Genomic DNA, 132,830 nt, shown 5'->3' on the forward strand with positions numbered 1-132,830 from the left:
GTAAATCGATTCGACGTCGATATATAAATAATAGGGAACGAATAACCTTGTCCGCTTCCAAGCAAGGGTCATGAGGTTAAATGTAAATGGGGATCTGGAAGCAAATATAATTCGTTATTTTCGCATTCCAATGTTTATATTTATACCTTGTGAGCTCAGTCTCGTGTTGGCCAAAAACTTGTTCTATTCGCCAAGAATACCAAGCAACTTGATCTTTAGCTTAATAAATCGTCAGAGGCTTGAGAAGGTTCTATCAACTGGGTGGGAATTTAAGCCACGTTTCTAACTACTTGCAGATCTATTCCTACATTCATTGTTTTTCATTAAGTTTATGACGCATATCTCTGGGCAGCATTTTATTCATTTTTGCCTTGACTGATATAGTTAGATGGGTGTTAAATGAGCTACCCCCAGTTTATGGAGTCGACGGACTGGTTTTCATCGGATGAAATAAAATAAGGGCCAATTGGTGACTTCTAATAGGTCGCGAATATAAGTTGGTAACCAGTGCTCACTGGAAACACATGCATATTTATGCAAATCCACTTACACACCAGCAGAGGCAAGAATAGAAGCCCCCAAAATACATATGTATGTATATGAGGACGGGCCAGAAGGCATTTTAAAAAGCCAATCAGGCTTGCGATCTCCCCCAGAATTCTAAGCAGGCTCTCGGCCTTTTCGATGCTGATCATGATCGACTTGTTAATGAAAAGACTTCGGGCACTTGGTGACGAGTTCTTTGAGCCACAATGAACCAACTTCCCCGGGCCAAGATTCTGTGTAGCTACCACACGGTGTACGCAAATGCTATTGCGCCAAAATAGAAAATATCATCGAAAATTTTCGGGCGTGGCCGAGCAGAAAAAGTCGGAGGGCACGTGATTATTTTGCTAATTTCTGCGATGTTGCCTTATCAATGTTTTGTATGGCTTATTCTTTTACGCTGACAATCGAATGGCCAATGCCCTGCGTGTCCCCAGCAGTCTTAATATATTGTTTAACATGGGTATTTTCTTTGAAGTACCCTCCAATGCCCTTGGTTTTTAATGAATCATAAACTTCACATAGTGTTTAATTAGGATTGAGCTTCAATAATAAGACTCTGGCCTATTTAGTTTATCAGCAATGTGTGTGATCTTATACTGAATAATTCGAAGTTGAAGAATAGAGGAAATCACAATTCAAGTACTGAAAGAAATAGAATTTATATTATATGGATTTAGTCTCGTGCTCTGGGTAAAATACTTGCAGAAAGCTGACCGAATTACGAATTAAAATGTAAGGACAGTAATAATTTTACTGCCTACAACAAGTATTCAACAGCATACCTAGCTAATAGCTTTATTCATTGAAGTCAACTATATTCACCAATAAAACTCGAACCACCCAAACGTGCTTGCCACGAGTATTCATATGAATGGGCGTGGGGCTGCTGGACGAAAGAATAGTCTAAAAATAGGGGTACAGGTTTACGATCTTGTGCTAAACGCTAATGGATTTGGGTTGTACGCTGCCTGACAAGCACCTCGAAATCGTAAAAGCAATGTTTGATAAATTGCCCAACGAACGGCCTGAGAATCGCAATGCGGCCAACGGCATTCGGCCAAAAGGATCGCCAGAGGCGTGTGCTGAAAGAAATGTATTTCGAAAAGGCACATAAACCAGAATAGGAGCATTAACATATTATCCATATTCAGATGGTCGCTTTGTGACAAGTGACAATGAGATTGGTATTGCAAAGTCCAGGCCGCGTTGCCCTGGAGAGCCATTTGGGTTGTTCTCCATATCCGAGCTGTAGCTACACAGAACAAAAATATGTGCATAGGATTGTAGCTCAATTCCAATAAATAGAGACAATTACAAGGCTTCCTAATCTGCAATCTTTCAATTATAATTATATATGTTGGGCGTATGTATGCCCGATAATATCATATGTATTTTTTACGGCTTATAATTATATTTCATTGTGGCTTCTCTTGATGTGGGAACCAAATGCATTTTTCGATATAATTGTATATAATTGGTCTTGAAGCACTGAGTAACTAATTTGGTAAATGATATATGCTATTAACAGATTTTTCACTTAAAAACTTATCAAGATCTTTTAATGGAAAGATAAATAGGTGTTTATACTTTTTGTATCTGTATCTTTGGTTGTTTTGGGATGAGTGTATGGACACACAGCTACGGATATGTAATGAGGCATTTGTTTGATTTTGTTATTATTTTTCATGGCACATTTGAGGCGTGTGGTGACGTGACATTGTGCTCTTCCTGTGGCAAATCATACATTTGCATAAATATTTGGTTAAAGCGATCGGCGGCACCTGGGTGTACTGATTTGGATATTCACGCACTTTTGCACTTGAAAACGTTCAGCAAAAACTTTCTGTCCCCCCGAACCAATATGTCACCGAAGGAACTGCGTCATTTGAACATCGTTTTCGCAACAGCCAGCAGCGTGAATTTCAATTAGTTGCAATTAGTTCGGGCATCGCATCACTTTCAAAATCTTTGGGCTTACGAGTGAAATGTAAGTTGAGGTAGTGCCGAGTGGCGTTTGGTTACGGCCGAAAAGGTTAGGGCCAGGTTAGGTCGGACCAAAAGGCCGAGGAGCGTGTATGCAGTGTAGCTACATGTACTTGTACTTAATTGTGCAATTTTCGCCACTTAAGAATACGCCAAGAACTCAAGAACACCAAACGACCTTGGCTAACTCACGACCCACCGCCTCACCATTCCCTGTCCAATCTGGAGATGCTACTGCCATTTTGCCAGTCACATTCGTATGAGTTTTAACCACACTTCGCAATGACAGTCATTTAGTCAAATGTTTTGTTTTTTACTCATTTTAATCGCTATCTCTATTTATTGAGGAAGGCTTCGCGGTTTGCGAGGGAGTTCGGTTGCAATTTGGCACTTGAGTCTGCATTTTGCACAATTTGCACAGGGGCTAACGATTCCGAGAATCGTTTGTCTTCTAGTACTGCGGTTACTCATTTCACTAATAATGTGTTCTTACCTCTTGAATAGATTAATCTGGAGTAATGGTTAGGGTAAGTATTTCTGGTTGACCAGCCAGCTCATGGAAAACAAATTCAGGTGGTGCTGTACATTATTTTCCACTGGGAGTTTTTTTACCGATGATGTACGGAATAGTTCTCGTTGAGATGTTTTATTTACAATATACATTTTTTGTTTACAGCCTTCAGTTTGTTTATGTTCACCGTAAGGCCATATATTTATATTCAACTTTTTGATTTATGTTTTAATTTTCTATACTACCAAAATTGTTATTTCTAAATAGGGTTTTAAGCTTAACATTTTGCAAAGGCAATCACTCACTTACCGATGTTTGCACTTTTAGTAATATTTCACCTAAAATTATTTGAAACCCCGCAATTTTGGACAGTATTTAAGTTTTACGACTTTAAGTGGAAATGTGTTCCCCTCAAGTAATTGTTAATTTTAATTACTTGTCTCGTTTGAAGACATAAATTTTTGTTGTCTTAAAATTGGTGAGCTCAACATAATAATAGGCTTCGGAATTTATGCACATTTTAGTGTTATTTTCCATTGGCTTAATTCTTATTTAAACTACTTTCAAGTAGTCTATACAATATAATTATTATTTCATTTGCAATAAATATAATTTCGCATTCACAAATGTGCACAAAATATGGTGGTTTAATGACTCTTTAGTAGCCACGTGTTGGAAATAAACTCTGGAATTATGCTGATGGAAATCGAAAGCCATAAAATCGTGGCATATTTGTTTACATTTTGTCTGTTTTTTAAGGTACTGCGATTACAGGCCAACTTGGCTGGGAATCGGATGGAAACGTGATGCCAAACCGGTTAACCCGGCGCTGTTTAACCCACTGAGTAAGCACTATGCAATTTTAACCTGCAAGATGCAACATGTGACCTTCGGGGCCACGAAACCTTCGGTTCGAGTTGGGGTTTTTGACACCACATGCTGGCAGATGGCAAACAATTTTAGTGGCCGCCACTAAAAAAATTAGGCCCGGCTCGGTTCAACTTTGGTTCGGCGTTGGTGAGAAAACCCGGCAATTATCAGAAACCGCAACAACGCGAAAACTGTCAACAAGGGCTTTTTTTTGGGCCACCTTTTCTTAGCCTGCGATGCCGTAATTGCTGTTTACTCAGCGAGCTCTACAAAAAACACCCAAAAGAATCGAGCCATTATTGGCCCATTTCATGAGTCGGTGGCCAAATATTTGGACGGACTAAACAGCAATTATATGTCGGCCATGCGGCGGGGAAAATGTCTGAAAACAACCGACAAAATCAATTAGAATCTGTGACCAGTTGGTCAAAATCATCTGAATATGCATACGGAGGTATGCATAAGGCCGAGGTGGCAAACTGGTTAACCGTTTGGCATCTGACATACATCGTGTTATATATGGCCCAGATCCTAAGCGAAGTCAGAACGTTATATAATACCGAAATTCGAAAACATGTTTCCCAAGCACTTCATTAGCAGGCGGCACAAAGCCCCATAAAAAAGATGAGAAAATAAAAAAAGAAATCAACGATCGACGTGACGAGCTCACTTGACCAATAGTTTGAACCGCTTGACCTGAGATGATCCGACAAAAAAAAAAAAAACGCTCGCAAATAAACTTGGCCAAAATGTTGTGGCTTCCCTTTGTACGTGAGTAGAGCCACTAACAGATTTCCAGGGGACTTACCCCTAATACATATATTTCATCTCAATGGAAAGTGCAAGTGAGCTGGATATTCTATGCTATCCGCCTGAAGACCAAGTTACCAAACAGCCACGCGCCGAATATAATGAGACGCATACACGCAAAAGATATAGCATTAGCGACCCCGGCCCCGTATATCCGAGATCCGATTCGCCCCAATACGATACCATCGGATCCGATACGATCCGATACGATACGTTACGATCCGATCCGATCCGAACCGATCCGAAACGATCATCTTAAGAACCGAAGCGGCGGCAGAAGCGTCGAAGTCGCAGAGAGACGGCTTTAAATTTCGGTGTTGGTTAACTTTGGAGGCACTGTATACATCCGCCAGCTCTCTCGGTCCGATCAGCGTCTCAAAGTCTCAAAAACCAAGCGTCTAACGATCGATCGTGGTGTGGTGTGCGAATTCTTTGAACTAGGCGCTTAAAAAGCACTGCCAGTTGCTACGATCCCTCATACGCCGTGCATTCATCGCGCCTCGTGGACGTGCCGTGTGTAGTGGCTGTAAAAAGCGGAGAACCCAAGCAAAAAGCTATCATATATCGAGGAATCGTCCTTATCGAGGCGATTCGAAACGAACTCTAGTGCCAACAGTGATCAAGTGTAGTGTGAGCGAACCAAACTCAGCGGATTTTGAGTTTTCCACTTGGATTTCTACGTATTAGTTGCAAACTCAATCCTTAAAGGTGAGTGTGGGCATATTTCTTATAGAGACAGAGCAAATGAAATCAGTTTGCTTTTGAAATTGCTTTTACGGAAGCTAGCAAGCAGGAAATAGAAGGAACTCGATTGCCCATCATAAAAGCTTGAGCCGAATTTCAACAGCTATCGACAGATAGCACTTCATCGGCCATGTGATTCACGCATAGAAAATGGCATTTCATGGAGCAATAAATTATATTTATGAAAAGAATTGAATAAAGCGATGAGGCAAGACCCAAAAAGTAGCCATTGACGCCTCACGTAGCACTCATAATTCTAAAAATTATGCTAGCCCTACATGGAACGAATGGAATTCCGTATAGTTGACTTTTGGAGTTTAGTTCCACGAATCGATTCGAGTCGAATCTCTTTTTTCCTAGCCGCAACCGCTAATTGCAAATGCGTCAGAGTAATATATAAGATATAATGAGTATGGATGCCACGCATAATGTGGTCATAAGCATATTAAGTCCGATGGGATCTGCTTAGATGGAAAGCCGGAGAGTCCGTCCAGACCAGACCAAAGTCACGTTCCCAGTTTCTGTTCTGGGTTCCATCATGACTGATGTATACTTGGTATGCGAAAAGCGTTTACAGCTGCGTGCGCTGCTCGAATCGATCAATGGAGCTCCTCCCGTGGTATCAATCACACCCCGCATTAGATTTGAGTCAGGTCCCATAACAATAAGCTTTCGCATCATATTTATTACCCCGAAGGTGCTCGGTGGCTACTTCCCGTCCCAAGAAACGCAGAGCACGAAACCCACAGATTAACCCAAAGTATAAAGACACATTCTGCCAAAAACCCCCCAAAACTCGTTGGCAACACCAACCTTGATTCGGCGTTGGAGAACCCGAAACAAAAGCAGTTCTATACATAAATTTATCGTGGTTACTTAACTATGCTAATATTCCGGTAAGGATGATTGAGCGCTGGACTCATCCGAGTCTCGACATCGATCTGAAGAAGACCCGTGGCAAAACTAGTTTAATTCAGGCAGCGCGTGGCACCTGCATGATATTAAGTTGGTGGTGGGCTTTATCGTATATTCAATTACATTCCCCAGCACCTGCTAACGAATTACCGCCTAATAGTGGATCTAATTTCCAGTGGTTTACATATAGTAGACCATAGGCCAAGGGCCACCTAGTCCGAAAGCCCGAATTAAGGAGGCGAATAAAATTCCAAAACAGACGACTGACATTGAACTGCGGAAAGTTAATGGCTTTGAATATAAGCGCACAGCTAGCAGCAGTAAGAATACTTTTGTTTTGAATCCATGCGAGACATGCAGCCGCTCTGAGGTCAACCGGTTGTCTAATTTATCTATTCTAGAGAGTTGAACATCAGCCATTCATCCATTTGGCCAACTTATTTTTGTTGCCAACTCTATGTGGCGATCTCTCGGCACCCGCAATGATTTAAATATCCCAGACACGGGGATACGAAAACTGCACAGCTCCAAAGTGCAATGTGTGGTGCCACTAAATGGGGCCACAGGGCGTGTGTGCAATGTGTTTGACTGAACTTTTTCACCTGGCCTGTGCTCATGAATTAATTCAGGTCTGCATAAATAACAAAGTTATTCAAATTCGCAAGCTGTCTGCCTAAGCCAGCAATGACTTTGGACTACTCAATGCATTTGTTAGAACTTTCCACGATTTTCCAGCTTACTCGTAGACTCGTATACTGTATGCAGTATTGTACCAAATGATGTTGACAGAACCTTTATGGTTAGGGTACAACTTTTAGGGTTCTTGACCAACCTTTTCTGGTTTTCAATGATAGACTCAAACCTGCGTTTGTAAAGAATGGATATGCAAATATTCCATTCGTTGTGTACAACATAAAAAAATTATTGATTGTTTTTCAGCGGGGATTTTGTTGTTTGAATTTTTTCGGCTTGGGCTTTGGATTGCCTTTTATTCGGAATTCTCTTTTTGCGCTTCCGGCTTGCTATCTTTGTATCAGTTTTGAGTATCATTGAAGCTGGCCAACTGGCGAAGGTCGCCGATCGGCACTCACCTCAATTGTGGTCCATAATTAGTCGTGCAGCTGAGGTGATGCCTCCCATATGGAGATTCATAGTGCCATAGTGAAATAGCAATGCGTCCTGCATTTAAATGAGGGAAAGCAGTGCCACAGAGGAGCACCCCCAGATTGATTTGCATCTCCACGTGGGCTCCACATAGTCGGGACAACAGGCCATAAATCAGAGAGAAGAAAACTATTGAATGCCAATGGGAAATACTAATTGCTGAATATGTATCTTTTCCAATTTCGCTTGCAGATGTCGCCCAACATAATAGGCAGTACCTTTATATTGGCCGAGACGGCCATTGCCGATGGCAACAACAACAAGATGGCCGCCACACCAGCCACTTCCGCCGCCCCTCCAGCAGCCGCCACCCAGAAGGTGGCCAAGAAGGCGGAGGCCAAGACGGCCGAGAACAAGCCCTACGAAATGGAGATCGTGTGGCGCAACGTGGGACTCTTCATCATCCTCCACTCGATGGCCCTGTACGGTCTGTACCTGGTGTTCGCCGAGAGTGCCTACTGGGAACTCTTGCCAGGTGAGTCTGAGTATCATCGCGTTGCGTCTTTGCCTTACTAAGCTTCTGGATCATCTGCAGTTTATGCCACCATGTTCTTTGGCGGTCTGGGCATCACAGCCGGAGTGCATCGTCTGTGGTCCCACAAGGCCTACAAGGCCAAGCTGCCACTCCGCATCTTCCTCATGCTGTGCCAGTCCCTGGCCTTCCAGAACAGCATCTGGGAGTGGACCCGTGACCACCGTGTGCACCACAAGTTCACCGACACACACGCCGATCCCCACAACTCCCGACGCGGCTTCTTCTTCGCCCACATGGGCTGGCTGATGTGCAAGAAGCACCCCGATGTGACCAGCAAGGGCAAGCAGATCTCCATGGAGGACATTGAGCAGGATCCCGTCGTCATGTTCCAAAAGAAGTGAGTGCCTACAGTACATAGTGCATTGTGCATAGGCTATAGTACCATAGATCTGGAATCTTTATACATCCAGGGTGTTCTTGGATTCATTTGCCAATTCATTTGCTTGCCCAAAAGTAGGCAATGGGCATCGATCTTCTAAACAATGTTGCTTTCAATTTAAGGGGTTTTACGAATGCAATTGAATTTTTAGTTTACTGGTTATTATTTCATTGCAACTTAACTTAACTTAAATCGGATTTGGGACTTCCTCATGCCATTACCCACTTGTATTTATAACAATTAATATTCCCCTAGAATGTACTTCGTGGTGATGCCCATCTGCTGCTTCGTCGTGCCCATGATCTTCCCCTACTACGTGATGGGCAGCTCGCTGCGCGTCTGCTTCTTCACCTGCTCCATGCTGCGCTTCTGCCTGTCGCTGCACTTCACCTGGCTGGTGAACAGCGCCGCCCACTTCTACGGCATGAAGCCCTACGATGTCAACGTGAGCGCCATGAACAACAAGCTGGTGTCCACCCTGACCATCGGCGAGGGATGGCACAACTACCACCACGTGTTCCCCTGGGACTACAAGGCAGCCGAGCTGGGCACCTACAGCTTCAACTGGACGACGGCCTTTATCGATGTGATGGCTAAGATCGGTAGGTTTTGCTGCACTGCATGCCCCTACGTATTTACTAACCCTGGCTACTTTTATCATCTCCCAAAGGACAAGCCTATGACCTGAAGTTCGTCTCCCAGGAGATGGTCTACAAGAGAGTTCTTCGCACTGGCGATGGCTCTCACATTGCCGCCCTGCTGGATGCCAACAACAACAGTGCCATCCCGACCACCGAGCTGGTGGCCCACCTGGATCACGAGAAGGAGGAGCACGCCATTTGGGGATGGGACGACAAGGACATCAGCGAGGAGGATCGCAAGGGAGCCAATGTGGTCAACAAGGAGTCCGATTGCAAGCTGGATTAGAGATCGGGGGTCAGTGGGAGTTCACCCAAACGAACACACTTCTTGCTGCCACATCGGGTCTTCAGTATTTAATTATATTAATTGCCTATTCTCCGTACTGTCTGCGCATCTGAATAATGGCTGTAAACAAAGTGAAAAGAAGCACAACAGGAGGATTCCGATAGTGGAACCCGATTTGATGGCAGCAAGAACATCTTATATATCAATGGCTTCAATTCCAAATACTACAAAACAAATGAAAACTATTCGAGATTAGTCAATGCAACTCGTTCGCAGCAACTCAGTGTTAAAAAACCTGCACCCTATTAATTCTTTACACAATCCCTATCTCGCACTTGTCGTTCGGGGATAATGAACACATCTGCCACCCTCTCCCTATCTCTATCCCTATCTCTATTTTTATATATTAATAAATGTATATTTACGCAAGAGGTTCTAGAATTAAGCGTACCTGCTAAGATCTATTTTAAGCATCGACTTTTATGTGTGTGTACATTGTGTTAGTTATGTAGGTCTAAATTGTACATTTCAATCCAACTATTGTTGAAAATTATAACAAAATTATAAAAAACCAAACAAAAATATTGTAATGGAATTATTATCGAAAAGGGTGACATGCGCAATGCTTCTCAAGATCCAAATGAGTGTTTAATTGTTTAATTGATTAAATATTTTCTTACTGAGAACTATTTTTAATGGTGAGTAAATACAACATTTAAGTACACTTTAATACATTTGTTTAAGTTATGTGCCTACTCGTGAATTCTATATTTTTACGACTTCTATTGTGTATAATTGCTGAAATTATATTTTGAAGTACAATAAATTTCCCCATTGAAAATTTATTACGTGTCATTAGCCCATTAACACCTTGAAAGGGCTTTATTTCTGTAGTTAGTCTTAAGCTAGACATAAACCTAAAAGTTCAAATGCATTTTGGGACCTTTTACGAATGTGAATGATTTGAGAAATAATGAATATATATGACCTGCTCAAAGTAAATTGGTTGAGCAAAATGTTAATTTTAGTACATTACAAAGTGGAAACACAGTGAGTATACTTTCTCTTTTTTATTGGCTTCCAAAGACATGGAAAAAATGAAGCAATGATACGGGCATTTAATGGGAAAATTAACTAAGGGCGGACATTAATGCGGGAGCTAACTGTAGCTGATGTGCTGCTCCTCGTGGGTGTTGAACTGCGTTCGGGCGGCATACAGTAAAGCCGCCATAAAGGCGCCATTGTTCATCACCAGCGACAGGATGGTGGCCATCTTAAGGGCCGGCAGGATGAAGGGCAGGAGACTGCCAAGCAGGACGACGGGGAAGATCAGCATGGGCACCGCCACCTGCATCATGGTGACCTTGTACGAGTTCTTCTTCTTGCGCTTTCCCAGAATGCCTCCGCCGCCTCCATCGCCACCGGCCACGCCTCCTCCGCCCCCCAGAACACCCTGCTGCTTGGAATCTCCTTCCGCTTCCGGCTCGTAGGTCTCCACACTTCCACTATTCGCACCAGCCCCACTGAGGGAAGGTATATTCATCAGGTTCAGGTCCATTTCTTCGGTTTCACGTCTTCGCGATCGCCCCATGCGGGATTTGGGTGCTGTAGAATATAAGTAATGGTATATTTAAGAAGGAAACAAAAAATTAGTTAGTTTTTCTATAACAAATAAAGAATTAAGCTAGTTATACAGATAAAATCCAGTTCTTATTTTCAATGAATGTTATTGCCATAAATTTAAATTTAGTTTTGCTTCCTGAACAGCATTGCACATAAGTATTTTTGGAATTTGGTTACTGTTCTCAAGGTCATCAAAAATAGCGAATAGCCTTTTAACTAATTTGTTTGTTTTTTAAAACGTCTAGACCCGCAAGGTGTACTATGCTAATTTTCAAATAAAAAGATTATATAATACGAATTCCCCATCACTTGTTTGGGTATGCGTCAAATATATCGCGATTACGAAAGCCACACTTAAAATCAAGGCAGCCAAACTCGCTTGCTGAAATACGAAATTAATGTGTGAAAGTATCTTATACATATGTATGTATCTTCATTCTTAGTAATATAAAAAGATAAAATATAAAACAAGAACTAGCTATTAACTAGATAAAATTCAATATATTATTAACAGTCTTATATTTAGGTATAAGTAGATGCGAGGGATTTATCTGATAAGCTCACCCTTCTTGATCGAGAATTTCAGTTTGTTGTCCTTGCTGGGCACAATCTTCACCAGCATTCCGGGGAGGAGGTGCATCTTTAGATCACGATGCTTAAAGAACCGCTGAAAGTTAACGACCAATCGCTGGTTGAGCTCCTTCTCGGACATTTTGTGGTACTTTTTGCCCACCAAACTGCCCATGTGTGTCTCGTCTCCGAAGAACTGATCCACAAAGTCGCGGGTGAGGTTGCCACTGTTTGGCATCTGGCGGCGCTCCTCCATTTTCTGCAGCACGTACAATTTCGTGCAGTGTAGCATGGTGAACTCCCGCAGACACTCGTAGATTCTCATTGGAATGGACGCCTTAAAGTATGACACACTATTCGCCGCCTGACTGCGACCTGTGCTCGGGTTCAAGTCTTCGCTAGGAGGCACTGCATCTTGGCCAAGTGATGGGTGGAAATTCAGAAGGAGACACAGGCAAAGTCCGAACAGGATGTGCCAGGATCGTGTCGAGTTAGCTCGCATTCTTGTGTGTTTATTTCGCTTCTGCCTACACAACACAACTGCACGGCATCAGTGACAGTGGAAAACTGAATGCACATCTTGGCCAAGTGCAGCTGCCATCCTAGCCCGATTGTCTGGCCAATGAATGCCAATTCTTGGCCACTACTTTCCTCCGGCCGGGCCAACTGGTTTGCGATCGCCAACGCTCGACTGCTTCTTAGATTTAGTTTAGCGGGTCAGGCGGCACTCGCTCTTACTTGCCACATGCCGCATGCAGCAGGCTGCAAGCTACTTGCCCCACTTGCATGACTTATGGCCGATACATTCGTTTGTTTACATCCAAAATTCTGTGTCCAGTTGTCGTTCCTCTAATCCTTGTCAGAATCAGTTCTTTTCGAGCTGAGAATCTGGCGCACCTGCCCCATGTATCAGTATCCAAAACTGTGTCACCAGTGCGTCTGCAAGTAAAAGTAACTCAACGGTGCACCAGGTGTTCATTTAATGTAGAACATTTTAAGACCTCATATGAAAGCAAAAACGGAAAAGAAAATATCGAAGGAATATTCATACTCATATATATCTATTAAGCTACAACATATTATTCTCTACCCTAGTATAAACTGCTTATATTTGTTTTTGAAATTAAAATATATTATTCTCTTGCAAGATAGAAACTGCTTATATTTAGTAAATATATTGGGAATAGTTTTTCTGAAATGCTAAAATTGCTACAATACAATTTGGATAAGACAACTTTATTTAAATCAATATCGTTAATCAATATGGTTCTTTAATAAGTTTGATTAATTAATATCTGCAAGTGTATCCATAAGCGCGATACTTTGTTGACAGTGTGCAAGATTGTAAAATCGCCACAAAGTGGAACAATTAAAGCCGGATTTGAGATGATTGAGTGGCTAGATCGGTAGAAAATCGATACGCTTTGAATTAAGTGACGATGGTTCAAGTGAGAGTTAATTAATTAGTCTTTTACCATAATGAGCTATGAGTAAAGTCACAGAGAAATCTGGGCCCCAGACAATTATCAGCATTGGTGTTGCGACTAACTGTGACCCATTTCGATTATTTTGGAACTGGGAGTATCTATATAGATAGCTTTCTATACGTGTGGCACTGCGGAAGAGCAGTTAAAAGAACCGTAAATTACGAACGCCCTCTGTTGAATACAAAATGAGATACAAATTTCACTTTTCATTTCAGCAGAAAGGCAGACGCAATCGAATAAAATCCATTGGCGCTGTCAGCTGAAATCGCTATTATTGATTTGTTATTTAAACATCGGATAAACATTTAAGTTTGGGGAAACCAAGTAATTTACTCCTTCAGTACTTTCATTAAACGTGATTGTTTATGTTTTAATGTGCTTTTATTATATGTATCATATTTATTGTTTCCTTCAGTAGAACATTTTCTTTTCCGAATTCTTTACAATATTTTAATTATTTGTTTTTCTTGGTGAACTGCTCAGTTGTTATGCTTCTTCATTCAGCAGACTAATTTGCATACTGATTTCATAATACAAATTCTCTGCTAAATGTCTTTGCCATCCTCGACTTCTTGTAAATAAATAAGTTAAATAAATAATTTAAACTAGACTTAAATTATTATTTGGTTGCACGCTCGCTGAGGCTGAGGTAAATCTGAATCCTGACCCGCTACCAGCTCGCCGTTATCCCTGGTGTTGCATTGTCATCCTGGCCATCCAAAACCGAACCAAATCCTCTACCACTCTTTCTCCAACCAGACGGGCTGCTGGGTGTGCGAGTGGGAGTAGACCACCGGCACGGGAGCCTGGACGGGAACGGGTGCAGCGGCATAGGCGGCGGCTGCCTGGACGGGAAGAGCACGGGACAGCATTTGACCGATGGCCAGCACCAGCAGGATAACGCCCACGCCCAGTCCCTTGATGGAGACGACGGTCAAGGCCGCCAGCAGGGTGGTGATCACGCCCACCACGAATGCGCCGGGCACCAGGGCGAAGCTGATGCGCCGCAGGAAATGATGGCCGAAAGTACGACTTTCTGGAAAAGGCAAAACAAATACATTTATAAGATTAACTTCTTCAAATGTTAAGTTAATTAATTTTTGTGAGCAGGTGAACTTCAGTAAGTGGTATACGAATTGATTTGACACACTTGAAGCTAGTAAATAGATTTTCAGAATGCAAATATTAAATATGGATTATTACACTTTTTAATTTTAAGTTTTAGTATGCTTAAAGGTTACAACTGCCATCAGAATATATTACATCACTTTCTCTGGAAAATGTAATCGCAGAAAATGTTTCTAAATGTTTCTAACAATTAAGAGTAAACAACACTCCAACACTTGGTATAAGCACTAACCCGCCACATCCGATTCCGCATCCGAGCTGTTGGCCGCCTGCTGCTGACCCAGCACCAAATCACATGCCAAAAAGAGGCAGACGAGGGCGAACACAATCTTCTGGTTGGCGGCCATTTCGATTTGGTTTGACGGTTTGGGGATTCCTTGAGGATGAGTATCTGGTAATCCGTTCGACACTGCACTGCTCGACTCCGGCACTGGCTAGCAATTGAATGGAGGGCTCACATTGACATTGGCTTTTATCGAGGGTCTGGGCCGGCTTGCTGGGCGGCTACTTGAAATTCGGGAGCCGGACATCGCGTAGCCGCAGCGTGGCACGAACGTGCGCCAAAACAAGCGAATCGTGCCGCTGCCATGCGACTCGTACTGAAATCACACTGCCCGGCTCATAGATCCCGGCACACTGAAAAAAATATGCGGTATGTTTTGATAATAGTAGATACTAATAATATATAATATAATATAATAGATACTAATAATATTATTATTATACAATATTTTGAAAATCAAATTAACATAAATGTATATTTATTACTTTATTTTGATTTGTGACAAGTAGACTTGACTTTATTTGGAATATCGCTGATGGATACATGGCTCATCCACTTCCGATTTCTAGCAGTGTATGTTTTTGAATATGCATGCAGTCAGTCATTATTTTCACTACCTCCGAGGGCCCTTTTTCGGGCCCAACGCATTTGGGAGTGTGCTGCATAGGAACTTGGAAATGGAATGGAACTTGGACATGGGCATTCTTTCACGACGCGTGTCTATATTGAGGGCAGCACCCATGTCTCTGTGTCCGATTCGCTTTCATTTTTCGTCACCGGCCGATAATGATTTATCAGCTAATTAACAATGTCGTACTGCATTTTAATTTATAATCTATACCTGTGGTTAAATCCGCAACTATGTTTTACCATTCGGCTGAGTAACGGATGTCCATTGATGAATGCTTGGCATTCCACGCCCTCTGCATCGCAATTCACTTTTATTAACCACTTTGTATGAGTAAATAGTGAATACTATTATCGTCTTTTTTGTTTTCACTGACAGTTTTTCTCTTTACATTATCTGGATTCCTGTAGAACTTTGGAGTAGTTCAAATATCCACAGTAAAATTGTTAATAATTGCCTTTTAGATCCCTTTTCCTCAAATACAATATTTATGTCCGAGTTTTTATCACATTCCATGCATTTTGTTAGTCATGTTTGAACTCTTTTTCGGACTGGATTAGCCGGACAGAAGATTAGATTAGATTTAGTGTGCTACTTGTTGCCAAAACTTAGTATTGAGAAAAGCGTGTCGTATCGCCACGGACATGTTATTGGTAAAATAAAACCATGGCTAGCGCAATAAAGATTTCCCTACCGCGAGTGTGAGTATTTGTTTGCTAATTGTGTGAAAGTAAATTAGGTGACCAAATCGGTAAAGCGGATTTTTCGCGACGCTGGATGGATAGAATTTACTTTCTACTCTGGATTTTGAGAGCGATCTGCCCGCCTGCGCCAGTTTTGTCAACAACTTTCCCATGCGATGGCCGTCAAGCGTTAATTGGAGGCGTCTCATGTCTGAAGACCGTAGTCTGAAGCTGTGGGTTAAAGAATGGAGTCGGGAACCGTTAGCAGGCTACTTAGAGAGCCAGCGTTATTTATGGCCAATACCGCGGGGTCCCGGGGGCAATTAAAGCTAAAAGAAATCAATGAGCGCGATCACTGAGAAATTGCAGGCCTACTCTAGTTTTTTTCGCTACTACTTCTAACACAGACATCGACTTGTGCGACTGGCAATTTAATTAAAGAGGATCCAGCACAAGAATCGTGTTCTAGCACTGGTGGCAAACCTGCAACTTGTAGCATTGCAAATGGCAACAGGTTGCTGATGCAGCGGCCACTTCTCGCCACTCTTTTCAGTTGTCTCTGTGCTCAATTCCAATGCCAATTCCAGCCTCAGAATGCAGCTAACTCTGGCCATTCAGCCGCTACTCTGCTGCTTTTCTTCAGCTTTCTTCGGAGTTGATAAAACGCTTGGCCATCGCCGATCGTGCCACATTTTGCAGCAGGCCATTGCAGCGGTTGCACCAAGATTAATTCACTCAGACCCACAGCCAACTGGCATGCAACAGAGATGAGCGACTTGGTGAGGTTCCTTTTACTGAGTGTGCTCTGTAGTTCGCTGGCTCTGGGCCAGGACAGCAGTGGCGATGCCAACCAGGAGACATCCACCGTCAGCCAGGAGGCGGCTAGAGGGTTGGCCAGCAGCTATGAGCCAGAGGACAAGCAGGCGCTGCGCAAGAACTCGCACATCTTCATGGGCATCTACAAGAACTACAAGAGCACCTATTTGGGCAACAAAACGACCAGTGAGTACAAGAAACGCTTGCGAGATCGCGTGAGTGTTCCCCAGATGGCGGAAAATGAGACACCTGAAAGAGTTGAGCCCGATCAAGAGGACCCAAGGGATTCATTGGCCCAGGAAATTCGTCAGGATGCCCAGGCCGAGGCTCTGATGGAGACCCAAACAGAGTCCCCCAATTACGATGATAGTGAATCGCTAGCCGCCAAAAAACGACGCAAACGCAAGCGCAAGGATCGCAACAAGCGAAAGGAGGAGCTGGAATCCGAAACGGATCAGCCCGATTTTTTGTCGGAGGACGAGAGTATACAGCGGTACCACGTGGGTCCTGGACTGAACGTCAGTCTGGACATGAGCAACGACATTGTGCATGTGAAACTGGATGGCGAGAATCTCAAGGAGATCATCGGAGCTCGCTGGTTAACCTTAGATAATAGTGAAGAAGGTGGGATTCGACTGCCTTGCACATATTATATTTGAAAACTTAGCTTAATACTCTATTATTCCCTCAGGTCGCGGCAAGAAGTACGACATGATCACCAAAGTCTTACCACTCTTCATTCTCCCCTTTCTCATCCAATCGGCCATTGTTCCATTTCTGGTCACCAAGCTGAAGCTGCTCCTGGTCAAATCGATTCTGGTGGGCAAGCTGGCCATCTTCCTGCTGATCATCTCGGCCATCAAGAATGGCAACAAGATGGTCCAGAGCTACGAGGTGCCCTCCTACTGGGCCGGTGAACCAAGTCGAAGGTCAGAGTTGGCCGCCGCTGCCTCCTCGGCGGCTGCCGCATACAATGGCTACCGGGTGGAGGGCAAGCCAACCACCTGGATCAGTTAGGTGGTCTCACATGGCTGAGTTTCCGTTCTAGGCTTTTAGTGCTTCCAAATAAACATTTACACAAATCGGGTTGATCACCATACCTTTTCTTGGAGTGCAAATGGCAGTAGTTTTACCCAACCAAAACGATACAAAATATTATTTAAACACCTTAGTAAAAGAACTCTAGTGAATGAAAGTCTAGACTAGAGAATTAAGTCATTAATCGTTAAACCGCCTGCAGCTAAAATCAATGATCTAAAGTCTGCCTTAGAGTCCATAAATAACAAAGGCCCATAAACGCGATGAAAAGTGGCTGCAAAGTCGTTTCTATGGTATAAGTTAAATTGCGTATTTATTGATAGCATTTGTTGTGGCAATAAATAAGAGGTGGAATCAAATAAATTAACTTAAATGTAGGTAAACTGATTTTGTGGGGCTCGACCAGCGCCCCAGACCTGGACTCCATTTCCAGTGGAAAATCCGTTTAGTAGCAGGAGTACTGCCTTTCCAGCTGGACGCACACATCGCACTGGAGTCGGAATCCCCAGACCAGTTTGCAATTGCACCTCCTCTCGGTTCTCACGTGCTGGGATCTCACGCGGTATCCGCAGACGCGGCACAACTGCTGGCACGAGAGGCGTTCCTCCAGAGAACCACTGCTGTCCTTGGAGCACTGTCGACCCCGAGTTCCCTTCCACAGCCCGGTGGCATCGCGTTCGCAGTAGTTGGGCGAGTCCTGCATGAAAACCAGGGAGTCTATGGGAATGTTTTGCCACATAATCTTCAGATTGCTACTGGCTCCTTCTAGTTGGATGGCATCGTCGTACATTTGAAGGAGATCCTGGGCAATGGCTTCGAATGGCTTCAGTACCGCCACACACTCCTCCTCCTGGCACTCGCCCTGCACAGGTCCTGGTTGCTTGCATCGGCATTCTTGTTCCAGTGATCTCTGTAGTAGAGCTCCCACCACCCGCCGATTGTGACTGGTGGCTCCTGATCCCGATCCGAAATGCTTCTCGTACTGCTCCAGTGCCTTGGTGGGTTCATGGGCACAGGGTACATTCAGGGCATTTTCAGTGCACCCGCATCCGGCGATTACTCCATTGGCACAGTCCTTGGTCAGCGTGTGCACTATGGCTGCCATGGAAATGGCCGCCACATAGACATCCTCCCGATTTGGTGAGTTTTCCTCAGGCTTGGAATTCTTCTGCACGAAATCCTGGCTGGGACAGTTCCATCGCTGCCACTGGAAACTCTGCTGGCAGCTATCGAGGGCCTGTTTCAAGCCCTTTCCGGTTATATCCTCCCAGGAAAGTGGTGCCTGGAACTGGGTGTACTGGTAGTAGTTCATGGGCTCCAAAACTGCCGCCAAAGTGCTCGTGACACCCATAAAGAATGTGATGGCAAAAATCATGTTGTCCGATTTATATTATATTTCTGTTGTGATATAGGGTGTTATCTCAGCGATGTCGTTAGCTCGACTGAATGATGATGTGCCTGGGCAGCACACTTATATAGCCTGCACATTCCAAGCCGGGGCGCCCTCCTGGGGCCGGCCCGTGGGAATTTCGGGCCTGCTCAAAAAACCGGAAATTTGCCGTTTTCCACTTGGAAATTTTGCATGGACAGGGGGTAGGAACTCCCGGCGACGGACGGGTACAAAAACCCACTGACAGCCCGCGACGCAATTGCGGAGCAGCCCAGTTTCCTGGTTGACTACCTGCTCTCGTCCTGCGGCAGAGGATCGCTGCGATCAACTTTCCCACGCTTAGGCAGGTAGAGCCTTCAACGGCACCCGACGTGCTCATGAATGAATTCCAGTCGAGTCCATTCAGTACGGCCGGATTTTCCCGGACTCACACTGCACAACATCAATGCCCGATACGGGGTCGGGTTTGTTTGGGTTTTGGACTGGCCAATTATATAACAAAACATATGAGCAACAGTATATATAATCTGGGAAATTAATTGTCCTTTGTGGTGAGCCGGCGGGAACTGCCAGTATTGTTGCTATACTAGTCAAAAGTTAATACCTAGGATTATGGTGTTAAGCACCATTAGGAACAGATAGCCAGATATTGATAAGGGGTTTTTTTGGGATTTTTTCCGATGATTGTCTAGCAATATTTCACATGTGATAAGAGGTAACCAATAAAAACCACAAAGTTTATATAAACGCCGACATATTGATAGTACTTCAGAAAATAAAAGGTAAACACTCATATTCAGTTTCATTTGACCATGAGTATAATCTCTTTAATATAATAGCTTGTAGGAAATTTAAAGATAATGCAATTAGTAAAAGTTAATATCTGACAGTACTTGTATTGTCACTTCACAGAACACAGCCAAAGTCATTATAAAGCACTTCAGTTCCAGGCGTTGCGAAAACGTGTGCGGAAATTTCGATGTTTGGGTTTTAACACAATGAAAATACCGATTCTCTAATTAGGTCGACAGTCCTGTCTGCGTAGCACCGGAAAAGGGTTTTTTAGGACCTAAGCGCCGGGTAAAACAGAAACAGAAAGGGATAGAGCGATCACGAAGGATCGCAGGTAGTAAAAAAATTGCTCAATTGGTGCTCGTGAGCCTGAGTATAGAAGTATCCGAGGGATACAATCACACATATGTGCCGTGACACTGGAAGTTCCTCGGGGCTCAGCAAGCAGCTTGGAATCCCGACGTGATGAGGAAAAACGCGCCAGATCTCTGGCATTTCTAAGTTTAATCAAAGCGCCATGACAGGGTCCATAAATTCGGGCTATTGTCAGCCGCACCGGCACTCGTTCCATACATATGTTCCGACTTATCCCCACGCCCGGCTAATGCTCATCGACTCGCGATTAGATTAGCAATCTGCAAACGCAGTCAGCCAATTAAGATATAGGGGCCCACTTCAGATTCCCCCACTACCTAACCTGTCGCTATTTCAACAGGGAACGCTTAGTTGCGCTTTGGACTCCGCTCGTGCCGGATTAACGTGTTATGATAGTCACCGCGAAGTTGGTAGCCATTGGGCTGAGCCTCGCGCTCACGGCCTTCACCGTATCGACCATTGTCCTGGCCGTCCAGAAGGCGGGTCTTCAGAGTGATTTGCGCGATGCCCAGGAGAAGTTAGACCTCCTGGAGGCTGGGTATGCGAGCACAGCTGCTCCGACAACGGCTAGCACTGCGGATCCTGGCAGCACAGCTTCTCCAGGAAGCACAGCCTCTCCTGGCAGCACAGCTTCTCCAGGAAGCACAGCCTCTCCTGGCAGCACAGCTTCTCCAGGTAGCACTGAGTCACCAGGAAGCACCGAGTCACCAGGTTCCACGGCTTCAACAAGTGAACCCAGCACCACTGCATCCCCCGAAGAGAAGATCGACTACCGATTGCCCGGAACTCTAAAGCCCACCCACTATGATCTCTATCTGTTTCCCAACATCGATACTGGAGAATTCAGTGGACAGGAGACCATTTCAATTACAGTTGAAGAGGCCACCGACAAGATAGTCTTGCACTCCCTCAACCTAAGCATTTCGAGTGCATCCATAATGAATACGGGCAGTAATACTTTGCAGATACTGGAGACAACAGTGGATTCTGTTAGGGAATTTTTGATATTCCAGCTAAGCGAACCACTGACAAAAGGCAGGCAAGTGAGGCTGCATATTGGATTCGAGGGTTCGATGGTCAACAAGATTGTGGGACTATACAGTTCGTCGTATGTGAAGAAGGATGAGACCCGCAAGGGGATAGCCACCTCCAAGTTCGAACCCACTTATGCTCGCCAGGCTTTTCCCTGCTTTGATGAGCCAGCATTGAAGGCCGAGTTCACCATTACCCTGGTGCATCCCTCTGGGGAGGATTACCATGCTCTGTCCAACATGGACGTGGACTCCATTGTCAGCCAGGGAGCCTTCAAGGAGGTCACGTTCGCCAAAAGTGTTCCCATGAGCACCTACCTGGCCTGCTTTATTGTCTCCGACTTCACCGCCAAGCACGTCGAAATCGACACCAATGGCATTGGAAACAACTTCAATATGAGCGTCTACGCCACTCCGGAGCAAATCGACAAAGTGGATCTTGCTGTGACCATTGGCAAGGGAGTCATCGAGTACTACATCGACTACTTCCAAATCGCCTATCCGCTGCCCAAACTTGATATGGCTGCTATTCCCGACTTCGTCTCTGGTGCCATGGAACACTGGGGATTGGTCACCTACAGGGAAACATCGCTTTTGTACGATGAAGCCACGAGTTCCGCCAGCAACAAGCAGCGCATTGCCAGCGTGATCGCCCACGAATTCGCTCACATGTGGTTTGGAAACTTGGGTAAGTTATAACTTGGGTAACGTTATTTATAGCCTATTTTAAATTCGCATTCTTACCGGAGCTGCAACGGTCGGAAGTAATATTTAACAGTAAATTGAATTATCTTTTATAAGTAACCATGAACTGGTGGAACGACCTCTGGCTAAACGAAGGCTTCGCTAGCTTCATTGAGTACTTGGGCGTGGATGCCGTCTACCCAGAATGGCAAATGGCAAGTGCCCCTAGGTTAACCAGGGATACACTCAATCATTTCGATATATAATATACTCCACAGCGTGATCAATTCAGCGTGAGCACTTTGCACAGTGTACTCACCTTGGATGGAACCCTCGGCTCCCACCCGATCATCCAGACCGTGGAGAATCCTGACCAGATCACGGAGATCTTCGACACCATCACGTACTCCAAGGGTTCCTCCCTTGTGCGAATGCTGGAGGGTTTCCTGGGGCAGACTACCTTCCGCCAGGCGGTGACCAATTATTTGAATGAGTACAAGTTCTCCACAGCAGAAACGGGTAACTTCTTCACAGAGATCGACAAACTGGAACTGGGCTACAATGTCACAGAGATTATGCTAACATGGACGGTGCAGGTAAACCCAAATATGTGCCTCCAAGTTCGCGAATATTTCAACACCCCATTCTTTTTTGCAGATGGGTCTGCCAGTGGTCACGATCGAAAAGGTCTCCGGCACGGAATACAAATTGACGCAGAAGCGCTTCTTGTCCAACCCGAATGACTATGACGCCGATCACGAGCCCTCGGAATTCAAGTGAGTGTGCAGAACTTAATGCCTGGACGCTATCTGATCGCGAATTTCGCACATACATTATATAGCTACCGCTGGTCGATCCCCATCACATATTTTACCAGTTCGGAGTCGGTGGTGCAGCGCCTGTGGTTTTATCATGACCAGAGCGAAAGTAAGTGGTGTCATCTGTATGCTGGAGCATGGCTTCCCAGATCTTAGATCTCTAAGCCTTAGTGGTTTTTTTTTTCTTTGACAGTCACTGTAACCGTTCCTGCTGCCGTCCAGTGGATTAAGTTCAACGCCGATCAGGAGGGCTATTATCGCGTTAATTACGATACCGATCTGTGGAATGACCTGGCCGACCAGTTGGTGGCGCAACCAGGGGCATTCGGCTCTGTGGATCGCGCTCATCTCCTCAACGATGCCTTTGCCCTGGCGGATTCTACTCAGTTGCCCTATGCAACGGCCTTCGAGTTGACCAGATACTTGGACAAGGAGACCGATTACGTTCCTTGGAGTGTGGCTGCTTCCCGTCTGACCTCGCTGAAGAGGACCCTCTACTACACCAGCACCTACGCCAAGTACAAGAAGTACGCCACAGCTTTGATTGAGCCCATCTATACCGCACTCACCTGGACAGTCGGCGCGGATCACTTGGATAAGTGGGTAGATTCTTTTGTAGATCTGTGCATATTTTTATCGCTTCTTCCTACCTCTCTAGTCGCCTTCGTGTCACCGCTTTGAGTGCCGCCTGTTCCCTGGGCCTGGAATCCTGTCTCTCTGAAGCCGGAGCGCAGTTCAACACATGGCTGGCCAAGCCGGAGGGTCGTCCAAAGCCCGATGTTCGTGAAACTGTCTACTACTACGGACTACAGTCCGTTGGCAGCCAGGAGGATTGGGATGCAGTGTGGGAGCTGTTCGTCAACGAAGCCGATGCCAGCGAGAAGTCCAAGCTGATGTATGGCCTGTCCGCCATTCAGATACCCTGGATATTGCAGCGCTACATTGACCTGGCCTGGAACGAGGAGTATGTGCGAGGTCAGGACTACTTCACCTGCATTACCTACATCTCCGCGAATCCAGTCGGTGAGTCCCTGGTGTGGGACTATGTCCGGGAGAACTGGCAGCGACTTGTGGACCGATTTGGACTAAACGAGCGCTATTTGGGCAACCTGATTCCCTCGATAACGGCCCGCTTTAGCACCCAAACCAAGCTGGAAGAGATGGAACAGTTCTTCGCCAAATACCCGGAAGCTGGAGCCGGGACAGCTGCACGGGTGAGGGCTTTGGAGACGGTCAAGAACAACATTGTTTGGCTGGCCGAGAACCTAGCGGATGTGGACGCCTGGCTGGACAAGCAACCACTGTAAAAAAGTTAGAGGAGTTAGTCTTGCGACCATGGATAGCAGTAAACATGCACTCACCTAATTGCCATTATAATCCAAAAATGTGCCGCACAAGTGAAAATAAAGATAAGCGTAGCTATGGGGAAAACTGAAATTACACCTCTATAAATAAGCAATTCTCCATTGGACTGATTGATAACAAGAGTTGATAACCAGGTTTGGGTGCCACTAAAGGACACGAAGTATTTTGATTGACATTTATTGCACGGTCAAATGTTCAAACTAAATTTTACAAGCAACGGCAACTTACTTCATATATTATAAAACCCCTATTAAATGATTGTAAATAGAACAAGATGGAATACTATAATCGATTTCTCCGACTATCGGATACCCCGTAGCTGAGTAGCTAGTGAAAGAAACGAGAAATTTCAAAATTTTCTGTAGAATCGGTAGAAAATTGTGTAAGAGAATTTTTTAAAAAATTCAAACGCGTGGTCGTGACAGTTTTAGGCGCATTCTGGGCGGTAGAGGGTGCGTTGTAAAACGATTATTGCAAATCGATAGAAAATTACAAGACTAATAAAAAAGTACCAAAAAATATCACAACATATTTCAAAAATGCCACTTCAAAATCCAATAAAAATATGTTGAGATATGGACTTTAGAATTTGGGCCATTTTTATATTTTTTTTTAATTTCTACAACATCATAACTTCAGAAAAAATTACAAGAAAATTAAAAGAAAAAATAAATTTACAAAATATTAATGCAGATTTTTATAGAATTGCTCCAGAAACATTTAGATGCATGCCACTTCAAAATGCGATTAAGATAAGTTGAGTTATCGACTTCAGCCTTGAGCTTCAGCCTTGGAACATTTTTTAATTTATACATCATTAGAAAAATTACAACAAAATTTGGTAACAATTAATTTCCAAATTTGAATGCAGATTTTTAGAAAATTATGCCAAAAACATTTATAGGTTTTTAGACACTTCGAGTTTTGTGCGGTTTGTGGGCATTAGAGTGGGAGTGCCAACATTTGCGCTGCGTCTATGTCTCTGGAAGCTGCATACTTAATCTTAACGTTCTTTATATTCTTATATCTTTACTAAAGCTCTCATAAAATATTTTATACTATATACTATTATTTGCTAAAATATTTAGTCACTTTTAATATTTTTTTTTTAAGTAAAATTCTGTTTTTGCTTTAATGTGTTGGATACATCAGCTGAAAAATCTAATTTTTACAGTTCCTTATTTTCTCAGTGAGGTGGAGCGAATCTAACAGAATCGTACAGATTTGCGTCAAGCAATGGTAAAAGTGTAAAATTGGCTTAACACATAAACTTAAGGTGTCATAACCGCGCGAGTTCATACCCTACCGCTCCGTATGTTCCCACTTTCTCTAGCTTTTACCCTATCGCCCAGTAGACCGTAATCGCGGCTATTTGGCCAATCACTATCGTAATCGCGTAGGTGAACATAAACCATTTCCATTGCCCGCACTATCAAACCGATTCGATTATTGTGCAACAAGTGCTAAGAGTTGGATTGACTGTCTTAACGCTAGTTAGTCGCTCGCGACAGGTGCGATTGCAAAGATGTTCCTTAGTGGCTATTGGTTTCAGGTGGTGCTCTCCTGGGCGGTGGTGGCCTTTGCCACGGCCACAGTGGTGGTGGCGGTGCAGAAGGCTCAGCTGGAAAGGGACCTCCGCGATGTGCAGGACAAGATCGATGTATTCGAGGAGTGGAACGGGGAGAGCGGCATACGCATGAAGCGTGAAGACACGGTGTGTAGCCATTTGCTAATCAGTCGAATGCATTTATTAGTTCAATCTACCCCTACAGATTGATTACCGCCTGCCCACGAACCTGGTGCCCACGCACTACGAGCTCTATTGGCACCCGGATCTGGAAACAGGCAGCTTCACCGGTCAGCAGAGGATTAGTATCAAGGTGGTGGAGGCCACGAATCAGATTATTCTGCACTCCTATCGCCTGAATATCACAAGTGTCTATGTGCTGAATAGAGAGGTGGAAAAGTTCGAGCTGGAGGAGGATCGACAGTTTCTGATCATCACGTTGGCGGCAGAGCTGCCGGTGGGTGCCAGTATTACCCTGGGAATCATTTTCGATGGTCAGATGAAGGACAAGCTCGTGGGTCTCTACAGCAGTACATATCTAAACGAGGCAGGAACTATTAGGTATTTCAGATATTTTTATGGTGTGCCTAAAAGTATGCAATGCGTTTTCATGACTTGATCTGAGTAACCATTAATATGGTTAATCTGTCGTAAATATTTTAATTGCAAACTAGCTAGTTGGTTTGAGTGTAATTATTTTTAAAATATTTAATCATTTTCCTATGCAGAACCATGTCAACGACAAAATTCGAACCCACCTACGCGCGTCAAGCCTTCCCATGCTTCGATGAGCCAGCCATGAAGGCCACATTCGCCATCACAGTGGTTCATCCATCGGGATCCTACCATGCCGTTTCCAACATGCAGCAAATTGTGAGATCAAGTAAACAAACAAGTTAAATAGGTTTAACATGAATTAAATCTTAGCTTTCCAACTACTTGGGAGACTATACTGAGGCCATCTTCGAGACGAGTGTGTCGATGAGCACCTACCTGGTATGCATCATTGTGTCAGACTTCACTTCCCAGAACACCACGGTGAAGGCCAACGGAATTGGCGAGGACTTCACCATGCATGCCTATGCCACCTCGCATCAAATCAACAAAGTCGAGTTTGCTCTGGAGTTCGGACAAGCTGTCACGGAGTACTATATTCAGTACTATAAGGTGCCCTATCCGTTGACCAAACTGGACATGGCCGCCATTCCCGACTTCGCCTCGGGGGCCATGGAGCACTGGGGATTGGTCACTTACAGAGAGACCGCTCTGCTGTACGATCCCAGTTACAGCTCCACGGCGAACAAACAATCGATAGCCGGAACTCTGGCCCATGAGATTGCACACCAGTGGTTCGGAAACCTGGTCACCATGAAGTGGTGGAACGATCTGTGGCTGAACGAGGGATTCGCCCGCTATATGCAGTACAAGGGAGTCAATGCTGTTCACCCGGACTGGGGAATGGTAAGGAAATCTAACATACCGATTTAAAAGCCTTTAAGAAAATGTAATTACATTTATCAATCAGGTGGAGCAATTCCAAATCGTGGCCCTGCAACCCGTGTTGGTATACGATGCCAAGCTATCCTCCCATCCAATTGTCCAGAAGGTAGAAAGCCCCGATGAAATTACGGCCATATTCGACACCATTAGTTACGAAAAGGGAGGATCCGTGATCCGCATGCTGGAGACTCTTGTGGGCGCCGAACAGTTTGAGCAGGCGGTGACCAATTACTTGGTGAAGCATCAGTTCAATAACACGGTGACCGATGATTTCCTTACTGAAGTTCAAGCTGTAGCCCCTAACTGGGATATCAAGAAACTGATGCTCACCTGGACTGAACAGATGGGCTATCCAGTGTTGAATGTTTCGAAGGTGGGAGAGGGTAGTTTCCAGATTAGCCAGCAGCGATTCCTCTCCAATCCAGCCAGTTACGAGGAGGCTCCTTCAGATAGCCCCTACGGATACAAGTGGAGTGTTCCGATTACCTGGTTTGCTGATGATGGTTCAAGGGACAGCTTCATATACGGCTACGATGTTGACTTTGCGGGAATTGCCGTGACCAGCGAGGTGCAGTGGATCAAGTTGAACGTCAACCAAACTGGCTACTATCGTGTCAACTACGACGATAACCTGTGGGCCCTGCTCATCCAGCAGTTAACCACCAATCCCGCTCGTTTCGAAATCTCCGATCGTGCCCATCTTTTGGACGATAGCTTCGCTCTGGCGGATGCCAGCCAACTATCCTACAGAATTCCCCTGGGGATGACTGCTTACTTGGCCCAGGAGCGTGATTTCGTGCCCTGGTATGTAGCCTCTAATAAGCTCAGGTCGCTCCATCGCAGTCTCATGTTCAGCGAGGGATATGTCTCGTACCTTACCTACGCCAGAAGTCTGATCGCCGGCGTATACGGGGAGGTGGGATGGACTGTGGACGCCAATGATCACCTTAGGAAGTGAGTATACATTTTGTATATCTGTTTTGTGAAATTGTTCTGAAAACTATAAAAGGGCTTCAATCTATGTTACTCAAACATTCCATATTCCTTTGCAGCCGCCTGCGAGTTTCCATTTTGACCGCCGCCTGTGCATTGGGTGTTCCAGATTGTCTGCAGCAGGCTTCCGAGCGCTTCAACGCCTTCCTCCAAAATCCGAGCAGCCGACCTTCCCCCGATCTTCGCGAGATCGTCTACTACTACGGCATGCAGCAGTCCACCAGCCAATCGAGCTGGGAGCAGTTGTTCCAACTCTTTGTGGCCGAAACCGATGCCAGCGAGAAGGTGAAGCTGATGTACGGATTGTCTGGCGTTCGGAACAGCCAGTATCTGTTCAACTTCCTGGTTCTGGCCTCTAGTGATGAGAGCATAGTACGCTCCCAGGACTATTTCACCTGTGTGCAGTACATAGCCGCCAATCCTGTGGGTGAACCTGTGGTCTGGGAATTCTACCGCGAACAGTGGCCTCAGCTCTCTGCCCGTTTTGGCCTGAATGACCGCAACTTTGGCCGACTTATCGCCCGGATCACGGCCAACTTTGCCAGCTCCGTGAAACTGGAGGAGGTTCAGCACTTCTTCTCCAAGTACCCCGAATCGGGAGCTGGAGCTAACTCCCGGTTGGAGGCCGTGGAAACCATCAAGTACAACATCGAATGGCTTTCCAGAAACGAAGCTGACATCACCGACTGGCTAAGTGGAACGGCCTCGCCGATGACCAAGAAAAACCAATTGTAAAATTGAATATTGCATATAAGAACCGGTCATTTAACCAATAATTAGAATTGCATAAGAAACCAGCTAAAATTCCGTTCGAGTTCAATAAAATGAAATTCCAAAATCAAACCATAAATACAACCCCAATATTTTCATTCATTTTATCCGCGGCAAGTGGCGATTTCTATGGCTCCCAGGAAATTATTGGAAATAGGGTGTCCGAGTATATGGTCAATGCGGAATCATGACCGTGCGTAATTGTCCTGGGCAATTAGACTGTCCAGTCATAATAGTCGATATATGACCTTGTTGTAATCATAAAAGTAATGGTCTATCATAAAACGATTTTATCTGGTCACGAAGTTATATAGTATATTGTCTAGATATCGACCAGCAATCTGTTCAGGTTTATCAAGTCCAAATTGTGGGGTCAGATTCGCAACTTGCATTCAGTTTCCAATTTGACTTCCAGCCTAGTGGAAGCACTATAGAAATACCCATCGAAAAAAGAATATCCCTAAAATGGTTGCCTGTGAGTTTTATACATAGAGTGACATATCCCGAAGGAACAGGAAATCATTTAAGTTTACCATAGGGCTGACGGTAAAGTCACTGGCCATCTTTTTCGGCCTGGCCGCCACTGCTTTTTGTGTGGCCACGATTGTGCTGGCCGTTCAGAACGCGGATCTGGAGAACGATCTGCAGGATGCCCTCGATAAGGTCGACGCACTGACAGCACTTACCACGACCACCTCCACGTCCTCCACCTCTACAAGCACTTCCCCGACCACCACCACTGCAGATCCGAACAGGCCCACGGGTGAACCAGAGCCAGGCCCTACCACCACACCTGGCGCAGGAATTGACACAACCCCCGGTGGAGGAACATCTCCAGGCGAAACTACGCCATCAACCAGCTCATCCAGCTCTTCCAGCTCATCCAGCTCTTCCAGCACTTCCACCACTGCTAATCCCATCTATCCGACTTTGCCGACTGGACTTCCGGATCCTGAAAAGGTGAGTTCGATTATTCATCTATGTACATAGTTGGTAGTGATAGCTATAAAAGATAATAGTTCAGAAAAGCCTCACACTGAGTAGGAAAATTTTTAGCGATTAGTCGTAAAGTCGGCGTGGCTACTAATTTCGAATTTATTAAGTTCCGACTTTAGTCGTATTGGTCATTTTAAGTGCTTATCGCTTGGCTAGCGTTTTTTTCTTTTTTATCATAATACAAAACGCCACTAACTTCTTGGGTATTTTAGTTAGTTTAATTTCGGCTAACACAGAGTTAGGAGTCACAACAATGGGACTCACGAAGGACAGGATTAAGGGTATTTATTAATATCGACGAAAGTTTGGGGAAAACACCGAGATACATATATATTTTCATAGACTGGATCACCGCTGAACGCGTGGCTATATTCTTTGGCCTATTGTCAACCTGCTTGATCGTTGCCCTCGTAGTTGTGGTCGTGCACAGGGATAATTTGTGGGTGCAGTTGGACGAAACCAAAAGGATGTTGGATGTGCTGGAGGATTATATTCAAAGCCACTTGCTGACAACCAAAGAAAGAAAATTCATGAATGAAATTCATGAAAATGAAATTAGGGAGCTGACAAACATTTTAGAAAGAAAATAATGAAAAGATTGTTCTAGGATAGAGAATAATTCCAAAAATGTCCCCAGATTTAAGCAATAAAGGTAAACGAATGAGAAACCAACATCTCTAAGGGTCCAAACTTTGCGTAGTACAGCGATGGTTGTTTGATATCTGTAATTGCACCCCATAAATATGACCCTAATTTCACAATATTTAGCCTCTACATCCACCAAAGGCAACATTTGTTGCAACGAAGTCCACTCTGTTTACGACCTGATCACAACAGTGCTATTTCCTATCGCCACCTTATCAACGTATTGCTCACTTTATAGGGTCAAAAGCCATTGTCGATAGCTTGGATATTAAATAATCTTTACGATCCCCCAGATCGAATGGCGCCTGCCCACGGAACTGACGCCTATCAAGTACAACCTGTATTACCACCCCGACTTGAAGACCCGTGCCTGTGATGGAACCGTGTCCATCCAGTTCCAGCTGAACGCGGTCACCAATCTGGTCGTCCTGCACGCCAAGGACCTCAATGTGCACAGCATCAGCATCCTGAACATGATGGCGCGCATACGCGTGGCCATCGACAGCATCAACTTGGATGAGTCCCGGGAGCTGCTCCTGATCACGCTGAGGGAGGTCCTCAGTGTGAACAAGGCCTATACACTGTCCGCCAGCTTCGACTGCAACCTGAGCAGTCTGGTGGGCAGCTACATTAGCAACTACACGGATGCCAATAGAGTGGATAGGTGAGTAATTTTCAGATGTCTGGTATCTGGTAATGACTAAGGTTTTGTAAGCTTTCCTAGACTAAGATGTAAGAGCCCTTATGTTTTTCTAATGCTAGTAATAAGAAATTTGCCGTCCTGACTTGTAGCTATCATTTGAATGGAATATAGATTTATGTATGCACCACATTTCTATCCAATCGGACCCCATATTACGTTAAGTGAATACCCCCTATGCTTGGAGATCACCGCATGTTGGGGCCTTTAAAAAGCCGGTCTCAGCTGATGAGAGAGCTTTCCGGAGAAGCTCGAGTACCGTGACAACTTTGGAGCCCGCTTCAGTTGGAAGTTCAGAGCAGAGCGCGACGGCCGCGACAGAAAAGAGCGGATCCCGTCTTCAAATACGATCTCAATTAGCCGCAGTACGACACTCGATCCCCTTTCTTCTCCGTTTTCTTCGTTTCCTTCGTTTTCTCGGATTAATCAAGTGCGCGCCTATGATTTGAATCTAGAATGATAGCTGTCCGACAATTGCCGTTATCAAATTAGCCGAGGGAATACTTCTCGGACCCGGCAAAGTGACAATTAAAGTCATTCGTAGACAAAAAAAACGAGACACGAAAAGCTCGGATTTGAACTGTAAATCAAGTAAAAGGCATAGTGCGAAATGCGACGAATATAATAGATAATAAGTGGCCCAGATCAATCAGAAACCGTTGAGTCCGCTCCAAAAGCTCCACGCCAATACCAAATGACCATTGTCACCGCACCGCCGTTATGCGATCAAAATTCTAGTTTTAATTGGGCGCATTGAGGCGATCACTAATTTTAATATCCGCTGAAATGCGACCACCGGATTCTATGCCAACTTTGACTTTCAACAGGCACTCGTTTCGATAAACAACGGGCCATCGCAGGCTGACCAAGAGAACTCCACATGGCTGAATCAAACAGGTTGCACCGCTCCCTTCCCCTTCCCCTTCCTCTTCCCCTTTCCAATTCTCCGCCCCACTCCTCCCTCTTTCCCCACCCCTTTTGGACCACTGCAAACAGGCTTGGAGCCAAATGCATACATAGTTCACTTGCCGCGCAAGTTCTTGGCCTTAAATCGGCCACAGTCGCTGCACTGCGAAAAAGAAAAGAATTTTATCTACATTATCACCATCACTATAACCCATTATCGAACAATATCGGTAAGCCCCATATCAACAAGAAGTAGATTTTGATTTTATTCGCATTCTTAGATATTTTGCGCATCTGCATTTCTTATCAACAAATGTTACCACTCTGATAAAAAAAAACATATTTCGTGGTTTTTAAAAGAATAGGTTACTGAATTATAAATCGCTGTTTTAAGTTTATGGCCCTATACACTTCAGTAAATATGATATAAATATAAAGATCTTCAGCTTGTATCATCGATTTTGATGGCAACTTAACTTGTTGTTGATTTTTTTGCTGTGTATCTGCGGTTGTTGGCCAGCAAATGCGTCGTGTTTACATCTCCAATGCGGCAAATACTCAATGGCCGCTGAGAAAATACTTTCTTCCAAAAGCCGCAACAAAATGGGTCGACATCATTGACTGCCAAGCAACTTGTTGTCATAGTAGATTCCCCTCCCCGTTTCTCGCTGTGTTTTCTGGGTTTGTTTTGTTCTTGAAAGTTCAGTCGAAGCTCGGTGGTCAAACCTTTTTTCATTTTCATTGACACTGATTTCTTTTTTGTTCTTCTTGGGCGAAATAGAAATTTTGGACTTCCAAATGGTGAGAAAGAACCTTCGAAAGTGCAGGGTTTTTTAATTGGATTTTTGGGCTAATAATGTAAATTAATGGCTGTTGGTGGAATTGATAAGGCACTTGACACCTTTGGCGGGGTGTAAATTATACAACTAAATACTCCGAAGTTCATTGATCTTATTGCTCTTCTACTTATGTAATTAACACGTTTTAATTTTTTGTATTAATATCAATATTTATTGATTTCGGTTAATGAAAACTTAACACTTTTCCATGAACTGTTGATTTAGCTTACATATGTATGTATTAGTAAATATAGCATGGTATTGAGTTTTCGTTTTCCAATAATGAACTTATATAGAAAAATTACACCATTAAATTACACAGTAAATTAAGCAAGTCAAGGCCGAAATTTCCTATACAATTTTATAGTTTATTTGTGTAGAAAGTGATGCAACCCATTGATTGGTAGTAAATTTATTTCGCATTCCGCTAACCCCAAACATGCAAATTGTGGCAATCATTTCTTTGTCAACCCATCTTCCTTTTATTTATTGTTTTTATTTTAATTTTCCCTTTGTGAATATCGTGAATGGCAGGCACGTATAGTCGACCTTTGTCAATTTCATCCCATCGCGGGTGTTATGGGTAGTATTTCTTTCTTGTCTGGGATTTACTTTGAGTTTTGGGTGTTTCTGGGGCGCACTTGTCACGAATAACGATTTGTATTTTTCCGGCTATTGCTCGGCGACTTTGTGTATATTGTGAAAGTTATGACCTTAAAAAGCCCGAGGAAGCTTTCAGTTTCGAATTCCAAAATGTTAATGCAATTCTGCATTAAACAAACATCTATTGAAGTGACAAGCAGTGATATTTATCTGAATCATTTCATCTGATACATTAATATTTGTCTGCAAAAACAAAATTTTGTACTGTCTTGTATACATATGTCTTATATTAAATGGTGATATTACCGAATGAGTTCTAATTCGATTAAGCTGTTGGTTTTTTTTCTGTGTGCATTCGGCTCGATCTTCAGAGTAGTGAAATTTATGCGACTCATTAGCGCAGCATGAGAACTGTTATGTTATGGCTTGTGCGCCCGCGATCATCGCTTCATCGGCTTCAGAATGCCGAGATATCCACATCTGTGCAATGGGGCGTGTCCGATTGGCTGTTGGAAGTCGCAGATATATGGACTCATATGGTATACATATATACGGAGCATTGTCTGCAGATCTTCTGGCTGTTTTTTTCCGGCGCCCATAAGGTGGTAGTCATGCAATTTGGTTGACTCCGATGTGCGGTGGCTTTGTGCGATGTGCGCTCCCTAATTGAGTCAGCATTACATCATCCGCGGAAGATGGAAGGGGGCGAATACGTATTATACTATGGGTATCAGAGACAATTGCCTGCCGGCTGGTGAAAATTAGCATATTCTGCAGCCTCGAATTCCTCCATTCGCACAATTCAGAGTGAATAGTGCTCCGTGTGATAGTGCAGCTGCATCGCATATTGTTCTTTTTTTTTGGTATAATACTCCTATATCCTGACATCATTTCCTAAATGCAAGACGTGGATCATGGCTCTGCGGGTACCTCAATTCATTTCCAATGCTTATAATGGCATCTGCAATTTCTTCCCATCGCACAATCTGCGGAGATTTGTGCAACAGACTCCGTGAATTGACAGACAAAAAGCCAACAACCTTTTGCGATCCGTCAATCAATTGTACACAGAAAGAAAATATATACATGTTTTTATATTTTAAGTATTTTGCAAAAAAAAAAATCATTTTATCATACTCTCATTTTAATGGAATGTAGTTATGCTATATTCCCATTCATTAGTCAAATCGCCAACGTTCAATTAAAGAGCACCCCAAATGGAGTTGACTACCCAAAGACATCAAATTGTCAAACTGATATAAAAGGCTTATTACTTTGATATTACTGATCAATATTTTGCTATTGTGCAGAGACGCCTCTATAGAAAGTCGTATCATTGCAACAAGCCGGCGATTCGGATTGCAACTCTTGCGGTTAGCCAGCCCAGTTCCAACACCAACTTTATAAGCCGAACTAAAAAATGGCTTCGAGTATTTGTAGTAACAATTTCACGAAATGACCAACTTCATTACGTGACCGTTGGCGGGGATTGGGGGACAAAAATAACAGGCATCTGATTGATCTGCGGCGAGTTGAATTTGAGGCAATCTCCTCCTGGAGACAGAGTGAAATGTGTCGGAAGCTGAGCTGCCCCGCCTCCTTCACCTGACACCTCCATTCAAGCCGGGTACATAGGCACGGGTTTGTTTATAAGCAGCTCGGAGATTATTAAAACTGAAAAAAACTGATGATGGCAGCGGCGACGCATGTAATTCAGTACGCGACTTTTATGATGCTCTCGAATTACCTCGCCGATGACACAATAGATTGTATGAAGTTGTGGCATTTCGGGACAGCCCCTCAGTTGGCCGAAAACACTACAGTTAAAGTGGAGCTTACCGATCGTGGCACTTAATAATGTTTTCCAGTGAGTTACGGTTGTAGAACGCGCCCAGCCCAGTGAATATAAGTTGAGAAACGGAAAAAGCAGTACAAATAAGAGGGAAAGAAACTAAAAGTCATGTATGCAGCGAAAAACGTACGCCCGCGCAGCAGCCTCTCCACAGACGATAACCACCGTATCAAGGACACCAATCGGCTCCACAAGGCCCCCAGCAACACGATCCTGACCCTTGCCGCATTCTGCATCTTCCTGTTAGTCCTCTGCGGCTTCCTGCTGGGCGCCCTCGTCTACGTGGGCAAGAACATAGCCGAGGAGCACCAGCGGCAGCAGCACGCGAATGCTTCCCAGTGGGCCTTGAACTCCACCATTCGCACAGTTTACGTGGACCGGGACCAGTTGCTATCCACCAAGCCCATTATCAGTGTACTTTCAGGTTGGTTTGGAATTTACCGAAAGTAAATGAACAGGCATAGGACAAGTGCAAGTTATAAATTCACATTTCAAGCGCTGGTATAAAATCGGAAGTTTTATAGTGCTCCCTTATTTTCATTTAAATTACGAACTATCTTTATAAATATACTGGCGTTCATCTATCTTGCTAGGCATGCAAAGCAAAATACTGTTTTATGTATAACGCACACTTTTTCTTCTCTTTAGTTGTCACACTAACTTCAGATAAATGCAAGGAAAAATTCGAAGTAGCTTGAAATCATGTTTGACTTTGGCGCGCATTTTCTGCGGTAAAAATACCAAATGAATCTATCCAAGTTCACAACCTTGCTGCCCACTGTTTGGTATATTCATGGGAGTATTTAACATTACCAAGCACATTTAAGAAAATCGTTTTCGACCCACTGTCACACTATTCTGTGCTTTTTAGAGACTGATAGCATTAATAATATTGGGCGTCTTATTGATAATTTAATCGCACACAAATCCTAGATAATCGCGTTCACACCACCCGAGTGCCCACCAGCAGAAAATCGAGCATAATGGCCACTGTAGAGCCCGCTGTAAAAGCCGCGAGCAAGGTGCTCCAGAATCTGGGATTCCGGCTGCCCAAACAGATTAAACCAAGCAAGTACCGCCTTCACTTGCGGCCCGATCTCGAACGGAAGAATTATTCCGGTAATATAAGCATCAGCTTGCAAGTTCTGGAGCCAATCGCCTTCATCCCCGTCCATGTGAAGCAACTGAATGTGAGCACCGTGGAGGTGAAGCGCCTGGACGAATCGGGAGCGCCGCTCAAGGACATCACCCCCACGTTGACCTTTGCCCACCCGGAGTTTGAGTACTGGGTCACCGAGTTCGAACAGCCGCTGGAGGCGGGAAACTACTCCCTGCTGCTCAACTTTACGGGATCGCTCTTAGATCGGATTACCGGAATGTACCAGAGTTCCTACTTGGACAAGCTGAAGAACCGCTCCAGGTAGCCTGTCTACTAACCATCGAAAACCCAACATGCTCCCCACTAACACAGGCAAAAGCCTCTTATTTCTATCTGAATCAACTTATTAAACTTCAACAACACATATTTCTTCTTAAGCGTAATAATAATAGTTTGCTGTTTAGACTCTGATAAATGAACAATACTGATAGCCTCATTAATCCCATTTCAGACCGCTTATCTCCACCAAGTTTGAGCCAACCTATGCCCGTCAAGCCTTCCCCTGCTTCGATGAGCCCGCCCTGAAGGCCCAGTTCACTATAACGGTGGCACGTCCCAGTGGAGATGAGTACCACGTCCTCTCCAACATGCCGGTGGCCAGAGAGTTTGTCGATGGCGATATCACCGAGGTGACTTTCGCAGAAACTGTGCCCATGAGCACCTACCTGGCCGCCTTTGTGGTGTCTGATTTTCAATACAAGGAAACCACTGTGGAGGGAACCAGCATCGCACTGAAGGTCTATGCGCCACCAGCACAGGTGGAGAAAACCCAGTACGCCCTGGACACTGCGGCCGGAGTGACTGCCTACTACATCAACTACTTCAATGTGTCGTACCCGCTACCCAAACTGGATCTGGTTGCCATACCCGATTTCGTGTCCGGTGCGATGGAAAACTGGGGATTGGTCACGTTCCGGGAGACGGCCCTTCTGTACGACGAATCTACCAGTTCCAGCGTGAATAAGCAGCGTGTGGCCGTCGTCGTGGCCCATGAGTTGGCTCACCAGTGGTTCGGAAACCTGGTAACTATGAACTGGTGGAACGACCTGTGGCTAAACGAGGGCTTCGCATCTTTCCTTGAGTACAAGGGAGTAAAGCAAATGCATCCGGAGTGGGATATGGACAATCAGTTTGTGATTGAGGAACTGCACCCGGTGCTGACTATTGATGCCACTTTAGCCTCCCATCCAATTGTCAAGTCTATTGAGAGTCCAGCCGAGATCACGGAGTACTTCGATACCATTACCTACTCCAAGGGAGCCGCCTTGGTTCGCATGCTCGAGAATCTGGTCGGCGAGGAAAAGCTGAGGAACGCAACCACCCGCTACTTGGTGCGCCATATATACAATACAGCCACCACTGAGGACTACCTCACCGCCGTCGAGGAGGAGGAGGGCCTGGACTTTGACGTGAAGTAAGTGGAATATATGCTTGATAGGAAGTGAATTCCGTATTTAAGATCTTTTGCGTAATCTGCAGACAGATCATGCAAACCTGGACAGAGCAGATGGGACTTCCGGTTGTGGAGGTGGAGAAAAGTGGCAGCACTTATAAGCTCACCCAAAAGCGTTTCCTGGCCAACGAAGATGACTACGCAGCCGAAGCTGAAGCATCGTCCTTCAAGTAAGTAGAATCATTAAAATCTGATTAGGTTTTTTAAAAAACTATCTTGAACGTCTTTCTTTAACAATACTTCTTTCAACAGCTACCGTTGGTCGATTCCCATTACCTACACGAGCAGCATCAGCAGTGAAGTCCAATCATTAATATTCAATCACAATGACAATGAGGCCACCATTACGCTTCCGGGAGAAGCCAGCTGGATTAAGATTAACACAAATCAAGTGGGCTTCTACCGGGTGAACTACGATAGCAATCAGTGGTCGGAACTTATTTCTGCTCTGAAGAATTCCCGGGAAACCTTCAGCACCGCCGATCGCGCTCATCTGCTGAACGATGCGAATACCTTGGCCGCTGCCGGACAGCTCAGCTACTCCGTGGCATTGGATCTGATATCTTACCTGGAGAGCGAGCAGGACTACGTGCCCTGGAGCGTGGGCACCTCCGCACTGGCTACGTTAAGGAACCGCGTATACTACACGGATTTGTACACTAACTTTACCACTTACGCCCGTAAACTGCTTACGCCCATCGTAGAGAAGGTAACCTTTACCGTGGGTGCCGATCATCTGGAAAAGTAAGATTTTAAGCTAATTAATTTTACTCACTGGCGCTCTTACTCTTATATAATTCGTTCTATTTTACAGTCGTCTCCGCATAAAGGTGCTGAGCTCAGCCAGCAGTTTGGGACATGAGAGCTCCTTGCAACAGTCGGTCACGCTGTTCAACCAGTGGCTGGCCAACCCCGAGAGCCGACCCAGTCCGGATATCCGAGACGTGGTCTACTACTATGGTATGCAACAGGTGAACACGGAGGCTGCCTGGGATCAAGTGTGGAAGCTGTATCTGGAAGAGAGCGATGCCCAGGAGAAGCTGAAGCTGATGAACTGCCTAACCGCCGTGCAGGTGCCTTGGCTGTTGCAGCGATACATTAACTGGGCCTGGGATGAGAGCAATGTGCGGCGACAGGACTACTTCACCCTGCTGGGGTACATATCCACCAATCCGGTGGGCCAGAGCCTTGTGTGGGATTACGTGCGTGAGAACTGGGAGAAGTTGGTGGAGCATTTCGGCATCAATGAACGCACCTTGGGTCGACTGATCCCCACGATCACTGCCCGTTTCTCCACAGAAACCAAGCTGGAAGAGATGCAGCAGTTCTTTGCCAAATATCCCGAGGCTGGAGCCGGAACTGCCGCCCGCCAACAGGCTTTGGAAGCTGTGAAGGCAAACATCAAATGGCTAGCGGTCAACAAGGCCCAGGTCGGCGAATGGTTGGCCAATTACGTCCAACAGTCTACCGTCACAAACCGCATTCAATGAGTCGGGAACTCGGCCATTGGCACCCTGTAAAATATCAGTAATGTAAAAACTACCAATGGAAGTGAACATAGTCTTAGCTAACTAGTGCAGCAAAAGCATTTCAAATGTGAACGAAGAATTGTGATTGCTTATGATATTTTTGAAGAAAATACAAGTGAAAAAATAATTCTTTTAAATTGTTTTCTTAAAGCGACAGTTTTATTGATAATTAAGGCTACTCTTAAAATATTGCCGTTCCTTTCCTATATTTTTTGACAATATTAGTTTGATAACTTTCCTTGACCAAGATGTTATACTACAATGTAACTAAAATAGTTTTCTTACCTTTTCATTATGCAGTTTTATTGGAGGCTGCCGCGGCGGGTCTGGTGGTAATCCACGGGCAGAATGGTGACTGCGACAAGCAGGCGATTATGAAAAAGGTGGCCTCAGTTGCCGGAGAGCTGAACAACATGAGTTACTGAACAACAATTTTCAGTACTACACTCCTTTTCTATCTCTGGTCTTTGTAGAATATTTTTAGCAGAACGAAATGGTTTACTGTAGTGCAACCAAAATGGTTTATTTTATTTTCATTTTCCAAATATATATGTCCTGGGTCTTATCGGTACCATTACCGACTCCTTAAGAGGCGGCTGCGGCGGGTGTGGTGGTAATCCACGGGCAAAGTGGTGACCGCAACATACAGGCGATCAGGAAGAATGTGGCCTCAGTTGCCGGAGTGGTGAACAACATGAGCAGGGCAACCACCAAGATGGCCATCAGGAAAGTGGAAGACTGCATGGTGATTTCGTGATAGTTTTACTCTGCTTGATCCAGAACTACCTTTTCTTCCAATAAACGCCCTATTTATACGAACTCCGAGTCTGGGGTACTATAGTCTTAAACAGACCCAGCTAATTTGCTTAGATGCTTCTGCAATTGTTTATGAACACATGCCGCAAGATTAAATGCATATGCATTGTTCTACTGTTCTCATGTAGAGTTTAAACAAAATAACGTTAAGCAAATAGTAATGTCTCACCCGTGCAGCTATTTATTTGCACATGCTTTCATCTGAAGTCGGTGGCCGGTAAAGTTTGTGAGTGCGTGATCGTCGATAGTGTTTACCTTCCAAGTATGGGCGTGGCACTTTTTAATGCTTTTTCTTAGCAGTTTTCTTCAGATTAAGAATAGATATGCTTTATATGCATATCGCTTTCCATTACAGCTTACATACATTCAAACGAAATAAGTATTAACGATCGATTAACGAGACCCCACAACTAAAGTTTAATTCTTAGTAGCTTGAAATTATGTTTGAATTTGGAGCGCATTTCTGCGGTAAATAACGAAAATGCATCTATCCAAGTTAATTTAGCATAACGTAAAGTAATAAGTAATGAGACTGATAGCATTAATAATATTGGCCGTCTGTAGCGTACAACGTTATTAGGCTGCTGGAATATACTATCTAAGTGCAACGCACACTTTAATTAATAGGTGTGGGTTGAATATTGCACCTTGATTATAGTCTGCTTTGCGCACATTGACAAATATTACAAATTCACCTAATACACCTTACTGCACTTCTACTCAAAAACAATCTGAAAACAAACTACTTGCCAAACATAACTCGCAACTCGGATGCGCTACCAGGCTCTCAGGTGCGAAAAAAACTCGCATCTGCGGGCTGCTTATCTTTTCTTTCTTGGCTTCAGTTTGCGCGAAGCATTCGACCGGAGAACTTCTAATCTAAGCAAGGCGGCTTGCATTGCAAGATACTTTTAGTCGGCTAAAACTAAATGTTTAGATGCAGCTGTGAGAAGAAAATATTTATGGCTCCAAAAGTGATCTGCGCTAGTGTCGCCAAACCAACATACATTTTTATACTTTTTATGTTCGCTTCGCTACGCAATCGAGCTGTTCTTTCTTTTATCCGCGCTTGCCGCTTTCGAATTGTTTTCAAGTAGTTCGGCTTAACTTAATCAAACTTAAATTATGGTTATTTACTTTAAATAAAGAAAATAAAGATATAATATTCTTTTGTTGGGATTTGCGATGCAGTCGCGGTTTGTGACCAATTTTAGCGGCTGCCGTTCCAATATTGTGCCAATGTTAAGGTTGTTGATGTGGTTATACGGATTTACCCTGTTCTTGCCCACTTGCGGTCTCCGCCAACAAGGGGATGCCGCCAAGGGTTTGTCTGCAGCAACAATTTTCCGCGTGGAACTCTCTTTGGACTGGTGCTTAAAAGGACCGATTTTTCTGATGAGCGCCGAAAGATTTATGGCGCGCCCTCGGTAGCCTTGCTCTTAGGCTCTTTCCACCTTCTGCCCGCAAAGTCCGAGCCTATCAAGGAAATCTTAGTCAGCCCAATTACCAGATGTGAGCAACATGCATTAGCACAGCCTAGCGGGATGTTCACTTCCACCCACTTGCTATGAAATTTTCAGTACTACACATCGAATTGCTTGATTTTTGTGCCTGCCTGTGGGTCTCCTTTTCTATCTCTGGTCAGGAGAGTCTTTGTAGAATATTTTCAGCAGAACGAAACGGTTTACTGTAGTGCAACCAAAATGGTTTATTTTATTTTCATTTTCCAAATATATATGTCCTGGGTCTTATCGGTACCATTACCGACTCCTTAAGAGGCGGCTGCGGCGGGTGTGGTGGTAATCCACGGGCAAAGTGGTGACCGCAACATACAGGCGATCAGGAAGAATGTGGCCTCAGTTGCCGGAGTGGTGAACAACATGAGCAGGGCAACCACCAAGATGGCCATCAGGAAAGTGGAAGACTGCATGGTGATTCCGTGATAGTTTTACTCTGCTTGATCCAGAACTACCTTTTCTTCCTATAAACCCCCTATTTATACGAACTCCGAGTCTGAGGTACTATAGTCTTAAACAGACCCAGCTAATTTGCTTAGATGCTTCTGCAATTGTTCATGAACACATGCCGCAAGATTAAATGCATATATATGCATTGTTCTACTGTTCTCATGTAGAGTTTAAACAAAATAATGTTAAGCAAATAGTAATGCCTCACCCGTGCAGCTATTTATTTGCACATGCTTTCATCTGAAGTCGGTGGCCGGTAAATGCCTGTTATATGGTAAGATGATTTATATGAAACAATGATTTTGTAATAGTATTTGTTTTGGCAAAGTTAGGACTACGTACAATCGTCATGACATTTTGTAACGAGTTTGATGCGAATAACACCTATAAATGTATTTAGGCTGAAGGAAGCGTTTCCGACCACATAAAGTATATATATACTTGATCAGGATCAATAGCAGAGCCACTGCCACAATATGCAGTGGTGAATAGGATTATTTATGGTTATCCTTTTTTAAGTTTTGGCGTAATATTTCTGCTATTAGTAGAATATGTTCCCCAGATCGAGATAGTTTACTCTAGTGTAAATAAAATGTTTTTTTTTATTTTCATTTTCTAAATATTATATATATGTCCTGTGGTTTACTATTATTTGCCTGTTCCGGAGTCGCTCTTAGAACCGGTTGCGGGACTGCCTGCGCTTTTTTTGGTGGTGGTTGTGGCGGCGGTAATCCACGGGCACATTGGTGACCGCAACATGCAGGCAATCAGGAGGAAGGTGGCCTCAGTTGCCGGAGTGGTGAACAACATGAGTAGGGAAACCACCAAGCTTGCCATTAGGAAAGTAGAAAACTGCATGGTGATTTCGTGATAGTCTTACTCTGCTTGATCCAGAACTACCCTTTCTTCCGATAAATCCCCTATTTATACGAACTCCAAGTCTGGGGTACTATTGTCTTAAGGAGACCAAGGAAATTTGTTGAATGCTTCTGCAATTGTTTATGAACACATGCCGCAAGACTAAATGGAAATGCATTGTTCTACTATTTTCGTGTAGATTTTAAAGAAAATAATGTTAAACAAATAATAACGTCTCCCCCGTGCAGCTCTTTATTTGCACATGCTTTGAGCTGAAGTCGTAAGTGGTAAGATTAAACACTCATTAGTTAGGGAATTTTCTAATGAGTGCAATGATTGATGTAAATAACAACTAGAAATTATATTTTTAACTCCATACCGCACACGTATGTATAATTGATACTTTTTGAGTGCTTCGAGGGTAGACGAATGTAAAATATTGAATTTAAAGTGTGAGCTGAGCCTGCATGTCTAATCTGAATATTATGACTCTTTTTACTTTAAAGTTCGACTTCAGATCAAGTTTGTTATGGAAAAAATCAAGTATACGATTAAGGAGAAGAAAAATGTATTTTCCTTATGTGCCAATGGGCTGAAACAGACCACAGGCCAAGTTATTCAAAAAGGCACTAGACTTTCAATTATATTTTATGTGAATTTTTATGGCTTGTTTCTCGGCACACGCACATGATTGGCTTCGATTGTAAGTAAATCCGTTGATTGCCCGATTTCGACCTTGAGGAGAAAGTCTGTCCATATTTATGTGTTTATTATCCCACACGAGGGAGACATTTCATTGCATACTTTCAGGCTGGGCGACCAATGAAATTGCGGAACCGGAAACAACTAACGGAGCGCTAGTGTTTGCTTAATTCCGTTTGGGTCGGATTTTATATGACCAAAAGTGTTTACGCTCTGTGGCCAGCAGGAAAGACATTAAACAAGGCTTTTGTTGACAAGATCTGACGTAAGCAGGACACTTTCCGAAATTGTATACGAGTGGAATTGATAGCGCTGTGTAACCGATTAGGAGGAGGCTCGAAACTCAATCAGAATCACTCAAATGACCCGAGGCCAATACGCAAAAACGGAAAAAAATGATGACGACATGTCCTGGGCTGTGGCTCATGGGACTGCATAAATTCCGATTCGGCATCGCTGAATTATCGCTATCACTCGCACAATAAATGACAATATTTTGCAGCAACAATGAAAGTTCAAGTTGGCCCCCAATAACCTGCCACCGCCATGGCAACGATTTATCTTTATATGCGACTGTTTCGATTTGATTTCGGTCGTAAATGACCCGGGTCAGCGGCGATTTAAGGTTAAATATCAGTTTGCCGGAATCTTTAAGAACCGTTTAACCGCCACACGCCAAGGTCGCACTACAATTGCCTTGTCTGGGACGCCCAACTATTAATGCATTGTACGAGGCCCAATTGAGACGAGATAATGAACATCGGGTCGAATCAAGCAGACGACTAACTTCTGGATCTGAAACTGTAACAGCTGCAGGCGTCCAAATTGGCCATCCGACTGGAGTCTCTTACCACTGCAAGCCATCTCATTTGGCCTTTGTCTATGCCCCTGTGTGCCATAAAGTTTGCCCATGCCACAGAGGTCTGCACTCCAAGAAATGTGACTCAGCCTTCATTATTGTATTTGGAGACCAAAAAAAGGTTTTAGGAAATGTGGCACTTAGGGATTGCACATTTCTGGTAAGGTACTCTGATGCAATGATGCTATTAAGAAGAAAAACGTATTAATAATATTGCTTTAATATTTGTAATTTATTTAACTTAACTTTATTAAAAATGAAAATTTTCAAAAAATATAACAAAATTTATATTACAAAAATAATACACTTGTATTAAATGTGAAAACATTTTAGGTAGTTTTGTTCAGTGTATGAATAGTTGGCCGTGGGCCAGGCAAACTTATTTGCCTCTTTTAGCAGCGAAGGGGGTGCAAAGCAAGCCATTTGTAAGCAAAATAAAAGCAACTTAAATTTAAACGCTTCTCCAGCTTCTCTAAAATTTATATACATGGCTTTGTTTAAGGCTGAGTAACAACAAATGTCTCACTGAATTTTTATAAAAGCTATTAAGCTAATTGGTTTTAATTTTTGTAAAAAAAATCAATTATTTATGGCAAATGAAGAAGAAAAACGGGCGCATGAATTTTTCGGATGGTGATTTCCATTTATATGCACTTACATGCTGGTCGGCCAATAAAAAATAATTGCCTATCCTGCAAAACACCATAAAATCCTGCGGTCAGTAGGCACAACCAAAAAATAAGGGACAGGATTGACATTCTCATGTTTAAGTGTTTACGCTCGCTATCAGACATCTAAAATGGCAGTCGTATGGAATATTTTCCCAATTTGCTGGAGGCACACTTTTATGACCACAAAACCTGTTGAAGCATACTTCGATGGTGACCTGGCGAAATTACTTCATTAGCTGATAATTGAATTGGCTGTCTCCTGAACGGTGCTGTGGGAAATCAGCCGGAATTTCAGCAATCGGAAGTGCTCTCGACATGATTAATATTGCATTTTGTCAGGGACGAGGCAGAAAACGGCCCAACTGGATGGATGGACTAGCCCACCTAGGGGTAAATAAAAGACAAAACGAAGGACCTGAAATGCCAGGATGTAACCTCGTTTGTGTTTAACGAGATCGTATATGAATAACGTCCGCTTTTCCGGTCCGGCACCTCCGCCCCAGCCATTAATCTCTATTTCAACGGCAAACATTCAATCGACCCAAGGGCGCGGTACAGGCGGATCTCGTAATTAAAGGCACATTAAGCCCTCGTTAAAATTAAAGTGCCACTTAAAGGACCGGTCGAAGGATGTACGCACCGTTTCCATGACTCCTCCCCATTTACAGGCAACTTGCGACACTTAATGGGCTATGCAAATCGAGAACTATTGGCGATATTGAACGAAATGAAAGCAGAAAAAATACTAAATGAAGCATGCAAAAATTGATTGTGTTAAAAAACACCCACTTTTGTGCTTTAACAATGAAGAACCTCAATCCTTTAAAAATAAAAATACGTAATTCAACTTTTTACGAACGATTTCCAAATTTAATTTTAATATATTTCCAGCACCTACTAAAAAAAACGTAAGCCTCTCGTTAGTTTGTATCTGTCGATAAAATAGGAAAATTCGTCTATTTATAAATTTGTTATGCCACTACGCGAAAATTTGCCCATAACAGCTTTGTATATTATAAATATTTTCACTCTTTACTCATCCAATCGGTCGTTTTTATTATTTATACAAAAGTCTGCATGGCAATGGCATCACACAAGCAAAGCGAAGCCAAAAGCATTTAAAGTATCTCAATAGAAAAGCAATTAAGCTCTGGTGTCTAGTGGAGCAGGCAAAAAGCAACAAAGATTCGATTTCAAATATTCGAAATTGCGTAAAATGTTCGCTGTTTAAGTATTTATTGGCAAAAGCAGTTGACCGTCGTTGGATTATAGTTGTATGCAGATTGCGGCTCTGGACGTCGTCCTGATGCCACTACTCGCATCTGCTTGATCCTTGTTGTGAAAAAGTGCATAAAATTTATTCTGGCTTGTCGCTGGCAGTAAAATTGTTGGTAAAGAAGAGCCATAAAAGCCTTTAATGGCGCGACTGTCTGTAATTAAAATACCACACGCGCTGTCGCTCTCGTTTTCCTTTCGGCATGAGCATGCATGTCGTATACGTGATGTGAGTGAACTCTAAGCCCATGCGACTTTAAAATGCAGTTGAATTACTTTAATTAAATGGTATGTATGCGTGTGGCCCTATAGTTCCTACTTTATTTTTTTAGTGTTTTATGATAGCTACTAACATTATCTGTGGCCGGAATATGACCCTTGATTTATGGCCATTTGTTCTTCGCTTTCCGAACAGGCTCATAAATACACAAAAAATGGCAAAAACAAATGGCAAATGTTTGGTAACAAATGGCGCTGTTTTTTTCAATTGCAGTTGATTCAGTTCCCTGTTATGCAATGCGGAAAATATCAAAGAGCCACGAAGTTAACAGCTAATTCAACTGCAAGGCAATTATTGGGCAACTTGGCTCGTGAGCACGCTGCGTATACTTAATTTGCCAATGGTAAATAATGGCATAGCCATTTCGTTTGGTTTTTGTGATTGCGAGGAGCAATATCCGTTAACGCATTTCCCTGGCTCTGCAGCTCTGTTCCCTTTAGCCTTTTCTGGTTTATGCCATTCGCCGAGCATTTGTCTTAGCCTGGCCTGAACCGAGTCCGACACCCCGATAAGCTACGTTTATTGGAAAAGTTTCGATGCCAACGGCTGGGGTGCCGCCTCGACACTTATTTGAATTTATAACCCTACAAATTGTGCAGCACTTTCCACTGCGTTTGCTGCATTTTAATTAGATGCGAACCTCACGGTCGCCTGAGTGCTATTAAACTTTTAATAAACACTCTAAACAAAAAACGCATCAAATTAGTTAATTTGTATTTGATTATATTTCTACGCTTAGAAAATAAAGAGTGCAAATTTATTTGAGTGTGTGGTACTTTCTAAAGAGTTTTTAATTACGAAAACAACTGTGTTAAATAAGGAAACGAAGTAATAACCTGTGTTACCTATAAAGGGCTAATCAGCTTTTTTGATTTCAGTGAAACTAACAGTCAGATTTGCTAGATAAAGGGCTTTGGACTGCCCGCAATGTGATATCTTTTGGTCACGCCTGTCCAAACTGGCTGACAATTGTGGTGGACGCTTCATTTACGCAAAATTCATTAACATTTACACACGATTCATTTTTAATGAACTGACAAATCTGTGCGGCTTCCCCGACCTCTCGTCAGGCCATAAATAAATCCGCACACAAACGCAAATTCCTCGCGACCACATAAATCTTTTTCAAAAAATTACACAGAAACGCCTCATGCGTATTTATATGCAAATTAAGATGTTTACAATATTCCCGATGGCTACACTTTGATCTGGGCCAAAAAACACGAAATTGTTCGCTACGATGCCGCCAAACAATGAATCATAATTTTATTGACGGATGAGGTATTTGACTCTTTAGACGGCCATGGCGTCTGGGTTCTCCATTCCACGGAAAAAACGTAAAACACGCATTTAAATATAGAACTGCACAAAACAACACAATTTCCTTGGACAGTTTGTTAAGTGAGAATACAAATGCTCTATTAATTATAAATAGCATGAGCTAAAACTTTGTTAAATGCTTTTTAATAATTTGTATAAAACTTTATTCCTTAATTAAATGGAAAAAAAAATTTACATAAAACAATAAATTACAATTACACAATGATTATTTTTTTTGTCATCTGAACTTTTTTCATAAATTAAAAGATCTGTTATCTGTTGGCATTATAAGCCAAGTGACTCCACTCACAGTAGCATGTGTAAATGAATTCCTATTCAGGTTTTGTTAGCCATTAATTTCATGAAACTGATAATCCATTCCATGTCATCAATCCCATCATGCATTCATTCATGCATTATAAAACATTTTTCATTATACTTCACAACGAACCAACCTAGCCAGCGAATGGAACTATTCGCTTTGAATAAACCGTTAGCGGACTGCTTCGGCTTAACAACTTGTTTTCCGTGTTGGCGTAAATCAAATGCCACTTTGTTGTGCTGCTTATTTCACTTTTGCTGGGGGCAAGTCTATCAAAATATTATTGTATATCGTACAAATGGAAACCGTCGACGAAGCCGTCACTCCTTGCTCTCACGCACACACTTACGCACTGGTGCAGCGAAGAGGATCTCAATGCGTATAACAGCTCACAAAGAAACACCCACCGCTCATTCACATTTACATTCACATTTACATTCTCATTCACACTCGCATTCACCACGACCACCCACCGACGTGCCACTTAAATGAGCTGCAAGTGCCGAGGGTGTGTGTGCCTTGAGCTGATGTTTTTCATGGCTTGTTTACAATTAATTGGGATTGTTATGCCGCCATTCGATTCAATAATTTCTTTGTGCTAGACGGTATTTTTTAACAGCCAGTCATAAATTTGCGGTCTTGTTTTGGTAGCGAGCATTAAATTCCGGAATCCGACTGCATTTATGGCCCCACGTCTGGGCGAACTCTTTGCCTTTGATATTCCATTTGATCTGTTCAGTATATATATAATCCGTAGGATTTAAGGCGGAAATGTATTATTAATAACTTTTATTTAAAATTAAAAAAGGCAATTCCCGCTCAACGACCAAAGGATGTGTATTAAAATTAACCCAAACCATAAATTATTCCCAATTTGCTTGTACATACAAAAAAGGAGAAAGAATATCGCCAAAAAAATCTTAAGAAAAATTTAAATAAAATAACATTTGTTGTATTTATTTATTATACCCGATACTCATAGAGTAAAAGGGTATACTAGATTCGTTGAAAAGTATGTAGCAGGCAGAAGGAAACGTTTCCGACCATATAAAGTATATATATTCTTGATATATTCTTTTTGTCACGCCCACAAACCGCCCAAAACTGTCACGACCACACTTTTAAAAATTTTTTACGTTTCTTTTATTTGATAATTTTTTCCCCAATTTCTACTGATATTTCAGAAAATGTTTAAATTTCTCGTTTGCACTTCCACTAGCTGAGTAACGGGTATCTGATAGTCGTGGAACTCGACTATGGGATTTTATCTTGTTTTCCTATTGTTTCGGGTTACCTGCATTCATTGATTGTTTAATTAGGAATCTGATCAAGAAATGATTTTCATATCAAATACGAATACTATGCAGACCTTAAAAAACTGGTTTTGAGCCAATTCCTTGGGCGTTCCGATTAATATTTTGCAAAACCGCTGATGCTAGACTGAGATAAACCAGAATCGTAAACTTACCATTTGTTATTGGCTCACGATTGGTCATACTATAACCGCCTTTTTTTTTATTTATTTAAAGATTGAACTAAAATTAACCAAATAAGCTATAAAATATGCATTCTCTGACAGTTAGGCCCTAAGCCCCTTCTTTATGCATCATGCATCAAAATTATGGCATCTGTCAGCTATTTATAATTCAGTCAAATAAAACTTTTTTATTTGCCGGCAGGGTCGCACGCTTTCAAAAAAAGTGTGGCATATATTAAAGGCATATAAAAAGTATATGTACGAATAAACGATAGCTTGTCCCACTTGAGGAGCATTTGGTGATTTGTTAAGAATTATTAACTTTACTTCAGAGTTTGCTGTTCAACATCAAAAGCTTTTAAAATGTATTCAACGAATTCCTGATGTTATCAGAAAACTAGTTAATAAATCGAGCTGTATTTAAAGCGGGTATTGTTTTCATTTTGCTGCTCTGATTCGGGACTTAGGGAGTGGTCATCTATTTTAAACGATGCTAGTTTTTACCCAGTGCCTACTCATTATTAAATTGCATTTACTTAATCAAGTATTTACAGACATCGCTCATCCATAACTATTACTTTGTTCTTTGTTTCTTATTACTTTGGTACCCCAAATCAAGCCACCATATAAATTTGTTGGTTTCTCTTTACCGGAAAAAGATGAAGTGATTCAGCAATAAGGCGTCGCCTGGGAAAAGACGAGTCAGCGATTGAATTGCGGTTTAGTTGGTGTTTAGGCAATCCGACTAAATTGAGCTCCTTCCTCCTGTCAGACCCGATCAAATTCGCTTTTATGAGTACACTCCCACGAGGAGTAACTACGTGTGAAATGCTTGAGACAATGCCATATTTATCGTAGCGACAACACCCACAAAGCCAAGAAACCAGATCCGTGGCCAGAGCTATAGAATAAAAGGCATGCGAATAGTCAAACCTGTCACATCGCAGCCATATCTTCAGCACAGTTTCCAAATGGAGGTATCAGTCCGCACGTGCCAAGTGGATCCGCCAGCATAGCCATCTTTTCCATACCAAGAGGGATTGGAGATATTCAGACCTATTCCAGTGCGAAACTCACTGCCCGTATGTTTCCAAACGCATTAGAGTTCCCTTCCCATTTTTTGAAACATACTTTTACCATTTTAAAAACGGCTTAAGGCTGGTTATTTCATTAATATTTAATGGAAATAGAGGATTTACTGTTTTCACCGTTAAATATTTCAGTGCACTCTCTAAATTAAAACATGTGCGCCTCGTTCGGCAGGCTCCTACTTAATAGACTGTTATGCAAAGCTGTCAGCGGGGGTTAAGTGGTGGGTGCTTAACCGATTTTGCAGCTTATAAAGTGCATTTAATTTTTCTAGCGATTTGGAGGGACGCGTAAATCAATAGCCGCGGAAAGTAGGCAACAGTATTTTATGGCCTAATTGCTCTAGCACGCCCACATCATACACAATGTGTGTATATAGGACTATCGATGGTTTAGTGAATCTGGCACATCGTCCATTTGAATTGCTAACATGGCTCATACATATAAATGAAATTGAGAGTTTATTGCACAGGCAGTGGGATCAGCATGGCTTTATTGTGTTGCTGCTACCGCCATCGCCTCTCCACAGAATTGCTTATTTATTTTGTATTTATGCGTTATGACGGTCGCACTGCCTGAGTGCGGCACACAATGCGTATGCGTGATATGAACAAAGGCTCATCGGGGAATTTAAAAAAGGAGAAGAAAAGGCTTTTAGGCCAAACCGTAAATTGAATGCTTCAATTGCTTTCAGTCTACTATCCATCGAGACAAGTGATAGTAAATTTGCACAAAATGAAACCCACTTAAATTTATTGTGTGGCTGGCAACGGAATGGTTATATATGAGTTTTTGTTGCTATTTTCGCCGTGCACATAAAAATGATGAAGTTCATCGAAACTATTTGACAGCCTTTGACTTTTATGTCGCATAAATGATAGTCATTGATGGAAAAGGGTCCCGACCCAGACAAACAGACCCAGAAAGTGGTTTCGGTCGCCGGACATAAAAAAGTAAATCGACTAGGCGTGTGTGACGGATTAGCATCTTGTTTGCGGTATTAAGGAGTTGACAATATTGACTAAATACCAAGAGTAGTTCATAAGCCAAGTTTATCCTTCTACGAATTTAGTATGTAGGAAATCGGTCTGTGTAAACACTATAAAGTTGTATAGTTTTATTTTATCCCCAAACAGCCAATTATTAAGAAACCTTAACTAACCATTTGATGTTGCATAAGCTTTTTGGTCTTCGTAATATTTCACCAAATAAATGTAAACTAAAACCTAACTTGTGCTTACCCAAGTGCAACCAAAAATGAACATTAATTGTGCAACTGTTAGGCAAATTAAGGAAACTTTTTGTGGTTTCATTTACTCATGGCAGCCACATCTTGCCAACATATGCTGCACTTTATGAATTAAAGGCCATTTATATTCGGCTGCACACACGCAGAGCATTTTGTGTTGGCTGACAAATTGCATTTGAAGAAATTAAAACTAAATGCACTGGGACACTGTGTTATGGCATGCTAATTAGTCCCCAACAGCGGTTTTCAGCGTATTTTGGCCAATCGTGAGCATGGCTTTCATCCACTGTCTAGACTTCAGACCAAAAAGCGAATTTGTGCGCCAGATAAACATCTTAATGGCCAGGGATTATGATGCAGTGCCCGCTTTTTACTGACAGTCATTAGCCAGTCGCTCGTTGAACCCTCGTCGTGATAATCCTCTACTTGATCCACACGCTTTCAAAAGAATATATTCATTATATTCTGATCTCTAAGAAAAATGTAATTAATGGATATTGAATTAATGGCATATAGATGATAGCTGCTATGGGTGTGCCAATAACTTGGTTCTAACAAAGTCTGTAAGCTGTTTCAAAAATTAAGATCGCTTTTATATTAAATTGAGTAATAAAACCTTACCTTACCAATAAAAATTAATAATATTTATTAAGAACCATAAAAAGATATATTAGTTTGAACCCTAGAATCAGCAAGGGTGTTATCCTGTAAATGTACTGTTTAATCACGGCAGTCCACATAGTGACGAAAGCGTGAAGGGTGATAATCTGGTGTAGTTGCCTGTAACCTACACTTATGAATTGTATTTTTGCTAAGCTATGTATATTCTTTTTATTTCTTTTTTAAATAATTGAAAGTCTACTCTTTTCTGATTCAACTCCATTTTATAAAAAAACATCGGTAAACTTTTTGAACTGAGTATAGTCTACATAGTTTATTCGATAACTATAATTTAAACTATAGCTTTGGGCTATATTGCAGATATTGGTATGGACAACCATTTAATTGAACCCACTATGGAATATTTGTCTAAATTAAAACACAAACAAGCTGGAGAGGCGCTTGCTGCTCGTATCACAGTTGTGTGTGTGTGTAATGTACGTAGGTGGCACTGGAATGGACTCCTAGTTTGTCGAGTACAGATAGTTGATGTGCTGACCCCCTTGTTACCCCCTTTAAAAGGCGGCCCGCTCTTCATTGTCGTCTCCATTCACCGTCGCTCCCTTTTCGTGCGGTTTGTGGCTGCCTTTGCGTCTGGCACGCCAATTGAATTTGGCCCCGAGACCCTTGAACGCGCTTGAGCTCTTGAGCACTTTCACTTTCGCCTTGCGCACTTTGCCACTCGACTCGTCACCGCTCACGCCCCCTGGCCTCGAGCCCCCAGTTGTGGCGCCTCCTGGCACGCCTCCCGCCCCAGCGCCCAGTGGGCGGGTGATGCGCGTAAGTTTGAGGCGTGACCGCGAGATGGCCAAGTCATCTGTGAGCTCGTCAATGGAGCACATCGTGGGCTGGCGCTGCAGCGGCTCCCCGGGAAACTGCAAATCCTCCTCCAAGAGGGAATGGGCATCGCCCACCGATGACAGCTGCGATATCTGCGTCTGGAGCATTCGACGCGGATTATCGGAGAGGTCTTGCCGGGTGCGATTCTGACCCTGCATCTGGACGCTGTCCAAGGACATGCGGTTCAGGCGCACCGACTGACCTGTAGTCGTTCCATTGCCACTGCCATTGGCAGAACCGTTTAGCCCTGTGGTGGTCGTCGCCATGGAAGTCATTGTAGTGCGAACGCTGTCCTGCGGGAATATCAAGGGATAATCAGGAAGAGAAAGTTCAGTCGCCAGACATGAAACTGACTGGCGAAATAAAACGGCTTAAAGTGGATTTAAAAAATCGTTTTAAAAAGTCAGGCGATAAATTAATCATCATGCGTTAAATAAAATGTAAATATTGTTAAATTTTCCATCACATATTTAAAATAATTTATTATGATTATTACAATTACAGTTGAAGTGCATATACCAAATATAAATTTGTAATTTTTCTCAGTGTACTTACCGTCGTGTGCAGCCGCAATGAGCCAGTCTGATTGCGCCGAAGAGCGCTGTAGGTATGAGGAAGCCCCCTTCCCTGATTTTTGCCACCCAGTCCAAAGTGTCTGGCCAAAGTTACCTTAAATGGGATTAAGGTTACTTTGCTAAGAAAAGTCGCGACCATTAAAGTATCTATTAATAAGCTTGTAAGCTTAAGCATGTTTGCAATTTCCTAACGCAAACAATAAAAATAAATAACCAGCAGAGAAACTCACCTTGAAAGCCTCACGAAACTTGTGGCTCATGATGTTGTAGAGCAGCGGGTTAATACAAGTTGAGAGGAAGTAGAGAACACCGGACGTATAGTCGAGGATGCTGAACACGTCGTTGAACCACTGGGACTCGATGCCCGAGGTGGATCCATAGACCGCCATCAGCCGCTGGGCGTGAAAGGGGGCCCAGCAGATGAAGAAGGCCACGGCCACCGCCACTGGAAAAGTCGGATAAGGGCATTTGTTGCAACCATGAGTTATTTCGGATATTTCACATCTTGCTTACCCAGCATCCGGATGACTCGCGTTTGGGCGCTTATCCCCCGGTTCACATCGTAACATCGCCTGGGAAGCGCCTGCAGCAGTCGACTCCGCTTCAACTTCACCCCGATGAGGACATAGAGCACGCAGATGGCCGTCATGGGTCCGCCGAAGAACAGGAAGCCCGACACAGCAAACACATGGGCGAAAAAGTCGTTTTTCATCTGCAGCAGGCATTTCGCAAAAATATATATATGTATTCGCAAGCGATATGATATGGTTTTGGCTTACAGCCACAGCCGGAAGGCAACGGCTGTAAATTTGATTGCCTGAAATGAGTCGTTCCTCGTAAAGGATTGTCGCTGTTTGATCTTAAGGTGCTCTTAAATTTATAAAAGTCAAGTTGGCTATGTTAGGAAAGTTTTGGGAGGAATTTTAGATGCGTAACTTTTTAAATGAGCTCTTTTTCATTGGGTGTTATTATACAGAATATCTTTTGAATTTATATGAAAAGAAATATAGTTTGCGAGACAGGTCAAAAATGACAAGTGGTTCTTGACCACAACTTTGCTATAGCCAAACTAAAAGGAACCAGAAGCTTAATGCCTTTACGAGAGTTGCCCTAATGTGTTAGAAAACTCTTTAAGCTATTCACAAAGGCCTCATGGGAACTATCTATTCGGAAAACAGATAATACATCAAAGGATGAAAGGGAGAAATGATCAAAGGACCGGTTCGGTGAATCAATTAACCAGGCAACTCATAACTAGGCAATCGACTAAGTACCTCGCATCAATCATACGCACCGTACACGATGTTCCCATGCCCTGCATCACCACGGAGAACTGGATGGCTTGGGGCAGGGCCAGCAATAGGGCGGCTATCCAGATGGCAAATATGAACTTTACCGCCCGTGACAACTTGGACATCGTGTGCTGCCTGTATCAAAAGCAGAACCAATTAGGCAAGTTTAGGGCAAAAAGGAAGTGGGCAGTGTGTGGAATGCCGGTCCTATCACCTGAACGGATGACAAATGGCAATATATCGCTCTACTGTGAATGCGGTAATGGTCAGAACTGTCGCATTGGCCGCCGTTTCCGATAGAACGCTCTCCAATATGCAGATGCTGTCGCTGAAGGGATAATTATCCGGGTGCCAGAGGTTATAGAGGTCCTGCGGCATTCCTAAGAGGAATATAAGACAATATTTTAATACAAGCAGTCTAAAACTAATTTTGCTGTACAGTCGTATGGCAATTCTTAATATTTAAGAATAACTAAATTTGAAGCTTGTATAATTTGTATAGGGATTGTAGAGGTGTTAAAATGCGAATAGACTTAACCATCTGCGGAATATCTCACCCTAGATTTTCTTTTTTATTCACCAATTTTTATTTAATATGCCTCAGAGCCCATTATTGTTTGCTTTACTGAGCTGCATTAAATTATTATTCAAAAGCCATGAAAATTATAGTTTTACTCACCTGAGCATAACAAAATCATGTCGGATATAGCCAGGTTAAATAGATAAAAGTTTGTGGCCGTGTGCATAAAGTTGTTCCGCGAAATGACGATGCAGGTGATGAGGTTGCCCAGAACGCCGGCGATAAATATGAGGGCATAGCCCACACTCAGGGTGGCCAGCAGGGAAAGTGGGGTCATCGAGGTCATCGTGGGCAGCAGCTCCTCCGGCTCCAGCCCCTGAAGAAGGCTCGTCAGGTTGTCCGCGGAGATGTTCAGCACTTGTGTCAGATTTAAAAGGAATTTCTCATTGTGAAACAGTTGCAGATCGGTTGCCAGGACACCGGAACTGTTAGTGGGCAGCATTTTGACTGCCATGGGGTGTGTGTGTGTAGAGTGTGTGTTGTTGTGCTGTACTGCTCTTGTGCTCTTGTGTCCCGTGGGACCAGTATATGCGCACTATTATTTTCGAATTTCTTTGGATTTTTCAGACTTCTGCTTATGTATTCTTAATCGAAGCTTTCGCTCGCAGACAATGTTTTCCTCACGCCCCTTACGGGGGCTCATCAATTTCGACTTAGGCCAGAGCCACTCCACTTGCAATCTGTTGTCATGAGTGTAGGATTAAATTTTGTGTAGGAATGTGTGCTTTAAGGTGTACCCTATGCGGTATTTAAATAAAAATATATTTTTAAAAATTTCTTTTAATTGAAATAAAATTGGTGTTTTATTGCTAACTGAAGTCGTTCCAGTTTCATAAAAAATGTTTTTAAATGAACTGTTTAAGCCAATGAATTAAAATTCTTCACCGTCCTATAATTTTCGTTACTAACTTTAAACAAAGTGAATATAAAATACAAAAGGAACGTTGTTCAAGACAATTTAGGTATTGCAAGAAAATTATAACATTAAAACATTTAAATTTGTTTGCTGTTGCCAATAATATATACTGAGCTTAGTCCAGTTTAGTAAATTACCATAAATTATACATAAACACAAATTACTTGCGAACTGGTAAACCGTTTATCTCGCTAAGGTCCACCCTAGAGAGCGCGTCTTTAAGTGTGTTTGTGTCCTGTGTGTTTACCTGGCATCCTGGGAAACTGGCAGGCGGCAGTCAGGCGTGTCCTAGGCGAAAGACCAGGCTCAGGGCGAGTGGAAGCTGAAAATTAATTTGAATTGCTAAGTGGCATTTAGTCAAAATATTTGTGTACACGGGATGAATTTAAGGATGTTGCTACAAGGCTCAGAAGGGGCATTCCATTCCGCCCCCGCGCTCCCGCGCAAACAAGCCAACCAACCAGGTGGCAAACAAATGAAACGAGCCAGAAGCTCAAGGTCAGGTGTTTGATAAAGTGGATAAGGAGAAGAAGATGGCAAACGGACACCGGGTGACTTAATAACATTAACATAGTTTCATTCCATTCAGATGATTCTGGCTATATTTCGTTATTGTTGCTGCTGACCGCTGTTGACCGTTTTTGGCCGTTTTCATTATCATAAAAAAGTTTCTACAATATATGCACGGCCAAAAGAATGCTGTCGAATTAGGTTTTATTATATTGTATATTCGATCAAACTGGTTTTCATTTATTAATTTTTCTGTTTTCGTTTCGTTGTCCGATGATTCCGATGATCGACCGTATAGCATCCCACCGAAAATTATGCACCCGCCCATGTCCATAAAGTGTGAGTTTTGTATTTGGTTTACTATTATTATCCATATTTTGCGTTTGGTAAGCCGGTTTGCATAAGGCATAATATGTTATTATAGATTCTGCACCATTAGTGTTTCGGGTCAATGGATTTCACTGGCAATCTGGAGATCTTAAGGCCCCGATAATGCCTTATTTATTTTCAACTTGTTTACAACTGTTTCGGCGCTCCTGTTTGGGGCTTTTCATACCGCCTAATGACAATTAATTATATTTTTCGACTCTCGGCTGGCTATCGCTTGTGCATTTAAAACACGTTTAATTTAAATTTATCAAACGATGCCTGCCACATTTTTCGGAATGCATTTATTTTTTATGGCTTTGAACTGTTTTGATTTTGTCACTCTGTCATCGCATTTGCGAGCATTGCACTTTGTACTCCCCCCTTTCTTGCGCTGACTTTCTCTGAGATGGGACTTCGTTTTGTTTTTGTGGTATTTTATCGAAATATAGCTAATCAGTTTTTACCATGTGCTAAATGTTGATTAATGACCGCAACGCGTTGGTCTTAATTTGACACACACATTTACAGAATTAATGGCTTTAACTATTTGTGTATGGCACTGATTAATTCTGGTACGTAAAATGATTCTCCGAAACAAAAAATTATGACTGACGGGCACGCGCAAATTGATGGCTTTCCCGATATCTCGTTTTATTTCGTCGTCAAAAAATCCGAAAATTTAAGAACCGAAAGAGCGACGGCGGCGGCTACAGCAACGGGCCGCAGCATCCGACTGATTGGGTTTTTGGCCAAAATATCTTGGCAACGAAGTCCGTTCGGGCCACGGCCGATAACAGCGACGCAACAGAGACGTCGGCAGCGAACAACTACCGGTTGCTTTTCGGCTCTCTGCGACGGCGCACTGTGAGTTTTCGGCCTTATATGAAGGGTCCCCCGGCAAAAGGGTAATAAAAATGCAAATAACTCTGGAGTGCCATGCAGTTTATCTTATTTAGTGCCGTATTAATTTGCCCATGGCGGCAAATTGTTTGATTATTATGTTAAGAGAGCCAAAGGACAATGCAAATGTCGACCTTGTCGCCCACTTAAATCCCAAGTAAGCCCACAACCACAATCAATTTAAGTCAAGGCAGCTCGGAAAAGGTGAAGTGGTCGTTCAAAAAATAAAATCAGAAATTTATTTTACTGGACCTAATTCTCAAACATTAGAACATTTTAATTAGAAATGGTGCACTTACGTGGCGTCAACTTTAAAAATAAAAGTGGTATTTCTGTAAAGTTTATATACCTCAATTCATTTTCATTACGTTGCACTCCACCAATATTGCATATAACCTCCACTTTATAGAGCGATTTCTCCACAAAACTTTTATTCCTGGATTACTAAGGCGAGGACAACTAAATTGCTTTGAATTAATTTGTGAAACCACTTTGTACGCCGTTGAGCCCCAGACATCAAGTCACAAAATTGAACATGATTCCGTGGTTTTATGATCAGTCAAAGGGAGATTTTATTAGTGCCCCGGGGTCTAACTTTTATGACTATGTGCGGGAAAATCTATCAGAGCTTTGCGGCCCATAAAATGTGTATTTTCCTATCCCAGCGCTGGTGCGATATATTTTAAGAGCAAACAAATGTAGCAAATGTATATGAGACGTTTGGAAAATCGAATTGCGAGGCAATCAAATCAAGTCCATTGCATGCATTCAATTTCTCAATTTTTATGTAAATAATTCGAAACAATTTTTTGGCACTTAATCAAAACAAAGTCCTAAACAAACAATGAATACTGGTGGGTGTAGGATATAAAATCTAAGGTCGGAGTTGGCATTTGTTTGTCAGAGACTCCACAACGTTTCCCTCATAATCTCTACATCGAGTATCTCACGAATTCAAAGGAGGGGAAAACAGAGCACGTGCTGTAAAGGCATTCCCAGTCAAAAGTTTGGCTGCCAATTGTTGACGAAAGCCGAGAAAAATGGCCAAGAAAGTGGAAAACGAGGGAGATTTTCGTTTGCTTTGCTCTTTATGAGCATTGGACATGACATCAGATTCGGGGCGTCTTGTTTGGCATTTTGAAGTTTTGCCTTTTGCCCAGGACTCTGTCATCAGGCGACGGCGGCATCCTCGTCAGCAGTTTGGTTGAATTTTTGTGCAAGTTTCCAATTCATTTAGTTTTATTGCACGCAGAGAGGGGAGGCCAAAAGTCATTTGCAGTTCGACCAACCCGTTGTCGCGCACTGCTTTCCCTAACTTTCACCTAAGTACTATTGCCTGTACTGGTATATTAGAGTTGGGGCTTATATAAATAAAATATGAAACTTGTCTGCCAGGACCTGATAGTGGATAAAAGCCCAGACATTTAAAGTATTTTAACTTGCCTTGTTTTACATTTCAAGGAACTCGTGCAAGTTGAGTAAAGGATAGAACATCAAATAAAAAGTTATCTGTCAGTTAAATATACGAATTTTAAGCTTGAATCCGACAGCTTTTCATAGTAGTGTTATGTTCAGATTTTTCATAACTTAAAAAATGGAATTTCATTTAATTAAACACATGCATTACGATATTAACGTTCATGATTTTTGTGTAGGCATTTTTGGATTACTTATTATTGACTAAAGAATATCTTAAGCTTCAGTATTCTTTGCTAAGCAGCAACAATTTATTGAATCTTCGCACGCGCTCAACAAGTCGTTGACAAAATTTCATAGCTCGTGGCTAATTGTGACCTTCGATTGGCCAAATGAAGCCAGACTTCCACATGCACTGCAAAGCCTTTCAAATAATTGAATTCCCGAAGAAAAAAAATGTCGGTGTGCGTGTTGGCGGGAGTTCATTTGGTTAAAAGCCCGGCAATTGCCCTCGTCGGTATGCTATTACCAGCCAAGATGCCCAATTTCCAACATGAAAAAAGGGCACTTCCCGTACACTTTGGCCAACGGGTTGTATGAGTAATGCGAGCTAAGCTGAAAGCGTGGACTTTTGGGTATCAACTACTCGTATATAGTATGTAAAGGGATATTATTGTCCCGAAAAGGCAAAAGGCCAAGGACTCCCGCATTTAGTTTAATTGCAACTAATTAGCCACGACTGAAATTACATGACGCACTCAAAAGTGCTCTAAGCCACATTCGCAGAGCCCCCATTTTGGCATCGTTTATCAAGCTACGACGAGCTAATCAGTGGCTCCAGTTGTTGCCTTCTGGCCGCAACATTATCATTGCCGTCTCACCCACTGCAATCGTAAATCAAGGCCAGAGCCCGAGAGCTTTGACCAACTGCTGTGCCCTCAAAACTGCGGTCGACCCTTTTCGATTAGGATCTAGTAGTCCTTTGTCTCTGGCTCTGTAGGTGGCCTACATGTGTGACAAAAGGCATTATGCTAATCAGCATCTCCCATAAGCCAATTGAATCATTCAGATTCAGGAGAACTCACTAACCACTGGGATAACATGGCGTATACGCAACTTGTAAAGGTCAGTAAGTAAAGCACTAATATTGTCGGTCCTAATACTTTCATTATTTACTTTGGAGCTCATGAATAAACCAGGAAATAGACTTTCAGATTGCGGGCGGTGATTATTTGGGACAACATTAATTTAACGCATTTTCGACGGATCAAAGTGCGTGGAAACGTTTGGTTTCTTATTGCTGTACAGGACGAAAATAAAAGTAAGTTGGGATTCGTCAAATAAATACATGTATCTTGTATTATAAATGTAATGCTAAAGCAAACTGAAATACATTTCAGTTATGAATTTCTTTATTACCCAAGAGGTAAATTAAATGTAGATATGTATGTGGGTACTTGTGTAAGAATTACACCATAAAATCTTCAAACCCGTCCGCATGAATTTCCCTAATATCCAAACGCCTTTTAGCGAGTCTCGAACGACCGGATTGTGGTCACGCTCCAGCAACTGTGCATATTTACCGCGACCAGGCAACCATGTCAAATTGGACTGAAAACTCTACGGCCAGGCGTCTTCTTCTCCCGCAAGATAAATATCTTTAAGCCCAGAACAACAAGCAGTTTCAATTGAAAGCAGGGCTCGCGGCGAACTGAGACCAGAACGGAGGAGGATAATGAAAACAAATCCACAAATCTGCGGACAAGGGCCGACATTAATATGCGGTTCGGCATCCTGTAGGTCAGCGGGAAATCAGGCCTCATGTACTGCAAAACAAACACATTTATTCTCCTACTTTATGATGTACAAACAGCTTTGATTTCTCTTTTGATTCGCTGGCTCTGAGGTTGGAGGGAAAACAATTGAGGCGGTCGCCTTTGGCAATAAGTATTAAAACTAAGTGCCAGTGCTTTTCGCCCATTTGCAATTTCAATTAGCTCCGCGCAACTACCGACTCAAATGGATCGACTGCCCCTTAAGGCTGCGCTCTATTAAACCGGATGCCTGCGACATTACTCATCCGACAAGTAAGCCATAACTTACGGCGACTGAGAAGCAGACGGAGTCAAGGTGGAGTGCATGAATTTATGAATGAAATTAGGACCGAATGTTTGCGTTCCTCACACAGTCGCAAAAGGCAGACAAACACGGAGAGGCAGATGGCCAAGAACCGCTGTTAGTTAACATTTGGCTAACAGAAGCCGTCGACAAGTGCCACGATTGCCGCAAGGCAACTCAGTCTTGCACCGACTTTCCTTCATTTCGGACGTGTGCGATTACAACAAAATTATATTCTAACCAAACAGATCCGTTAAAGTGAACAATAAATATAAAATGTATAAGTAGTGCACAAAAAATCTAAAAGTTTTTTTTTCGGAGAATAATTTTATGATATATTTAAAAAAATCGATCTATGGTTCATTAAAGTCACCCAAAACTTACAAGGCATTTTCCACTGATTAAATATGTCCCAATAATTGGCTTTTCCGTTCGGTGAATCCGTTTTATTGACAGGAAAAGGGTTAACAAGCTCCCACGCGAAACTCCTTAATCGTATCACAACAAAAAAAAGAAAATTGAAAGGAAACACACACCTAGTGCGACTCAAAAACGAATAAGGATACGAGTAGACAACAAAAGAGGTGACAATTCGCGCAGCGAAAGTAAATACACTTTTGTTATTTAATCTTGGTAAGAGTCAACATGTCGATGGCAATTTATTCAGGACCCTTTCTTTTTGCTTCTCAGAACATAAAAACTCTCTTTCCCATTTTACTAAATTGCTTACCTTCGGCAACCGCAAAGCTTAATTAAAAAATGTTAAGGTATCCTCCACATCGTCCGCATGACCGACTGGACACCTGGTCAATGCAACTAGATTGCGGTTTAAACTCATTCTCCAACTGAAATTGAATTGCAAACCTTAATATGAACCGCGTGGCATTGCGTTGGCTGATTGGATTGTGTAGATCGAAGACTGACACTTGTGCACAGACTCTAAATCAGCCACCGACTCCCAGGTCACTTTATGCCGAATCATATCTAAATCAACTTTCACACGTGAGCTGGCAATTCAATTATTTTTCCAATTAGTTTGCGTCAATAAGATGATGCTGTGATGCTGTGATGCTGACCTCTCGAGGTTCGTAGGCTCACTAAGAGCGTAGCATACTTTTTGGGGGGTTTTTTTTGAGCGTCTCTTCACAATGAACAACGCTTAACGAACAGGAAACATAATTAATTAGACGCATCAAACAGAATTTTGGCTACACGCCAATTATCCAACTTGGCAAAGCTGTGAATTAATGTTCCGTTACTTGGTCTTTGACTTCTAACCCCAGAGTATGATTATTGGCAGCAAGGAAATCCCAATGGACTTGTTTTGGTCGAATTATGAGGGAAATATATTATTACCACTCATGTTATTTCGAACATCTTTAAGTCTCTCACCCTTTTGGAACTAATATTAGAGTCTGAGGTAGCAGAATTTCCCATTTGTATCGACGATGAAAAAACTTTTCCACACATGCAATCATGTTTCGTTTCACTTAGTCCAAAACCTAGCAAATAGAAAAACTTTTTTATCCCCAACCAAATCTGTATTGAGTGCCAGCAATCTGTATTGCTTAAGCTTAAGATGTTTACTATTAATAGAGCCAAGTTGCAAATGACATACGGCTTACAGAGAAAATAATTCCAAACTCAATTTAATTTATACAAACTGTATACTTCTTACAAGATGGCAGGATAAAATCTCCAAAAATGTATGGATAACAAATACATTATAATTAATTTAATATATTAATAATAATGTGACTTTTTTCTCCCTGCATAAGTGAATATATTTATTATTAAGAGATCCAGGGGGCAATTGACAAGTGGCAGCAATCAAGTCTTTATTTCGGGTATGCATGTAAAAGGCAATTTCCTGATCGAAGGTTTTGGACACCTGATGCCGTCCATCTGAATGTGACGTCAGCCTGGCTGGGGATCAAATTTAAATTCATTCTTGAGTCTAATGACTTTTAATGTTGTTTGCTTCACAGGCGAGTGCGCAATTTTTGGGCCTGTCGTCGACTGCTTATCAGCTATGTGCCACCACAGCCGCAGAGGATACGACAGACAGTATTAATAACGCATTGATACGAGTGGGCGGTCGATTTGCTTTTGTTTTTCTTTCCTAACTTGGCCGTGGAAAGGAGTGGTGTGGTGTGGAGTGGATAGAGTCCACAATTAATCGACGGCAGCTAGCATGTTGCAAGGCGTCGCCATCACCATAGCCAACGACAGCAACGATGATGGCCTCAATCAATCATTCATGGCTCATATGTCGCCCAGTCCCAATCAGAGTCCTTCCATCGGTGTGGGCTTGGGAATCACCTCCTCCACGATGCCGAATCCCAGCGAGAGCCCCGAGCTGTTGCTGCTGAAGAACGACAAATTCCTAACACATGTCGCCCATCTGCTGAACATAACGACCGAGAATCTTTCAAATCTCCTGGGTTCCACGAATGGCACAAATGCTAGCACAATGGCAGCGGATTCGCCGGTCGATGAGTCCCTGACCCTGCGAACCGCCTTCACCGTTTGCTATGCCCTCATTTTCGTGGCCGGCTTGTTGGGTAATCTTATAACCTGCATTGTTATATCGCGAAATAACTTTATGCACACGGCCACCAACTTCTATTTGTTCAACCTGGCGGTTTCCGATTTAATACTGTTGGTCTCAGGTGAGTTGGCATTTTCAGGGACACCATGGCGTATGCGTAATGCGGAAAATATCCTGCAGGCATTCCTCAGGAGCTGTACAACCTTTGGTATCCGGATATGTATCCCTTCACGGACTCCATGTGCATCATGGGCAGTGTGCTCTCGGAAATGGCCGCCAATGCAACAGTCCTCACCATCACAGCATTCACTGTAGAGCGATACATAGCCATCTGTCATCCATTCCGGTGAGTTTTAAATAATGAAAATAATCATTTCTTCAATGCTATTACCGCGTTTTCATTAACAAAGTGGATCATGCATAATTAGGACAGACCATAAATAGATAAATAAAACTTGATTAGCGTCAGTCCGAAATGATGTGAAAACACAAAAGTACCTCACAAATTATGGCCACAATAATTATTCATCACCAAATAGTCCGGCTGTGGAATGACTAAATTCAGGCTTGACAACAAAATTCCCATCGTTTTTAAATAAACCATATTCATTAGCTTTCATTTATTGACACTAATTAGTAGTCAGGTCGATAAATGTACCAACTTCATTATAGACCATGCACTTAAGTTCCATTAAATGCGTTGTAGGGGTATAAAGATAAAGTAAAGACTAACTAGTCAAATAATTACTACGTTCCTACAGAGTTTCTCTCATCGAATGGTAGAGCAAACTTTGCTTTAGACGGACATAACAAAGATATCACAAATTGTCTTACAAATGTCCTGACCATTTTGCCGTCTAAAAACACAATTGCTTCCTCACAGATGACGTCTGGATTCCATTCACGATTCTTGGTACGTTTCAGCCAAACCCAAATTACATTTCCTTTGATTCAGAAGCTCTTGAATAGCTAGAAGAAATTAAATTAAAAATCCTTCATTGTATTTTCAAGTGCAATTTGCGTTTCCAGCTTAATCTTAACATATCTTAACATCTTAACATTTAACAAATTTATTGCAATGAATACAAACACTTGTATTAAGTTCTTAGGAGTATGCAGACACAAAAGGTGGTTTCCTAAAAGAAGGCACTCCAAGTCTGATTACAAAGTGGAGACAAAAAGTTTTCATTTCTCTGAAGTTGGGATTAAATATTATTGTCGAGAAGAGTATGAGGTTTTTGACAGTACTATGGTAATTTTGATACCAAACCTTTTCATTTACAACCTCATTCATTTATGTTGCATTCTATATTTAAGCCTTAAGGAGAAAGTTAAGATGCGTAAAAAGCGTAGGTGGTCACTGCCTTCTTTTCATCACATCACATCCACATCATCTTGTCCCTAATACTTAACATACAATGTAGCCTAATCTTTCCGTCATTTGTAGGCAGCACACCATGTCAAAATTGTCGCGGGCCATTAAATTTATATTTGCCATTTGGCTGGCGGCCTTCCTTTTGGCCCTTCCGCAGGCCATGCAATTTTCGGTGGTCTATCAGAGCGAAGGATATTCGTGCACGGTGGGTGGACTGAAATGTGAAAACCAAGTGACGCATCACTGAGTGTCCTTTTCGCTGTTTATTCCCTTAGATGGAGAACGACTTTTACGCCCATGTGTTCGCCGTTTCGGGATTTATTTTCTTCTGTGGACCCATGACGGCGATTTGTGTACTCTACGTGCTGATCGGAGTGAAGCTGAAGAGGAGTCGCCTGCTGCAATCGCTGCCGCGAAGGACCTTCGATGCGAATCGCGGCCTAAATGCCCAGGGACGAGTCATCAGAATGTTGGGTAGGTGAGTTAAGTTGGCGGCTTGATTGATTAAAGACAGCGATATGCGCCACCGCCAACCAGAAACAACAAGAACATCCATGGCTGTCAAAACTTTTTGCGCCGAAAGTCTTAAATTAAAAATGACTGTCAACATTTTTGCGTTGGCGAACATCAAACACGAATTCGTCATAGCCCCGCCCTCATTGCCTTCCGCCCTTTTATTTGCACTTGCGTCATGTGGACGGAACGTGTTTCTGTTTTTTTTGCTCTGTTTTCCTCAGCGGTGTCGTTAATTTTTCGCAAACATGTAGGTGTGCATGTGAAAAGCTCTTAAATGGCCATCTAGCGTATGAAGCTCAGGTGAAGCCAGGTGTCACCTCAAAAGTAATCAAGCCGGGCCACTTAAATGAACTTAAGACTGCGGGGTACGCACAGCAAGCTTAAATATTTGGAAAATGTGTGCCTTGAATCTAACATTTCCACTTGTTTGGCACATTATTAGCTATTATGATTTAAAGGAATTCTGAAAGAATTTATTCAACATATTTCTTCCGCATTATTAACACATTTTCTCTTTTTTTTAGAAATTCCTATCAAGCCATACAGTTAGTATATGTAAATGGAAATCCGGCCAAAAATGTAGATCCCAAATAGCAGTTTTCTATTACCAGCTACGAATAAACGCTCAATTTACTGCTGCTTTTTAATGGAAATCCACAGTCCACTGATTTCGAAGTTTACCATTGAACCTGGTTTGCCAAATGGAAATTGATGGGCTAATTCAGATAGGGCCCAGAGCCTGAACAATAAATTAATTTGAACAGAGGGGGAAAATACACTCCCGTATCCAGGGCTTAGTTATACATAGAGAGTGGAACATTATTTATCGTTTGCTAACAGGTAAAACCTTGCCAATAGAAAAATGTGTTTTTTCACTATGCGCAAACTATTCGCTTTCGGGGGAAATAAAAGATTAAGACCACTTACAATGTGAAAAGGCCCTTTCCGGTTACCGGGGTTTTAATACGTTGTTTATCCTTACTTGACCGTATTTGCAGTAGCTGTAGCCGTCGCCTTCTTCCTCTGCTGGGCTCCATTCCACGCCCAGCGGCTGATGGCAGTTTACGGACTGAATCTGATTAATATAGGCATCAGTCGGGACGCCTTCAACGATTACTTCCGGGTACTTGATTACACGTCCGGGGTGCTCTACTTCCTCTCCACCTGCATCAATCCGCTCTTATACAACATCATGAGCCACAAGTTCCGCGAGGCCTTCAAGGTAAACCCATTGGAGTAACCCTATATCTTAGCTTATCACTTCATAAATAATAATCTATGTTTATTTGGTTCCATTGCATGTTTTTTGTTACCGTCATAAAGTTTTCAGAGACAAATTTAAACCTTATTTATTAAAAATTATTGTTTTGTTTTTTTTTTCACATTTAAGATCACACTTACGCGACAGTTTGGTCTGGCCAGAAACCACCATCACCAGCAGAGCCAGCACCACCAGCACAACTACAGTGCCCTCCTCCGGCAGAATGGATCGATGCGTTTGCAGCCGGCCAGTTGCAGTGTAAACAACAACGCGCTGGAGCCATATGGATCGTACCGAGTGGTGCAGTTTCGTTGCCGGGATGCGAGCCACCAGTTGTCCCTGCAGGACAGCATTCGCACCACCACCACAACCACCACGATAAACAGCAGCAGCATGGCAGCCGGAAATGGAGTTGGCGGGGGAGGGCGGCGTCTACGGAAACAGGAGCTCTACGGGCCAGTTCCAGGCACTGCAGTTCCCCATCGAATGCTGCAGGGGCAGGTGTCCCAACTCTCGTCGCTGGGCGATGTCAACTCACTACTGGAGTCGGAGGTGGTGGACAGGCACTACGCATCCGGACGAGCAAAAAGAGCTCTCTTGGCCACCAAAAGTGGTGCCCTGCTGGTGACACCACCACAAAGTAGTGACCCATCGGAAGTCAGTCAGCCCGCCACTCGTCTCAAGCTGACTAGGGTGATAAGCCGGAGGGATGAGGTGGTCAACACCACCACTCCGTCCTTTTGTGGCAGTCACAGTTTGCCGGATCCGGAGACTTGCCAATCGGCTTCAGTGGCTGGTCGAAGCTCCCGCAAGTTTCCGTGGCGAAAGCGAAGGCAAAAAACGGAGGATACCAGCAGCGAGGGCTTGACCTATGGCTCACCCAAATCCCAGTGATTCCAGCTGGTTGATAAATAGAGTTATGCTTAGTTAGGCATTGTTTAGTTAGCGCAATAAACTTTTCTATCTGTATATAAGCCAGAAAAAGTCCAGCGATTTGCATGCAAATTTCGGTTGGCCCTAAAAAATTGAAAGAATGGGCATGGTCCAGACGATTTATGGGAGTCATAAAGCCGGAATAATGAGGCTGCGGCGTATCGTGACGAAAACACGCGCGGCATCTTTTTGCAATAGCAACCGCATCGCACTCATAAATTAAGTGTTAAGTGTTGAGCTACCAGCTAAATAACGTGAATAAATAAGAATTGTTCTCAATATTACAGCAAAATCCTTTTAAATGTGTTTTCTTTTCACAATGCATGCCAGTTACATTGAAGCTTACCTGCATTCCAAGTTGTCCAGGATCAAAGGGAAAACAGGTTACTTCTCAGCTTTTGCAGGTGCAGCGTTTCCAAGAAATCTGTTCCTACCTCTTGCGGCATTTTTCCTGCAGATTGCCTGACATTCTGTTGATTTCCCCACACAAAAACTAAAAGCGCTGAAAGAAACCAGAGTGCATGGCAACCATATAAGAAAATAAACTATCAGTCTGAATATTTTCAGGACCTCAATATCAAATCCGAGGAAAATGTAGCGTAAATTTAGAACGGATTACTCATCAGAAAATCCCGTTTTAATAAACATATTTTTGCTCAGTGTGTATCCCCAAGACCCCACTTGCACCTGGCAAAGTCAGTTTCAGTTTGCACCTGGCCCATTGCCGGAGGTCCATTAGTCAAGAGGGCTTTGTAGGCTAGGAAGTCCGGATTGAAACGAATGTGCACGGAGTGGCACGAAAGGGCTTATCCTGTGGTGAATTGGCACGTGGAGTGCATGGAGCGTGGTGTCGGTGCCACAAAATAAATCAACTCCAAAGTGCCACACTATTTTAAGGCGTCGAATGATGTTATATCCAACGGGAATTATTAATGGCAAATAAATTCAAGTGAAAGCCAAAAGTTAAGACCGAAGTCCTGAAAAATTCAAAGCCATATTGTCGCCTCTTTACCTCCGACTAATCAGATGTGTGGCCCATTGAAGTTGTCGTGTGGTTTCAGCCCATATATCAAATGGATATTTACCCATTGAATACCGCTTAGCCAAGGCCCATGTAATTCCCTACCGCCTGTTGGCAGGAAACCATAACAAAGGGCTTGCGGTTTGGGCCACTATGAACCGCCCTCCTCATTCATCATCACCCGAGGTGCAGTCCTTTGTGAGGAGCTTTTAGTTTGGGGATGCTGGATGGGCGGATCCTCCATCAATAAATCGTGCGGCCTGCCGCCTAGTCAATCATAATCTGACACAATAAAGATATTAATCAGAGTCATAAATTTACTTACGGTCTAGACAACCAGTTTAACGGCCAACACATCGCACAATGCTCGCTGACGAAGATGAAGAGTGCTCCCGTTTTTTTCCCATCCTGGGCTGGAACTTTAATAAGTGCAGCGGAGCAGCTCGCATATTGTCCCGGTCATTACGCGCAGACATTTCAGATTACTCTTCCAGTTTATGACCAGCAAACTTTCACTTTTCAAAGCGTCGAATTCATTTTTTGTTCTTTCCCATTAGAGGGTAAGCAACAAATAACTCGGTCTTTTGGACTCTTGGACCCTTGGACCCCTGAGTGGCCATATGCACATCCACATCCACATCCATAACTATGTCCATGTCCATGTCCATGTCCTTGTCCAGATTTTAAAGCCGAAGCGCTTACACATGCATGCTATCCGGTCATTCTCTGCTGGTCCTTGTCTGCACCTAACGAGCCAGCAAAGTGCCGAACAAAAGCTGAGTCCGAGTCACTTTGAACTCATCACCGGGTTCACCCCAGGATCACAAGCAGGCAGGCACTGGGAAAAAAATAGTGGTCAAGTCCAGGATATGCCCATAAGACATGTGAAAATGTACTGAAAATCGAAGAGTGAAGTGTTCTTTTCCAGTGCTCACCGAATAATGCCCATTTTCTAAAGTTACATATGCGAACAAGTTAGAATGCGCAAAACGCTTCAGTTCCCATTCAATTAAAAATTTCACAAAATGCGGTCCGGCGGCTGAACAGCGTTTGTAGAAAACTGGTCGAGTATCCTTGCTATGGGCATCAATTAAAGTTGCGTAAACACGCTCCAAAGGACACACTTCATGGGCGACTTATATGTTTATTTATTGTGCTGCCCGGCCCCACAGCCCGTGCCAACTGTTTCGATGAACCCAATTGATTCTTTTGCTGGCATCGCCATGGGGTCAACTCAACTCAACTCAACTCTTGCCCCATCGATGGATGGCAAATAAATATTATTTTCTGTGTGCCACACGCTGGCTGTTGCGGCTCAGTCGGATTGTGCTGGTGCATAACCGATTTACACTTTAAATGCCGTGCCACGTCATGGCAGGAATTTTAATTAAATTTTAGTCTTGATGGTCAGCCGGCTATCCTGCCTGTAATATCAGTGCCATGTCGCCGCAGAACAATGAGCCAAATTAAAATAACAAGGGGGGCAGTTTAAAATCCGAGAGGCCGTCAACAGCTGCCACTGGCCGCTTTTGACAACGAATTAGAAGCCCCGACCTCCGGTCACAGTTCAACAAACTAAAAGTGTTTGTTTTATGGCCTCGATGTACTCGACGTACTTGAAGCCCCAGCCTGCGACCCCTAGCCACCCCACTTTTATTTATTTTTTTTCGAGACAAACAAAACAAAATTCGCAATCCCCGAAAGCAGACAACTCAAGATTAGCAGCGCCACAAGTCGAGAGCCAAAAATAACTCGAAATATTTCGCTCAATTGCAGTGGCCAAAACAATAAACCGTGCCCTCCTGACCATGGACATGGACAGGGAGCGTTGGGCATGAACGTGAACCCATCCAAGTCCCAGTCTCCGGATCTGATCTGGATTCGGCGACCTTCCTCAGAGAATTGCACTGGGAAAGAAGTCTAGTGTTTTTCACTTGCTTCTTAGATCAGCCCGTAAAAATATTCAAAATATTCTTTAAGTGTTTTCTTACTTAAAGTTACAACTATATTTAACAGATCTAGGAATCCCTATATCATGTAGTAAATATTGTCAAATAAATCGATTTATTTACGGTAATTTCGATTGTCCAAATTTATCTCTGTGTGTTTATATTTTGTTTGCAGTTGCCAGTGGGTTTCTCGCCGGATATCAGGGGTAATTGTCCTTAAAGCGGCACTAAGAGCTGTCAGATTTGCCTGGAACTTTACCAGAATCAAAAACAGACTTTAATCATCCTGCGGGTGGATGTGTGCCTCCTGGCGCCTTGTTTGCATGCTGAAGCGTGTCTGAGATAATTTGTTTGGGATTTAGCGCCATCATTGTTTCTGAGTTCCAGTGCTGCCCTTCCGAAAGCTGCGTTTTGCTGCTACCGACGTCAGTGAAGCGGAAACTACCATGGCATCGAGATGGTCAATTGAAATTAAGCCAATTTACTTAGATCCTATTAATTGGGGCCACTCGTGCAGGGAACAACAGTTGCATAGTGTAAAGTTTTCTACAGTTTCTACTGCTTTCTCCGTACCGGAGTAAGTTTATTAATTAGCATTGGCTTGGGAACGGGACGAGAAATCCTTCGACTGTGAGCATAAAAGTACTATGCGAATGCCATTTTCAATCCTTCTTGTAAGCCTACTTGTTTATTTCCCATTTTCGCTTATACAACTATATTAGATATTAAGGACTGCATTTTCAATGAAGTGCCTGTCATTTGTTCACTGTATAATCGAACGTAATTTAATATAAAATACGCTAATTAAAAGCTACATTTTTCAGCGTATTTTCGCAATTTAATAATTGATTTATTTAGTATTTCAATTATCTCCGTTGACCATTAACCAGCTTGTCAATTGTGTTTATATAGAGAGCAAAGTGAGAAGCGGTTGAATCGAAAAATGTCTAATTAGCATTACATTTGGTTTTTTGCGACATAATGAAAACTTCACGCGTCAAGTATTTCAATTGATTTTAAATAAGAACTACTTATTAAAGTCATGCACTTTATGTATACCGAAAACCATGCAAATTAATGTGGGGATTTCTATTTGAACTTCATTTTACAAGCAACTTAAAATGTTTTGCCCTTTTCACAAGAGAAATCATAAGCTAATTAGGAACTACAGCTCAACTACTGTCACAGAAATCTCATTTTATGTCTGAAAATCGCCTCTAATTGTTGATCGCTTTGTATCTTGCAGAACATAAAGTTAACAATATTCCGAGAAAGAAGTACCGAAGAAAAAGCACACCATTTAAGCACCGCGTTTCCCTGAATTTAACAGCGACACAAAGTCGTTCAAGTAAATACAAATTTAACGTCATTAGCAGCATGTCAGTTCGGAGAAAAGCAAGGTTTTTGACATATAACTTGTAGGCGTGGTAGCCGGATACTTTATTTGCTAATGGAACATTTTGCTAAAAATGTTTTGGCATGCCTTTAATTCCCTTTTTTGTCATAACTGCCAACTACTTCCCCCATTTTGCTTTAGGTTTTCGTGTAGGACATGAAAAGGAAAAACACAAAACTTTTTTCAAGATAACCAACTTTACAAGTAAAATTTTACACAAAAACTTTAGAACTAATTATCGTTTAAGCGGAATTTAAATCTCTTTACAATCGGTATATATACGTTGCCCTGAGTCTCAGTACCCGAATTTATGTGGTAATACAACAGTTTATTTATGGCAATATAAATACGCCATTTTTCAATTCAGGATTTAGAAAATCAAAAATGGGCGATGAAAGTTATCTTCGATTGGAGTGTATATTCATGTGTACTATGCAATTCAAGAGCTGTATGTTTTTACAAGTGCGACCTTTACTATTCGATCCCTTATCGATTCTAATGATTTCGAGTCACGTTCAATCGAAACCGAAAATGAATAAATTTCATTTCTTTTCATAGCGAAGCATTATCTTATAATGTATCCATTTCAGCCCCGTCCGATATACGAATTCTTAGGATTCCGACATCTGCTGGAGAAATGAATTCAATTAGGTTGATATCAGGCGAATGCGAATTAAATGGCAAACAATTGTGGACGCGAAGTGAAGAAGCCATTTCAACTATTCGGCAAGCGGCAAAAATGGCTGAAAAATATATATTAATGGGGAAGGGTCTTAGGAGCACTGTGTCCGCAGTTCGTGGGACATGTTGCCAACATCCGTTCCACAACAAATCACACAAAGAACACGAGACAGCGATTCGCAGCTGTTGGCATGCCGCCCCTGAAATGAAGGGACGGTCGACACATGGCAGTGGGCACGGGTTCTTGGAGACTTGGGAGGTTTTGGGGGTCCGTGGAGGAACGTCTGGCACGTAGCTCACGGTCTGCTGAAGCAACACGCGTACACATGGCAATCCTACGGCAATAGACAGAGGGACTCCGGCTTGTGGGCACCCAACTGTTCCATGTTGATGCGATGCGATGGCTTTAACCGACATTATATTGCTGATTCCTGGCAAGTCGTCTCCTCCGCATGTGGTCGGTCTGCTCCACATTTGCTTTGGGTCTCCGGGTTCGGCCTAATTGAAATGGTTTACTTACACATTGAAGCCACTGGATTTTATTTTTGTTTTGTTGTTTAGAATTTCGGCCTATTTGTCCACACTTGTGGAAGCCCGCTCGATTTTAAATTACATTTCCATTTTCTTCTAGTCTTAAAGCTGTTATTTTCCAAACGGTTCTTAAGGAAGCATGAGTTAATTCCTCTTACTTAAATTAATTAAAGCAGGCACTAAAAATTCTATACGCAATTATTAGGCGTATATTTCTAACACGTTCAAAATTAAAGCACGGTCGGCATTAAAGCGCCGTATGCGTAATTTTTTATGTTATGACACAGCAGTAGCCAAATATGCAAACTAGCCGAGCGCTAAGAAGCTAAGGTTCCCATACATCTAGCGACCTTTGGCCGGGACACGCCACATCCAGAGTCTTGGCTTTGGGTTGGTGTTGGTATTGGGGTTGGGCAGAAGTCCTCGTCTGCAGGACAAGTCACAAATCAAGTCAAGGAGCACAAAAACGCCAGCAGACGGACGAACATCGGTCAAGGCCCATAAATAGCACGCCCACATTTAAAACACTCAATGCATAAATCAATGCAGAGTAAACAAAAGTACGAGGCAGCTATCAGTGTTGTCAGGTGTTTTACAAAGAATAAAATCTGAAAAATAAAAAAAAATAAAGTATGTACGAAAGCTAAAAGGACATCTGTAATGAATTTCTTCCTTTTCGCTGGACATTTGGACTGGTAAACTGCTTTAGCCCGGATAAAACGTTAGACTTGGATTAGTACAATTCCATACAAACATTTACCCAAGACAACAAATTATTCATTAGAGTTTAACAGTTATATATTCCGAATAAACTGTTGAATGTTAATTTGAGTTGTGTAAACCTTTAGGTAAATTCAGTATTTTATTTACTTTTACATTTCACACTTCTTTCGCTTATTTCGCTTGTCAGTATCTCCCATTTACCAAGGGCAGGCAGAAAAATAAAGGAAAACTCCTCAAGCCAGAACAGGGCACATTCAAAATATAAATTTCCCACAAGCAACAAAAACTCACTGCAAATGAAAATGAAAACAACACCAAGTAAATAAATTGAAAGAACGTTTTTACGCAATTCCTGTTTGATTTATGCGAAAACGAAATGATTTCCAGGTACTCAGGAGCAGCCGGTACATACAACTCAAGCAGCGTAGAACGTCCATGGCACATAATTGCCAATTGATAGCGTTTTTCGAGCCAGCAAACTTCCTTTAGGCCAACGTCACTAGACGAATCGATTCCCCCGTGGACTTGTCTGTCTATTTCCGCTCAGACGGGTCTGCCGCTATCAATTCCTATTTACCAACCTGTTGACCATCGCTGACATTAATACATCTCCTTCAGAGCAGTTAACTCTTTTGCAGCTAACGTTGGGGTATCTAGTTGGCTAAAGAGAAATTTACATAAGAAATCCTGAATCATGATTGGTTTGAAAGAGTTACAATAGCTATATGTTCGTATATCCAACAAAATTAAACATTTAATTAAAGGTAAACTATAGGACCAGCTTCAACATACAGTTAAATTCCAAACCCGCTCTAAGACAAGAGTCTATTTTAAGTGCCGTGATGCGCATTTAGTGATCCTTTGCTGCAGGTGGCAAGAAAGAAAGCCACTAACTTAATTGCAAGTTTCTCCCCTGGAGAAACAGGTGAGCACGGCCACAGCTTTAGTTGCTGCATCTTTAGGGTACAACTTTGCGCAATTCAGTGGCAGTGGTTGTGGCATGTGGCAGCTCAGCTGAAATTATTTTTAATCGGCACACAGACCCGCAAGAAAGTGTGCGGAAGTAACAGTGAAATCAAATTTGAGTTAATTTTGTAACCCCTATATAACGAATCCAATGACGTAATTGTGTAGAAACATTGTGCCGTCCCAAAAAAAAGTGCCATCGGGCATCTATGCCAGAGCCATTTGTCTTATCGCTATCTAAGCTACTCCTATGACTGCGACTTTGCCAGCCACTCAATTTGCATAATTTTGTGTTAATTGAAAAAGTTTTGTTGGTGGCCAACGAATTTATTGCCCGGCAGCTGGAGCGACAAACTGCTTAAAATAAGACCTGCGAGTGATGTGATTAATAATGTAATTGAAACGCCCGAGAGGGCATTTTGCCCAGGATCTAGTCGAGGGGCAACGGGCTATTTAGGTTGAAAACATGGCCAAAATGACAGCCAAAGAGATGGCATTCGTGATGGCACTCGACCGACAAGCGACCACAGTTATGCTGTTGACTTTGGTTACATTTCCAGTGCGCTGATAAAAAATATACAAAAATGTTCTGCTAAGAAAACAGATTTATATTGATTAATTTGTTACAACATATGCACAGAATATATTTATTGAACTTGTTGGGTGTTGGGTGGAGGTGGGGGAATTAGTGGGGTTTGGGCCATGTCATACTGTGGTTTTATATTTCATGACACAAAAAACCCAGCAGCAGCAACAACAAAGCCACCGGCAAATTGCTTACACTTACACTTTTTGGGCCGCACATTTTATTTAATTTGATGGTTTCATTAAACAAATTGCCCAGCGACAACTTCTATTTTTCTCCTTCTTAGTTTTAACTCGAATGTATATATAAGTCTGTATGTTGGCGTGTCGGTGTGCGGGCTAAAACCACTTAAAAAGTGTTGCCTAAATTTCGCACTAGACAGTTTAGCATTAGAAGTTAAATAGAAAAAAAAAATATTTGTGGTGGAAACCCAATTAGTGAAAAAGAACAATCATATTGCAATTCGATTCATATTAATAATTGTTGATATATTGTTATGGTATATTGTGTTATGGTATATATATGGATATTGTTGGTGGTATAATTTATAGTGTATAGTATAGTATATAGAATAATAGTTTTATTTTTTGATGCTTTAATTTTGTTGCATTACAGCTAATCAGCTTAATTCTTAAATGCACCCACAAAATGGCTAAGTCGTCAGCACTGCTTGGGTCTACTTGAATCATTTGAGAAGAAAGCAAATAATTAAAATTGGCCTAGGCAAATAGCGGACCGACAAAGTGGAGAGCATTATCCTGGAATGGCAATAAAAGAGGCACTGATTGCAGCCATCGCCGAATGACCTTCATTTTCGCGCATACAAAAAAGGAGTCTCGTCCTTGAAATTCACTAATTCAGACTGCCGCTGTCTCTTGGCATTTTGGCTTCGCAAGTAATCTGCTTTAATGCTTTCCATTATCGTTCGCTGTGGTTTTCGGCCTTTTTCGTATGTCTGTGTGTGTAGAAAGTTGGCTGTTTGTTTGCTTTGCTGTTCCGTTTCCGTTTTGCCGACACATGAAAATTACAACACGGGACTTGCCATTTTAGACGGTAAATATTTCGGCCACCTGTGTGAGTGTCTCTGTTTCGTGCGTGTGGGTGTGTGCGTGTGTTTGGGATTCGCTGTATCTGTGAGGTGGCCTGAGGGCGGAACACTTTGGGGTATCCTTTGTTTGGGTTTAGCTTACACTTAAGAAAATCCCTTTCGGGAGACACTGAAATGCAATTATTCTGCACAGCGTGTAGGAGCATGCAACAACATACTTTTGCTTCACTGGATATTGTTTTTTTTAGTTATTATTAAAGAAAATAAATAAAGAATGAAAACATTTTTGGAATCCGCACAAGGGAGGAATAAATGTATAAAATGGTTCTTTAAAAATTTAAAAAAACGTTCGAAGGTAATTAATTCTTTTAAAAATATAAATTTGTGGTCTGATCGATTTTAAAATTGGTTCTGTGTCAAAGCCGAAAACTGAAGAGGACAGCAATTTATTTACAAAATGTACTCAAGTTTTTTCAGTGTGCTGGATCTAGCTTTGACTGCCTCTTTATCTTTGCTGTCGACGCCCTCTGTGCAAGTGTACTGTGCTCAAAATTTACTGCAGCGGCAAAGTTTTCAGCGAAATTACGACCATAAAGTAGCAGTCAGCAGAAGGTGGCCACCACAATAACGTGCCGTAATTAGAGGTATTCAACTGAACATAATTTCAGCAGCATTTCGCCCACCTATTGCTTATCAAAAGTAGAGAGTTCTGAGCTTCATGGATATTATATAAGTGGCTGTCCTGGACAGACTTCTACCGCGAACTACTTAAGGATTCCGAACAGCAAAGGTCAGCAAACACGAGCCTATGATAGGACAGGCATTTGTTAGTCAATTAGTATTTAGATCACATCTGAGGACTACGTGACAATGAATCCGGCGTGCTGCTGGAATTTTGGTTTCTCGGAATGCAGTAGGTGCCGGCTAATTCTCCTTCTTGGATCTTTGAAAACATTTGATGCAATTGTCCACGGGTTGCTATCCTAGATACATAGTTCCAAAGACCAGAAGTGAAGATTAAGTAGATGTCTGAGTCGTTGTTACCTTTGGTTGTTATCCTTTGGTTTCCGTGGATGCAAATAATAAGCATTAAAAATCCATATGGTACGTTTATAAATGCTGTGCATTTCTTGCCAGTTAAAGTTTATCTTAAAATATAGTTATGAAATACATGGAAACTACTTCCTCATTTCAAGTGGCAATGACCAACGATCTATCACCCATGGTCATGTCAATGCCGAAGGGATCTTTATGACAGCTGGACAAGCCATAAAACGTATTTCAGCAAATAAAGCAAACGGCTTGGGGATGGGACTTCAATGCAATTTGTTGGTGACGAGCCATCAATGTGGTATCTTTCTATGTTATACTTGGACGCTTTTATGGAACGGAAATGCCCTTGCCTGACTGTGCGTATCGAAATTGGTAGTTGTTTGTCCTGGTTGATTTGCATCCAGTTTGGTTTGAATTTTCAATTTGTGCCTCAGTGTTGTAGCGTAGGTGCGAGCACTTAACCTGGTCTAAAGTTATGAAAGTAACTCGTTCGCGCGGTTCCAAAAAACCGCAAGAAAGACAATCCGTGGAGGAACGCCTGGCACGTAGCTCACGGTCTGCTGAAGCAACACGCGTACACATGGTAATCCTACAGACACGGGAACTCCGGCTTGTGGGCACCCAACTGTTCCATGGCTTTCGATGGCCTTAAGCGACAATAAATTGCTGATTCCTGGCAAGTCGTCTCCTCCGCATATGGTCGGTCTGCTCCACATTTGCATTGGGTCTCCAAATGGTTCTTAAGGAAACATGACTTAATTCCTCTCACTTAAATTAATTAAAGCAGGCAATAAAAATTCTATACGCAATTATTAGGCGTATATTTCCTACTCGTTCAAAATGAATGCACGGACGGCATACGCGTCATATGCGTAATTTTTCAAAAGGTCTTATGTGTTCGCCACACATCTGTCGGTCATTAGAGACCCCTTGGGCTTAGTTTGGTTTTCATGAGACTTATAAGTTTGGATTCAGGTTCAAATTGCAGAAACCCCTAAGTGACAACGACGGAAGAGCGACACTAATTTGTTATGTTGATGGGAAAATCAGCAGACAAGTGAAATGCAGCTCAAACCCAGCAAACAAAGCAGCCAAACATGGCGTACAAATGAGCTGCAAAGTCTTATCAAATTTGTCACGAAGGTTTCAGACACAAATCTGGCTGGCGACTGACTGGCCATAGCATTTCAAGTAATTTCCACTACTGACACAACAGTAGCCAAATATGCAAACTAGCCGAGCGCTAAGAAGCTAAGGTTCCCATACATCTAGCGACCTTTGGCCGGGACACGCCACATCCAGAGTCTTGGCTTGGGGTTTTATTGGGTGTTGGTATTGGGGTTGGGCAGAAGTCCTCGTCTGCAGGACAAGCCACAAATCAAGTCAAGGAGCACAAAAACGCCAGCAGACGGACGAACATCGGTCAAGGCCCATAAATAGCACGCCCACATTTAAAACACTCAATGCATAAATCAATGCAGAGTAAACAAAAGTACGAGGCAGCTATCAGTGTTGTCAGGTGTTTTACAAAGAATAAAATGTGAAAAAATAAGTATGTATGAAAGCTAAAAGGACATCTGTAATGAATTTCTTCCTTTTCGCTGGACATTTGGACTGGTAAACTGCTTTAGCCCGGATAAAACGTTAGATTACTTGGATTAGTACAATTCCATACAAACATTTACCCAAGACAACAAATTATTCATTAGAGTTTAACAGTTATATATTCCGAATAAACTGTTGAATATTAATTTGAGTTGTGTAAACCTTTAGGTAAAGTCAGTATTTTATTTACATTTACATTTCACACTTCTTTCGCTTGTCAGTATGTCCCATTTACCAAGGGCAGGCAGGAAAATAAAGGAAAACTCCTCAAGCCAGAACAGGGCACATTCAAAATATAAATTTCCCACAAGCAACAAAAACTCACTGCAAATGAAAATGAAAACAACACCAAGTAAATAAATTGAAAGAACGTTTTTACGCAATTCCTGTTTGATTTATGCGAAAACGAAATGATTTCCAGGTACTCAGGAGCAGCCGGTACATACAACTCAAGCAGCGTAGAACGTCCATGGCACATAATTGCCAATTGATAGCGTTTTTCGAGCCAGCAAGCATCCTTTAGGCCAACGTCACTAGACGAATCGATTCCCCCGTGGACTTGTCTGTCTATTTCCGCTCAGACGGGTCTGCCGCTATCAATTCCTATTTACCAACCTGTTGACCATCGCTGACATTAATAAATCTCCTTCAGAGCAGGTAACTCTTTTGCAGCTAACGTTGGGGTATCTAGTTGGCTAAAGTGAAATTTAGAGAAACAATCCTGAATTCAATATATCCGTCCATTCAGAAAATTACGCATCAATCTTATCTTATCATCCTAGATCGTCATCCTGATTGGTTTGAAAGAGTTACAATAGATATATGTTCGTATATCCAACAAAATTTAACATTTAATTAAAGGTAAACTATAGGACCAGCTTCAACATACAGTTAAATTCCAAACCCCCTATAAGACAAGAGTATTTTAAATGCCGTGATGCGCATTTAGTGATCCTTTGCTGCAGGTGGCAAGAAAGAAAGCCACTAACTTAATTGCAAGTTTCTCCCCTAGAGAAAAAGGTGAGCACGGCCACAGCTTTAGTTGCTGCATCTTTAGGGTAAAACTTTGCGCAATTCAGTGGCAGTGGTTGTGGCATGTGGCAGTTCAGCTGAAATGATATTTAATCGGCACACAGTAACAGTGAGATCAAAATTTGAGTTAATTTGTTAAGCTAAACTTACATATATCGAACTTTTAGGAGATGAGCTAAGTAAGCGTAACGGGCTTTGGGTCCTTCGGCATCCTTGTTCCTGCGGATGACAGACACAACCTCATCCTCGTTCTCGGGCGATACAATGTGAACGCAAAACGCGCACTGATGAATGCATCTGGAATGCTGAGAACCTGCGAATGCACAGGAAGAAGTGTTAAGAAGTATTTAAAACATATTTAAATACTAAAAAGAGGAACCCTAGCAGAAAACAGTAGAAAGCTGAAAATATATATATAAACTTTAATCTTAATTATAGATAATATTTTGTAACCCCTATTTAACCAATCCAATTTCAAACATGTCCTATATACAAATATCTCTCTGTGTAGTTTTCTTGCACTTATGAGGATAAATAAAGTTTCTGGGTTTGCCGTGTTTATCGTGAATTTATTGCTCTGTCGTCTAAATGAGAGGCCAACCACATGTAATATCTAGAACTACAGAAGAATTCTCTAAATTCTTTTTAAAATAACTACATATTTCCTATGTGTAATCTGATAAAAAATATATTTTTTGGCCTGTTTTGTAAAAGTTTTTTGATAACTAAAATCTCATCGATGCAATAAAAATAAACATAATGCACCAGGGAACTGATTTTTGGAAATTCACTGTTGGTCATTCATCTTATGCGTTGAAAAGCAAAAGCTTAATTCTAGAGAATTGACCGCGATTAAATTGCCTTAAAAATTGTGTTATATTTTAGTAGCCCTATGGGACCATTATTGTTTAAGCCTTTTTTTAACAACAAAAAAAAAAACACTAATATTTAATTATTTTTCTCTGCCGCTAATTGTAAATGTCTAAAGATTTCAATGCAAGCTATTTAACGCACGCAAAACCGTGTGAGACCGCAGTCGAGTTCAACTCTCCTTGTGAATTATGCTTTTGTGGTTGAAATGTTTCTGTACACTTATTATCCTAATCATCGCGAAAAATTCGAGTTCGGAAATTCTGCCCTGCAAATACGATGAAACAATTAATATTTCACATTTTAAACGGTTCAATGATGTCTATATCTATGAAAACTTTGAAATTCCTGCTAACCTGACCGGCGAATTCGACTATATGGAGCTAATGGGTGGTGCCAAAGTTCCGGTTAAAATCCATTTAAGAGCCTGTATCTGCAAAGTTAGGCCCTGCATTCGAGTCTGCTGCGCCCGCAAAAATATTTTAAACAATGGACAGTGTAATGATGGCGTACAGAAGGAAATTAAATTAACAATGTTGGACCTTACAAAAAAGGATATATTGCTGAAGCCATTAGCAGAGCGGAATATAACACCGCATCATAATTCCACAGAATTGATGGTTTTAAGGGAACAGTTTAAGCCTTGCGACCAGGTTATCAGCCTAAAAAGAGATGAGTACTCGATGCTAAAGGTTAGATATCGGATTTCCTTCGGCTTCCCTATGTCACTCTTATCAAACCCTTTTCAGGACGGAGCCATGTTCCTCCACAAGTCTGCCCAAACCTTGTCGAATGATCAATACTGCCTTTATCCCGAAATCTATTCAGACTTTCCGGAAACCATATGGGTTATTAATCGAAAGTGCTTCAAAAACAATTCTGCCGAGCGTAACAGCAGCTTTATAACTATATTATTCTAATAAACTTTAATCAGTATTCTTTCAGTAACGATGATATCGGTAGTATGCTATATCCTTACCCTGGCTGTTTATCTTTCTGTTAAGAAGCTTCGGAATTTACTTGGAAAATGTCTTATCTGCACTATCTTCTGCTTGTTCATCGAAAATTTTATTTGGACATTGGATCATTTTAGATTAGTTTTTGACATATGCGCGGCAACAGGTTGGTTTATGAGTATTATCTGCTTACATAGTATTATAAAATTGATCCACTATAGGATACATTCAATACTACTTTACGATATCATCGTATCTATGGCTTTCTGTGGTCAGTTTCCAATTGTGGGAAGTTTTGACTTCCCTGAAACGTGAAGAGCCACAGTATCGATTCCTGATTTATAACACCGTTGTTTGGTGTACGGCTGCTATTCCCACAGGAGTGATTGTTTCAATGAACCAAATAAGGGAAAATAATCCAGAGAAATCACGAAGCTTGCCCCATGACGGTTATACAGGGTGCTCGGATACAGGTGTGTTTTTCATTAAAACCATTTAATTTAATAGCTGACAATTATTAATTTTTTCGAACACAGACATGAGCAACTGTTACACCCCGTTAATAATCACAGACATCTTTAATGCGACAATGTTCGTCCTAACATCCATTCACATTTGGAAAGTAAAGAGGGAAGTCAAAAGGTTCGCCCAACAGGACATAAGATCTTCGACCTGTTTTGAATTCGATTTTCAGACGTAAGAACTAGACTCATTTGAAACTATACCTATTCCATATCCTGATTTTAGTTACATTCAGTTCCTGCGACTATTTATGATCATGGGCGCGAATTGGATAATTTACCAACTTACGGAAATAGTGGATTTCATGAAAAGCAGTATAATTAAAAGTTTAACTGTCTACATACAAGACTCCTTTGGAATAATCCTATTTGTTTTGCTTATTCTGAAAAGCAGCACACTTAAGGTTATAATGGAAAGGTAAATACTCTATGATAGAGACATATTTTTAAATAACTCTTTTCTATTTTATCAGCATTCGAGGAACTTGATTTATGCTACGTCAAATACGTAACACAAAATAAACTATGCTCAATATCTTATCTAGTATATTTGTGCACTTCATTTGTAATGATGATTTTATATGATTTTGTAAAGCAAATAATATCAAATTAATTATTAATCAAATATATATATAACAAATTTCCTCATATTAAAATAATGATCAATTGTAGAATGCCGTGATTCTGTAGAAACATTGTTCCGTCCCAAAAAAAAGTGCCATCGGGCATCTATGCCAGAGCCATTTGTCTTATCGCTATCTAAGCTACTCCTATGACTGCGACTTTGCCAGCCACTCAATTTGCATAATTTTGTGTTAATTGAAAAAGTTTTGTTGGTGGCCAACGAATTTATTGCACGGCAGCTGGAGGGACAAACTGCTTAAAATAAGACCTGTGAGTGATGTGATTAATAATGTAATTGAAACGCCCGAGAGGGCATTTTGCCCAGGATCTAATCGAGGGGCAACGGGCTATTTAGGCTGAAAACATGGCCAAAATGACAGCCAAAGAGATGGCATTCGACCGACAAGCGCACAGTTATGCTGTTGACTTTGGTTACAATTCCAGTGCGCTGAAAATACAAATATTTTCAGCTAAGAAAAAAGATTTAAAGTGATTAATTTGTTACAACATATGCACATAATATATTTATTGAACTTGATCATTTTTTACAAAAATTTGCAATATTTGAATCCGGTTTTCCCTAGTGTAATTGTAGGTTTGGGCCATGTCATACTGTGGTTTTATATTTCATGACACAAAAAATCCAGCAGCAGCAACAACAAAGGCACCGGCAAATTGCTTACGCTTACACTTTTTGGGCCACACATTTTATGATTTTATTTTTAATGATTTTATTTGATTTGACAAATTGCCTAGCGACAACTTCTGTTTTTCTCTTCAGTCGAAATACCCGATTATCAGATGCCCGTCATTCAGCTAGTGGAAGTGTAAACGAGAAATTTAAGCAATATCGGTAGAAATTGGGGAAAAAATGATAGAATGAAAAAAGTTTTTATAGAAATTTATTGATATACTCAAAAATGAAATAATATCACATTTTTGAAAAGTGTGAGCGTGTCAATTTTATGCGGTTTGTGGGCGTAGGAGTGGGCGTGGCAACATTTGGACATATGGCCAAAAAACTTGCGCTGCGTCTATGTCTCTGGAAGCTGCATGCTTAATCTCAAAATTCTAGCTTTTGTAGTTTTTGAGATCGAGGCGTTCATACGGAAAGACGGACATGGCCAGATTGAGACGGCTATTGATCCTGATCAAGAATATATACTGTTACATACTTTTCAACGAATCTAGAGTACCCTTTTACTCTACGAGTAACGGGTATAATAAAAATAAATAAAAATATTTGTGGTGGAAACCCAATTAGTGAAAAAGAACAATCAATCCTTATTAATAACTTCGGTCTTAACATATTGAAATTCGATTCGTATTAATAATTATTAATACATAGTATAATTTATAGTTTATAGTATAGTATATAGTATATTCGTTTTATTTTTATTTTTTGATAATTTTTTTTTTTTTTAATTTTGTTGCAATACAGCTTATCTGCTTAATTCTTAAATACACCCACAAAATGGCAAAGTCGTCAGAACTTCTTGGGCCTACTTGAATACTTCGAAAAAAAGCAAATAATTAAAATTGGCCTAGGCAAATAGCGGACCGACAAAGTGGAGAGCATTATCCTGGAATGGCAATAAAGGAGGCACTGATTGCAGCCATCGCCGAATGACCTTCATCTTCATCAATTCGAAGCCTTTTCGCGCATACAAAAAAATAGAATTTTACTAATTCAGACTGTCGCTGTGTCTCTTGGCATTTTGGCTTCGCAAGTAATCTGCTTTAATGCTTTCCATTATCGTTCGCTGTGGTTTTCGTCCTTTTTCGTATGTCTGTGTGTGTAGAAAGTTGGCTGTATGTTTGCTTGCTTTGCTGTTCCGTTTCCGTTTTTCCGACACATGAAAATTACAACACGGGACTTGCCATTTTAGACGGTAAATATTTCGGCCACCTGTGTGAGTGTCTCTGTTTCGTGCGTGTGGGTGTGTGCGTGTGTTTGGGATTCGCTGTATCTGTGAGGTGGCCTGAGGGCGGAACACTTTGGGGTATCCTTTGTTTGGGTTTAGCTTACACTTAAGAAAATCCCTTTCGGGAGACACTGAAATGCAATTATTCTGCACAGCGTGTAGGAGCATGCAACAACATACTTTTGCTTCACTGGATATTGTTTTTTTTAGTTATTATTAAAGAAAATAAATAAAGAATGAAAACATTTTTGGAATCCGCACAAGGGAGGAATAAATGTATAAAATGGTTCTTTAAAAATTTAAAAAAACGTTCGAAGGTAATTAATTCTTTTAAAAATATAAATTTGTGGTCTGATCGATTTTAAAATTGGTTCTGTGTCAAAGCCGAAAACTGAAGAGGACAGCAATTTATTTACAAAATGTACTCAAGTTTTTTCAGTGTGCTGGATCTAGCTTTGACTGCCTCTTTATCTTTGCTGTCGACGCCCTCTGTGCAAGTGTACTCTGCTCAAAATTTACTGCAGCGGCAAAGTTTTCAGCGAAATTACGACCATAAAGTAGCAGTCAGCAGAAGGTGGCCACCACAATAACGTGCCGTAATTAGAGGTATGCAACTGAACATAATTTCAGCAGCATTTCGCCCACCTATTGCTTATCAAAAGTAGAGAGTTCTGAGCTTCATTGATATTATATAAGTGGCTGTCCTGGACAGACTTCTACTTAAGCGAACTACTTAAGGATTCCGAACAGCAAAGGTCAGCAAACACGAGCCTATGATAGGACAGGCATTTGTTAGTCAGTTAGTTATTTAGATCACATCTGAGGACTACGTGACACTGAATCCGGCGTGCTGCTGGAATTTTGGCTTCTCGCAATGTCGTAGGTGACGGCTAATCTATTTCAAAAGTGTATGCAAATTAAAATAAATGTTCTCCTTCTTGGATCTTTGAAAACATTTGATGCAATTGTCCACGGGTTGCTATCCTAGATACATAGTTCCAAAGACCAGAAGTGAAGATTAAGTAGATGTCTGAGTCGTTGTTACCTTTGGTTGTTATCCTTTGGTTTCCGTGGATGCAAATAATAAGCATTAAAAATCCATATGGTACGTTTATAAATGCTGTGCATTTCTTGCCAGTTAAAGTTTATCTTAAAATATAGTTATGAAATACATGGAAACTACTTCCTCATTTCAAGTGGCAATGACCAACGATCTATCACCCATGGTCATGTCAATGCCGAAGGGATCTTTATGACAGCTGGGCAAGCCATAAAACGTATTTCAGCAAATAAAGCAAACGGCTTGGGGATGGGACTTCAATGCAATTTGTTGGTAACGAGCCATCAATGTGGTATCTTTCTATGTTATACTTGGACGCTTTTATGGCACGGAAATGCCCTTGCCTGACTGTGCACAGCGAAATTGGTAGTTGTTTGTCCTGGTTGATTTGCAACCATTTTGGTTTGAGTTTTCAATTTGTGCCTCAAAGTATTGTAGCGTAGGTGCGAGCACTTAACCTGACTTAAAGTTATGAAAGTAACACGTTCACACGGAAAACCTGCCAACCGCATAATCATGGATCAGCCCACATTAAATGGCGCGGTTCCAAAAACCCGCAAGAAAGACAACCCCAAAAAAGTTTCAAACAACAATATTTGCGTACGAAAAAGCCAGAGTGCCAAATGTTGCGTATACGCAATGTAATCACTTTGAATGTTTTTCGGTTTAGCAGCCACTTCTGCGGCGACGGCAGTGAAATGCGATTACTGCACCTATAAATTTGTGGTCTAATGGAAGCAGCCAGGTATTGCGCTTACATTCCGGCTGATAATTTAATCTGAATTCTCTCGAAATCGCAAAATTTTTGCACACCGCTGCTTTTGGTGGCAGCGTTTGAATGGAAAATATTAAATTCATTAGCGTTCATTCCGCTTAAAATGTATCTTTAATTGCTTTCCCGGAAGTGGAATCGTGGCAAAACGACGGAAGCAAAATGGAAGCAAAACGGGGAAACCCATGAAAAACTTTCTGCATTGGAGGAAGAGCGCTCGCAAAGGACACTAAACAGTTGACAATTCCGTTTGGATGGCACACGACTCAAATGTTCATATTGAATTAGTGAAATTGCATGAATTTTTTGCTACGTTCTCTCAAACGAGATGAAATTAAACTGAAATGTGGCGAAAAGACTGCGCTTTAATTTAATTCAACAGAAGTTTTGGCTCTTGTCGAAACAGCGATTTCCAAAATTTCTTGTCAAATTTTTTTTAACCTTTTAGTAGATTGATTCAGAAAAATCTCACAAATTACAAAGATTTGAAATAGAAAATACTTGATACTAGATATTTGATTTAAGCAACAGAAGGACTGTTAGCTATAACTGACATTTGGGTTTATTATTTATATCACCCCTTCCCTGTTCGTGTTGCCTTTGGCAACTCTGTTAAACAACTTTCTATAATCCTTTTAAAAGAGAGAGTTCGCGCAGGCAGAGACTGCTAAAAGCATCTTCAAGTTTCGTCGTTTAAAAGCGTGCGTGTGTGTGGCTGTTAAATAAATATTACACATACGCCCTGTGTGTCATCAGCAAACATAAGATGTTGGCAAGAGCGTGGCTGCCGATAATTCAGAACGCGATACAATGGCTATGAAAATCGGAAGATACGGCATCATATCAAACCTTAAAAAATGTACCCCATTTTTTTGGCGTTCCAGCTTTAATGGGAGTTATGGGAGAGCATGAAAGGCTAAGAATGACGTAGGTGTCTGAGTTCTTTTGTTTGGTCATCGCACTCGAATCGCTGGCCCAATTTTTGGGGCCTTTTTCTGGCCTGAAAGGACAGCCCGGCGAGCCGAATTTATGTTTATGACGATCCTATGTGAATAAATTATAGCTTGTCGCACCACTTTCTTTTTTTTTTGCGGTTTTGCTGGCTGTCATCAATTCGCATATAAATATAACGTATACGTATGTGCAGACCGTTGCATATTTGGGCGAACACTAATTTCCTGCGAGCCCCCAAAGTATGCAACAAAATTCGTATGTGGCCCTGTCATTAACAGAGACCGGTTCGTAAAGGGGCTTGTCCTAAGCACTCTAAATGTAACATCCTTTCGTACTTCATGCGAGAATACACTTCCTTTACCCCATCATTATTTTCAGTTCCTTTTTCCCGCTTCTTGCTCTTCGTACTGAGAAGGACAAACCGGCAATTGGATTTTCCTCGTCTCAAAACACTCATAAGTGCACCCTAAAAAATATTTGCGTCATCTATTCATTTTCTGAAAAAATACATTATTTATACACATATCGAAAAAATTTCATACAAATTTGATTAGAAAATAATGACTAATCAACTAGTCATTATAATTTTCCAATCATATTTTTAAATATATAAAATTAGTCAGAATTCGTAGTTAATATATATGCCCCATATAAAAATTAGTCAGCAAAGATTTTCTTTCTCTTTTCCATTATATTTTCAGGGGTATTGAAGTAGATATTCGTAAACTTCCGTTTCCACAGGCGTCGCCTATTCCTTCCTATTCTGTATTCGCTGAATTTTAAAGCACGTCCTTCGATTGGCTCCGATATCCTGGCGTTCCGCGCCGAGATAACTTTCAATAAGCGACATTCAGCGCTTGGGTGCACAAAAAGCATTTACGTAATTAATTAAGTCATCTGCCGGGTTTGTTTAGGGGCCATATCTGGAGATTGTGTGCCACCGCTATATGCAATTCTCTATTTACGCCTGGCTTGGTCCTACGACAATTTGCGACGTGAATGCTAAATGAGCGAATACGAATTTGTGTCCTCGCCACAGGCAGTAAACACTTGCCTAAAGTGTTTAAAGAAGTCAAACAAAAAATACAGGAATTTTAAATAGAATACCCATTAATCATGGGCAGGACATTAACACGTCATCTTGTAAACCATAAAATATTAAATTTCCTTCTGGACGTTTCCATAAAAGTTTGTCATTAAGTGTTCAGGGATGGGAAAATTTCAAGTAATTAACAAACTGGAAAGCCATTATGCTAGTCAGTAAAACCTAATACAATTCAGGGACAACACAGATATAAATAAATCTTTCTCGGGCTGGATCCCAAAAACTCTTTGCAAAGCGGAGCACATTTCTGGCAGGGACCCAGGCGTAGTTAATCAACTTTTTTTCTGGCTGTATGGTTTGGAAAAATTCAATTGCCCGCTTTTATTGTCGGCGACGTCATTTAGCGTTTATGTGGACCTACGAGTTTAGGCAAACTTTTCTGACGCTGACTTGGGTTACCATCGCCCTAATTCGTTTTTACTGGCTCCTTATTGATCGTGACCAGACATAAATTCATCAATACTTCGCCATTTCGGCTGACGTCAACAGATGCTACCAGATGAAGGACGGACAAAGGCAATTTGATTGAACAGCGCATTGACCGCTAAAAAAGGATGACTACCTAGTATTAACAACGTGATTGAGTTCTTTTACTAACTGCAAGTAGCTTAAAATTTCGTTTTGATTCGTACATCTTGGCTATGGCAATTTATATAATATAACGATATTAAGTAAATACCCAAATTATCTTAGTCAGACAGAAAACGGAAAGCCACAGGAGTAACACATACTTGCAAACTTATTACTAAAATAATAGGTTAAAAGAGTTCCTATTGCAAGTTAAGCCGTTTAGATTACAATTTCAAAATGTGAGCAAAAAAAATCCAATACGCTGTAAATTTCGCTGCAATAAGAAACTTTTGACCGGCTATTTTCAAAATATACAAAAAATGGCTTTATTAAAATTCAAACAATTATTTGCGCTTACGCAGCCTTTAGACCTTGACCCCAATTTCGCCGGGTGCAAAGACCTTCACGTTGCGATCGTTGACCTTGTAGAGCACCTCCTTGCGCGTCTCCTCGCAGGCATAGTTCCCTTCCTCCAGAACGCGTTCGATGAGGAGCTTGCCATCAACCTCGCGGAAGACGCCACTCTTCAAACGCAATACCTGGATGCGCACCTGTCCGAGCTTGGCCACATTGTTATCCGTGAGCTGGTAGATGTCGCTGTTACTAAGCTTGGTGATCACCGTCAGGTTTTCGCGCTCCTTGGCGAGGGCAGCCAGGTCCTGGCAGAACTGCTGAACCTGCAACTTGCTCGCTCCCAAATTGAACAATATGGACAGATTGTCGATCAGAACCGTGTAGGAATTGCGACTGGCATAGTTGCTCTCCACCTGGGCCCGAATATCCTCTACTAGCTGCTCGGTTAAAGTCTGCCCCTCGGAATTTCTTAGCCATTTGGAGGCCAATCCCTCGCCGGCCATGTCGCTCAAAACATCGATAACACCCAGGGTTTTCCCCTGGAAAATGTTCGTATTATAGCCTAGCCTCATGCCAGCATTGAAGTAATGCTGGTAGTGATGCTGCAGGCAGACAAGCAGGGTTCCTGCGTTTGAGATGCGTAACCTCTGACCCAATATGCAGCTGATGAGAAAGCTGCCATCCACATTGGACTCCTCGCTGATGTGGACAAATCCTGGCAATTTCTGCTCATTGAGTCCACAGGCTAGCAGGACTGAGGTGGCCATTGTTTCGATCTGAAATAGCATAAAGAGAACAGTCATGAGTCAATTTGCAAATGTCATTTGAGGAGTTCAATTAATTAAGTGCGCAGTATTTTGTTTTTTCATACGGACCAAGTCACGTGGCGACCAATAAGGTTCAAAACTCTTGAACGGGGCCAACAACTTCAAATTTATTGGCCAAAATCGGAGAGGGAAAATGAAAAAGGAGGGAATTTCCATCTTGTCACTTCATCATTGCTGTCAGCGGCACACGTGGCCCCCATTTAAGAAAGTGTACTTAATACACAAAGAGAAAGTAAATACATCAAGAGTAATAAATTATTGAGCATTTATATCAGGGCAAAGGAGTTCTTGTTCGTTATTTATGGTCTAGGTGTCACTGTCGTACTAGCTTCTCGTATTTAGATAGTACCAAATATTGTCAATTATCAGTAAATTAATATGATCAATATGATAAATTTTTTAACATATACAATCATTTACTTGTAAATCTAAAAATTATAATTAATGTATTCATAAGTTCTTTAATAATTTTGGATCAAATAGCAACGTAAAAGGCCATGATAAATTAAAATAATAAAAAAATATTATAAAACAAAACTATACTCCAAAGTCAGGAGATCGAATCCGCATTTTTGGCAATAAAATTATGATGTAAGAATACGACCCCTGAACCAAAATACCGTTGTGAGAAGCGCCGGTAAATGCCCACTTAGGCTTTAAAACTTCTGAAACTCCCCTTTGAGGGCTGAAAAGCTTTCTGACAAAGCTTTATGAGGCTATTTTTATGGAGCACTTTACTAGAGTTCTTTTCCATTGTATTTAATCAACAGTTAACACTAGGGATCGAGTTGCTAAAATATCTGGGAGATACAAATGAGTGTTAATGGTGGGACACGCAATTAAAACGTGCGAGAAAATATTTAAATAAGAATTAAGCACTATGGTTGGTGAAAATATTTGCGCATTCATTCTCGGTATGGGCTCTTATCACGGCGAAGATTACCGTCTAAGCAACAGATTTTCCGCTTCGAAGCGTTAACTACTCAAAGTGCAGGCAAACAAAAACATTCTAATTAAACCTTGACTTAAAAGTGCATTACACAAGCAATTTAAAGCCAATCGATTTAGTTAGGCACAAAATGAAAATGTTTCGTTATTTGGGGTCCAATGATTAATGTGTCTCGACAGGCGCACGCACGGATTTTCTTAAAATTACATAAATGTTTCGTGAATGGAAAATTTGAGTCATTTGCACATGGCTTTTTCATGATTGTTACCCCATGACCGTATGGGAAATGCGCCATTGAATGGATACCAGATATTACCAAGGCTCGTCATTCCTCGTGTAACTCGTAATCTCCGTGTGCTATGATTTCTTATGCCAAACGATACCATTGTCGTAGCACTGGCACAAACACACACAATCACATCCAAAGCTTGGAGCGTCATTGCGTTGTCAATAAAAAGCTCTCACCAGTTGCCTTATGTTGGCGCTCGACTCAATGGGTGTACCGCTCGCGTACCGCTTTCTCTCGCTCTCCCTCGCAGTGTCGCCCCGCTGACCGCCAGCCACTGACTAACGCAGTCGATCCCGCTCCGACATCGAGAATCAAGTCCCCGTATCCCGGTGACAGTCCCAGTGCCAAAACACTTCCGAATTGCCCGCCTTGACCGCGCGATAAAGAGCAGACCTTATTCGAATTCGGAGCGCATTGTCACACTTAAAAAAATATATATATATGTATATATAAAATCTTTCAAATTGCAAATCAAAGTTATGTAAAATGGCGTAAAACATTTTACGGAATTTTTTCTTACAAAAAAGCATTTATAGCATTTCGGATATTGGTAGTGCTCAACCATTTCTTCGAGTGTGTGGTCGGACTGTTGCCGGCAGTTGTGTGGGATCTGGCGCGCTGACGACTGCGGCGACGATCAGTCCGCTTTCGGTGCTCAAGCGTTGCGTTTCGTTTGCCTCCAGCAGCAGCAGCAGCAAAACCCTGACCAATCCCATTTCCCGAAGCCCAGACCAGTTTGTGTGGACGACGATGACGTGCTGAGGTCGCTCTCTCTTTCCCTCTCTCTCTCTCTCTATCTGGCTCTCCCCCTCTAACGCGCTCTTCTGGTGCGCCAAAAATTATAAAACTATTAAATAGTTTTCTTCGCGGAAAGCAGACCAACAAACCCGGAAAATCAGTGGCAGCGTTTTCTTGTTCAAGGTAAATATGCCATCAGCTGTGGCCAGAATTCCCCTCCTACTTGTTTTTTTTTTCTTTGCTTCATTAGCACTTTAGCAATCGCAATTGCAGTGTCAGTTTTATTATTCAATTTGCAAGGCAAACATGCGGCTTCGAAATGGGCAAACACCCGTAGAGATAGTGTTTCAGACGGATTAGTGAATTATCACGCGATGTTTCATGCCACGAAAGGTTATAGAACGATCGGAATAGTCTGCCCAAAAATCAGCTGTTCATTAGTAGTAAAATTCATTATCAACTAATCATTCTTGGGGGCTCGGTTAGGCGCGAAAGGAATGCCCACTGATCATGTGATATTCGTTATTAATTCGACTTTGACCACTGCCACACATTTTTATATTCAGATAAAATTCAGCCGAAAAAAAACAAAACAAAAAGTGAAAATATAATAAAACAAGAAGAGAATGAATTTTGTTCTGCATATAATTTATGAACAAATCGACGCACGTGGATGTTCCCAAACAAAAATAGTAATTGAATAAATAAATAATAGCGGGCTGTTCGGAAAACACAGAATCTAACACATGCCAGCAATAATGTTGTGCACCGGGATTTCGGTCGATAGTAAACATGTTATCTATCTATAAACACGCCCCGGTAACCGGGTCCACTTGATAAGGCAGGGCCAACAAACAAGCCTATAAAGATTGTTACTCCCGGGTCTCGTGTTTATAAATGGCAGCAAAACAATAGAGCTATTGGCCGATATGGATACCAACTGTACACACGCCTAATTGTAACCGAATACCTCATGCCCTTGACTTTCATTAAAAGCCAAGTCAATAATACTATTTAGAAATAGGAACTTCTATTATATGAAATTTGTATCAGTAGAATTTCTTTGTGTCGATTGATAACTGGAATATTCAATGGCTTAGTTTGATACAGTTTCAATTGAACATTCATAGATTGAATGGTTTTGTGTATAATGTGAAAAAGTATTGGCAACTCTGGCGGTTATATAAGATCTGAGTTTTATAGGAAAAAGATCGCACCAATATTTCTTATAACTTATATATTATTGATCGGACAAAATGTTTAATTTATAAAACTAATTTAACGAAATCCAACGATTGTGGACTTAGCAGTAAATAAAAAAACAAAAAAGGAAAAAAAAAACTAGTGCCCAAGTCACTTAGTCCAGTCTATATGCCGATATTCCGAGGAAGAGTATAGAAAACAGATAGTCGAACTTGCTCTCCAATCGATTCACTTTTTTGGTCCAAATTCTGCATTACCTCACTGCAAACATGAGATCATGACCGATATGCTGGCAATTGTTGCCAAAAGTTATAAACAAAATGTAAACAAAACTCTAGGCGCTTATAAACAAATGAAATTAGCGAAATTGCAGATTGACGCTGCCCGGCAATGGCGACTTGTTGCGCAAGTGTGTGGGCCGCCAAAACAGGGTTTAATTACTCACCAGTGGGTTCGGAGGACTACCGGGCTTAGAAATCTCTTAACGGGCGGCCAGGGATTCACTTTCTCGGTTTAGTTTACGAAACAAATATACAAATTTGACATGAATAACATGTTGTAGGTGCTAGTATGACCGTAAATTTAAACCGATCAGCTGTTAAGCAGGTCCGAAAAGAGTGCTGTTAAGCGCAGCAAGACCGATGTTGTGAGTTTACAGAATGTTATACACGTGTAACGACATAAATAATATATATCCATGGTCGTTTCCGAAGGGGATAAATATTTATTATGATATCAATAAATGCGTTAAGGTGCGCCAAATGTAACGAGAAGAAACAATTAATTCTTATTGAATCATTTTGGTTTATTTGCATTAACTCAGTTACTCATGCATGTGCTCCTCAAGTGAAGTCTTCACTTCATTAAAAATAATTAGCTTCGCTTTAGATTTATTGTAATGCGTATAATAATATTTGACTATACCAGGTTTATATGGAATTATTTGAATTTATATCAAGTTAGTTATTTACTAACATCATTAGGCTTACATAATAATATATAATTATGCATTTTAGAAAAGGTATTACATTTAAAGAACGAGTTATTCGAAGTCGTTACTGAGCCTTTAAATGTATCGAAACAGAACCTTATTTTTACTAGAACTATTTGGTAAGGCACTTACCCCATAGTTAACATTTTCGACTACGCCCAAGACAACAGTTACCGACATGTAATCACCGAAAGCTTTCAAGCTAAGCTTTCGCGCAACCGCCCAGATGTTTTATCTGTTGGTCCTTCAATTTTGTCAGTTCCTTATAGCCCCACCGACATGACATAACACTGAAAATGCCGCCCATCGCAAGAGATACGACTTAGCCGCCCTTTTACATTTGCAATAGGTACAGAAAATCATTTTAATTTGGCATCTAAATAATATACATATCTCTTTCACCACCTTCTAGGTAAAGGTAGATATCTAAGGATTCACGCGAAATGTCTCAACGAGAGAGGAAACCGATGTGGTTCTTTGGCGGATTGGCGAGCGTGGGTGCCGCCATGGTGACCCATCCACTCGACCTCATCAAGGTCACGCTGCAGACGCAACAGGGTCACCTGTCAGTGGCCCAGTTGATCCCGAAACTCGCCCGCGAACGAGGAGTACTCGTCTTCTACAACGGCCTGTCTGCCTCAATGTTGCGCCAATTGACCTACTCCACTGCGAGATTCGGTGTGTACGAGGCCGGAAAGGCCTACGTCAATACGGACACCTTTGGCGGCAAGGTGGCCCTCGCAGGGGCATCCGGTCTTATCGGAGGAATTGTGGGAACTCCGGCGGACATGGTCAACGTGCGCATGCAGAACGACGTAAAATTGCCGCCGCAACAACGACGCAAGTATGTGGTATTTCTTTTAATTTGTTCTTATTAAAGTTAGTTAGCATAAAGCTAAAATTATTTCGATTTTTTTAGGTATATATATTATTATAAATCACGCGACACTTTTTGTGCTTTAGATATTTCTAATTACTTTAACTTACTTCCTTCCTGTGTTTCAGCTACAATAATGCCTTCGACGGACTGATTAGGGTCTACCGCCAGGAGGGATTCAAGCGACTCTTCTCTGGCGCCACCACAGCGACTGCCCGTGGGGTCCTGATGACGATCGGCCAGATTGCATTCTACGACCAAACGAAGGTCTACCTGCTGGCCACGCCGTATTTCCACGACAACCTGGTCACGCACTTCACCGCCTCCCTGGTGGCCGGAACAATAGCCACCACTCTGACCCAGCCATTGGATGTGCTCAAGACTCGATCCATGAACGCGAAACCCGGAGAGTTCAATGGCCTGTGGGACATCGTCAAGCACACGGCCAAACTGGGTCCCCTCGGTTTCTTCAAGGGCTATGTGCCGGCATTTGTGCGTCTGGGTCCACACACGATCATCACCTTCGTGTTCCTGGAGCAACTGCGTCTCAATTTTGGCACCTTGAGTTAGCCGCTATGTTAATCGATCCCTCACCTAGGCAATAGTTCTCCCATGGCTGGCTGGCAGATTCCCTTGATCAATGCAAACATTCCAGCAGCAATTCGTTCTCCACAGTGTAGAACATAACTTAGCTTTAACCCGTTCCAGTTGTTAACCAAGATGCTTTTATGCTAGCAAACTATTTGTTTAAAGTGTTTCATGCCCGCTATCCCGAAATAAATCATTTTTGATAAGATACAGAAATGCACTCGCTTACCGTGAATATTACAGTTTAAATAATGGCGATTACTTCGCAGCTTGAATGCCATTTTTATTGCTTTGTTGTAAGCCAAATGCCTTTTATCTGCGTATAGTTAAAAGTATATTTTCAGCATTTTTAACAAAAATTATTAAGAACAATTATACAGAAGGATGAATATTAATATCTGTGCGCACTGGTGTGGTCATAAAAGGTTAAGGCTGGCTCGATTGTACCCCATCGACATTGTCGTGCTGTTACCAATTACATATATATTATGTATATATTTTGTTAACAATGGCTTAGCATTTGTTTGTTGTTGCTTTATGTATTAAGACTGCCATGCAATAAATAAATAAAAAAGGCCAAGATTTTATTGAAATATAAATAGCTCAATTCGTGGGAACAGGGATTCTATGAACGAATTGGGAGGAAACTCCAACTCCTCTTATCCCTATCGCTATCGCTATCAGCTGGACGCCCACTTGCTGAACATGTTAATAATGCTTTATTTTACAGATTTAAGTTCTTTGGGAATAGAATTTTTCTAGCTATATCTCCAATAGGATTGATTTTTTGTATCTAGAAATAAATGCAAATTAAATAGTTCACCTTAAGATGTAAAAATGAAGTTCTCAGAATTTAAAACACAGTTAGAATTTGTATTAAAATTGTTTAAAGTAAAATGTAGGGTACTAGTTATTTCATAGCTTTACCGTTCTTAAAGTAGAGTCAGTCATATATGTCGTGATTTTGGCAATTAAATATATTATAACTGTGTGCAACTGCTCAATTAAACAAAGAGATCGCGTTTTGATATCAATAAACCATTTCTGTGAATAACCGAACCAATTTCGTTTCCGGTACAAGCTTCAATTTAGCTTGTGATGATCGCTAATCTATCTAAGTCCTTATAAACTTTTGACAGTGAATGATCAGTCATCAGCTGTCAACGTATCGTAATGGGCTCCTCTTTATATCCCGTCTCTTATCTGGCGGTGCTGGCAACTATCCTAGTTGCAAGCAATGTTGGAGTCCAGGCTAAAAGAACGATCAGAATTCAGAGTTTAGATAAGGTGACTGAGGATACCACACATCTGCGCAGCCATCTGCGAATCGCTGAGTCCGAGGAAAATGAGTTTAAGGTCGATGGATATCTCGATCTGACTCACAGCCTCGACAATGATTGGACGGTACGTAAAATAAGAGTATATTATATTGTGTAGGACTAATTATTCAGTATTTTCGCATCAGGTTGTGCTTAAGGTTTTAAGATCCCCGGATGGCGACGCAGACTTCGAAAAGGTTTTGACATTGGAGATGCAGCTTTGCGACTTTATGAAGAGCTACTACAAGGATATATTTTACGAACGGATCAAGGGTTACTCGAACGCCCCGCATCCTGGCAGCTGTCCTCTACCCAAGGAGCGTTATGTACTAGAGGACTATCCTTTCAAAGTCAAGGTGCTCAAAAAACTGATGACTCCGGGCTTCTATCTCATAAAGTATTCGCTTAAGAATGAAGAGACAAAAATATTATCGTATGTGCTGCATATAGAGTTGGAGGAGGACTAATGCCAGCTCAAATGTTTCATTTATTGCGTAGAAAATAAAACTATTCGTATGATCGCATCTGCTTCAAGACCTCGTCGTACACGTATTTTCTGGCTTCAGTGCCCCAAATGAAATCCAGATGGGCCCACTTCTCGAACGGTACCAAGTAGTCCAGTGCCATGTTGGGCAGTTCGTCTCTCAACTTGCGGACATCGTTCACATCGCACATCCAGTCATTTGCTCCGTAATACAATAGAACCGGGGCTTTGGCATTCTTTAGCTTGTAATCCGGGGGGAAATAGCTGCCATACTCATAGGGATTGCGGAGGGCAGTGTAGTCGAATTTACGGAACTTTCCGGAGTTGTATTCCTGACAGAAGTGCAGGTTTTGGTTCACGGATGCGCCAGCCGGAGAAGTAGCCTTGATGTGCTCAAGTAGGTTCTGAACAAACGGAGAGCAGCATTATAAATTCAATGAAAGTGATAGGGCCAAAATGATTTCCAGGTACTTACATAGTCCAGCTGCTCGGTATCGTAGCCTCCAATCAGGAAGATCTCGTTGGCACACATGTCGGCATAGGAAGAAGTGGCCTGGCACATCTCGATTCCCAAATCCTGCTTAAACTTGTTGCTGGGCATGAACTCCATGGATCCGCAGACCTCCACGATGGCATTGGGCTGCCCCAAAATGGGGGCAAAGGCGCGGGTCAAAGGGCTCTTCATGTTGCCCATGTAGGCGGCAGGTCCCAGAAGATGGGCGGACTTGATCTTGTTATTGTATTCGGGTCTCTCCGACACCATCACCAGATAAACAGTGGTGCCCTGGGAGTGGCCCACATATTGCACCTGCTGCTGTCCAGTCTTTGCCAAAACGTAATCAATCATCGCCGGAACGTCGTACATGCCGATCTCGTTCCAGCTGAAGTTCCAGAAGATCTGCCAGTAAGTGGGCCAGTACTTGTGCGCCTTGGAGTAGGTGTTGCCTCGGGCATTACCCATCCACACATCGTAGCCGGCATCGGCCAGCATGTAGGCCAGGGATCGCTCTGGACCCATGAGTACCCAGTCGGAGGAGGAGCTCAGCATACCGTGCATGAGGAAGGCCACCGGGCGATTGAGAGAATCACCCGTTTTGGGGGAGTATGGGATGCGGTGCATGGTCAGAATGTAGTTGTCACTGGTGACCACCTCGTGGCGCTCCATAGGGTATCCATCGTCCTCAATGCGATCACCCTACAAAGCAATGAAATTAATTGTTAATGTAGTCCTTCTTTAACTTTTAAGTAAAATGTACTTAGAAGGTTTGTCTCTTTTAAAAGAAAAACAAAATCATATGTTACAAATTTGTTACTTGAATAAGTGTATAACTTTATACTTACGCAATCGGAAATAGGCCGAGACCCGGCCAAAACCAGACCCAATCCGACCAGTAAAATGGCCGCTTTTAGCGCTCCTCTTGTCATCGCAGTACTATGATCCGTGTGGTTCGGGATTCCAGCTTTTATAGCCCCTTGAACGCTATCTATCCATTGGTAGTCACAAACCATCAGATTTATTGGCAAGCGCGTACGAAGACCCCCAAGAAATCAGTTAAGTATATATGAGAGATAGATACACCTAGCCTAATCAGCTTATTGTTTAGATTAAAATCGGCGGTCTCAAATTTACAATCTAAGCAAGCGCAAACCCCCCAGCAAAACGTTTGATTTCCTTATCGATTTCCAATTATTTTAGTACCCACTAGTTTAAAAACTCAAGAGCGTATATCGCCATTAATGATTAATAGTTCCAGTCACACGGATCTAAATAGATTTTGCTTAAAAAAAATTAAATTCGGAATGGAATGGAATTATTACAAAAGAATCACCTTTAGCTGTAATACAACAAAGGAAATGGCTTAGAAGGCCAAGCCGTAAGTCACGCTGAAATTCCCAAACATTCAAAATTGAGAAGAGGGTATCCTGAAGTTCGATCTCTTTTTTTAGTCACATCGTTTTTATAATTTTCTTGCAAATACGTAATTCGTTAAAGATAATTGTTAAAAATAGAAAGTGCGATTGCAAATGAATACAATAAAATGGCTGAAATCACGCCAGCAACATGTTGCTGGTGGCGTCGGCAACATGCAGCACTTCTTCAGCAGGAACACGTGCGCATATTAATCCTTATATATTATATCCCAGTTAGCACCTTAGCCCCACTTGGTGGTCGGGTCATCAAATCAGGGCTTGGGTGGTATCGATTTATAGAGGCCACACATGATTGGTCTGCCGAGTGGTCTATAATACACGTATCTCCGTAACCGGCTGCCCCTGACGACGTGACCATAACATTACCAAGCTTGGCCCACAGGCATATAACCATATCGTACTTATGACAGTTCAACCGATAATTTAGTCTCGAGTGGAGCATATTTTCAAAGGATTTCCAAAATGAAACACCAACAAGTTACAGTGGACTATTGGACGATGTTCAAGACATCCGGAATGTGTCTTTTGCTGGCCGTTTGCGGATTTGTGCTTCTGAAGTAAGGACATTTACTAAACTATTCATTTCTAAATACTTAATATGTAACGTACAAACTTGTAATGAGTAATATATGTAAGGCAGTTTGTATGGGTTCACATTACCCCACTAGTAACTATCCTTTTTTAGAATGGTGCAGACCATTTTCTGGCTACCCGGACATCTGAAGAAGAACCAGCAGCGCCTTGAGGAATTGGCCAAAATCTACGCCAAGGATATAACCGAGGAAGAGAGGGCCGAGATCGAGAAGCTGTTCAACAGTAAGGAGCCGGTGACTGAAGAACGCATCAACCAGTTGCTCGACAAGCCAGAGACTTTAGAGCCCAAAAAGGAGCAATAGTTAAATAAATTTATTTTTCACTTGTTTTTTATATATATATATTTATGTATATTGAGTGTATAATCGATAATTTGTTGATACAGGTTGTAGCTCTTACTTGCATATCGTATATGTAACTCGCAACGCAATCAATCGTTTAACCAATCCATCAATAATGCATGTAACGCTCAATTATTCAGGGGGGACAACATATATAATAATAACTATTCACGAAAATCGCTCGTCTGTTACAAGTTATAAACATATTAGCTACTGATATAGGCGGACTCAGAGCCCTTTCCTGCTTCAAATCGGTCGTTCCTGGCGGCCAATCGATTTTGCCAGCGAACTCGACACCTCAACCTCTGAATGTATCTAACTAACAAACTCATATCAAATATAAGCAAGTGCGCCAATTCGTATGCATACCGTGGACATATACATATAGATAGTCTATATTAATTTTAAAAGCTCAAAGGGGCGCAAGTCTCTCTCATCAGTTTTGTCTTTTGGGTTTTGGTTCGGTTACTTTGCTATGTCTTTTGACATTTGATTTTCTTATCGTACCGTAAGTGTATCTGCATCTGCCGCCGACTCCGCCTGACCAGAAAATATCACTTGAGTATCTTTTGCTATATTACACGTAGGCTAATCCGTTAACGAAGGTGAAAGGTGCCAATCGATAGGATGAACTTAGGCCCGAGTTGGATCGAAGATCCGAGAGAGCGCCTCCCCAGAGTAGCGCCGATTTTGCCATTTAGCTGATGCGGATTATGAGGGTTAACATATATATATTTATAGGGGTTTCTATCAATCTGCGATGGCCTCCCAATCTATCTTTATTGGCTGGGGGCATGGATTGGAAGCCTGTAAAATGGGTTGGCCAGATTCACCTGCGCCGCCGGCAGGAACTCCGGATGTTCGGTCAGGGTGTCCGATAATGCGCTCAGCAGAACTCCTGAAGTAATTAAAAGACACAATTGAATGCAGGGGTTTGCGTAGAATAGGATAATATGGGTAACACCAATTACGTACTTAAAACTTTCTTTTGCAAGTCAATGGGTATGACACCCATGTTACCCTCGCGCTCTAAAAATTCAGTAAGCTTCTGCAGCTCCATTTGGGCCTCATCGGAGCCATGCGAAAGCGATTGGGCAAACATTACCTAGGAATAAGGAAGCACTCGTTAATTTTTTTGTTTGAGTGGCCTAGTATTAGTGATTGGTAATACCTTTGCTAGTTTGTAAAGGATCTCCTCCAGGGAGTATTCATTGTACAAGTACTCAACAATCTTGGCCCGACCCTCATCATAGTCGTTCAAATCTGGTATTGCAACAAAGTAAATGAAATCTCAAATGAAACATATATATAAGATGTGTGATTTTAGTCCCACCTTGCTGTGCCTCGCTGTCCAAAACTTTGAGTTTGTTCCAGAAGGTGAAGCTATCGAAGTTCTTCGCGGGCAGGACTCCTGCGGCGCCTCGCTCGATTCCTGATTCCAAACCGGATTCGTGCACTTCTGGGAATGGTTTTTCTGTGGTTGTAGTGGTGCTTGTTGTCGTTGTGGTCGTAGTGGATGTTGGGGGCGTGGTAATGGCGGGGCTGTGGCGCTTTAACTGATTCTGGCGAACCTCCTCGGGGAAAATTCGATTGGCATAGGACCGCTGCAGGAACTCTATTCCCAGCCGAATGTCCTGCAGAAATTTCAAGGCGCTCTCCCGAGTGATCTACACAAACATATTAATGTGAGTGCATATTTATTCTTATTTAGCTCAATATTACTTAAAAGTTGAAAAATATAGTTACGCCGAAGATTTTATAACCTTGCAGGTATTTCTAAAATAATGTATTTAATCGTCTTCACTAAGTATCTTATTGAAATACTCAATTCTAAAAGCCTGTAAACAAAACATAAATAGCACCAAACAAACCGGATACCTAAATATAACTCATTAATAACAACGCTGTTTATTTACGCAGTAGTATTTAGTAGTAGTATTTCAAATTATATTTCCTCTAATTCGTAACGTTAATAAACAAATATTATTCAAAAATAATTATGTATTACTAAGTATTTATTTTTAGAAATAAGAGAGTTCTATAGTCGAGTGTCCCGACCATCAGTTACTTTTTACTTAGCTGGCACAGATACAAATTGGGGAAAAAGAAATATGAATAAAATGAAAACAATTTAAGAAATTTTGGAGAAGTTTTGAAACACGAATATATTATGAATGATATTAAAGTATTTTCACAAGAATATTGTCATATTACCAATTCAAAAAAGCTTCAGTGCAAATCCACTTGATAAGTAAATAATAAAAAAAAACTTATCGCCGATTGCTTGGCCTGTGGGGATTGTGTATCAAGCTGAAAAGCTATAAAAGCTTCTACTTTAGCGTTGGGAAATCAGTTCACCAACAATCAAACAGCGTAGTTCTACAAAGCCGGCGAAAAGCGGAAAGATAATAATAAGCGAAATTATGCCGCCAAATATGGAAACTGCACAGCAAGAAAATCGTAATTTTGGAAATCACCATAGTCATGGACACCATGGTCATTATGGATACCATGGCCACCATTTCTGTGTCCCTCCTTCATAATGAGCAATGGATTTAGTCTTTACTATTATGATGCGATGAAAGACTAAATGAATTAAATAGCTCCAAGTATATATACAATGATGCCGCAAACTTTATGATGAAATCAAAACACAATACTGCTGAGTACAGGACCAAAATTCAGAGTCATTTGACGGGATCTCATTTTGAGTAGTAATTTATGTAAAATTTAAAAATACAGTTTAAAGAAATATTAAATAAAATTCCAACCGAAAAATTAAGACTTTTTCTTACCACTTTTCCCTCAACCAGTTCTTCCACGGCTTTTACCACAGCTGTCTCATCTCCAGTCCAAAAAATATACTGGGCCATGTCAAACGAGGAGTACTGACCATTCGGACTACGCAAAAAGCTCTTGGCGGTCTGAAAAATAAAAACAATTGAATCAAAATCAGTCCATAGACGAGATCTCTGCTTCTTAAAAATGCACGGTCATTGAGAAAATTGTCAGCCGATTTCAAATTTCATCAATTGTATGTGAAATATAGGAATTTCGCCAGAGACTGCCAATCATTACAATTTTGTAGCTGTATGCTCGTCTAATGGTAATAATTTGTCTTTGAGTTTTGCCAATTATTTTCATGGAAATCAGTCCGATTGTTGTGTGATTTATCTGTGACTAGGTATAAGAACCTTGGCCGTTATCTTTGGCGTGCTGGATCTTCGCTCCGTGGTGCGGGCCACCACATCGAAGACAATGTCTCCGATGGTCTCCTTGTTGGACTCATGGTGATTCTGTTTGGATTTAGGCGGATTCAGGGCGGTCAGTTCGGTTTCAGCAACTTCGCCGACGGCATCCTCCGCCTCCACTGGTTCTCCTGCCACATCTGGAGCGGTTTCCGTCTCCGGTTCTGCTTCTTTAGCTTGCGGTTCCAGTTGGGCTGGTGGTTGGGACTCCCCTTCTGGCTCGGATTCAGATGGAGGAGCTGCCGTCGTAGTTGTGGTAGTGGTTGTCGTACTTGTGGTGGTGGTCGTTGGTAGCACCTCTGGATTTTGGCCAAAGGCTAGACGAGCCGCCCCGTAAAATGCCTGTTGATTTTTGGGTGGTTTCGTAGATATACACTTGGATTTTGCAAAAGAGGAGTTTGGAGTTTACCAAGCGCTCTAGACTGGGATTCTCGCAGGGATTGGGGCTGGCCACTTACCTTCGCATGGGCCGTCGGCTCCACTACGGTTTTGATCTGCGTTTTCGGCTCCTCCAGCTGGGATCTTTCGCCCTCCTCCTTGGAAGTTGCCGTAGTGGTGGTGGCCGACGTGCTGGTGGTTGTAGTGGTGGAAATCAGAGGCGTCGCCACCTCTAACTGCCTCTCCAAGTCGGGCAGAATATTCGCATTTGGATTTGGACCTGGCTCGGGAACAGCGGCCACCTCCTCGACGCTCTTCTTGGTGGTGGTGGTGGTCCGAGCGGTACTTCCATCATGCTGCCGCTTGGTCATTACCGCTCCCGGTTCATTCCGTAGCTGGTCCAGTTCACTGACATCGTCCTCGATTTGGGGGAAAGTCGTATCACTGCTGCGCTTGGAAGGATCTAATTTAGGAGATGGTGAAGACAAATACTTATCACAGGATTTCATATAGATTAAGATATGTATATAAAAATTGATAAAAGTATTACATTTCTTTAAGTAGAATTTAAGGCAATTTATAACAATTAATTTTTAGCTGCAAGGGTATATAATCCACGGCATTCTGCTTCCAAATCTAAGTTGGCATAAATGCAAATTAGCTTTGGAGAGCGGAAAGTATAAGGGTCAAGAAATGTGGGGAGTTTTGGCTACTCACTGTAGATGTAGGGCAATAAAGCCGGATATGCCTGGGTCATGCAGATGCTGGCCAAAAGAAGGATGGCCAACAGATTTCTCGTCGCCATGATGTTCAAGCCAAAAAGACTGAAAGTGACACAAGACGTAATTCATTTCATTAGGGCCCAAGATTCGATTGCACCACATTCGAAGCACAAACACAAGCACATAAAGGAAGAGCAAAAAGGAAGTACAAAAACAAGCACACACACACACGCATACTGAGAAGGAGAGCGAGGCAGAAAGCAGGCACACATACATACATATGCAAATCACGCTAAAAATAACACACGAAATCGATAAGACAACAACAAAGGCAGGCACAGTAAAGCAGTGGAGAATAATAAAAGCGCCAAGAAGCAGGCAACGCGAAATAACACGCCAAATTTGATGCGAATGCGAAACACACACACACAAACACACCGCACACTTGCACACGGGGGCGCAAGTGTAAATTGAGTAAATTGGCAGCATGAGCGAATTATCGATGCATTCGGGGAACACTTAAGCACGTTTGGGAATCCATTGAATTAAAAGGCCATCAGAGAATATCTCAAGTATCTGCACTAGCTACTCACACACACACAAAATGCCATCTTTCGAGTAAAGAAAATTCACTTTATAGAAAGCATACAAAAAAGTTTGATACGTTTTCCTATTCTATAAATCACTTCTTCAAAACCGACCTAATTGTCGGCGACCAGAACTGTTTTACCTCTCAGATTTCTAGAGAACGAGAAAAGGAAAGCGCGTCTGCTGAGTTCGAGGAAAGAAAGTATTCTGAGCCGTATATCGTTAAAACACTGCGGTCATATAACTGAAAGCTCTCTCTTTCCCTCTCCTGCCACAAAAAGCTGCCTAAGTGATTCTCGCAAAGAGAAAAAAGGTTATGAATTGCCGTTATGAATTATAGTTTCAACAGCTTAATCACTCTGGATCTTTTTAAAGTTGCTACGTAATATTTCACTCCAGTGAAGTAAACTTACTCATAACTTACTAATATAACAATAAATAGCATTGAAGACTACAGTTTTACACAGTTTTATTTAAATCATTCGTTGATCAACATGTACTTAGGACTCATAGGGTATTTTTTGCTAATGCTGCAAATTCTTTTGCCTCAAACAAATGGAAAAGGTGTGTAATTGACAACCTGCAGGAATTAATACTTTATACTATGCATAAACGTATTTCAAAATACATTCTTTATTTTCAGGATGTCAGTTTGCTACGAAATGCGTGCAACTACATAACTGTCCCAAGATGAGAGCAAATATGATTACGAATTCATCCATCAGAGTTTGTGGCATGAATAAAATTTGCTGCCCCAATCCGAAGACGTATATGCTACCTGATACCTGTGGAATATCAAGAAGGAAGCCCACGAAAGGCAGAGTGCCGACGCCTAATGAGTTTCCCTGGATCGCCATGCTGTTATACAGTCTAAAAAACAATATGTCTCAGAAGGAATTCCCAAGATGTGGGGGATCCCTTATAAACAAGTGGTACGTCTTGACGGCAGCGCACTGCGTGGATTATCCATTTTTGCCGCCTTCGCTTGTTCTCAAGAGAGTGAGATTGGGCGAACATGACAGGTCAACAAATCCCGATTGGATTATAGTGAATGGAAGAGGTCGGAACGTTCATCCTTATCTGGAAATCGATGTGGACCAAATTATTGCTCATGAACAATTCAACCGTGGAAAAAAGATGATAAACGACATAGCACTCTTGCGACTTAAAGTTCCAGTACGGTGAGTTATGATTCTCTGCTCGAATTATTAGTGCGATATCAATTAACTCCTTAGATCCTTTTGCATCATTAGAGACTAGTCATATTGGATTCCGTACACTGATATAACAATGATTTTCCTATAGCTATACGACAGCCATTCAACCTATTTGTATTCCAATACCCCAAAGAATATCATTGCATAAGCGGGAATTTAGAGCATCCGGATGGCCGGAAATAGGACAAGGATTTCAAAGTGAAGTGTTGTTGCGCAGCTTCATCGCGGAAAGGCATCCAGATGTTTGCAAATCAAATGAAGACTTCGATTTCCGCAGTCAAATATGTGCTGGTGGTTTGGATGGGAATCACACCCGTCAAGGCGATTCCGGCGGACCCCTAATGGAGACCGTATTACATGGGACGGTCTTAGTAACTTATGCAACCGGCATAATCTCCTACGGACTTACCCCCCCCTGCCAGGAAAATAGGTGCAAGCCAGAATTTCACACAAACACTGCTTACTTTCGGGAATGGATCATTTCGAAATTGTAAAGTGCACTTATCGACAGCGGCTAAAAAGAAATATTTTTTCAATAACAATTTTTACATAATTGGCTTTCATTCAACAATTGGGATACAACGGGATTTTTGGCCGACATATTCAACTAATAAGACTCAACTTTTGTTTATTAATAGTTAATAGTTTTGGCTACCAAATGAAATATCCACTTCATGTAATACCTATATTTTATTGCCACAAAAACTAGTTTAACATGTGACTAACTGCATCCAGGAAAAGGTTCGGTGCGATTCTTGCGCAGTACGAACTGAATTTTTCGGTTCATGTCCTCGTTGTAAATGGCCTTGCATTTTTCGAAGTTGATGCGACGACGCACCTAAACAATAGTTTAAGTCATTAAATAATAATCAATAGTTTAGTTATTTGAATTCGAACCTGATACGGCTTTTCGTAGAATCGCGTGCGCCGAAATTGGTCGAGCAGTTCTTCTTTTCCCAACACGCGATTTAACAAACGACACGCCTCCTCCACATTATTGTTTTGCACCAGAACGGTGCGGGCCAGAAATTGCACGTGTCTCATTTCGGAAAGGTAGTTTTATCTTTTAAAATGTAGTAATTGTTTATTAAATAATCAAAGTTCAAAACAGTGTGACCATTGATTAGGCTATAAAACAGCTGATGAAAATCACTAACCAGGGCTAACGACGCACCATTGCTCATCAGTGATGCCAATATTTTTCTGAAAAAAAGGGACAGATTGAGAAAAAAAACGGAAAAAATAGGCTGAACATTTCAAACAAGGATGAAAAATCAGGACAGATTTTTTGTATGATTATTATTTATTTAGTTAACTTTTAATTTAATGTTTTAAGAGTGTCGTCCACGACGCATTCGTCCTTAACGTTTGATTCATACGTTGCCATTGTGCCAATCCGTTTCAAATACGTTTCGGACATTTTATAGGTTTTTCCTGGTTTCCTTGCGACACACTTCATCGGACTTAACAGGCAAAACGGTTATTTTATTTACTTGAGCACAGCACTTAGTATTTTGCACGTTCTTTTCCCTTATGAGCACGAATTTAATAAATTTTTGCATTTATGTTGCACTTGCAGTATTTGCAAAAGCGTTTGTTTTTATCACTTTGGTCCTTTGTTAACCAATTTTTAAAATCTGGCTGGTCAAGCCAGAAATCGCGAAATTTTTGTTTATACCCTTCTTTAGACATTTTGGCAGAAATCTCAAAATGTTTGCTTTTGTATATTATTTTGTTTGTATTCTTCTTTAGGCAATTTGACAAAGTGAGTTCAGACCTCACTATTCCACTCACTAATATAATTATGGCAAAATAATAGATTATTATTTAATTACAAACAGCTCGAGATTAATTAAGTAGCACTTTGTATACGAATAAACATAAAAATATATATCTCTTTCAGTGTAGGGTAATCAATTTCTTAACAAGTATTTTATATTGTATTTTAAATATATTTTATGAATAAATATTTTAAAATAAATATTATAATATTTCAAACACTTGTATGAATAACATTTGCCTGTTCAATAGGGATGCCTATGTGATCTTGCAAGTAATCACACTTAAAAACACAAACACTATACTACTCGACCGGTAAGAAACATTACTTGAATATTTTGTGACTCTAAATTAGAAGACATGCCTTACAGTCTTCACTAGAACTAGTTGGGAATTAAAGGGCTACAAGAAAATATGTTTCCTAAACAAATATTAAAAGCGGCAATAACTACATATGTGTTCCAACAGTAAGTGAGATTTTTTCGGTTTAAATTACTAGGCGAACAGGAATTCCAGAAGGTGAACAACGATCGTTTGGTTTTCGGTAGCAACTTGCTGCTGATTATGATCGCCTGGTAATCCAATCCGAAAAATCTACAATTTACCATAAAAATTAACATTTTGCAGGCAAAATTGTGAGATTTTTCGGTTTAAATTACCAGGGGAACAGGAATTCCAGAAGGTTACCAACGATCTTTTGGTTTTTAGTAGCAACCTGCTGCTGATTATGATCGCCTGGTAATTCAATCGGAAAAATCAACAATTTGCCAAAAAAAATTGACATTTTGCAGGCAAAATTCTGAGATTTTTCGGTTTGTATAAATAATACTTGCCTGGTTATTTGTTCAAGAGGGATGCCAATGTGATCTTGCAAGTAATCACACTTAGGAACACATACATTACTACACATACACTTTACTCACTGCTCGACCGGTAAGAAACATTACTTGGAATATTTTGTGACTCTAAATTAGAAGACATGCCTTACAGTCCTCACTAGAACTAGTTGGGAATTATAGGGCTATAGGACACGAAAAATCTACAATTTGCCATAAATATTTACACTTTGTGGGTAAAATTTAAAGATTTTTCGGTTTGAATTACCAGGCGAACAGGAATTGCAGAAGGTGACCAACGATCGTTTGGTTTTCGGTAGCAACCTGCTGCTGATTATGATCGCCTGGTAATTCAATCCGAAAAATCTACAATTTACCAAAAAAATTGACATTTTGCAGGAAAAATTCTGAGATTTTTCGGTTTAAATTATTAGGCGATCATAATTTCAAACACTTGTATAAATAATACTTGCCTGGTTATTTGTTCAAGAGGGATGCCAATGTGATCTTGCAAGTAATCAAGAACGCATACACTACTACACATACACTACATTCACTGCTCGACCGGTAAGAAAGATGACTTGGAATATTTTGTGACTCTAAATTAGAAGACATGCCTTACAGCCCTCACGAGAACCAGTTGGGAATTATAGGGCTATGGACACGAAAAATCTACAATTTGCAAAAAAAATATTTACACTTTGTGGGCAAAATTGAAAGATTTTTCGGTTTGAATTACCAGGCGCACAGGAATTCCAGAAGGTGACCAACGATCGTTTGGTTTTCGGTAGCAACCTGATGCTGATTATGACCAAACACACATATGTACATACATACATACATACATATGTACATACATACATACATACATACATACATACATACATACATACATACATACATACATACATACATACATACATACATACATACATACATACATACATACATACATACATACATACATACATACATACATACATACATACATACATACATACATACATACATACATACATGCCCATAAAATGTAAATATTTATGGTAAATTGTAGATTTTTCGGTTTGAATTACCAGGCGCACAGGAATTCCAGAAGGTGACCAACGATCGTTTGGTTTTCGGTAGCAACTTGCTGCTGATTATGATCGCCTGGTAATTTAAGCCGAAAAATCTACAATTTGCCATAAAAAAGTAAATTTTGTAGGATAAATTGTGAGATTTTTCGGTTTGAATTACCAGGCGAACAGGAATTCCAGAAGGTGACCAACGATCGTTTGGTTTTCGGTAGCAACTTGCTGCTGATTATAATCGCCAGGTAATTCAATCCGAAAAATCTACAATTTGCCAAAGAAATTAACACTTTGCAGGCAAAATTGTGAGATTTTTCGGTTTAAATTACCAGGCGAACAGGAGTTCCAGAAGGTGACCAACGATCGTTTGGTTTTCGGTAGCAACCTGCTGCTGATTATGATCGCCTGGTAATTTAAGCCGAAAAATCTACAATTTGCCATAAAAAAGTAAATTTTGTAGGATAAATTGTGAGATTTTTCGGTTTGAAGTACCAGGCGATTCCAGGAGGTGATCAACGATCGTTTTGGTTTTCGGTAGCAACCTACTGCTGATTATGATCCCCTGGTAATTCAAGCATAAAAATCTACAATTTGCCATAAATATTTACATTTTATGGGCATGTATGTATGTATGTATGTATGTATGTATGTATGTATGTATGTATGTATGTATGTATGTATGTATGTGTGTATGTATGTATGTACATATGTATGTTGTGTAACTCTACAATTTGCCATAAATATTTAAATTTTGGAGACAAAATTGCGAGATTTTTCGGTTTAAATTACCAGGCGAACAGGAATTCCAGAAGGTGACCAATGATCGTTTGGTTTTCGGTAGCAACTTGCTGCTGATTATGATCGCCTGGTAATTCAATTCGAAAAATCTACAATTTGCCATGCTTTCGGTATGTTTTCGGTATGTATGTATGGTTTTCGGTATGTATGTATGTATGTATTTATGTATGTATGTATGTATGTATGTATGTATGTATGTATGTATGTATGTATTTATGTGTGTGTATGTATGTGTGTGTGTATGTATGTATGTATGTATGTATGTATGTATGTATGTATGTATGTATGTATGTATGTATGTATGTATGTATGTATGTATGTATGTATGTATGTATGTATGTATGTATGTATGTATGTATGTATGCATGTATGTATGTATGTATGTATGTATGTGTGTTTGGTCATAATCAGCAGCAGGTTGCTACCGAAAACCAAACGATCGTTGGTCACCTTCTGGAATTCCTGTGCGCCTGGTAATTCAAACCGAAAAATCTACAATTTACCATAAATATTTACATTTTATGGGCATGTATGTATGTATGTATGTATGTATGTATGTATGTATGTATGTATGTATGTATGTATGTATGTATGTATGTATGTATGTATGTATGTATGCATGTATGTATGTATGCATGTATGTATGTATGTACATATGTGTGTTTGGTCATAATCAGCATCAGGTTGCTACCGAAAACCAAACGATCGTTGGTCACCTTCTGGAATTCCTGTGCGCCTGGTAATTCAAACCGAAAAATCTTTCAATTTTGCCCACAAAGTGTTAATTTTTTTTTTGGCAAATTGTAGATTTTTCGGATTGAATTACCTGGCGATTATAATCAGCAGCAAGTTGCTACCGAAAACCAAACGATCGTTGGTCACCTTCTGGAATTCCTGTGCGCCTGGTAATTCAAACCGAAAAATCTACAATTTACCATAAATATTTACATTTTATGGGCATGTATGTATGTATGTATGTATGTATGTATGTATGTATGTATGTATGTATGTATGTATGTATGTATGTATGTATGTACGTATGTATGTATGTATGTATGTATGTACATATGTATGTATGTATGTATGTACATATGTGTGTTTGGTCATAATCAGCATCAGGTTGCTACCGAAAACCAAACGATCGTTGGTCACCTTCTGGAATTCCTGTGCGCCTGGTAATTCAAACCGAAAAATCTTTCAATTTTGCCCACAAAGTGTAAATATTTTCTTTGCAAATTGTAGATTTTTCGTGTCCATAGCCCTATAATTCCCAACTGGTTCTCGTGAGGGCTGTAAGGCATGTCTTCTAATTTAGAGTCACAAAATATTCCAAGTCATCTTTCTTACCGGTCGAGCAGTGAATGTAGTGTATGTGTAGTAGTGTATGCGTTCTTGATTACTTGCAAGATCACATTGGCATCCCTCTTGAACAAATAACCAGGCAAGTATTATTTATACAAGTGTTTGAAATTATGATCGCCTAATAATTTAAACCGAAAAATCTCAGAATTTTTCCTGCAAAATGTCAATTTTTTTGGTAAATTGTAGATTTTTCGGATTGAATTACCAGGCGATCATAATCAGCAGCAGGTTGCTACCGAAAACCAAACGATCGTTGGTCACCTTCTGCAATTCCTGTTCGCCTGGTAATTCAAACCGAAAAATCTTTAAATTTTACCCACAAAGTGTAAATATTTATGGCAAATTGTAGATTTTTCGTGTCCTATAGCCCTATAATTCCCAACTAGTTCTAGTGAGGACTGTAAGGCATGTCTTCTAATTTAGAGTCACAAAATATTCCAAGTAATGTTTCTTACCGGTCGAGCAGTGAGTAAAGTGTATGTGTAGTAATGTATGTGTTCCTAAGTGTGATTACTTGCAAGATCACATTGGCATCCCTCTTGAACAAATAACCAGGCAAGTATTATTTATACAAACCGAAAAATCTCAGAATTTTGCCTGCAAAATGTCAATTTTTTTGGCAAATTGTTGATTTTTCCGATTGAATTACCAGGCGATCATAATCAGCAGCAGGTTGCTACTAAAAACCAAAAGATCGTTGGTAACCTTCTGGAATTCCTGTTCCCCTGGTAATTTAAACCGAAAAATCTCACAATTTTGCCTGCAAAATGTTAATTTTTATGGTAAATTGTAGATTTTTCGGATTGGATTACCAGGCGATCATAATCAGCAGCAAGTTGCTACCGAAAACCAAACGATCGTTGGTCACCTTCTGGAATTCCTGTTCGCCTAGTAATTTAAACCGAAAAATCTCACTTACTGTTGGAACACATAGTTATTGCCGCTTTTAATATTTGTTTAGGAAACATATTTTCTTGTAGCCCTTTAATTCCCAACTAGTTCTAGTGAAGACTGTAAGGCATGTCTTCTAATTTAGAGTCACAAAATATTCAAGTAATCTCTCTTACCGGTCGAGCAGTGAGTGTAGTGTATTTGTTCTTAAGTGTGATTACTTGCAAGGAAAATGTTATTCATACAAGTGTTTGAAATACTAATATTTATTTTAAAATATTTATTCAAAAAAATAATTTAAAAAAAATAAATAAAATTTAAAAAAAATATTTAAAATACAATAAAAAATAACCGTTTTGCCTCTTAAGGCCGATGAAGTGTGTCGCCAGGAAACCAGGAAACACCTATAAAATGCCCGAAACGTATTTGAAATGGATTGGCCATGGATTGCCATGATGCCATGGCAATGGCAATTTAAATGACGAAACATTTAAAACATTAAATTAAAAGTTAACTAAATACATAATAACCGTAAAAAAATTTGTCCTGTTTTTTCATACTTATTTTTTAAATTTTCATCCTATTTTTTCCGTTTTTTTTTTTCTCAATCTGTCCTTCTTTTTCAGAAAAATATTGGCATCACTGGCGGGTACAACTCTAGCAGTTTAGTGTGATTTCCATATTGCTCCGCTGGTAACACTGCTTTCCAGTTTTCTTCCTAGCGTGGCGGCCATAGTAAGCTGTTGAAAAGTATTCGGCGTGAATTAAATTTGTTGTAAAAGTGAAACTTTGAGGGATCGGGCTACGAAAGTTACAATTCGCTTTAGGCACGACACGACACGAGGAAAAGGTAAGCTGCAGTGCCGCTGGGCTAATTAAAATTACCACCTGATTTTGCACATTTCGCATCGCATTGAGTTTGCCAATGTGTGTGTCTACTTGGTAGACACTTCCTTTGCGCTTGCTTTTCTCATCTCTACCGTTAAGTAATCAGCGATAATTGTTTTTTGCCAGAGATTTGCCTTCGATTTTTGGCATTAGTTTTGCAAAATCGATGGCTCCCTGGGTTTTCATCTCTTCTTTGTTCAATCGAATTATTCTGACGCAGCGTCTTGCGCGGCACATGTTGGTACCCATACAAGCGCGCAGTCTGGTTTATGTGTGTGCTAGCCACTGGTGAAAATATAATTAATTTATCTATTGATTTGCCTTCTTAATCGATAGCTGCTTCTAGAATTCATTTTCATTCTTATTTTCGACTCTGCCCCTTCCCCTTCTGCTTTTCGTTCTTTTTCCGTTTTTTCATTTTTACGCTCTCCGCTTTGCAGTCGCCGTTCGCAAAACCAGGGCTGCATTGTGCTGACGAAATTTTCTAGAAACTGTGTGTATGTGTGTGTGCGCAAAAGAGAGCCAGTTGTCGGTGAGAGGGGGGAAGAGAGCGTCAGCTGCTCGCCGTATTGAAATACGAAAATTGTTCTAGAAAATCGACTAGAAAACGTCGCAGTTATTTTCGCGAACACATGGCGGCGTAACGACCTTGAAACCCGGGCTCCAACTTCCGGCAATGCCTACCCATTTCCTTCTCCCCCTTGTGTACACCGAGAAAAATGTATTGAACTTAAGTCGCAGCTGTAGAAATCAATAAACCACAACAACAAAAGGTCAAATGCTCGAGTGGTTTCTGGATTTTTAAAACAAAATCAACAGCCAGCTATGAATTAAACAACTATGAATTATCGTTAGAGACAACAGATAGAAAGATAGATAGTTAGATAATAAAATTCATAGAAAACTAGCTGCCATAGAAACAAACCAACAAATTAAAAATTTTGTAATTAAAATTTTTTCATGCGAACAAGCATCCAAATTTGTTGAAATTTAACAAGTTTTTGGTTTATACAATCTTAAATATACAATTTTAAATTTCCATCTACCTTCTGCCTTCATACTAAATTTGAGCAGCTTTGACGTTTCTCGAATTTTATTTTTATTTTTTCGTGTCCCAAATCTTTTTTGTATTTTACTAGCTTTCCACATAGTAATCTTCCACTACTTCGTCTGTTTACAGTAAACAGCTAACAAGATGGTCAAGGAGACTGGATACTATGATCTGCTGGGCGTGAAGCCAAATGCCACGCCCGACGAGCTGAAGAAGGCATACCGGAAGCTGGCCCTCAAGTATCATCCTGACAAGAACCCCAACGAGGGCGAGAAATTTAAGGCTATCTCACAGGCGTACGAGGTGCTCTCCGATGCGGACAAGCGTCAAGTGTACGACGAAGGCGGCGAGGCGGCTATCAAAAAGGGCGGCGCCGATTCCGGGGACTTCCGAAATCCGATGGACTTCTTTGAGAAGTTCTTCGGCGCTAGTTTCGGAGGCGGTGGCGGTGGACGCAGGCGCGAGAGGCGTGGCAAGGACGTGGTGCACCAGATGTCCGTACAGCTGGAGGAGCTGTACAATGGAGCCACCCGCAAGCTGCAGCTCCAGAAGAATGTGATTTGCGACAAGTGCGAGGGTCGCGGCGGCAAGAAGGGCAGCATTGAGAAGTGCATGCAGTGCCGTGGTAACGGGGTGGAGACCCGGGTTCAGCAGATCGCCCCCGGCATCATGCAGCACATCGAGCAGGTGTGCCGCAAGTGCTCGGGAACAGGTGAAACCATTCAGGAGAAGGATCGCTGCAAGAACTGCAGTGGCCGCAAGACGGTGCGGGAACGCAAGGTACTGGAAGTGCACATCGAGAAGGGAATGCGGGATGGCCAGAAGATCGTGTTCACGGGAGAGGGTGATCATGAGCCGGAATCTCAGCCGGGCGATATTATAATTCTTTTGGACGAGAAGGAGCACTCCACATTCGCGCACGCCGGACAGGATCTGATGATGAAGATGCCGCTGCAACTGGTCGAAGCGCTCTGCGGATTCCAGCGAATCGTTAAAACGCTTGATGATCGCGATCTGATTGTGTCCACACAGCCCGGCGAGGTTATCAGGCATGAGATGACCAAGTGTATTGCCGAGGAGGGTATGCCCATCTTCAAGAACCCCATGGAGAAGGGTATGTTGATCATCCAGTTCGAGGTGGTCTTCCCAGATGTGATCAATCCGTCGGTGGTGCCCACGCTTAAACAGTGCCTACCTCCGGCGCCGGAGGTTGACATTCCAATCGATGCGGAGCAGACGGTTTTGGTGAGTATTTAATTTCGGGTGTGAAAAAAGGGGAGGTCTGAGAAAGTAAACGTTCTCTATCGAATCCACTAATTTGATAGCATACTTAAAGCTTTTTTTCGATGCAAAAATAGGTCAATACTATCCATTTATGTATTTATCGATTCGTTTATCTTTCGCAGGAGGACTTTGATCCCAAGCAACGTCGCCAGCAACACCAGCGCATGGCCTACGATGAGGACGATGGCGGCTATCAGGATGGCCCACGCGTCCAGCAGTGCACATCGAGTTAAGCGCCCCGCTGCGTGTTGCACCTCCGGACACACAACCCTAATAATACCCCAACCAACAAGCCGTAATATTATGTAAACCAGCTCCCGGAACACTGAAATTGCGCTTGCAAGAACTCCCAAAAGCACCTTAAAACACCATCCAACTCACACTAGGAGACCCAACCAATCGAGATCTAAAAGTTATTTCATGCAAGCTACGATATTTAGGTATAAATCAAAGGAACTTATCAGATATATGCACTATGTCTATAACGCGTGGTTGTTTGTAAACCAACATTTTTCTTTACGTTTATGTTGCGTTGGATTGTCAAAGAATCGAAAACGGAAACTGAAACTAAACTAAACTGAAATTGAAATCAGCCGCCACTAGAACCGTATCTAAAGTCCGCGCCAGCGAACGCGTCTAGGAACAAGTTTAAGTTATTTAATTCCAGCATAATAAAAGCGTTAGTTTAAACGGATATAACAAATAAATAATTAATACACAATTTCAACCCAAATGCTGTATTTTTTCCTCTCATAGTTATCATTGGATTCCATAATCGCTGCACAGGTGTGAATCATGGCAGAATGGCAATTGGAGATAAAGTGCCTTGCGTGATTAGTTTCTCCGGTGCCGTTTTTGTGTATCTTATTTAAAAAGCTTTCTGGCATTAGTAGTAAATAAAAAGACAGAGAATTTGGGCTTTATATTTTAAGATGCAATTTAATCGCTCAAAATAAAATAAGGGCTTTTGATGTGCTGGGGTTCGTGAAGTTCCAACGTTAGGAATAACATCAAAAGCAAATGCAAAATTTAAAATTTTTTGTAAATTTATTTACAAAACTTCAAAATGAACTACAACATAATCCTGCAACTAATGCGCAAAGTTGCGGAGGGCGGCCACAACTCCAGTTCCATAGATGAGCTTCTCCTCCACACGCTGCCAAGCCTCATGCTGCACCTGGGACACACTGCGCAGCTCTTCTACCAAATCCGGGGACTCCGTCAGGCCGAGACCGTGGGATCGCAGGAAGACACTCAGATACGATTGAGCCAGCTCAAAGTTGAGATTGGTCCCAAACATAAACTTCACGAGCTTGAGGAACTGCAGCATGGCAAGAAGTGTTCCTCCAACCTCCGGGTGCAGAGATTTGATCTCAAAGTCAACCATCGAGGGTCCTAATTGGGTTAAACGAGCCACAGCCGCTGCAAAATCCAGTGTGTCAGCAGTTTCCTCCAGCAGCTGACCAAAGGCAGTAAGATTGTTGAGAGTAGAAGCCTTCCGAATTCGGGATTCGTCCTCCTCCTGACCGTTCTGCACATCGAAGCGCAGTTCCAGTCCCGAGACGGTTGGCAGGAAAAAAGGAGCTTGTTTGGGAGCTTTTGGTGGGGCCTTGGGCTTGTTGCGTTGTTTGATGAGTTCCAAATCCATTAGATTCTGCCAACGAGATGCAGCCAACCCCGATAGCGTTATCAGCTCCTCGGACAGCTGTGTTGGAGTTTCGTACTTGGTGTCAACTAGCTCCCCGAGTCTTGACTCATCCTCTTCATCAACCTCTAGTTCCTTCATGCCATCCTCCAGCTCCATGGCATCACACACATTGGTGGGCAATCCCACGTAGGGAGCCGGCTCCAAAGGATCTATGGAGCGCAGAGAAATCTGATTAAACAGCGTCTTGTTGGCCCACAGGTAAATGCCCAAAAGGCCAACATGCGCGGTGGCCAGAAAGTCGCCATTGGGCGACATGCTCAACGATACACAAGGCGCCTCGACACGGAAGTGATCCACCATGTAGGAGGAGGGTATGTCCCACACTTTGATCGTGGAGTCCATGGCGGCGGTGATCAGCCAGCGGCTGTCCGGGCTGAAAGTGAGGTCATTCAGCTTGGCTGTGTGACCGACAAACTTGCGAACGATGACCCGCGTGTGCATGTCCACTACAAAGATCTTGAAAGTTTCCAGACCAATGGCCAGCATGGAGCTCTCTCGATGCTGTCGAATCAGGGCGATTCCATCTGCCAGGCGTAGAGTCGCCAGGGGCTTGTCCACTAAAGGGTGGTAACAAATTACAATGTTTTATTATCTTATGTTGAAGACAGTTGCTTACCCTTTCCTTTGAACGACCAGAACTTGAGCAGGCCCTCCGAACAGCCAGAGATGACGGTTTGGTTAAGATTGTCGCTGGCTAAGCCGCGTACTGCCATCTTGTGGCCTGGAGTGCCATAGCTAGCACGACGAAAACCAGACTGGATATTAAAGCGCTCAATGTCGCCACTGCTGTAGCCAATGATCACAAAGTTGCCGCAGTGCGTCAGCACAATGCACGTGGTCTCGCTCTGGAAGTTGGTGCGGTTGCTGTTCTGGAACTGTTTCGGAACGAGGCGGTGCTCGCCCATACGGTTCTTGCTAAACGACCAGGTTGTCGTCTGAATAATGCCTGCGTGGATGGCAGCGATGTTATCCCACTCTTTTTCGCGGGCCGTATCCGATGTGAACTCTAGTATGGGTGGCATACCAAATTTATCGTGATAAAAGCGATCTGCAAGAAAAAATTTCATTTTAAAAATGAGGTTTCAAAAAGGGTAACAATAACCATAAGACTTACTCTTCTTTTTTGTGGCTTTTGGGTTGTAGGTTGCTCTGCCCATGCTTTTGTTCAGCGATTCGGAAATGGTGGAGAATACCCTCATGGTGCTGTCCTCGCCCGAAGAGAGAATGGAGACTCCCGAGCTGCCGTGGTAGCGAATACAAAACGGGGGCTTTGTGTGCCCCTCGCGGATCCTCAGCTGCCTAGCACCACCATCGGGCATATCAAAAACAAACATCTTCATGGAGTTGTCTGGTGAAGTGGTGAAAACCACGGGCTCGCTGGGCAGACAAATGGCCGTGGTCACCGACTCCTCGTGCGCTTGCAGCTGGCCGGCTAACTTGCGCTCCTCCAGGTTCCAGAAGGCCATGTAACCATTGCTGCAGGCGGACACAAGGATTGGTGGGCCGTCGGTACGAAACGAGAGGTTGGTAACCTGACCCCAATCCTGCTGGAAGCTCATTAGCACCTCGTCGAACTTTAGGTTAAGCAGGATAATAGTGCCATCCCCGTGTCCCACGGCCACAACATCCAAAGCAGGAGACGGTTCAATGCAAGTTATCCTGCTATCGTGGTGACTCAAGGTGCACACCACACTGTTTTTCTTTATGTTCAAGATCTTTAGTTGGCCCTGTTGGGAGCCCAGTACTATCTTGTTGATGTACGTGGGCGGATGGGTCACCGCGGTGATCTGGAACTCCTCGGGCCGGAAAGGCACTTCCAAGTAAACGTCCTCGGTGGGAATATTCCACACTTTTAGCACATTCTGCCGATCGATGGCTATCAAATTGGAACCAAAAGGCAGCAAGAGGTGGACATCCTTCAGATGGCCGCGGTATACGTGCCGGATGTGTTTGCCCGCCCGCCATGCGAAGATGCACTTGTTGCTCGCTGTGTATGTGTGCAGTCGATCCGTGGCCAGAGCCGTGATTTCGTCCGGATGCAAGCCGCTTACGTGCAGCAGCCGGAAGTGGTTGGCAGTGTACACCTGGAAGGATCTGCCGATGCAGGTGATCAGCAAAGTGTCCCGACGACGTAGCACGTAGCGGGTGACTGCCGGAACCTGGTTGCTCACATAGCCGAGGGCTCGATTCCGCCGGAAGATGCAGCTGCTCTCCTTGAACACGGATTTCCGCTCCTCCGCCTCTGGCTTATCTACCGACCGCAGGTGAGTCATTTTATTGTCTGAAATGTCTCTTTCTGTCTCCTTCGATTGTTTTATGCTAAAACCTTCGATTACTGCAACATGCTGAAAATGTTTACGGCAGAAACACGTGTGGAGAAGTGTGACCGGAGGTTGAAAACACTGCACTGAGCCACACCAATTTAAATACTAACCATTTTTAAAAGTGGTATTTGTATTTTACTCCACTTTTGCGCCAAACTAAAATTTCAACCGCACTTCGTGTTCCGTCGAAGTCCTCCGAATTCTTTATTTATGGAGTCATAACTAAATTGTCTTTATGAACCTGAATGGCGAGTGGAGGCTTGCTAGTTCAATAAAGTGGCAGAAGAATTGGGTGGATGGAGGTAGCCTATTAAACTAACACTGTGATGATCTATATAAATAGAAACTTGCCTAAATGTATAAGTATATGCAAGGAATAAGCAAACAATCGTTGAATTTGAATGCTCTTGTAGCACATAATAATATTTATTTAACCAAGCATCTCTTTATAAATAAAAGTGTTGTGAACAATTTGTTAGTGTTGCGCAGCCGTAATATACATATACACCTATAAAGATTAACATACACAGTTTACAAATTTAATATGTATATATTTTGTATGTTAAATAAAATTACAACTATATATAGTCTTTCGCTTTCCTCGTAAGTAAACATAAATAAAATATACGTATTTAACATATGAACAGTGAAACACGCTGTCTTTGCCGTTTTCTTCGATTTATTTTTCCTCGTCTGCTCCTTTTTTTTTGACACTGAAATCCTTACCAGCCCCTAAAAATTTCAGTTGGGTTTTTATGTTCGATGCTCATGCAATTAGCAGGAAAATTGACTGATTGGTATGTGTAGACATTTAGCAAACATTTTATACAAGTTGCGAAAGTAATTAATAACATTAATAAGTAATTCATGTGTTGTCGCTGATGTTGTTGTTGTTGTTGCTGCTGTTGCTGTTGTTGCTCTTGTTCTTGAGGCTTTCCTGTTTTTACTGTACTTTGTGGAAATTCGTATTTTGATAACTATCCTGGGCCTAGTTTTCACCATTCAATTCGGCAGAATTGGCCAAGGGATAATCCAGTTCACCCAGGCGAGAGGCTGTTCGGCGAGGTCGGTTAAACTAAAAGGGGAAACAGTCGTTAGTAAAGAGGGTTGGCATTATTCCTATTCAAATCGCGCCTGTTCAACAGGAATCCCTAAACTAATTTATGTGTTCACCATGGAAAGAGCTATGGCTTAAAATCACATTTAAAGCCGTTTAAAAGTACGCAAAATTCCGAAATCATTTTGGTTACTTTAATACATAGAGCGAGATATAAATGTCACTTACCCATGATCTCATGATTTTGTAAAGCACCTGACGGGCGGGATAGTCATTAAAGTCGCCCTCGGGCGGCACTTGTTCATTTGGCGCCATCATGGGCAGTAGTCCATTCGGACGCACATAGTCCGGTTCCTGCCCTGCGGAGGCTGCCTCGCCCATTCCCATTCCCGTTTCAGACCCGGATCCGGTGCTCAGAGAGCGCTTGCCATGACCACCGTAACACACATGACCGTAGGCCTGGCATCCCTCTGCAAAAATATTGAAAACGTGTCAGGCAGTGTCAACTCAATTTAAAAGTACTTGAAGGGCACAAGTTAGAAGTTTAAATATGAGGGCTAGGAAATAAGGAAAAGAAAAGAAAATTCCTAATAAATCTGCAAAGAAATCAACTTATTATTATATTACCAAGATACACAATCATAATAATCTTTCAATAATCTCATTTACATTTATAACCTTTAGTTATTAATAGGCAATTTCAAATGTCCTGAACTGAAACCTAATCAATACTGGGAGCATCCCCACATCACTTTAACTTTCCACCGATGCGTGTACATTTCCCAACGCACCGCCCCAAAATACTTTCCCCATTACTGGAGGTAGACTGCTCCTTTGGATTTCGTTACTGCCAAAATCTTTAATCGCAGGCCAAAGCTCCAGAGAGACATCCGGCGATAACCATTTGACCCCATGACGGCTCAGTTTCGTTTGTTTGCCTGTCTGGCTGTGTGTGAACAAACTTGTGACTTTCTGCCGTTTTTTGGATTCCCGCCCACACAGGCAAGCATAAATTTTCGTGTTGCACACTAGGGAGTTGTCCTTGACATACGCTGGATTTAAATAGAGGAAGGGGCAGTAAGGACCTTCCTAAGCTCCTGCTACTTTGGTTACTCAAATGGAACTCAATCGAATTCGGGTACCTCCTAGCAAAAGGAACATTAATGGGTTCCTCTACTAACATCCCCAATTATATTATACTTATTTAATTTATAAATTTGAAGGGGTTGAGGTTTTTAAATAGTGAAATTATAGTTGCAAAAATGTAGTAAATAAAGAGCTATTAAAAGATTATTTATTAATAAAGATTACACAGTATCCCTGAAATCCTAAGAATACTGCATTATTATAATGCCCACGTAATCGCATGGGAGCTCTAAATAAGTTAGCTTTCCAACATCTTAAATGCCGTTTCAGAGGCAATCAAATTCAAAACTTTTGGTAATTGAGTACTGAATGGGAAAACAGATGGGTTCTGAATGGCAGCGGATGCCTAGATTCACTTGACAGTCAAGGAAAACGATGTCGCTCCTGACTCGTGTCTTCGAGATAGTTGCAGCTTGCAGGGGAAACGGAAATGGCCCCCACTTTCCCTATTTTCCCATTTTCATGTCGCTGTGGGGACGCCCCAGTTGTTGCCATTTAACTTTCCCACAGCTGGAAAAACAAAGACGTCGACTTGTTTGCGTTGCATTAAACTGCAACAATTGATGCACCTCGATGGGTGGTGAATGTGTGTGGATATCGGCACCCAGTTATGACTTTGTTTTTCGCTCTGCAATTTAATGAATATTTCATGGCAAATTCACATGCATACTTCGGTAAGAAAACCTTAAGGGTAGACGAGAAGATTAAGCAGGAAACGGAAAAACTAAATAACTTTGATATCTTAGAAGAAACCCTCATTTATAAAACTAAAAAGAACAAGATTGTTACAAAGCAAGAAAAGCTAATGATACAAACAATACAAAAGTTTAATTAACCCCATTTTCTGATAAGAAAAAGTATTAAGAGTGAACAATTAACAATTAATAACCATGGTTAAATCGATTTGCTCTGTACTCACTTTTCGCTTGGCTCTGTTGCGCGGCCAGGACCACGGTGCAGATGACGACCAGTAGCAAAGAAATGGTGGATTTCATGATACCTGGTGGGAGGGAGAGAAGGCAAAGGGATGAGCACCTGTTGAAATCCGGCAGTCTGGCGATGACAATGCGACTTTTCGCCACGGGGCATAACACTAATTAGGAAATCCGAACACAACGCGACGAGCGAGTTGAAATCGGAATCGGATTCGAATCCTAGAGAGCTAATCCTGGGTCGCAAAAACTTTTGAACTATGATTTATGTAACGCCCACACAAAACGCTAAGACAATCATTCTGGCCAAATGTGTGTGACTTGAGGCCAAAAGGTGGAAGTTGCACAAACATTTGTTTATTACGTGCTTTGAATTTTCGAAGAGTTCATCATCTTGCGGATGGGTTTCCCAAGACTATTCATAGATAAAAGATAAGTCATTTAATTGGATGGGAGCTGTAAGAATTTCCTACTAAATTTCATCCTACTATTTGTATATGAGCCCAAGGCTGAAATTTAGCCGATTAAAATTTGACAACAGCTGATGCCCTTTATCTCATCAATCATACGCCATGTGTGCGCAATTAAGTATGTTATCGCGTACTGAGTAGGTTGCTTGTAAAATGTGTACCAATTTCAAAAGTGAATCAATTGACGACATATTTGTTGGCCAAAAGAAGCCTTAACACTTTAAAGTATTTACTCTATTCTAGTTTCATGCTTAAGGCATTAAAGGCATAGTGAGTAAAGTAGTGAAACTGGTTTCAATAAACTATTTTAATTAATCTTTAACATTTCAAACACTTTGTTAAGATATATTCAAAGAAATAACCGAGTGATTGCCCATCAATCATATGCCCCGTTGCCGTAATTTTATTTGTGTTATTAAGCACCGAACCTGGTCGCCTTCAACTGCAGCTTGAACAACTCACCTCAAGCAAACTGATTAGCCGATCTGGGCTTTGTGAAATATATACGGCAGTTTTCTTTGTTTTTTGCTTGTTACAGCGGCTATCAGTAGTAGTTTGCTGTATTTCGTTAGATGGCTACTATATAATCACAGATATGGTTGGGGCGGATGAGCTTGCCAATATTCCAGCTTGATATGGCAATTTCACCGGCCGAATCCCTGAGCGCGATTTCACATTTTCAAGCTCCCGCCAGCGACTGAGGGCGATCCACGAAGTCGCCGGATCTATATGCCACATCGCATTCTCGCCCCGCTGATAAACGGCGATCTTTTCCGTAATCTCCGCTCAATCCGTGTCACGCGCACTCACTCCCACACTCTTCCCATTTCCACTCGCCCCTCGGGTCCCCGGACTATTTTCAGCCACTGGTCGATCGGGGCTAAATTTATGGCGGGCCGATAAGTGAAAATTAATATGTGGAGCGCCAGTGGCGGCGGACCAGTAAAAATCAACACAATAAATGCACCCACGCCGTGCGAAAACAATAACAGCGCTCTCATTACACGAACACACAATATACTTGTATAATAATTATTGTTTACCAAGGTGCAGGGCCGTGCCAGCACTCGACCCTTGGGCTTATCAATTTTCCCAGCTATTTAGTTGTGATAATAATGCCTTAATGAGCTGTTGCTGCCACAACTCTGTCACTAATACCCGTTCCAAGCGGCGTAAATCGTGCGTTTCAAAAACTTTCCACAGGTGCTGCTGTTCCCTCTAATATGCAATGCACTCGGCAAAAGTAGGTGCTAGTTGGCGAAATATATATTTCAATCGTCTGTATCCTGCTCTCTACTTGCCCATATTTAAATTAGGACAAGGTTAATATAAAATACAAATGCCCGCTTCGAAAGTAAGTGCTTCTTTTATCCGCCTTGGAGAGGAGAATTTTTATTGAGGCTACTACTCTTTTCTTTTTATTAAATAAATAGTATAGCCCAAAGTTCAGCAGCAGTTTCCGTGTGAAATTCTCTAATCACGGACTGATAATTCAGGCAAAAAGACAAAACAAACAGCTGCAAACCAGGTCATCCATTGGACGCGTGCCTTTGGCACAAATCATTTCAAATCGGATCAGCTCAGATTGTTCTCGCCGCGATGAAGAGATTCAGAACAATAGGCACACGATTAGGTACACGAACTCAAGTGGAAAGAGGCAGAGGCGCCGGGAAAAGCAAATTAAAAGCGGCCACAAGTCCGGCCCAGAGATTCAGCGGTTTTCCGCGATTTGGCAGTCGGCAGCCAAGTTGAAAGTTACAAACTGCAAGTCGCCTTGTGGAAAGTTAAGCTTAGGGTAGGTCGACTGCAAGTAGCAGTTGAAATGGACTAATTAAAAGTGTCTTTTGCTCACACTGCGAATAAATTATTGTTAATACCTTTGGCATTAACATAAAGTGTCCACTTCAAGTAGATAACTCATATTTTATATTTCCCTTTGCAGCTCTAAATGCAAAATGTTCGCCTGGGAAAGGGAAGTCGCTCAAATCGAGTTTAACTTGGCCAGGAAGTTCTGTTTTCCAACGGCAACAAGTTGGCTGAACATTTTCAACTGTCTGTTTTCTTGCGCTTAGGATAATGCATGATTTATGCGGCTGCTGGCCAGAATGTCTTGAATTTTAATATCTTCAACTTTGCTTGAGGAGAACCTGCGATTTCCACAGCGATTTGAAGATTCCACTTTGGCAGTGAGGGCGAGTTGCCAGCAGCCAGCAGCGTTTAAGTGGGAGTTATAAAAAATAAATCAAAGCGGATAAGGAAGTGAAAAACTCCAACTGCCGTGACTAAAATGCCCATAATTATGGCTTCAAATCAAATTTGATTCAATTAAATTAGACAAACAAACAGGAACGGACATAGTAGCAAGCCTCCTCTAGGGCATTGGGAAATTAGTTGACCAAGAAAAGCGGCTAGCAATTAAAGTAAACAATTGTAAACGAGATTGGGCGGCAATCTTCAGTGTGCTTGTACTGAATACTTTGAATTTCTCCTAATTTAATAAATATTTAATGTATTGTTTTAGCTTCATTCATTACTATCAAAACCGGAAATTGTACATTTTGTTCTTAAGATAAAGATATACGAGTATTTACTGCTGACCTAGCCTCTACCTGAAAATCACTCTTTTTGGCAACAGCTTTATAAGATTTTGTATCTCCTTTAATGAAGAATTAAACTGTAATAGATGAGATTTTCCTAGACTCTTAAGCATAATCACTTAATCAATGCTGGCCGAAGTTTCACTTAAGATTTACTCCTTTTACCCATTTTACTACGAGTATGTTTGTTTTTGAAGCCCTGGGGCACACTTGGGGGCCAGCAGAGGGCGCACTTACTTGCACTTGGCTGGTGGGCTGCTGTCCGAAACAAATGTCCTTGTCTTTCGTCCTGGTCCTCGTCCTCGTCCTTGCCGGATGGTTTCACTGGTCTGCCGCTGCTGCTGTTTGACTGCAAGCCGGAGTTCTTTTGGTGCCGCAGAAGGAAAGTCGGCCTGCTTTATAGCTGCAACATTGGCTCGCAGCTGCGTGTGTGTGTGCGGGTGCCAGTGTGGGTGAGAGTGCGAGTGTGTGCGTGGGCCGTGGCAGCCAGCCGGCCAATCGGAGGCGAGCGAAAAGCCGAGCGGTACACGAAGCGCCGTTGCTCAGAAGTATGCAGCGATATTTTTGCTCGCTCGAAAATTCGTACGGTGCGTGGGTGCAAAGTGGAGCAGTGGTGCGATGGTGGGATGGTGGGGTGGTGGGGTGGTGGAGTGGTGGAGTGGTGGGGTGGTAAGGACGCTTTGGGGAACGTCAAATTAGCAGCGCGCTCAGATTTATTTGCTCGACATTGCCGGGGCCAGCGGATATGAATGAATATGAATGGCCATCATTGGCAGCAACGAGTGCCTGCTGACGTAGTTGCCAAAATATCGCCGATTGGGACAATTGCACCCACCCTTTGACCTCCATCTACCACTCTCAGCTGCCCAAAAGCCGCTCAGAACCCAATTAGGCCTAAACTCAATTGGCCAAGTCCCCGAGCGGAGGACTAACACATTCCCTTTGAGCTGGTCGTGCATTTTAATTTTGTTTAATTTGGTCACCACTCCACTCAATAAGTTCAATTTCAAAGTTAAAATGTAATATGAATCAATATCAATTTCCGGAAAATAAGTTAGTTACAGTATTTCCCTAACATCCATGCTGTGCGAATTATTGGTAGTAACCTCGGCAAGATTTGAATTATAAAATGTTAAATACATTTGGAAAGCATTACCTACAGCATAGCTAATCCAACATTAGTCTTATTAAGAGGATATTATTTTAAAAATGTTCTTTTATTACCGACATCATAAGCATCATAACTGTGAGACACTTATTTAAGTATTCAACATATAAATACAATTTTTTGTATGATATTGACCTTTCAATCTTTAATGAAATAAAGTTAATTATTTGTCGCTTGCTTGCCCAGCATTCAACTTTGAACAGGTCCAGTAGTTTAAAATTCCCCTAGCTCGGCAGTTTTTATAGAGATTGCACGTATAAGGGTTTGTAGATTACAGATGCAGTTCGAAAATTGTAAGTTTTCCCCTGGCTCATCAAATCTTGATGGCACATCAACAGCGCGAGCAAATTGATTCGCAAAACGGGTTGTTTACAACAATTGCCGCCTCCACCTCCGATTCCATGTCCATCTGGTATAATCGGTCCTATCGAATGCGATTTAGCTTCTGTTTAGCCTGTTGCTACAGTGAATATCCCCTATCTCGCCCATCTCCCCCGCAGCTTATCGCTGTGCACCCAAAAACAAATTAGCCGATAAGCAGCTGACGGTGCTCCAATGCCCTCCGATCAAAATATTTGAGAACAAACACAGGAGCACGCGCTTTCAATGGATTGTGCCCATCGATGATCATCTGTCTTCTGAACAAACGCCCAATCTGTATCAGGGAGCTGCATCCTCTGACCGACTCTTGATTCCACCCCTTCAAGCCTTCCAAGCTAATCTGATAACTAGTTAATGATTATTGTAGGGGCGGGAAACCCCTAGATTAGGAGGTGCAGTTAATTTAGCCTATAATAAATTAATCAACCAAGAAAACATAAGCTAGATTGCAACACAAAGAGCTTGCTCTCATATTTTATATTTAGGTAGTGAAATTCATGCTTTCAAGTGTAAAACGGTCATTGCGTATCCAGAGGAGTCCAGATCACTTCTTCTTCAGGATGGAGCTGACGACAGCCGGAGCTGCGTAGGTGGTGATAGGAGCAGCAAAGGCAGTTCCTGCGGCATATGTGCTCACAGGAGCGGCGTAAGCAGGAGCACTGTAGGCGGAGTAGGCGGTGTAGGCGGGAAATGCGGAGGCGGCGTAGGTGGAGTAGGCTGGAGCGGAGTAGGCCAAGGGAGCAGCTGCGGAGTAGGTGACGGCATAGGTGGCCACTGGGGATGCGATGAGTCCTGCCTGGGCGGCGGCAATGCAGAGGGTCAGGAAGATGAGGAACTTCATGTTGAGCTGGTTGTTTTGGTTTGTTGGCTGGTCAGTGACTGATACTTTTGGCAATTTCCTCAAACTTTTTATAGGACAAATGTCGCCAATTAACCAAACGGGTTTTCGATTAGAGAAACCCTAATCAGAACACAATTGCGTCCGCTTCGAGATTTCTGGTGCGCAATGTTCGTTGAACGCGGAAGCAGTACTTTGGTTTTATTCAGTCAAAGGCATGTCAAACGGATTACCTTTTTAATTTAGCTTTTCAAAACGATATCGGTATTTATTTTACTTAATATTTACTGATAACAGAGGTTTGGTTTTTTCTGTGACTGCATAAGGAATTAATTTAAAATTAAATTCCTTAGCCTTATAATATAAGACGGAACACAAACGTGTTCCTAAATGCAACTTTAGAAATTTGCACGAAAGTACTAAGTTATACATATGTATTAAGAATACATCTCATTAGTTAACTAATAATATAATATTAAATAATTGAGTCTCAGTCAACGAGACTAAAACCACTGGGATTACAATACTAAATGACCAAAAGGTAATCCATTTGATACGCCGTTGGCTGGCAAACCGGCAAACCAGCAAACGATCAGTTAACATTAGTCAGCAAAATATTGGCCTGCTCACAATTGTGTTCTAATTAAAATTTTAGGCTGTACCTATAAAATGGCGATGAAAATTGCCAAAAGTATCAGTCTCTGACCAGCCAACAAACCAAAACAACCAGCTCAACATGAAGTTCCTCATCTTCCTGACCCTCTGCATTGCCGCCGCCCAGGCAGGACTCATCGCATCCCCAGTGGCCACCTATGCCGCCACCTACTCCGCAGCTGCTCCCTTGGCCTACTCCGCTCCAGCCTACTCCACCTACTCCGCTCCAGCCTACTCCACCTACGCCGCCTCCGCCTTTCCCGCCTACACCGCCTACTCCACCTACAGTGCTCCTGCTTACGCCGCTCCTGTGAGCACATATGCCGCAGGAACTGCCTTTGCTGCTCCTATCACCACCTACGCAGCTCCGGCTGTCGTCAGCTCCATCCTGAAGAGGAAGTGATCTGGACTCCCGAAAAAGCCTTAATGACTCCAAACAATCCAAGCAATTGACCGAACAAATAAAATCATTGTGAAGCAATCTGTTGTACCTGAGTACTATTATATCTTGCATTGTGTAAACCACAAAGCGACCGAGGATCCTCCTCTTAATAGCAACACAACATAAGTTGATGCTAGAAATGCAATGCTCTAGTTTAGCATAGCTTCCGGGGGAATGATCGAGCCTAAATGCATATATAATTTTGTTTAAAACTTTAAATCAAAACCAATAACAACCAAGAAAATAGTTTAGTAGTAAT

The 132,830-nt window shown here is 41.8% G+C and overlaps 27 protein-coding genes across 39 annotated transcripts; 14 read left to right on the forward strand and 13 right to left on the reverse strand.

The window, feature by feature from the left end:
* The first annotated feature begins 4,982 nt into the window (after positions 1-4,982).
* On the forward strand, positions 4,983-9,756 carry LOC6553205 (stearoyl-CoA desaturase 5). Its single transcript, XM_001980262.3, has 5 exons — positions 4,983-5,431; positions 7,739-8,021; positions 8,082-8,418; positions 8,716-9,062; positions 9,131-9,756. The coding sequence occupies exons 2-5, from the start codon at positions 7,739-7,741 to the stop codon at positions 9,385-9,387; spliced, it is 1,224 nt and encodes a 407-aa protein (XP_001980298.1). The 5' UTR covers positions 4,983-5,431; the 3' UTR covers positions 9,388-9,756.
* A 686-nt stretch (positions 9,757-10,442) lies between these two features.
* On the reverse strand, positions 10,443-12,157 carry LOC6553204. Its single transcript, XM_001980261.3, has 2 exons — positions 11,575-12,157; positions 10,443-10,992 (listed from the first exon to the last, which is right to left on the reverse strand). Exons 1-2 carry the CDS (start codon positions 12,080-12,082, stop codon positions 10,547-10,549), a joined length of 954 nt encoding a protein of 317 aa, XP_001980297.1. The 5' UTR covers positions 12,083-12,157; the 3' UTR covers positions 10,443-10,546.
* Positions 12,158-13,429: 1,272 nt separating this feature from the next.
* LOC6553203 lies at positions 13,430-14,691 on the reverse strand. Its single transcript, XM_001980260.3, has 2 exons — positions 14,428-14,691; positions 13,430-14,103 (listed from the first exon to the last, which is right to left on the reverse strand). The coding sequence occupies exons 1-2, from the start codon at positions 14,540-14,542 to the stop codon at positions 13,805-13,807; spliced, it is 414 nt and encodes a 137-aa protein (XP_001980296.1). The 5' UTR covers positions 14,543-14,691; the 3' UTR covers positions 13,430-13,804.
* Positions 14,692-16,459: 1,768 nt separating this feature from the next.
* Positions 16,460-17,687, forward strand: LOC6553202. The gene is made up of 2 exons (XM_001980259.3): positions 16,460-17,229; positions 17,297-17,687. The coding sequence occupies exons 1-2, from the start codon at positions 16,557-16,559 to the stop codon at positions 17,620-17,622; spliced, it is 999 nt and encodes a 332-aa protein (XP_001980295.1). The 5' UTR covers positions 16,460-16,556; the 3' UTR covers positions 17,623-17,687.
* A 34-nt stretch (positions 17,688-17,721) lies between these two features.
* On the reverse strand, positions 17,722-19,088 carry LOC6553201 (wnt inhibitor of Dorsal protein). Its single transcript, XM_001980258.3, has one exon. It carries the CDS (start codon positions 19,016-19,018, stop codon positions 18,089-18,091), a length of 930 nt encoding a protein of 309 aa, XP_001980294.1. The 5' UTR covers positions 19,019-19,088; the 3' UTR covers positions 17,722-18,088.
* Positions 19,089-20,521: 1,433 nt separating this feature from the next.
* Positions 20,522-24,170, forward strand: LOC6552755 (glutamyl aminopeptidase). The gene is made up of 7 exons (XM_001980257.3): positions 20,522-21,919; positions 22,033-22,130; positions 22,194-22,511; positions 22,573-22,691; positions 22,757-22,842; positions 22,927-23,332; positions 23,392-24,170. The coding sequence occupies exons 1-7, from the start codon at positions 20,590-20,592 to the stop codon at positions 24,038-24,040; spliced, it is 3,006 nt and encodes a 1,001-aa protein (XP_001980293.1). The 5' UTR covers positions 20,522-20,589; the 3' UTR covers positions 24,041-24,170.
* A 1,360-nt stretch (positions 24,171-25,530) lies between these two features.
* On the forward strand, positions 25,531-29,008 carry LOC113563703 (glutamyl aminopeptidase). Its single transcript, XM_026983820.1, has 6 exons — positions 25,531-25,812; positions 25,871-26,226; positions 26,394-26,538; positions 26,593-27,126; positions 27,191-28,119; positions 28,218-29,008. Exons 1-6 carry the CDS (start codon positions 25,624-25,626, stop codon positions 28,891-28,893), a joined length of 2,829 nt encoding a protein of 942 aa, XP_026839621.1. The 5' UTR covers positions 25,531-25,623; the 3' UTR covers positions 28,894-29,008.
* Positions 29,009-29,379: 371 nt separating this feature from the next.
* On the forward strand, positions 29,380-39,738 carry LOC6552753 (glutamyl aminopeptidase). Of its 5 annotated transcripts, none has more exons than XM_026979260.1 (7): positions 29,380-29,404; positions 29,468-29,889; positions 30,864-31,234; positions 37,081-38,043; positions 38,109-38,252; positions 38,335-38,826; positions 38,897-39,738. In XM_026979260.1, exons 1-7 carry the CDS (start codon positions 29,395-29,397, stop codon positions 39,570-39,572), a joined length of 3,078 nt encoding a protein of 1,025 aa, XP_026835061.1. In that variant the 5' UTR covers positions 29,380-29,394; the 3' UTR covers positions 39,573-39,738. The 5 variants fall into 5 exon arrangements, with proteins under 5 accessions (XP_026835061.1, XP_026835055.1, XP_026835049.1 ...); XM_026979254.1 differs by lacking the exons at positions 29,380-29,404; positions 29,468-29,889; positions 30,864-31,234 and adding exons at positions 31,520-31,873; positions 35,487-35,894; positions 36,404-36,890; XM_026979248.1 differs by lacking the exons at positions 29,380-29,404; positions 29,468-29,889; positions 30,864-31,234 and adding exons at positions 31,520-31,861; positions 35,487-35,894; positions 36,404-36,890.
* LOC26526715 lies at positions 30,141-30,586 on the forward strand. Its single transcript, XM_015155029.2, has 2 exons — positions 30,141-30,206; positions 30,268-30,586. Exons 1-2 carry the CDS (start codon positions 30,179-30,181, stop codon positions 30,513-30,515), a joined length of 276 nt encoding a protein of 91 aa, XP_015010515.1. The 5' UTR covers positions 30,141-30,178; the 3' UTR covers positions 30,516-30,586.
* Positions 39,739-40,108: 370 nt separating the features above from the next.
* Positions 40,109-40,386, reverse strand: LOC113564121. Its single transcript, XM_026979266.1, has one exon. It carries the CDS (start codon positions 40,353-40,355, stop codon positions 40,197-40,199), a length of 159 nt encoding a protein of 52 aa, XP_026835067.1. The 5' UTR covers positions 40,356-40,386; the 3' UTR covers positions 40,109-40,196.
* A 1,724-nt stretch (positions 40,387-42,110) lies between these two features.
* On the reverse strand, positions 42,111-42,399 carry LOC6552752. The gene has a single exon (XM_001980254.3). It carries the CDS (start codon positions 42,355-42,357, stop codon positions 42,199-42,201), a length of 159 nt encoding a protein of 52 aa, XP_001980290.1. The 5' UTR covers positions 42,358-42,399; the 3' UTR covers positions 42,111-42,198.
* Positions 42,400-53,671: 11,272 nt separating this feature from the next.
* LOC6552751 (pyrokinin-1 receptor) lies at positions 53,672-56,897 on the reverse strand. The gene is made up of 7 exons (XM_001980253.3): positions 56,543-56,897; positions 56,078-56,243; positions 55,866-55,998; positions 55,085-55,283; positions 54,802-55,016; positions 54,552-54,665; positions 53,672-54,289 (listed from the first exon to the last, which is right to left on the reverse strand). The coding sequence occupies exons 1-7, from the start codon at positions 56,895-56,897 to the stop codon at positions 53,672-53,674; spliced, it is 1,800 nt and encodes a 599-aa protein (XP_001980289.2).
* A 6,138-nt stretch (positions 56,898-63,035) lies between these two features.
* LOC6552750 (somatostatin receptor type 5) lies at positions 63,036-69,596 on the forward strand. Its single transcript, XM_001980252.3, has 7 exons — positions 63,036-63,305; positions 64,661-65,344; positions 65,404-65,569; positions 66,671-66,803; positions 66,874-67,072; positions 68,113-68,336; positions 68,505-69,596. Exons 2-7 carry the CDS (start codon positions 64,867-64,869, stop codon positions 69,267-69,269), a joined length of 1,965 nt encoding a protein of 654 aa, XP_001980288.1. The 5' UTR covers positions 63,036-63,305; positions 64,661-64,866; the 3' UTR covers positions 69,270-69,596.
* Positions 69,597-82,960: 13,364 nt separating this feature from the next.
* LOC6552749 (probable G-protein coupled receptor Mth-like 12) lies at positions 82,961-84,668 on the forward strand. The gene is made up of 6 exons (XM_001980251.2): positions 82,961-83,461; positions 83,519-83,657; positions 83,715-83,891; positions 83,947-84,198; positions 84,262-84,421; positions 84,473-84,668. The coding sequence occupies exons 1-6, from the start codon at positions 82,961-82,963 to the stop codon at positions 84,666-84,668; spliced, it is 1,425 nt and encodes a 474-aa protein (XP_001980287.2).
* A 6,889-nt stretch (positions 84,669-91,557) lies between these two features.
* On the reverse strand, positions 91,558-96,240 carry LOC6552748. Of its 2 annotated transcripts, none has more exons than XM_001980250.3 (2): positions 96,062-96,240; positions 91,558-92,386 (listed from the first exon to the last, which is right to left on the reverse strand). In XM_001980250.3, the coding sequence occupies exon 2, from the start codon at positions 92,375-92,377 to the stop codon at positions 91,622-91,624; it is 756 nt and encodes a 251-aa protein (XP_001980286.1). In that variant the 5' UTR covers positions 92,378-92,386; positions 96,062-96,240; the 3' UTR covers positions 91,558-91,621. The 2 variants fall into 2 exon arrangements, with proteins under 2 accessions (XP_001980286.1, XP_026839385.1); XM_026983584.1 differs by lacking the exon at positions 96,062-96,240 and adding an exon at positions 93,852-93,895.
* On the forward strand, positions 94,022-98,280 carry LOC6552747 (mitochondrial dicarboxylate carrier). 3 transcript variants are annotated; one of them, XM_026983576.1, is made up of 4 exons: positions 94,022-94,596; positions 96,877-96,956; positions 97,020-97,451; positions 97,613-98,280. In XM_026983576.1, the coding sequence occupies exons 3-4, from the start codon at positions 97,051-97,053 to the stop codon at positions 98,052-98,054; spliced, it is 843 nt and encodes a 280-aa protein (XP_026839377.1). In that variant the 5' UTR covers positions 94,022-94,596; positions 96,877-96,956; positions 97,020-97,050; the 3' UTR covers positions 98,055-98,280. The 3 variants fall into 3 exon arrangements, with proteins under 3 accessions (XP_026839377.1, XP_026839373.1, XP_001980285.1); XM_026983572.1 differs by having other exon boundaries at positions 94,283-94,596; positions 96,867-96,956; XM_001980249.3 differs by lacking the exon at positions 96,877-96,956 and having other exon boundaries at positions 94,283-94,596.
* A 950-nt stretch (positions 98,281-99,230) lies between these two features.
* On the forward strand, positions 99,231-99,914 carry LOC6553588. The gene is made up of 2 exons (XM_001980248.2): positions 99,231-99,476; positions 99,538-99,914. Exons 1-2 carry the CDS (start codon positions 99,246-99,248, stop codon positions 99,856-99,858), a joined length of 552 nt encoding a protein of 183 aa, XP_001980284.1. The 5' UTR covers positions 99,231-99,245; the 3' UTR covers positions 99,859-99,914.
* LOC6553587 (lipase 3) lies at positions 99,822-102,134 on the reverse strand. 3 transcript variants are annotated; one of them, XM_026983703.1, is made up of 4 exons: positions 101,705-102,134; positions 101,217-101,359; positions 100,351-101,070; positions 99,879-100,279 (listed from the first exon to the last, which is right to left on the reverse strand). In XM_026983703.1, exons 2-4 carry the CDS (start codon positions 101,298-101,300, stop codon positions 99,899-99,901), a joined length of 1,185 nt encoding a protein of 394 aa, XP_026839504.1. In that variant the 5' UTR covers positions 101,301-101,359; positions 101,705-102,134; the 3' UTR covers positions 99,879-99,898. The 3 variants fall into 3 exon arrangements, with proteins under 3 accessions (XP_001980283.2, XP_026839504.1, XP_026839503.1); XM_026983702.1 differs by having other exon boundaries at positions 101,217-101,639; XM_001980247.3 differs by lacking the exon at positions 101,705-102,134 and having other exon boundaries at positions 99,822-100,279; positions 101,217-101,668.
* Positions 102,135-102,177: 43 nt separating this feature from the next.
* LOC6553586 lies at positions 102,178-103,123 on the forward strand. Its single transcript, XM_001980246.3, has 2 exons — positions 102,178-102,364; positions 102,493-103,123. Exons 1-2 carry the CDS (start codon positions 102,270-102,272, stop codon positions 102,701-102,703), a joined length of 306 nt encoding a protein of 101 aa, XP_001980282.1. The 5' UTR covers positions 102,178-102,269; the 3' UTR covers positions 102,704-103,123.
* Positions 103,124-103,142: 19 nt separating this feature from the next.
* On the reverse strand, positions 103,143-107,898 carry LOC6553585 (mucin-5AC). Of its 2 annotated transcripts, none has more exons than XM_026983701.1 (9): positions 107,821-107,898; positions 107,086-107,192; positions 106,449-106,831; positions 105,937-106,332; positions 105,538-105,666; positions 104,076-104,409; positions 103,914-104,005; positions 103,718-103,847; positions 103,143-103,640 (listed from the first exon to the last, which is right to left on the reverse strand). In XM_026983701.1, exons 2-9 carry the CDS (start codon positions 107,171-107,173, stop codon positions 103,522-103,524), a joined length of 1,671 nt encoding a protein of 556 aa, XP_026839502.1. In that variant the 5' UTR covers positions 107,174-107,192; positions 107,821-107,898; the 3' UTR covers positions 103,143-103,521. The 2 variants fall into 2 exon arrangements, with proteins under 2 accessions (XP_026839502.1, XP_015009857.1); XM_015154371.2 differs by having other exon boundaries at positions 105,937-106,365.
* Positions 107,899-108,031: 133 nt separating this feature from the next.
* LOC6553584 (CLIP domain-containing serine protease 2) lies at positions 108,032-109,389 on the forward strand. The gene is made up of 3 exons (XM_001980244.3): positions 108,032-108,242; positions 108,322-108,859; positions 108,984-109,389. Exons 1-3 carry the CDS (start codon positions 108,173-108,175, stop codon positions 109,387-109,389), a joined length of 1,014 nt encoding a protein of 337 aa, XP_001980280.3. The 5' UTR covers positions 108,032-108,172.
* A 176-nt stretch (positions 109,390-109,565) lies between these two features.
* On the reverse strand, positions 109,566-110,064 carry LOC6553583 (28S ribosomal protein S21, mitochondrial). Its single transcript, XM_001980243.3, has 2 exons — positions 109,793-110,064; positions 109,566-109,733 (listed from the first exon to the last, which is right to left on the reverse strand). The coding sequence occupies exons 1-2, from the start codon at positions 109,937-109,939 to the stop codon at positions 109,617-109,619; spliced, it is 264 nt and encodes an 87-aa protein (XP_001980279.1). The 5' UTR covers positions 109,940-110,064; the 3' UTR covers positions 109,566-109,616.
* Positions 110,065-116,290: 6,226 nt separating this feature from the next.
* LOC6553582 (dnaJ homolog subfamily A member 4) lies at positions 116,291-119,587 on the forward strand. Its single transcript, XM_001980242.3, has 3 exons — positions 116,291-116,481; positions 117,700-118,815; positions 118,977-119,587. The coding sequence occupies exons 2-3, from the start codon at positions 117,715-117,717 to the stop codon at positions 119,085-119,087; spliced, it is 1,212 nt and encodes a 403-aa protein (XP_001980278.1). The 5' UTR covers positions 116,291-116,481; positions 117,700-117,714; the 3' UTR covers positions 119,088-119,587.
* A 196-nt stretch (positions 119,588-119,783) lies between these two features.
* LOC6553581 (WD repeat-containing protein 36) lies at positions 119,784-122,974 on the reverse strand. Its single transcript, XM_001980241.3, has 3 exons — positions 121,677-122,974; positions 121,179-121,610; positions 119,784-121,119 (listed from the first exon to the last, which is right to left on the reverse strand). Exons 1-3 carry the CDS (start codon positions 122,833-122,835, stop codon positions 119,945-119,947), a joined length of 2,766 nt encoding a protein of 921 aa, XP_001980277.1. The 5' UTR covers positions 122,836-122,974; the 3' UTR covers positions 119,784-119,944.
* A 573-nt stretch (positions 122,975-123,547) lies between these two features.
* Positions 123,548-129,489, reverse strand: LOC6553580 (neuropeptide CCHamide-2). Of its 3 annotated transcripts, none has more exons than XM_015154370.2 (4): positions 129,326-129,489; positions 126,009-126,089; positions 124,172-124,413; positions 123,548-123,961 (listed from the first exon to the last, which is right to left on the reverse strand). In XM_015154370.2, the coding sequence occupies exons 2-4, from the start codon at positions 126,082-126,084 to the stop codon at positions 123,875-123,877; spliced, it is 405 nt and encodes a 134-aa protein (XP_015009856.1). In that variant the 5' UTR covers positions 126,085-126,089; positions 129,326-129,489; the 3' UTR covers positions 123,548-123,874. The 3 variants fall into 3 exon arrangements, with proteins under 3 accessions (XP_015009856.1, XP_001980276.1, XP_026839849.1); XM_001980240.3 differs by lacking the exon at positions 129,326-129,489 and adding an exon at positions 126,954-127,222; XM_026984048.1 differs by lacking the exon at positions 129,326-129,489 and adding an exon at positions 126,920-126,939.
* A 1,594-nt stretch (positions 129,490-131,083) lies between these two features.
* LOC6553481 (cuticle protein 16.5) lies at positions 131,084-131,524 on the reverse strand. Its single transcript, XM_001980239.3, has one exon. It carries the CDS (start codon positions 131,476-131,478, stop codon positions 131,182-131,184), a length of 297 nt encoding a protein of 98 aa, XP_001980275.1. The 5' UTR covers positions 131,479-131,524; the 3' UTR covers positions 131,084-131,181.
* A 616-nt stretch (positions 131,525-132,140) lies between these two features.
* Positions 132,141-132,610, forward strand: LOC6553480 (cuticle protein 16.5). The gene has a single exon (XM_001980238.3). It carries the CDS (start codon positions 132,212-132,214, stop codon positions 132,530-132,532), a length of 321 nt encoding a protein of 106 aa, XP_001980274.1. The 5' UTR covers positions 132,141-132,211; the 3' UTR covers positions 132,533-132,610.
* Positions 132,611-132,830: the final 220 nt, after the last annotated feature.

This window comes from Drosophila erecta, unplaced genomic scaffold (genome assembly GCF_003286155.1).
Source record: "Drosophila erecta strain 14021-0224.00,06,07 unplaced genomic scaffold, DereRS2 tig00000000-arrow-pilon, whole genome shotgun sequence".
Taxonomy (NCBI): Eukaryota; Metazoa; Arthropoda; class Insecta; order Diptera; family Drosophilidae; genus Drosophila; species Drosophila erecta.

Excerpts from the sequence above, each read along its gene's own strand:
- LOC6553205 (XM_001980262.3), top strand. The coding sequence starts at position 7,739 with ATGTCGCCCAACATAATAGGCAGTACCTTTATATTGGCCGAGACGGCC. Across the intron at positions 8,419-8,715 it reads GTCGTCATGTTCCAAAAGAA|AATGTACTTCGTGGTGATGC; the intron begins GTGAGTGCCTAC and ends ATATTCCCCTAG. Across the intron at positions 9,063-9,130 it reads CGATGTGATGGCTAAGATCG|GACAAGCCTATGACCTGAAG; the intron begins GTAGGTTTTGCT and ends CATCTCCCAAAG.
- LOC6553204 (XM_001980261.3), bottom strand. The coding sequence starts at position 12,082 with ATGCGAGCTAACTCGACACGATCCTGGCACATCCTGTTCGGACTTTGC. Across the intron at positions 10,993-11,574 it reads GAAATTCTCGATCAAGAAGG|CACCCAAATCCCGCATGGGG; the intron begins GTGAGCTTATCA and ends TATATTCTACAG.
- LOC6553203 (XM_001980260.3), bottom strand. The coding sequence starts at position 14,542 with ATGGCCGCCAACCAGAAGATTGTGTTCGCCCTCGTCTGCCTCTTTTTG. Across the intron at positions 14,104-14,427 it reads TGCGGAATCGGATGTGGCGG|AAAGTCGTACTTTCGGCCAT; the intron begins GTTAGTGCTTAT and ends TGCCTTTTCCAG.
- LOC6553202 (XM_001980259.3), top strand. The coding sequence starts at position 16,557 with ATGAGCGACTTGGTGAGGTTCCTTTTACTGAGTGTGCTCTGTAGTTCG. Across the intron at positions 17,230-17,296 it reads CTTAGATAATAGTGAAGAAG|GTCGCGGCAAGAAGTACGAC; the intron begins GTGGGATTCGAC and ends TTATTCCCTCAG.
- LOC6553201 (XM_001980258.3), bottom strand. The coding sequence starts at position 19,018 with ATGATTTTTGCCATCACATTCTTTATGGGTGTCACGAGCACTTTGGCG.
- LOC6552755 (XM_001980257.3), top strand. The coding sequence starts at position 20,590 with ATGATAGTCACCGCGAAGTTGGTAGCCATTGGGCTGAGCCTCGCGCTC. Across the intron at positions 22,512-22,572 it reads TGCTAACATGGACGGTGCAG|ATGGGTCTGCCAGTGGTCAC; the intron begins GTAAACCCAAAT and ends TCTTTTTTGCAG. Across the intron at positions 23,333-23,391 it reads GGCGCGGATCACTTGGATAA|TCGCCTTCGTGTCACCGCTT; the intron begins GTGGGTAGATTC and ends CTACCTCTCTAG.
- LOC113563703 (XM_026983820.1), top strand. The coding sequence starts at position 25,624 with ATGTTCCTTAGTGGCTATTGGTTTCAGGTGGTGCTCTCCTGGGCGGTG. Across the intron at positions 25,813-25,870 it reads GCATGAAGCGTGAAGACACG|ATTGATTACCGCCTGCCCAC; the intron begins GTGTGTAGCCAT and ends CTACCCCTACAG. Across the intron at positions 26,227-26,393 it reads AACGAGGCAGGAACTATTAG|AACCATGTCAACGACAAAAT; the intron begins GTATTTCAGATA and ends TTTCCTATGCAG.
- LOC6552753 (XM_026979260.1), top strand. Across the intron at positions 31,235-37,080 it reads GATGCCAATAGAGTGGATAG|ACCGCTTATCTCCACCAAGT; the intron begins GTGAGTAATTTT and ends ATCCCATTTCAG. Across the intron at positions 38,253-38,334 it reads GCTGAAGCATCGTCCTTCAA|CTACCGTTGGTCGATTCCCA; the intron begins GTAAGTAGAATC and ends TTCTTTCAACAG.
- LOC26526715 (XM_015155029.2), top strand. The coding sequence starts at position 30,179 with ATGGGACTCACGAAGGACAGGATTAAGG. Across the intron at positions 30,207-30,267 it reads CACGAAGGACAGGATTAAGG|ACTGGATCACCGCTGAACGC; the intron begins GTATTTATTAAT and ends ATATTTTCATAG.
- LOC113564121 (XM_026979266.1), bottom strand. The coding sequence starts at position 40,355 with ATGCAGTCTTCCACTTTCCTGATGGCCATCTTGGTGGTTGCCCTGCTC.
- LOC6552752 (XM_001980254.3), bottom strand. The coding sequence starts at position 42,357 with ATGCAGTCTTCCACTTTCCTGATGGCCATCTTGGTGGTTGCCCTGCTC.
- LOC6552751 (XM_001980253.3), bottom strand. The coding sequence starts at position 56,897 with ATGGCAGTCAAAATGCTGCCCACTAACAGTTCCGGTGTCCTGGCAACC. Across the intron at positions 55,284-55,865 it reads GCATGGGAACATCGTGTACG|ATGAAAAACGACTTTTTCGC; the intron begins GTGCGTATGATT and ends TGCCTGCTGCAG. Across the intron at positions 54,666-54,801 it reads AGTTTCGTGAGGCTTTCAAG|GTAACTTTGGCCAGACACTT; the intron begins GTGAGTTTCTCT and ends ATCCCATTTAAG.
- LOC6552750 (XM_001980252.3), top strand. The coding sequence starts at position 64,867 with ATGTTGCAAGGCGTCGCCATCACCATAGCCAACGACAGCAACGATGAT. Across the intron at positions 65,345-65,403 it reads TTTAATACTGTTGGTCTCAG|GCATTCCTCAGGAGCTGTAC; the intron begins GTGAGTTGGCAT and ends AATATCCTGCAG. Across the intron at positions 67,073-68,112 it reads ACGAGTCATCAGAATGTTGG|TAGCTGTAGCCGTCGCCTTC; the intron begins GTAGGTGAGTTA and ends CCGTATTTGCAG.
- LOC6552749 (XM_001980251.2), top strand. The coding sequence starts at position 82,961 with ATGCTTTTGTGGTTGAAATGTTTCTGTACACTTATTATCCTAATCATC. Across the intron at positions 84,199-84,261 it reads TACAGGGTGCTCGGATACAG|ACATGAGCAACTGTTACACC; the intron begins GTGTGTTTTTCA and ends TTTCGAACACAG. Across the intron at positions 84,422-84,472 it reads TTTGAATTCGATTTTCAGAC|TTACATTCAGTTCCTGCGAC; the intron begins GTAAGAACTAGA and ends TCCTGATTTTAG.
- LOC6552748 (XM_001980250.3), bottom strand. The coding sequence starts at position 92,377 with ATGGCCACCTCAGTCCTGCTAGCCTGTGGACTCAATGAGCAGAAATTG.
- LOC6552747 (XM_026983576.1), top strand. The coding sequence starts at position 97,051 with ATGTCTCAACGAGAGAGGAAACCGATGTGGTTCTTTGGCGGATTGGCG. Across the intron at positions 97,452-97,612 it reads CCGCCGCAACAACGACGCAA|CTACAATAATGCCTTCGACG; the intron begins GTATGTGGTATT and ends CCTGTGTTTCAG.
- LOC6553588 (XM_001980248.2), top strand. The coding sequence starts at position 99,246 with ATGGGCTCCTCTTTATATCCCGTCTCTTATCTGGCGGTGCTGGCAACT. Across the intron at positions 99,477-99,537 it reads GCCTCGACAATGATTGGACG|GTTGTGCTTAAGGTTTTAAG; the intron begins GTACGTAAAATA and ends TTTTCGCATCAG.
- LOC6553587 (XM_001980247.3), bottom strand. The coding sequence starts at position 101,384 with ATGGTTTGTGACTACCAATGGATAGATAGCGTTCAAGGGGCTATAAAA. Across the intron at positions 101,071-101,216 it reads CTCGGCCTATTTCCGATTGC|GGTGATCGCATTGAGGACGA; the intron begins GTAAGTATAAAG and ends ATTGCTTTGTAG. Across the intron at positions 100,280-100,350 it reads ATACCGAGCAGCTGGACTAT|AACCTACTTGAGCACATCAA; the intron begins GTAAGTACCTGG and ends CCGTTTGTTCAG.
- LOC6553586 (XM_001980246.3), top strand. The coding sequence starts at position 102,270 with ATGAAACACCAACAAGTTACAGTGGACTATTGGACGATGTTCAAGACA. Across the intron at positions 102,365-102,492 it reads TGCGGATTTGTGCTTCTGAA|AATGGTGCAGACCATTTTCT; the intron begins GTAAGGACATTT and ends ATCCTTTTTTAG.
- LOC6553585 (XM_015154371.2), bottom strand. The coding sequence starts at position 107,173 with ATGGCGACGAGAAATCTGTTGGCCATCCTTCTTTTGGCCAGCATCTGC. Across the intron at positions 106,832-107,085 it reads TTTATTGCCCTACATCTACA|ATCCTTCCAAGCGCAGCAGT; the intron begins GTGAGTAGCCAA and ends CTCCTAAATTAG. Across the intron at positions 104,410-105,537 it reads AACTGGTTGAGGGAAAAGTG|ATCACTCGGGAGAGCGCCTT; the intron begins GTAAGAAAAAGT and ends ATGTTTGTGTAG.
- LOC6553584 (XM_001980244.3), top strand. The coding sequence starts at position 108,173 with ATGTACTTAGGACTCATAGGGTATTTTTTGCTAATGCTGCAAATTCTT. Across the intron at positions 108,243-108,321 it reads GCCTCAAACAAATGGAAAAG|GATGTCAGTTTGCTACGAAA; the intron begins GTGTGTAATTGA and ends CTTTATTTTCAG. Across the intron at positions 108,860-108,983 it reads CGACTTAAAGTTCCAGTACG|CTATACGACAGCCATTCAAC; the intron begins GTGAGTTATGAT and ends ATTTTCCTATAG.
- LOC6553583 (XM_001980243.3), bottom strand. The coding sequence starts at position 109,939 with ATGAGACACGTGCAATTTCTGGCCCGCACCGTTCTGGTGCAAAACAAT. Across the intron at positions 109,734-109,792 it reads TCTACGAAAAGCCGTATCAG|GTGCGTCGTCGCATCAACTT; the intron begins GTTCGAATTCAA and ends ACTATTGTTTAG.
- LOC6553582 (XM_001980242.3), top strand. The coding sequence starts at position 117,715 with ATGGTCAAGGAGACTGGATACTATGATCTGCTGGGCGTGAAGCCAAAT. Across the intron at positions 118,816-118,976 it reads ATGCGGAGCAGACGGTTTTG|GAGGACTTTGATCCCAAGCA; the intron begins GTGAGTATTTAA and ends TATCTTTCGCAG.
- LOC6553581 (XM_001980241.3), bottom strand. The coding sequence starts at position 122,835 with ATGACTCACCTGCGGTCGGTAGATAAGCCAGAGGCGGAGGAGCGGAAA. Across the intron at positions 121,611-121,676 it reads AAAAGCCACAAAAAAGAAGA|ATCGCTTTTATCACGATAAA; the intron begins GTAAGTCTTATG and ends TTTTTCTTGCAG. Across the intron at positions 121,120-121,178 it reads CTGGTCGTTCAAAGGAAAGG|TGGACAAGCCCCTGGCGACT; the intron begins GTAAGCAACTGT and ends ACCACCCTTTAG.
- LOC6553580 (XM_015154370.2), bottom strand. The coding sequence starts at position 126,084 with ATGAAATCCACCATTTCTTTGCTACTGGTCGTCATCTGCACCGTGGTC. Across the intron at positions 124,414-126,008 it reads GCAACAGAGCCAAGCGAAAA|AGGGATGCCAGGCCTACGGT; the intron begins GTGAGTACAGAG and ends ATATTTTTGCAG. Across the intron at positions 123,962-124,171 it reads ACAAAATCATGAGATCATGG|TTTAACCGACCTCGCCGAAC; the intron begins GTAAGTGACATT and ends TTCCCCTTTTAG.
- LOC6553481 (XM_001980239.3), bottom strand. The coding sequence starts at position 131,478 with ATGAAGTTCCTCATCTTCCTGACCCTCTGCATTGCCGCCGCCCAGGCA.
- LOC6553480 (XM_001980238.3), top strand. The coding sequence starts at position 132,212 with ATGAAGTTCCTCATCTTCCTGACCCTCTGCATTGCCGCCGCCCAGGCA.